The 123,606-nt window shown below is 44.2% G+C and overlaps 1 long non-coding RNA gene and 178 other non-coding genes across 179 annotated transcripts; all 179 read left to right on the top strand.

Annotated features, from left to right (window-relative positions):
- The first annotated feature begins 34,739 nt into the window (after positions 1-34,739).
- Positions 34,740-34,810, top strand: trnag-gcc (transfer RNA glycine (anticodon GCC)). The gene has a single exon. It is a non-coding gene; the product is annotated as a tRNA-Gly (tRNA).
- Positions 34,811-35,021: 211 nt separating this feature from the next.
- Positions 35,022-35,092, top strand: trnag-gcc (transfer RNA glycine (anticodon GCC)). The gene has a single exon. It is a non-coding gene; the product is annotated as a tRNA-Gly (tRNA).
- Positions 35,093-35,322: 230 nt separating this feature from the next.
- Positions 35,323-35,393, top strand: trnag-gcc (transfer RNA glycine (anticodon GCC)). The gene has a single exon. It is a non-coding gene; the product is annotated as a tRNA-Gly (tRNA).
- Positions 35,394-35,614: 221 nt separating this feature from the next.
- On the top strand, positions 35,615-35,685 carry trnag-ccc (transfer RNA glycine (anticodon CCC)). Its single transcript has one exon. It is a non-coding gene; the product is annotated as a tRNA-Gly (tRNA).
- A 513-nt stretch (positions 35,686-36,198) lies between these two features.
- On the top strand, positions 36,199-36,269 carry trnag-gcc (transfer RNA glycine (anticodon GCC)). Its single transcript has one exon. It is a non-coding gene; the product is annotated as a tRNA-Gly (tRNA).
- Positions 36,270-36,499: 230 nt separating this feature from the next.
- trnag-gcc (transfer RNA glycine (anticodon GCC)) lies at positions 36,500-36,570 on the top strand. Its single transcript has one exon. It is a non-coding gene; the product is annotated as a tRNA-Gly (tRNA).
- A 513-nt stretch (positions 36,571-37,083) lies between these two features.
- On the top strand, positions 37,084-37,154 carry trnag-ccc (transfer RNA glycine (anticodon CCC)). The gene has a single exon. It is a non-coding gene; the product is annotated as a tRNA-Gly (tRNA).
- Positions 37,155-37,375: 221 nt separating this feature from the next.
- On the top strand, positions 37,376-37,446 carry trnag-ccc (transfer RNA glycine (anticodon CCC)). The gene has a single exon. It is a non-coding gene; the product is annotated as a tRNA-Gly (tRNA).
- Positions 37,447-37,667: 221 nt separating this feature from the next.
- trnag-gcc (transfer RNA glycine (anticodon GCC)) lies at positions 37,668-37,738 on the top strand. The gene has a single exon. It is a non-coding gene; the product is annotated as a tRNA-Gly (tRNA).
- An 807-nt stretch (positions 37,739-38,545) lies between these two features.
- Positions 38,546-38,616, top strand: trnag-gcc (transfer RNA glycine (anticodon GCC)). The gene has a single exon. It is a non-coding gene; the product is annotated as a tRNA-Gly (tRNA).
- Positions 38,617-38,940: 324 nt separating this feature from the next.
- Positions 38,941-39,011, top strand: trnag-gcc (transfer RNA glycine (anticodon GCC)). The gene has a single exon. It is a non-coding gene; the product is annotated as a tRNA-Gly (tRNA).
- Positions 39,012-39,241: 230 nt separating this feature from the next.
- trnag-gcc (transfer RNA glycine (anticodon GCC)) lies at positions 39,242-39,312 on the top strand. The gene has a single exon. It is a non-coding gene; the product is annotated as a tRNA-Gly (tRNA).
- A 230-nt stretch (positions 39,313-39,542) lies between these two features.
- On the top strand, positions 39,543-39,613 carry trnag-gcc (transfer RNA glycine (anticodon GCC)). Its single transcript has one exon. It is a non-coding gene; the product is annotated as a tRNA-Gly (tRNA).
- A 391-nt stretch (positions 39,614-40,004) lies between these two features.
- Positions 40,005-40,075, top strand: trnag-gcc (transfer RNA glycine (anticodon GCC)). Its single transcript has one exon. It is a non-coding gene; the product is annotated as a tRNA-Gly (tRNA).
- A 533-nt stretch (positions 40,076-40,608) lies between these two features.
- Positions 40,609-40,679, top strand: trnag-gcc (transfer RNA glycine (anticodon GCC)). The gene has a single exon. It is a non-coding gene; the product is annotated as a tRNA-Gly (tRNA).
- Positions 40,680-40,909: 230 nt separating this feature from the next.
- Positions 40,910-40,980, top strand: trnag-gcc (transfer RNA glycine (anticodon GCC)). The gene has a single exon. It is a non-coding gene; the product is annotated as a tRNA-Gly (tRNA).
- A 221-nt stretch (positions 40,981-41,201) lies between these two features.
- On the top strand, positions 41,202-41,272 carry trnag-gcc (transfer RNA glycine (anticodon GCC)). The gene has a single exon. It is a non-coding gene; the product is annotated as a tRNA-Gly (tRNA).
- A 522-nt stretch (positions 41,273-41,794) lies between these two features.
- trnag-gcc (transfer RNA glycine (anticodon GCC)) lies at positions 41,795-41,865 on the top strand. Its single transcript has one exon. It is a non-coding gene; the product is annotated as a tRNA-Gly (tRNA).
- Positions 41,866-42,190: 325 nt separating this feature from the next.
- On the top strand, positions 42,191-42,261 carry trnag-gcc (transfer RNA glycine (anticodon GCC)). The gene has a single exon. It is a non-coding gene; the product is annotated as a tRNA-Gly (tRNA).
- Positions 42,262-42,491: 230 nt separating this feature from the next.
- trnag-gcc (transfer RNA glycine (anticodon GCC)) lies at positions 42,492-42,562 on the top strand. Its single transcript has one exon. It is a non-coding gene; the product is annotated as a tRNA-Gly (tRNA).
- A 230-nt stretch (positions 42,563-42,792) lies between these two features.
- Positions 42,793-42,863, top strand: trnag-gcc (transfer RNA glycine (anticodon GCC)). Its single transcript has one exon. It is a non-coding gene; the product is annotated as a tRNA-Gly (tRNA).
- Positions 42,864-43,254: 391 nt separating this feature from the next.
- trnag-gcc (transfer RNA glycine (anticodon GCC)) lies at positions 43,255-43,325 on the top strand. The gene has a single exon. It is a non-coding gene; the product is annotated as a tRNA-Gly (tRNA).
- Positions 43,326-43,555: 230 nt separating this feature from the next.
- Positions 43,556-43,626, top strand: trnad-guc (transfer RNA aspartic acid (anticodon GUC)). Its single transcript has one exon. It is a non-coding gene; the product is annotated as a tRNA-Asp (tRNA).
- Positions 43,627-43,859: 233 nt separating this feature from the next.
- trnag-gcc (transfer RNA glycine (anticodon GCC)) lies at positions 43,860-43,930 on the top strand. The gene has a single exon. It is a non-coding gene; the product is annotated as a tRNA-Gly (tRNA).
- A 230-nt stretch (positions 43,931-44,160) lies between these two features.
- Positions 44,161-44,231, top strand: trnag-gcc (transfer RNA glycine (anticodon GCC)). Its single transcript has one exon. It is a non-coding gene; the product is annotated as a tRNA-Gly (tRNA).
- Positions 44,232-44,452: 221 nt separating this feature from the next.
- On the top strand, positions 44,453-44,524 carry trnag-gcc (transfer RNA glycine (anticodon GCC)). Its single transcript has one exon. It is a non-coding gene; the product is annotated as a tRNA-Gly (tRNA).
- Positions 44,525-44,848: 324 nt separating this feature from the next.
- trnag-gcc (transfer RNA glycine (anticodon GCC)) lies at positions 44,849-44,919 on the top strand. The gene has a single exon. It is a non-coding gene; the product is annotated as a tRNA-Gly (tRNA).
- A 512-nt stretch (positions 44,920-45,431) lies between these two features.
- trnag-gcc (transfer RNA glycine (anticodon GCC)) lies at positions 45,432-45,502 on the top strand. The gene has a single exon. It is a non-coding gene; the product is annotated as a tRNA-Gly (tRNA).
- A 230-nt stretch (positions 45,503-45,732) lies between these two features.
- trnag-gcc (transfer RNA glycine (anticodon GCC)) lies at positions 45,733-45,803 on the top strand. The gene has a single exon. It is a non-coding gene; the product is annotated as a tRNA-Gly (tRNA).
- A 233-nt stretch (positions 45,804-46,036) lies between these two features.
- On the top strand, positions 46,037-46,107 carry trnag-gcc (transfer RNA glycine (anticodon GCC)). Its single transcript has one exon. It is a non-coding gene; the product is annotated as a tRNA-Gly (tRNA).
- A 230-nt stretch (positions 46,108-46,337) lies between these two features.
- Positions 46,338-46,408, top strand: trnag-gcc (transfer RNA glycine (anticodon GCC)). Its single transcript has one exon. It is a non-coding gene; the product is annotated as a tRNA-Gly (tRNA).
- A 221-nt stretch (positions 46,409-46,629) lies between these two features.
- Positions 46,630-46,700, top strand: trnag-gcc (transfer RNA glycine (anticodon GCC)). The gene has a single exon. It is a non-coding gene; the product is annotated as a tRNA-Gly (tRNA).
- Positions 46,701-47,024: 324 nt separating this feature from the next.
- Positions 47,025-47,095, top strand: trnad-guc (transfer RNA aspartic acid (anticodon GUC)). The gene has a single exon. It is a non-coding gene; the product is annotated as a tRNA-Asp (tRNA).
- A 233-nt stretch (positions 47,096-47,328) lies between these two features.
- trnag-gcc (transfer RNA glycine (anticodon GCC)) lies at positions 47,329-47,399 on the top strand. The gene has a single exon. It is a non-coding gene; the product is annotated as a tRNA-Gly (tRNA).
- Positions 47,400-47,631: 232 nt separating this feature from the next.
- Positions 47,632-47,702, top strand: trnag-gcc (transfer RNA glycine (anticodon GCC)). The gene has a single exon. It is a non-coding gene; the product is annotated as a tRNA-Gly (tRNA).
- Positions 47,703-47,932: 230 nt separating this feature from the next.
- trnag-gcc (transfer RNA glycine (anticodon GCC)) lies at positions 47,933-48,003 on the top strand. The gene has a single exon. It is a non-coding gene; the product is annotated as a tRNA-Gly (tRNA).
- Positions 48,004-48,224: 221 nt separating this feature from the next.
- On the top strand, positions 48,225-48,295 carry trnag-gcc (transfer RNA glycine (anticodon GCC)). Its single transcript has one exon. It is a non-coding gene; the product is annotated as a tRNA-Gly (tRNA).
- A 512-nt stretch (positions 48,296-48,807) lies between these two features.
- trnag-gcc (transfer RNA glycine (anticodon GCC)) lies at positions 48,808-48,878 on the top strand. The gene has a single exon. It is a non-coding gene; the product is annotated as a tRNA-Gly (tRNA).
- A 230-nt stretch (positions 48,879-49,108) lies between these two features.
- On the top strand, positions 49,109-49,179 carry trnag-gcc (transfer RNA glycine (anticodon GCC)). The gene has a single exon. It is a non-coding gene; the product is annotated as a tRNA-Gly (tRNA).
- Positions 49,180-49,409: 230 nt separating this feature from the next.
- On the top strand, positions 49,410-49,480 carry trnag-gcc (transfer RNA glycine (anticodon GCC)). Its single transcript has one exon. It is a non-coding gene; the product is annotated as a tRNA-Gly (tRNA).
- Positions 49,481-49,871: 391 nt separating this feature from the next.
- Positions 49,872-49,942, top strand: trnag-gcc (transfer RNA glycine (anticodon GCC)). Its single transcript has one exon. It is a non-coding gene; the product is annotated as a tRNA-Gly (tRNA).
- Positions 49,943-50,172: 230 nt separating this feature from the next.
- On the top strand, positions 50,173-50,243 carry trnag-gcc (transfer RNA glycine (anticodon GCC)). Its single transcript has one exon. It is a non-coding gene; the product is annotated as a tRNA-Gly (tRNA).
- A 221-nt stretch (positions 50,244-50,464) lies between these two features.
- Positions 50,465-50,535, top strand: trnag-gcc (transfer RNA glycine (anticodon GCC)). Its single transcript has one exon. It is a non-coding gene; the product is annotated as a tRNA-Gly (tRNA).
- Positions 50,536-50,859: 324 nt separating this feature from the next.
- trnag-gcc (transfer RNA glycine (anticodon GCC)) lies at positions 50,860-50,930 on the top strand. The gene has a single exon. It is a non-coding gene; the product is annotated as a tRNA-Gly (tRNA).
- Positions 50,931-51,452: 522 nt separating this feature from the next.
- trnag-gcc (transfer RNA glycine (anticodon GCC)) lies at positions 51,453-51,523 on the top strand. Its single transcript has one exon. It is a non-coding gene; the product is annotated as a tRNA-Gly (tRNA).
- A 230-nt stretch (positions 51,524-51,753) lies between these two features.
- trnag-gcc (transfer RNA glycine (anticodon GCC)) lies at positions 51,754-51,824 on the top strand. Its single transcript has one exon. It is a non-coding gene; the product is annotated as a tRNA-Gly (tRNA).
- A 221-nt stretch (positions 51,825-52,045) lies between these two features.
- Positions 52,046-52,116, top strand: trnag-gcc (transfer RNA glycine (anticodon GCC)). The gene has a single exon. It is a non-coding gene; the product is annotated as a tRNA-Gly (tRNA).
- A 324-nt stretch (positions 52,117-52,440) lies between these two features.
- Positions 52,441-52,511, top strand: trnag-gcc (transfer RNA glycine (anticodon GCC)). Its single transcript has one exon. It is a non-coding gene; the product is annotated as a tRNA-Gly (tRNA).
- A 522-nt stretch (positions 52,512-53,033) lies between these two features.
- trnag-gcc (transfer RNA glycine (anticodon GCC)) lies at positions 53,034-53,104 on the top strand. Its single transcript has one exon. It is a non-coding gene; the product is annotated as a tRNA-Gly (tRNA).
- A 230-nt stretch (positions 53,105-53,334) lies between these two features.
- Positions 53,335-53,405, top strand: trnag-gcc (transfer RNA glycine (anticodon GCC)). Its single transcript has one exon. It is a non-coding gene; the product is annotated as a tRNA-Gly (tRNA).
- A 230-nt stretch (positions 53,406-53,635) lies between these two features.
- trnag-gcc (transfer RNA glycine (anticodon GCC)) lies at positions 53,636-53,706 on the top strand. The gene has a single exon. It is a non-coding gene; the product is annotated as a tRNA-Gly (tRNA).
- A 221-nt stretch (positions 53,707-53,927) lies between these two features.
- Positions 53,928-53,998, top strand: trnag-gcc (transfer RNA glycine (anticodon GCC)). Its single transcript has one exon. It is a non-coding gene; the product is annotated as a tRNA-Gly (tRNA).
- A 324-nt stretch (positions 53,999-54,322) lies between these two features.
- Positions 54,323-54,393, top strand: trnag-gcc (transfer RNA glycine (anticodon GCC)). Its single transcript has one exon. It is a non-coding gene; the product is annotated as a tRNA-Gly (tRNA).
- A 522-nt stretch (positions 54,394-54,915) lies between these two features.
- On the top strand, positions 54,916-54,986 carry trnag-gcc (transfer RNA glycine (anticodon GCC)). Its single transcript has one exon. It is a non-coding gene; the product is annotated as a tRNA-Gly (tRNA).
- Positions 54,987-55,216: 230 nt separating this feature from the next.
- Positions 55,217-55,287, top strand: trnag-gcc (transfer RNA glycine (anticodon GCC)). The gene has a single exon. It is a non-coding gene; the product is annotated as a tRNA-Gly (tRNA).
- A 230-nt stretch (positions 55,288-55,517) lies between these two features.
- On the top strand, positions 55,518-55,588 carry trnag-gcc (transfer RNA glycine (anticodon GCC)). Its single transcript has one exon. It is a non-coding gene; the product is annotated as a tRNA-Gly (tRNA).
- Positions 55,589-55,820: 232 nt separating this feature from the next.
- trnag-gcc (transfer RNA glycine (anticodon GCC)) lies at positions 55,821-55,891 on the top strand. The gene has a single exon. It is a non-coding gene; the product is annotated as a tRNA-Gly (tRNA).
- A 230-nt stretch (positions 55,892-56,121) lies between these two features.
- On the top strand, positions 56,122-56,192 carry trnag-gcc (transfer RNA glycine (anticodon GCC)). The gene has a single exon. It is a non-coding gene; the product is annotated as a tRNA-Gly (tRNA).
- A 324-nt stretch (positions 56,193-56,516) lies between these two features.
- trnag-gcc (transfer RNA glycine (anticodon GCC)) lies at positions 56,517-56,587 on the top strand. The gene has a single exon. It is a non-coding gene; the product is annotated as a tRNA-Gly (tRNA).
- A 522-nt stretch (positions 56,588-57,109) lies between these two features.
- Positions 57,110-57,180, top strand: trnag-gcc (transfer RNA glycine (anticodon GCC)). The gene has a single exon. It is a non-coding gene; the product is annotated as a tRNA-Gly (tRNA).
- A 232-nt stretch (positions 57,181-57,412) lies between these two features.
- Positions 57,413-57,483, top strand: trnag-gcc (transfer RNA glycine (anticodon GCC)). Its single transcript has one exon. It is a non-coding gene; the product is annotated as a tRNA-Gly (tRNA).
- Positions 57,484-57,704: 221 nt separating this feature from the next.
- trnag-gcc (transfer RNA glycine (anticodon GCC)) lies at positions 57,705-57,775 on the top strand. The gene has a single exon. It is a non-coding gene; the product is annotated as a tRNA-Gly (tRNA).
- A 230-nt stretch (positions 57,776-58,005) lies between these two features.
- Positions 58,006-58,076, top strand: trnag-gcc (transfer RNA glycine (anticodon GCC)). Its single transcript has one exon. It is a non-coding gene; the product is annotated as a tRNA-Gly (tRNA).
- A 324-nt stretch (positions 58,077-58,400) lies between these two features.
- On the top strand, positions 58,401-58,471 carry trnag-gcc (transfer RNA glycine (anticodon GCC)). The gene has a single exon. It is a non-coding gene; the product is annotated as a tRNA-Gly (tRNA).
- Positions 58,472-58,692: 221 nt separating this feature from the next.
- On the top strand, positions 58,693-58,763 carry trnag-gcc (transfer RNA glycine (anticodon GCC)). The gene has a single exon. It is a non-coding gene; the product is annotated as a tRNA-Gly (tRNA).
- A 230-nt stretch (positions 58,764-58,993) lies between these two features.
- On the top strand, positions 58,994-59,064 carry trnag-gcc (transfer RNA glycine (anticodon GCC)). Its single transcript has one exon. It is a non-coding gene; the product is annotated as a tRNA-Gly (tRNA).
- Positions 59,065-59,285: 221 nt separating this feature from the next.
- Positions 59,286-59,356, top strand: trnag-gcc (transfer RNA glycine (anticodon GCC)). Its single transcript has one exon. It is a non-coding gene; the product is annotated as a tRNA-Gly (tRNA).
- Positions 59,357-59,680: 324 nt separating this feature from the next.
- trnag-gcc (transfer RNA glycine (anticodon GCC)) lies at positions 59,681-59,751 on the top strand. The gene has a single exon. It is a non-coding gene; the product is annotated as a tRNA-Gly (tRNA).
- Positions 59,752-59,981: 230 nt separating this feature from the next.
- On the top strand, positions 59,982-60,052 carry trnag-gcc (transfer RNA glycine (anticodon GCC)). The gene has a single exon. It is a non-coding gene; the product is annotated as a tRNA-Gly (tRNA).
- Positions 60,053-60,443: 391 nt separating this feature from the next.
- Positions 60,444-60,514, top strand: trnag-gcc (transfer RNA glycine (anticodon GCC)). The gene has a single exon. It is a non-coding gene; the product is annotated as a tRNA-Gly (tRNA).
- Positions 60,515-60,744: 230 nt separating this feature from the next.
- Positions 60,745-60,815, top strand: trnad-guc (transfer RNA aspartic acid (anticodon GUC)). The gene has a single exon. It is a non-coding gene; the product is annotated as a tRNA-Asp (tRNA).
- A 232-nt stretch (positions 60,816-61,047) lies between these two features.
- Positions 61,048-61,118, top strand: trnag-gcc (transfer RNA glycine (anticodon GCC)). The gene has a single exon. It is a non-coding gene; the product is annotated as a tRNA-Gly (tRNA).
- A 221-nt stretch (positions 61,119-61,339) lies between these two features.
- trnag-gcc (transfer RNA glycine (anticodon GCC)) lies at positions 61,340-61,410 on the top strand. The gene has a single exon. It is a non-coding gene; the product is annotated as a tRNA-Gly (tRNA).
- Positions 61,411-61,640: 230 nt separating this feature from the next.
- Positions 61,641-61,711, top strand: trnag-ccc (transfer RNA glycine (anticodon CCC)). The gene has a single exon. It is a non-coding gene; the product is annotated as a tRNA-Gly (tRNA).
- A 917-nt stretch (positions 61,712-62,628) lies between these two features.
- Positions 62,629-62,699, top strand: trnag-ccc (transfer RNA glycine (anticodon CCC)). Its single transcript has one exon. It is a non-coding gene; the product is annotated as a tRNA-Gly (tRNA).
- A 221-nt stretch (positions 62,700-62,920) lies between these two features.
- Positions 62,921-62,991, top strand: trnag-gcc (transfer RNA glycine (anticodon GCC)). Its single transcript has one exon. It is a non-coding gene; the product is annotated as a tRNA-Gly (tRNA).
- Positions 62,992-63,221: 230 nt separating this feature from the next.
- trnag-gcc (transfer RNA glycine (anticodon GCC)) lies at positions 63,222-63,292 on the top strand. The gene has a single exon. It is a non-coding gene; the product is annotated as a tRNA-Gly (tRNA).
- Positions 63,293-63,524: 232 nt separating this feature from the next.
- trnag-gcc (transfer RNA glycine (anticodon GCC)) lies at positions 63,525-63,595 on the top strand. The gene has a single exon. It is a non-coding gene; the product is annotated as a tRNA-Gly (tRNA).
- A 230-nt stretch (positions 63,596-63,825) lies between these two features.
- On the top strand, positions 63,826-63,896 carry trnag-ccc (transfer RNA glycine (anticodon CCC)). Its single transcript has one exon. It is a non-coding gene; the product is annotated as a tRNA-Gly (tRNA).
- Positions 63,897-64,117: 221 nt separating this feature from the next.
- Positions 64,118-64,188, top strand: trnag-ccc (transfer RNA glycine (anticodon CCC)). Its single transcript has one exon. It is a non-coding gene; the product is annotated as a tRNA-Gly (tRNA).
- A 232-nt stretch (positions 64,189-64,420) lies between these two features.
- trnag-gcc (transfer RNA glycine (anticodon GCC)) lies at positions 64,421-64,491 on the top strand. Its single transcript has one exon. It is a non-coding gene; the product is annotated as a tRNA-Gly (tRNA).
- A 632-nt stretch (positions 64,492-65,123) lies between these two features.
- trnag-gcc (transfer RNA glycine (anticodon GCC)) lies at positions 65,124-65,194 on the top strand. Its single transcript has one exon. It is a non-coding gene; the product is annotated as a tRNA-Gly (tRNA).
- Positions 65,195-65,426: 232 nt separating this feature from the next.
- Positions 65,427-65,497, top strand: trnag-gcc (transfer RNA glycine (anticodon GCC)). The gene has a single exon. It is a non-coding gene; the product is annotated as a tRNA-Gly (tRNA).
- A 221-nt stretch (positions 65,498-65,718) lies between these two features.
- On the top strand, positions 65,719-65,789 carry trnag-gcc (transfer RNA glycine (anticodon GCC)). Its single transcript has one exon. It is a non-coding gene; the product is annotated as a tRNA-Gly (tRNA).
- A 230-nt stretch (positions 65,790-66,019) lies between these two features.
- On the top strand, positions 66,020-66,090 carry trnag-gcc (transfer RNA glycine (anticodon GCC)). The gene has a single exon. It is a non-coding gene; the product is annotated as a tRNA-Gly (tRNA).
- A 683-nt stretch (positions 66,091-66,773) lies between these two features.
- trnag-ccc (transfer RNA glycine (anticodon CCC)) lies at positions 66,774-66,844 on the top strand. The gene has a single exon. It is a non-coding gene; the product is annotated as a tRNA-Gly (tRNA).
- A 221-nt stretch (positions 66,845-67,065) lies between these two features.
- On the top strand, positions 67,066-67,136 carry trnag-gcc (transfer RNA glycine (anticodon GCC)). The gene has a single exon. It is a non-coding gene; the product is annotated as a tRNA-Gly (tRNA).
- A 232-nt stretch (positions 67,137-67,368) lies between these two features.
- Positions 67,369-67,439, top strand: trnag-gcc (transfer RNA glycine (anticodon GCC)). Its single transcript has one exon. It is a non-coding gene; the product is annotated as a tRNA-Gly (tRNA).
- A 513-nt stretch (positions 67,440-67,952) lies between these two features.
- trnag-gcc (transfer RNA glycine (anticodon GCC)) lies at positions 67,953-68,023 on the top strand. The gene has a single exon. It is a non-coding gene; the product is annotated as a tRNA-Gly (tRNA).
- Positions 68,024-68,553: 530 nt separating this feature from the next.
- On the top strand, positions 68,554-68,624 carry trnag-ccc (transfer RNA glycine (anticodon CCC)). Its single transcript has one exon. It is a non-coding gene; the product is annotated as a tRNA-Gly (tRNA).
- Positions 68,625-68,845: 221 nt separating this feature from the next.
- On the top strand, positions 68,846-68,916 carry trnag-gcc (transfer RNA glycine (anticodon GCC)). Its single transcript has one exon. It is a non-coding gene; the product is annotated as a tRNA-Gly (tRNA).
- Positions 68,917-69,146: 230 nt separating this feature from the next.
- On the top strand, positions 69,147-69,217 carry trnag-gcc (transfer RNA glycine (anticodon GCC)). The gene has a single exon. It is a non-coding gene; the product is annotated as a tRNA-Gly (tRNA).
- A 232-nt stretch (positions 69,218-69,449) lies between these two features.
- Positions 69,450-69,520, top strand: trnag-gcc (transfer RNA glycine (anticodon GCC)). Its single transcript has one exon. It is a non-coding gene; the product is annotated as a tRNA-Gly (tRNA).
- Positions 69,521-69,750: 230 nt separating this feature from the next.
- On the top strand, positions 69,751-69,821 carry trnag-ccc (transfer RNA glycine (anticodon CCC)). Its single transcript has one exon. It is a non-coding gene; the product is annotated as a tRNA-Gly (tRNA).
- A 221-nt stretch (positions 69,822-70,042) lies between these two features.
- Positions 70,043-70,113, top strand: trnag-ccc (transfer RNA glycine (anticodon CCC)). Its single transcript has one exon. It is a non-coding gene; the product is annotated as a tRNA-Gly (tRNA).
- Positions 70,114-70,336: 223 nt separating this feature from the next.
- trnag-gcc (transfer RNA glycine (anticodon GCC)) lies at positions 70,337-70,407 on the top strand. The gene has a single exon. It is a non-coding gene; the product is annotated as a tRNA-Gly (tRNA).
- Positions 70,408-70,922: 515 nt separating this feature from the next.
- Positions 70,923-70,993, top strand: trnag-ccc (transfer RNA glycine (anticodon CCC)). The gene has a single exon. It is a non-coding gene; the product is annotated as a tRNA-Gly (tRNA).
- A 223-nt stretch (positions 70,994-71,216) lies between these two features.
- Positions 71,217-71,287, top strand: trnag-gcc (transfer RNA glycine (anticodon GCC)). Its single transcript has one exon. It is a non-coding gene; the product is annotated as a tRNA-Gly (tRNA).
- Positions 71,288-71,517: 230 nt separating this feature from the next.
- trnag-ccc (transfer RNA glycine (anticodon CCC)) lies at positions 71,518-71,588 on the top strand. The gene has a single exon. It is a non-coding gene; the product is annotated as a tRNA-Gly (tRNA).
- Positions 71,589-71,809: 221 nt separating this feature from the next.
- On the top strand, positions 71,810-71,880 carry trnag-ccc (transfer RNA glycine (anticodon CCC)). Its single transcript has one exon. It is a non-coding gene; the product is annotated as a tRNA-Gly (tRNA).
- A 223-nt stretch (positions 71,881-72,103) lies between these two features.
- Positions 72,104-72,174, top strand: trnag-gcc (transfer RNA glycine (anticodon GCC)). The gene has a single exon. It is a non-coding gene; the product is annotated as a tRNA-Gly (tRNA).
- A 632-nt stretch (positions 72,175-72,806) lies between these two features.
- On the top strand, positions 72,807-72,877 carry trnag-gcc (transfer RNA glycine (anticodon GCC)). Its single transcript has one exon. It is a non-coding gene; the product is annotated as a tRNA-Gly (tRNA).
- A 232-nt stretch (positions 72,878-73,109) lies between these two features.
- trnag-gcc (transfer RNA glycine (anticodon GCC)) lies at positions 73,110-73,180 on the top strand. Its single transcript has one exon. It is a non-coding gene; the product is annotated as a tRNA-Gly (tRNA).
- A 221-nt stretch (positions 73,181-73,401) lies between these two features.
- trnag-gcc (transfer RNA glycine (anticodon GCC)) lies at positions 73,402-73,472 on the top strand. Its single transcript has one exon. It is a non-coding gene; the product is annotated as a tRNA-Gly (tRNA).
- Positions 73,473-73,702: 230 nt separating this feature from the next.
- Positions 73,703-73,773, top strand: trnag-gcc (transfer RNA glycine (anticodon GCC)). Its single transcript has one exon. It is a non-coding gene; the product is annotated as a tRNA-Gly (tRNA).
- Positions 73,774-74,456: 683 nt separating this feature from the next.
- Positions 74,457-74,527, top strand: trnag-ccc (transfer RNA glycine (anticodon CCC)). The gene has a single exon. It is a non-coding gene; the product is annotated as a tRNA-Gly (tRNA).
- Positions 74,528-74,748: 221 nt separating this feature from the next.
- trnag-gcc (transfer RNA glycine (anticodon GCC)) lies at positions 74,749-74,819 on the top strand. Its single transcript has one exon. It is a non-coding gene; the product is annotated as a tRNA-Gly (tRNA).
- A 232-nt stretch (positions 74,820-75,051) lies between these two features.
- On the top strand, positions 75,052-75,122 carry trnag-gcc (transfer RNA glycine (anticodon GCC)). Its single transcript has one exon. It is a non-coding gene; the product is annotated as a tRNA-Gly (tRNA).
- A 221-nt stretch (positions 75,123-75,343) lies between these two features.
- trnag-gcc (transfer RNA glycine (anticodon GCC)) lies at positions 75,344-75,414 on the top strand. The gene has a single exon. It is a non-coding gene; the product is annotated as a tRNA-Gly (tRNA).
- Positions 75,415-75,644: 230 nt separating this feature from the next.
- trnag-gcc (transfer RNA glycine (anticodon GCC)) lies at positions 75,645-75,715 on the top strand. The gene has a single exon. It is a non-coding gene; the product is annotated as a tRNA-Gly (tRNA).
- A 692-nt stretch (positions 75,716-76,407) lies between these two features.
- trnad-guc (transfer RNA aspartic acid (anticodon GUC)) lies at positions 76,408-76,478 on the top strand. Its single transcript has one exon. It is a non-coding gene; the product is annotated as a tRNA-Asp (tRNA).
- A 232-nt stretch (positions 76,479-76,710) lies between these two features.
- On the top strand, positions 76,711-76,781 carry trnag-gcc (transfer RNA glycine (anticodon GCC)). The gene has a single exon. It is a non-coding gene; the product is annotated as a tRNA-Gly (tRNA).
- A 221-nt stretch (positions 76,782-77,002) lies between these two features.
- On the top strand, positions 77,003-77,073 carry trnag-gcc (transfer RNA glycine (anticodon GCC)). The gene has a single exon. It is a non-coding gene; the product is annotated as a tRNA-Gly (tRNA).
- A 230-nt stretch (positions 77,074-77,303) lies between these two features.
- trnag-gcc (transfer RNA glycine (anticodon GCC)) lies at positions 77,304-77,374 on the top strand. Its single transcript has one exon. It is a non-coding gene; the product is annotated as a tRNA-Gly (tRNA).
- A 324-nt stretch (positions 77,375-77,698) lies between these two features.
- Positions 77,699-77,769, top strand: trnag-gcc (transfer RNA glycine (anticodon GCC)). The gene has a single exon. It is a non-coding gene; the product is annotated as a tRNA-Gly (tRNA).
- Positions 77,770-77,990: 221 nt separating this feature from the next.
- On the top strand, positions 77,991-78,061 carry trnag-gcc (transfer RNA glycine (anticodon GCC)). Its single transcript has one exon. It is a non-coding gene; the product is annotated as a tRNA-Gly (tRNA).
- A 230-nt stretch (positions 78,062-78,291) lies between these two features.
- On the top strand, positions 78,292-78,362 carry trnag-gcc (transfer RNA glycine (anticodon GCC)). Its single transcript has one exon. It is a non-coding gene; the product is annotated as a tRNA-Gly (tRNA).
- Positions 78,363-78,583: 221 nt separating this feature from the next.
- On the top strand, positions 78,584-78,654 carry trnag-gcc (transfer RNA glycine (anticodon GCC)). Its single transcript has one exon. It is a non-coding gene; the product is annotated as a tRNA-Gly (tRNA).
- A 324-nt stretch (positions 78,655-78,978) lies between these two features.
- On the top strand, positions 78,979-79,049 carry trnag-gcc (transfer RNA glycine (anticodon GCC)). Its single transcript has one exon. It is a non-coding gene; the product is annotated as a tRNA-Gly (tRNA).
- A 391-nt stretch (positions 79,050-79,440) lies between these two features.
- trnag-gcc (transfer RNA glycine (anticodon GCC)) lies at positions 79,441-79,511 on the top strand. Its single transcript has one exon. It is a non-coding gene; the product is annotated as a tRNA-Gly (tRNA).
- A 230-nt stretch (positions 79,512-79,741) lies between these two features.
- Positions 79,742-79,812, top strand: trnad-guc (transfer RNA aspartic acid (anticodon GUC)). The gene has a single exon. It is a non-coding gene; the product is annotated as a tRNA-Asp (tRNA).
- Positions 79,813-80,033: 221 nt separating this feature from the next.
- trnag-gcc (transfer RNA glycine (anticodon GCC)) lies at positions 80,034-80,104 on the top strand. The gene has a single exon. It is a non-coding gene; the product is annotated as a tRNA-Gly (tRNA).
- A 230-nt stretch (positions 80,105-80,334) lies between these two features.
- On the top strand, positions 80,335-80,405 carry trnag-gcc (transfer RNA glycine (anticodon GCC)). The gene has a single exon. It is a non-coding gene; the product is annotated as a tRNA-Gly (tRNA).
- Positions 80,406-80,729: 324 nt separating this feature from the next.
- trnag-gcc (transfer RNA glycine (anticodon GCC)) lies at positions 80,730-80,800 on the top strand. Its single transcript has one exon. It is a non-coding gene; the product is annotated as a tRNA-Gly (tRNA).
- Positions 80,801-81,021: 221 nt separating this feature from the next.
- On the top strand, positions 81,022-81,092 carry trnag-gcc (transfer RNA glycine (anticodon GCC)). The gene has a single exon. It is a non-coding gene; the product is annotated as a tRNA-Gly (tRNA).
- A 230-nt stretch (positions 81,093-81,322) lies between these two features.
- Positions 81,323-81,393, top strand: trnag-gcc (transfer RNA glycine (anticodon GCC)). Its single transcript has one exon. It is a non-coding gene; the product is annotated as a tRNA-Gly (tRNA).
- A 221-nt stretch (positions 81,394-81,614) lies between these two features.
- Positions 81,615-81,685, top strand: trnag-gcc (transfer RNA glycine (anticodon GCC)). Its single transcript has one exon. It is a non-coding gene; the product is annotated as a tRNA-Gly (tRNA).
- A 324-nt stretch (positions 81,686-82,009) lies between these two features.
- On the top strand, positions 82,010-82,080 carry trnag-gcc (transfer RNA glycine (anticodon GCC)). Its single transcript has one exon. It is a non-coding gene; the product is annotated as a tRNA-Gly (tRNA).
- Positions 82,081-82,593: 513 nt separating this feature from the next.
- On the top strand, positions 82,594-82,664 carry trnag-ccc (transfer RNA glycine (anticodon CCC)). Its single transcript has one exon. It is a non-coding gene; the product is annotated as a tRNA-Gly (tRNA).
- Positions 82,665-82,885: 221 nt separating this feature from the next.
- On the top strand, positions 82,886-82,956 carry trnag-gcc (transfer RNA glycine (anticodon GCC)). Its single transcript has one exon. It is a non-coding gene; the product is annotated as a tRNA-Gly (tRNA).
- Positions 82,957-83,186: 230 nt separating this feature from the next.
- Positions 83,187-83,257, top strand: trnag-gcc (transfer RNA glycine (anticodon GCC)). Its single transcript has one exon. It is a non-coding gene; the product is annotated as a tRNA-Gly (tRNA).
- A 232-nt stretch (positions 83,258-83,489) lies between these two features.
- Positions 83,490-83,560, top strand: trnag-gcc (transfer RNA glycine (anticodon GCC)). The gene has a single exon. It is a non-coding gene; the product is annotated as a tRNA-Gly (tRNA).
- A 232-nt stretch (positions 83,561-83,792) lies between these two features.
- On the top strand, positions 83,793-83,863 carry trnag-gcc (transfer RNA glycine (anticodon GCC)). The gene has a single exon. It is a non-coding gene; the product is annotated as a tRNA-Gly (tRNA).
- Positions 83,864-84,093: 230 nt separating this feature from the next.
- trnag-ccc (transfer RNA glycine (anticodon CCC)) lies at positions 84,094-84,164 on the top strand. The gene has a single exon. It is a non-coding gene; the product is annotated as a tRNA-Gly (tRNA).
- Positions 84,165-85,083: 919 nt separating this feature from the next.
- trnag-gcc (transfer RNA glycine (anticodon GCC)) lies at positions 85,084-85,154 on the top strand. The gene has a single exon. It is a non-coding gene; the product is annotated as a tRNA-Gly (tRNA).
- A 221-nt stretch (positions 85,155-85,375) lies between these two features.
- Positions 85,376-85,446, top strand: trnag-ccc (transfer RNA glycine (anticodon CCC)). The gene has a single exon. It is a non-coding gene; the product is annotated as a tRNA-Gly (tRNA).
- A 221-nt stretch (positions 85,447-85,667) lies between these two features.
- Positions 85,668-85,738, top strand: trnag-gcc (transfer RNA glycine (anticodon GCC)). The gene has a single exon. It is a non-coding gene; the product is annotated as a tRNA-Gly (tRNA).
- A 230-nt stretch (positions 85,739-85,968) lies between these two features.
- Positions 85,969-86,039, top strand: trnag-gcc (transfer RNA glycine (anticodon GCC)). The gene has a single exon. It is a non-coding gene; the product is annotated as a tRNA-Gly (tRNA).
- Positions 86,040-86,271: 232 nt separating this feature from the next.
- Positions 86,272-86,342, top strand: trnag-gcc (transfer RNA glycine (anticodon GCC)). Its single transcript has one exon. It is a non-coding gene; the product is annotated as a tRNA-Gly (tRNA).
- A 230-nt stretch (positions 86,343-86,572) lies between these two features.
- trnag-ccc (transfer RNA glycine (anticodon CCC)) lies at positions 86,573-86,643 on the top strand. Its single transcript has one exon. It is a non-coding gene; the product is annotated as a tRNA-Gly (tRNA).
- A 221-nt stretch (positions 86,644-86,864) lies between these two features.
- Positions 86,865-86,935, top strand: trnag-ccc (transfer RNA glycine (anticodon CCC)). Its single transcript has one exon. It is a non-coding gene; the product is annotated as a tRNA-Gly (tRNA).
- Positions 86,936-87,158: 223 nt separating this feature from the next.
- trnag-gcc (transfer RNA glycine (anticodon GCC)) lies at positions 87,159-87,229 on the top strand. Its single transcript has one exon. It is a non-coding gene; the product is annotated as a tRNA-Gly (tRNA).
- Positions 87,230-87,461: 232 nt separating this feature from the next.
- Positions 87,462-87,532, top strand: trnag-gcc (transfer RNA glycine (anticodon GCC)). Its single transcript has one exon. It is a non-coding gene; the product is annotated as a tRNA-Gly (tRNA).
- Positions 87,533-88,164: 632 nt separating this feature from the next.
- On the top strand, positions 88,165-88,235 carry trnag-gcc (transfer RNA glycine (anticodon GCC)). Its single transcript has one exon. It is a non-coding gene; the product is annotated as a tRNA-Gly (tRNA).
- A 232-nt stretch (positions 88,236-88,467) lies between these two features.
- On the top strand, positions 88,468-88,538 carry trnag-gcc (transfer RNA glycine (anticodon GCC)). The gene has a single exon. It is a non-coding gene; the product is annotated as a tRNA-Gly (tRNA).
- Positions 88,539-88,759: 221 nt separating this feature from the next.
- trnag-gcc (transfer RNA glycine (anticodon GCC)) lies at positions 88,760-88,830 on the top strand. The gene has a single exon. It is a non-coding gene; the product is annotated as a tRNA-Gly (tRNA).
- Positions 88,831-89,060: 230 nt separating this feature from the next.
- On the top strand, positions 89,061-89,131 carry trnag-gcc (transfer RNA glycine (anticodon GCC)). Its single transcript has one exon. It is a non-coding gene; the product is annotated as a tRNA-Gly (tRNA).
- Positions 89,132-89,814: 683 nt separating this feature from the next.
- Positions 89,815-89,885, top strand: trnag-ccc (transfer RNA glycine (anticodon CCC)). The gene has a single exon. It is a non-coding gene; the product is annotated as a tRNA-Gly (tRNA).
- A 221-nt stretch (positions 89,886-90,106) lies between these two features.
- trnag-gcc (transfer RNA glycine (anticodon GCC)) lies at positions 90,107-90,177 on the top strand. The gene has a single exon. It is a non-coding gene; the product is annotated as a tRNA-Gly (tRNA).
- Positions 90,178-90,409: 232 nt separating this feature from the next.
- trnag-gcc (transfer RNA glycine (anticodon GCC)) lies at positions 90,410-90,480 on the top strand. The gene has a single exon. It is a non-coding gene; the product is annotated as a tRNA-Gly (tRNA).
- Positions 90,481-90,993: 513 nt separating this feature from the next.
- On the top strand, positions 90,994-91,064 carry trnag-gcc (transfer RNA glycine (anticodon GCC)). Its single transcript has one exon. It is a non-coding gene; the product is annotated as a tRNA-Gly (tRNA).
- Positions 91,065-91,594: 530 nt separating this feature from the next.
- Positions 91,595-91,665, top strand: trnag-ccc (transfer RNA glycine (anticodon CCC)). The gene has a single exon. It is a non-coding gene; the product is annotated as a tRNA-Gly (tRNA).
- A 623-nt stretch (positions 91,666-92,288) lies between these two features.
- On the top strand, positions 92,289-92,359 carry trnag-gcc (transfer RNA glycine (anticodon GCC)). The gene has a single exon. It is a non-coding gene; the product is annotated as a tRNA-Gly (tRNA).
- Positions 92,360-92,591: 232 nt separating this feature from the next.
- Positions 92,592-92,662, top strand: trnag-gcc (transfer RNA glycine (anticodon GCC)). The gene has a single exon. It is a non-coding gene; the product is annotated as a tRNA-Gly (tRNA).
- A 221-nt stretch (positions 92,663-92,883) lies between these two features.
- On the top strand, positions 92,884-92,954 carry trnag-gcc (transfer RNA glycine (anticodon GCC)). The gene has a single exon. It is a non-coding gene; the product is annotated as a tRNA-Gly (tRNA).
- Positions 92,955-93,184: 230 nt separating this feature from the next.
- trnag-gcc (transfer RNA glycine (anticodon GCC)) lies at positions 93,185-93,255 on the top strand. The gene has a single exon. It is a non-coding gene; the product is annotated as a tRNA-Gly (tRNA).
- Positions 93,256-93,938: 683 nt separating this feature from the next.
- On the top strand, positions 93,939-94,009 carry trnag-ccc (transfer RNA glycine (anticodon CCC)). Its single transcript has one exon. It is a non-coding gene; the product is annotated as a tRNA-Gly (tRNA).
- Positions 94,010-94,230: 221 nt separating this feature from the next.
- trnag-gcc (transfer RNA glycine (anticodon GCC)) lies at positions 94,231-94,301 on the top strand. The gene has a single exon. It is a non-coding gene; the product is annotated as a tRNA-Gly (tRNA).
- A 232-nt stretch (positions 94,302-94,533) lies between these two features.
- trnag-gcc (transfer RNA glycine (anticodon GCC)) lies at positions 94,534-94,604 on the top strand. Its single transcript has one exon. It is a non-coding gene; the product is annotated as a tRNA-Gly (tRNA).
- A 513-nt stretch (positions 94,605-95,117) lies between these two features.
- trnag-ccc (transfer RNA glycine (anticodon CCC)) lies at positions 95,118-95,188 on the top strand. Its single transcript has one exon. It is a non-coding gene; the product is annotated as a tRNA-Gly (tRNA).
- A 221-nt stretch (positions 95,189-95,409) lies between these two features.
- trnag-gcc (transfer RNA glycine (anticodon GCC)) lies at positions 95,410-95,480 on the top strand. Its single transcript has one exon. It is a non-coding gene; the product is annotated as a tRNA-Gly (tRNA).
- A 230-nt stretch (positions 95,481-95,710) lies between these two features.
- On the top strand, positions 95,711-95,781 carry trnag-ccc (transfer RNA glycine (anticodon CCC)). Its single transcript has one exon. It is a non-coding gene; the product is annotated as a tRNA-Gly (tRNA).
- Positions 95,782-95,992: 211 nt separating this feature from the next.
- On the top strand, positions 95,993-96,063 carry trnag-ccc (transfer RNA glycine (anticodon CCC)). The gene has a single exon. It is a non-coding gene; the product is annotated as a tRNA-Gly (tRNA).
- A 513-nt stretch (positions 96,064-96,576) lies between these two features.
- Positions 96,577-96,647, top strand: trnag-gcc (transfer RNA glycine (anticodon GCC)). Its single transcript has one exon. It is a non-coding gene; the product is annotated as a tRNA-Gly (tRNA).
- Positions 96,648-97,038: 391 nt separating this feature from the next.
- trnag-gcc (transfer RNA glycine (anticodon GCC)) lies at positions 97,039-97,109 on the top strand. Its single transcript has one exon. It is a non-coding gene; the product is annotated as a tRNA-Gly (tRNA).
- Positions 97,110-97,330: 221 nt separating this feature from the next.
- On the top strand, positions 97,331-97,401 carry trnag-gcc (transfer RNA glycine (anticodon GCC)). Its single transcript has one exon. It is a non-coding gene; the product is annotated as a tRNA-Gly (tRNA).
- Positions 97,402-97,612: 211 nt separating this feature from the next.
- Positions 97,613-97,683, top strand: trnag-gcc (transfer RNA glycine (anticodon GCC)). Its single transcript has one exon. It is a non-coding gene; the product is annotated as a tRNA-Gly (tRNA).
- A 229-nt stretch (positions 97,684-97,912) lies between these two features.
- On the top strand, positions 97,913-97,983 carry trnag-gcc (transfer RNA glycine (anticodon GCC)). The gene has a single exon. It is a non-coding gene; the product is annotated as a tRNA-Gly (tRNA).
- Positions 97,984-98,204: 221 nt separating this feature from the next.
- On the top strand, positions 98,205-98,275 carry trnag-ccc (transfer RNA glycine (anticodon CCC)). The gene has a single exon. It is a non-coding gene; the product is annotated as a tRNA-Gly (tRNA).
- Positions 98,276-98,788: 513 nt separating this feature from the next.
- On the top strand, positions 98,789-98,859 carry trnag-gcc (transfer RNA glycine (anticodon GCC)). Its single transcript has one exon. It is a non-coding gene; the product is annotated as a tRNA-Gly (tRNA).
- Positions 98,860-99,390: 531 nt separating this feature from the next.
- trnag-gcc (transfer RNA glycine (anticodon GCC)) lies at positions 99,391-99,461 on the top strand. Its single transcript has one exon. It is a non-coding gene; the product is annotated as a tRNA-Gly (tRNA).
- A 522-nt stretch (positions 99,462-99,983) lies between these two features.
- Positions 99,984-100,054, top strand: trnag-gcc (transfer RNA glycine (anticodon GCC)). Its single transcript has one exon. It is a non-coding gene; the product is annotated as a tRNA-Gly (tRNA).
- A 221-nt stretch (positions 100,055-100,275) lies between these two features.
- On the top strand, positions 100,276-100,346 carry trnag-gcc (transfer RNA glycine (anticodon GCC)). Its single transcript has one exon. It is a non-coding gene; the product is annotated as a tRNA-Gly (tRNA).
- A 243-nt stretch (positions 100,347-100,589) lies between these two features.
- On the top strand, positions 100,590-100,660 carry trnag-gcc (transfer RNA glycine (anticodon GCC)). The gene has a single exon. It is a non-coding gene; the product is annotated as a tRNA-Gly (tRNA).
- A 230-nt stretch (positions 100,661-100,890) lies between these two features.
- Positions 100,891-100,961, top strand: trnag-ccc (transfer RNA glycine (anticodon CCC)). Its single transcript has one exon. It is a non-coding gene; the product is annotated as a tRNA-Gly (tRNA).
- A 522-nt stretch (positions 100,962-101,483) lies between these two features.
- Positions 101,484-101,554, top strand: trnag-gcc (transfer RNA glycine (anticodon GCC)). Its single transcript has one exon. It is a non-coding gene; the product is annotated as a tRNA-Gly (tRNA).
- Positions 101,555-101,775: 221 nt separating this feature from the next.
- Positions 101,776-101,846, top strand: trnag-gcc (transfer RNA glycine (anticodon GCC)). The gene has a single exon. It is a non-coding gene; the product is annotated as a tRNA-Gly (tRNA).
- A 229-nt stretch (positions 101,847-102,075) lies between these two features.
- On the top strand, positions 102,076-102,146 carry trnag-gcc (transfer RNA glycine (anticodon GCC)). Its single transcript has one exon. It is a non-coding gene; the product is annotated as a tRNA-Gly (tRNA).
- Positions 102,147-115,491: 13,345 nt separating this feature from the next.
- Positions 115,492-118,090, top strand: LOC142962617 (uncharacterized). The gene is made up of 4 exons (XR_012957338.1): positions 115,492-115,798; positions 116,286-116,330; positions 117,211-117,271; positions 117,537-118,090. It is a non-coding gene; the product is annotated as an uncharacterized LOC142962617 (long non-coding RNA).
- The last annotated feature ends 5,516 nt before the right edge of the window (positions 118,091-123,606 follow it).

Raw genomic sequence — 123,606 nt, 5'->3', positions numbered from 1 at the left:
AACTGTTGGTGAGAATTTGTTACTCGCTGACATTTGTTCCAGTTTTAAATATCCCCAAGGAGCCTCACAAACACCTCCATTCATAATCACTCCCCAAACATTAAACACCTCAATTAACATGAACACACTACATCCCTTATCTCCTGCTCCGTATTATCTCAGGTGGCCAGATTAACGTCTTGTGCTGAAGTTATGCACAGTACCTTTCCTAATCCCTCCTATTAAATTCCAGTCTCCTTGTAAAGGGAAGCTATTACATTGTCAATGATGAGTCAAATCTTAAAAAGCGCAAAGAATGAGTTATCCTGCTTTGACAACGAGGTGCGGTAAAAGTTGAACGGATAGGTTCGTGTTGTACTCATGCGGTCATAATTAGATGTTGTAAAAAAATAAAGTGCTGTACTGTGCTGTAATAAAAACTAATGGTGAACCATTTTTGGCCGCGTTAAGAGAAGAGTGTTCACATTTGAAGCTGCTGGAGCTGCAGGTTTTAAGATGTTTGGCAGGTATTCAAATGGGTCTGGTGATGTAACCTTCCTACATAGCTACTACCTAACAGCATCAATGAAAAGTAGCAAACAGAAAAAGGCTACACAGAACTTTTGTGTTCCTGCAACAAGCACTGTGCTGTTTTGTGTTCTGACTTCCCATCTGCACCTAAATGTGGCACTTTCAAACACATTTTCACATTAAAAAGTTCATCACAATTTGCTGGTTCATTAAAGTATTATATACAATTCATCCAGTTCGAGACTCCATACGCAACATATCATGAAATAACCTACGTACACTATAAACTGACTGTTATCAACAGCCACGTTGTGATGTCAGATGCCACCGGCTTGAATCTGAAATTATAATCAGCCATGAAAATAATGACAGGGACGACACAAAGAGAGAGAGAGAGAGAGTGATAATAAGACATATCAAGAAAATGATGGGATGCAGAGAGGATGAGTGATTAAAGAGGAGAGGAACAAATGACGGATGGAGAAAGGAGAGCGATGCATCTTTATCAGTTCATCAGTGAACCGCTCCTTTATTACACTTTTTTTCCATCTATTTCTGCATCTCTATTATATGTTTCCTCTTTCTGCCTCCTCTCTTCCTCAGTCTCTATTATTGCACCCCTCCCTCTCTCTTCCCTGTCTTTTAACTTCTGTGCTCTATTTTTTATATTCTACTTTTTCCACCACTCTCATTCCTTCTATTTGCTTCCTCCCTCTCTTTTCCCACCTCCTTCTAACCCTTCTCTCTCTCTCTCTCTCCCCCCTGGTACCATCACCACCGCAGCATGGCGATAGAAATGACTAATGGGAGATTATTGCTGATATCAAGACAAAGGAGAACACTGCTCAGCTTCCTCACCGTTACCTCTTCACACACACACACACACACACACACACACACACACACACACACACACACACACACACACACTAACCATGGAGGAACACAATTAAAGCACTACGCGCCCACACAGTTTCAGGGAAATGAGCAGAATTTAAACTTGATCTCTTGATTTTTTTTCTAATAAAAATAATCAACACGGTGCAACAAAAAAAATATTGTTTTTCATTATTGTTTCTAACTTTGCATTTTGTTCCTGACATTTCAGTTTGTTAAATAAAAATAAACGTAACAAATAAATGTTGTTAGCTTAGTGTGAAACAATTCTAACTGTGAAGCTTGTAATAAAAAAAAGAAAATCACTGCACCTAGCTTCTGAAGTACAAACATTTGCTGGTTTGCTTTGTTTTTTATGAAGTTGAATTAAAGTTGATCTTTGGATTTTGGCAACCCTTAATAATTACAGGGACTGCCCAATAGTTCCGTTGGCCCATTATTTCGAAATCCCATTTGTCCGACAGCCCATTATCCTGAAAACACACTCTCCCTGCAACAAACAGAAGCACATGGCAAATTATTATGCATAATTACAGTGATATTTTTTTTTTTTTGTTGTACTGGCAGCCATGACCCGCTGTTCTCTCTGTACCTCTGATTGGCTAGTACTCGTTGCTTCATTGGTTGGGTTGGTTATGTTTAAGCATGAGAGTTGAGATCGGCTCAGGTTCGGATCAGAATATCAGGGTAAGGCAATCGGAGGCAGAGTAGGGTGGGTCATGCCCTACTCTGCCTCTTACAATATTGCCAGTGTCATTCTGCATAATAATAAGCCATGTGCTTCTGTTCGCACAAAGTGTTTAGTGTCATGAATAAGTGTAGTTTTAGAGCAATTGTTAGAAAAGATAATGGATTAAGTTAAATGTTAATGAACACATTGGGACTCGATTAAGTACAGACTTTTCCTGTGTTAAACCAGGCCATGATTTAAAAAAAGTGTAATAATGCTGAAGAACGACTGATTCGTTGAGTACCAACAATTTTTGTGACTTTTCAGATTTGTTCATGATCATTTCATTATTATGTTAATGTTAAAAGTAAGCCTGTCCGCATAACTTTGCCTTCAACACCTATTTACTGCATAAACATGGAGACAGAGTTGGTTTTGGACTGTTGGTCTGAAAAAAAACAAGCAATCTGAATCTGTGAACTTGGGCATAAACTTGCCTTTTTATAGACCAAACAATTATTCAATCAATCAAGAAAATGATTCAGTGCGGCCCTTTTGTACAGGTTGTGTGCTCATGTCTGTACCATAGTACTTGCGTGAAAGACACCTGCTATAGAAGTTAACATTGTTGAATTGTTGGTGGATTTAAATTTTACATTCGGACGTATGCCTCAGAACATTTAGTTATGCTGTCATAGACACTGGAATGGTCCATGAGACACATCTTACAAAGTTTTGGTAAAGTAATTTAGTGTTTCAGGATTGTAGAACTCTGCCTGTATGAAAGGGCTCTTTCTATGGAAACAGGTTTTTTCAGGAGACAGTTTGGACTTCATTTGCTACTTCCTGTTGATGTAGAGAGGTCCACACTGACACACTGCAGCCTATATGTACAAACCCGCATGTGCAGCAACAACAAGCAATAATCACCTTCATCCCCCTGACCTGTAACAGCGCTCCTCTTCCTCACCACATAAAACACTTCTGACATTATGCGAAGGAGTTTTATTTTCATAATGGTGCGCTTAAGATGTAATATCTCTTGCAGACTTCATTTACTGTCCTTGGAAAGGAAATGCATCTCAGATTCAGTTTGCACAATGGGTGGTTGTTTGCCTTTGCATCCGCCCGCCTCTTTCTTCCCAACCCATCCACTATTGGATAAAAACTTGAAAGTGATATTCCTAGTGCAGATATTCTAAGAATCAAACATCTCTCATGCTCCAGACATCTTTATGACATGCATTGTGATTGCCACAGCTATCTTTAACATGTATGTGCTACACATTTATTCCATAGTTTATCTCAACCTGACAAGTGACTTGAGCAGACTGTTAAACATAAGGACGTATAGGTTGTCTGTGCAAGCAGGTAGTTACGACCAACATTTACAACAACGTCTCAAACAAACACAGGACTTTCACCCAGGAGACTGATGTTTTTTTAATAAATAATGGCCAGTATAGTTTGGCCAGCCCAGTGCTAGACACACACACCAAATGTGGATTGTGGCTGAAAATAAAAGCCAACAAATCCATTATTTCTCTTGGTGGCGAGGAAAAACTCCCTGTGACAGGAAGAAACCTCGGGAGGAACCTGGCTCTCTGGGAAAAAACCCTCTTCCTAGGGGCTGGGTGGTGGTGGGGGGACTTCCTGCTGCTTTGGGCCACAACACAAGCTGATTGTCCGTCCTGAATCTCCACCTTCACCTTCACCGCCTGCAGGAAGGTCCTGGTCCACATCTGGATTCATGCTGTCACAGATGTAGTGTCCTAAAAAGGATAACATTTAATTATGTCTCAAGAAAACAAGCTTTACACAGCAATGTCTTTCAAAAGCGACATAAGAACTTAGCACAATGAGCAACACGTGCTCATTTTAGTAAAAAATATATAACAGATGTAACAAAACACTCCAAGCTGCTCAGTTACATTAAGGAGAGTAACCGTAAACAGTGCTAAACAGTTGTGTATGTATAACGTGTCTGAGAACGATGCAATGATGCAGTCCTCAGACTTCCACGTGTGAGTTTCTTACCGCTGTCTGGTCCGGAGCCGAGATGGCTGATGATGCTCACCAGGCTGTACCAGCCTTCAGCCTGAGAGGGAACACAGTTAGCAGCAGTTAGCTCCACACACACAAAACACCAGCACACACACTGACCAAAATGTTTCCGTCAGTATTTGAACTCGGGTTGAGTTCTTTCTCATCTGGCCGGAGGTCACCATCAGCTCCCTGAAGACTTCGACCGGGTCACTCAGCTTCTCTAGCTGCAGGAACGGTGTGTAGCAGAAACGCTTAATGTGCAGCATCAGCACTCTGTGGACGGGAGATAAGAAGAAAAAGAAAACATGAGCCGGTTCAAAAAGATCGTTGGAATATTTGCTTCATAAATGACTCAATCAGTTCATTGATAATCAGAATACACCATTGGTTAACGGACTACACTATGAATAAATGTCACTCACGCGGGCAGTGTCACAAAGGCCGACTGCTGACCGGATGCGTTGCCACCGCAGTTACACCTGAAGTCCAACTCTGTTTCCTGGACCATGATGTGTGATTCTGTAAATAAATCAAGTTAACACAGGCCTAAATTACATATTGGTTTCTGTTCACACTTAAAAACAATTTTTCATTGGTATGAATAAAAGTTGCAAGTTGTTAAGACTTAGAAAGATAAATGATCTGCATTTAAAATAAAAACTTAAATAATCATTACCAGCTTCTTTGGGGAGAAAACAATGAAACAGATGCAGTGGTGTAAAGTAGCCTGCATTTGTAAACTGAAAAGTGAGGAGGAGAAGGAGAAGGAGAAGGAGGAGGAGGAGAAGGAGAAGGAGGAGGAGGAGGAGAAGGAGAAGGAGGAGGAGAAGGAGAAGGAGAAGGAGAAGAAGAAGAAAAAAAAATGACTGGGAGTCCCAGGGTGACTGGGTCTAATTGAAATGAATTCATAAAGCAATGACTTTAATGACATTTTGAATCCAGGACTGGAGCAATGACACGGAAAGGCCCGAAGGGAGAAAGGCACTAAGAAGCCAGGGTGAGAAGGAGGGAGGGAGACATGAGGAGAGACGAAGAAGAATAGAGACGAGAGACAAAGAGGGAGAGGTTGGAAGGCTTGGGTTTTGAGAGAGGGTATTTATTAAGAGAGCCAGGGGAGAGAAGAGTTTTTTTTTTTCTTTTCATCAGGCTGTCAAGCTGTTTTTAGCTCATTCCCCAGACTGCAAGACACTTTCGATAGGTCAACCTCATGAAGTCGCTATCTGAAACTCAGTCAAATCAACTGAGGCCTCACCACCACATGATATGGTTCTGTGATTAAATATGAATCACCTAATGACATATGTATGAGCCTAAAACCTAATATTGCTTTTTCTTTGAAGGGCTTTTATCGCCACATTGTTCCAGGGGTGGAGTTGCATTTCAAAGAACTTTGTATTCACAAATCACATCTTTTGAAGTTATTTAAAAAGGAAGCAAAATGAAGAGTAAAAAAACGTTGTCATGGAAGAAAGTTTGTGTCTGAAGTTGGTCCATGGGAGAGGGCGAAATATAAAATCAGATGACATTGCATAATGTAGCAACTTAATATTGCACTTCAGTCAGAGTCCAGAACAGAAGTACAAACCAACTAGCAATGTACTCGGTTGTGAATAAGAACCCAAGATACTTGAATTTCCTTGCTTGGGGCAGTGACTCACTCCCATTCCAGAGGTCACGATCCACCATGGCCTCAGACCTGGAGGTACTGACACTCACCCCGACCAATTCACACTTGGCTGCGAACCGCACCAGTGCATGCTGCTGGTCACGTTCTGAAGAAGCCAACAGAACCACATCATGGTTCCAGATCCATGGAACCAATCCAGAGGTCCCCAAATCGGACACTCAAAATTAAAAAAAAAAAATAAATTCAAATAATGATCTGATCAATGCATTTAACAGCCTCAGCCTTTATGTACCCCCGCACAGTCTGCGATTGGCTCCAGATCCCCCGATTCACCAACCAATAGTGCGCCAATATGCTATGTTCCAGTTTTTTTGTAACTTTTCAAAACCAACAATCTGATCCCAGTTCAAGTGGTGATTGGCCAGGAAGCGTGCTATAGGTGTGGTTACCCTAAAACATCTGTCACTTTCTGTGTACGTCACCATGAATGCCTTCGAACAAATGATTTCTCAAAACGTGCGCCGTTATTTCCATTTGTTTTAAAATGTATCAAAAGATCCACTTAAACATGGATCTCTTGGAGACTAATCAATGGAGATAGCAGAATCTGAAAGTACACTGTAAAAACCGGCTGTGAAATCCACAGTAATATACTGTTTGTGAGCAGTACCTTAATGTATACTATTTCCCAGTAAAATACTGTGTATTCAACCAAATATTACTGTAGTCAAAGCTTTACTGTGAAAATCACACTAATAACTTGTTTACTGTATAAAATCACAGTAATGAACAACCTGCTGTAGAAAATCACAGTAACGAACAATCAACTGTAAAAATTCACAGTAACGAACAGTACTGTAGAAAATTACTGTACCCAACAAATTACTTATAGTTTTAACATAATAAACTTATAAACTTTGATTGTTATGCGCAAAATTCAATAATGAATTCAAAAGTAGTGTATTGCGCACTTTTATTTTAAAAGTACTGCTATATGAACAAAAGTGCAATAACATTTGGTTTGCAAACACTTTAAACAAATAATGTGCATTTTAACAGCAGTATTCCCTTTACACAGTAGCAGTTAAAATACAGTTATAATGATTCTGATAATAGATACTCAGCCGGTGTTCACAACTTTATCTTCACGTGTGTAAGAGATGCAATTTGAAATATACACCTAGAAAACATCTACATCATGTTTTTTTCTTTTTTTTGTTAAATTCTCAGTAGCGATAACTAAATGATATGCTTATTATACATATTCCAAACAAAAACACTTTAAAAACTCTAAAAAAATAATTTAAATTAATCATTTCTTTTTTTGGTCAGACACATATGCAACACTGATTACCGTAATATGCGTGGTATTTGTTATAAATGTATGTTGGTACACAGAGGGTGATAAGAAGCTGTACTGGGAGGGACTTAGGACCCAGGGGAATGTCGGTGAAGGAAATAGGAAGAGACGCCACACAAACAGCTGTTCACCGCTCGCTGCCGGCTGGTCTGCCGGTTCTTGTGTTAAGAATGTCCGCTTAATAATAAAAAAAAAAACTGCGTTAACGCGCGATAAAATAATTGTCACTGTTAATTAATTAATGCGTTAACGCGATAATAACGCATTAACTTGCCCAGCACTAGTTATGATGGTTATAAAAAGCAAACAAGCTATATGTCGTGATGGTTATACTTTTATGGTTTCATATTTTTCTACAATCCTCACTGGTTTGTTGAGCCCCTCCAGCCAATTCGTCTGGGCTGCTGCGTGTCAGGAATCATTCGATTCGGCCAAAGCGCTGCAGCGCGCCTGTGTTGTCTGCGCCTGATTTTACGCGTCCCTTCAAAATGGAGATAGATGCCAGTGCTCATGGGGCGGGTGCTGTTCTTTTGCAGGAAGATGATCATGGCATTGATCACCCTGTCTGTTATTTCTCTAAGGAATTTAATAAACATCAAGGGAATTACAGCACTATCGAAAAGGAAGCGTTGGCGTTGCTTTTGGCGATGCAGCATTTCGAAGTTTATGTTGGTTCCAGCTCGACACCGGTTGTAGTGTACACTGATCACAATCCTCTTGTCATACCTGCAAACTCATGAGAGGTGAAAAAGGTGACAAGCCCGAAACCCTGTCGGGGGAGGGGGGGGGGGGGTACTCTCAGAAGAAAATTAAGTAATAAGACATTTACTTTAAGCAAGAAAGTCATTTATTATTCAGTTATTAATCACTATTTCAGCTCTATTATTAATATTAACCTTTATTTAGACAAAATCCATAGAGACCGAGGTCTCATTTTCAAAGGTATTGGTCATATAAAAACAAAGATAGCAAGAGTAGCGAGAACCATCGCCTGTACAACTAAAGTGATTAGTTTTCATTGAACCCTGTTACTGTATGGCTTCATATTAACTTCCACTGTTACTGTAAAGCTGTTAGAATTGTGGCCTATCTTCAATTTGCAATTAATATGCATTCAATCCAGTTCAATTATTTAAATGAAAATGATAATCTACTCTGGCTAAAGTAGTTTATCAATAGTAAAATAATAGCTGTGATCTATACACACCTCTGCATTATCAACCTGCTGAAATGAAGGTACAGGCACCTTAACACTCTCATTACTTCAGGGTTCTTGAGAGCAACGTGGGACTGTTGGGACTGTTAGTACACTGGCTGTGGTCATTACAGTGAACAGTGTGTACAGTGTGATGAGAGGGCATGTGAGCCCTTGTTGCTGTAGTTCATCTCCTTGGAGCAGAGGCTGCATTTAGCATACCCTGCCTTATCAATGTATTTAAAATACTGTGACAGCGGGAAGCTGTACTCACGTCTGTTTAGACCTCCACCTTTATCCAGGCCCAGCTCCACTCACAGCTCAGTCCTGCGTCAAGCTGCGCTACACAACCAGCCTCCTCTTCCTGAAGCTCTTTGACCTCATCATCTCATCAGTATCTGGGCCTCATGTTTCGTGGTCATGAAAGTTATTCCGACCACGAAATCATCCTCATTCTACTTTGAGTTAAAGAAAAACAACCTGCAACCAGATGCGCTGGTGTTCGGGTTTAACGTTAACGAGTGACCGCGTGAACTGAACCGGAACACGGGGGGGCTTCATGTTTCATCACGTTACGTTTTTTCCTTCTAAATCGCGATAATGACGAACGTTAACAGTCGACAAAGTTCCGCATGGAGTGGACGTTAACTTAACCCAGCAAGTCTGACCTGTAACGGTAGATAACGTAACTTAAACTTTAACGGAGGGAAATGAAGATGCTGTACACATCTGAACGCTGATTGGCCAAGACTTGACACGTCAAAAATGTTCTGTTGCGAAGATCACGACATCACATTTTCTCCTTGTCTCACTCCAATCTGAGAAACGCTGGCTGGCCAGTTGATACCCCCCCCCCCCCCGAAAAAAACCTCTACGGATCTACACGATTCACGTGGATGATATATTTTTGATTCAAAACGGTGAATTTCACCGAAAAGTGACAAGTTTGCAGGTATGCTTGTGTACTTGTCCCGTATGCGCAACAACAATCAGCGTCTTATGCGCTGGTCACTGCTGCTCCAAGATTTTAACATCGATATTCATAACATTAAAGGAGTGGATAATGTTGTAGCGGATGCGTTGTCCCGTGTAGGGTGTTGAGAAAACATTTCTTAGAGGGAATCAATTTGAGTTTGATCTTAAGTGGGGGGGTGTTATGACTGTGAGTCATGATATAGGATCATATATGCTGTGTGCCTCCCTGCCTGAGGGTGGTGCTGTGTATTGTGACCGTTTTCTGTGTATCCGGTAGATGAGAGGTGATTGGACTGGGGACTCATGAGGCGGGACATAAGAAGGCACCTGTGGAGGCCGGCCGGCGTCTCTCTCTTCTCCGCGGCTCCCAACCGGACTGTGCTGCATCGCAACAGGGATCGTTGCAAAACAGATCGGGGCGACCGTCCTATCACATCCTATAGCTAACAGTCCATGTAGTGGTAGGGGTGAGCCGCTCTTTTGTTTACTTTTGTTTTCTCCTGTTTTGGGTAGGCAGTTAGGTAAGCTGCCTGTCTTTTCTTTTGTTCAGTTTGGGAGTAGGTTAGGTATTAATAAAGATTGTTTTGTTTATCGTTTTGGGCCAGACTCACCCTGACGTATATTACTACCAATGATGTAAAGAATAAATATGATGGACTGTATTACAGCATAACTGGTCGTTCTTGGGCGTGGGAGAGAGGGGGGAGACCTTATACTATGCTGCGTCCAGGTTCCCCTAGACCGGGCGTAACAAAGGTAAAAGACTAATTAATGGAATGTATTGAGAGTGCGATAAAGACAGTTCTGCCACAGCTAGATGGAGAGAAACTGGAGGCAGGGGTTGCTGAGTTGGTGTCCACGTTTGGTGTGGAAACGCCAGATGATCTACAGTTCATTACGGAGGGAGACGTTGGACATCTGCTAACACCCATTCAGTGCAGAAAAATTATTCATTGCTCCAAAAAGGGTAAGAATTTCCGTATAGCTGCTTATTTTGCTATGCTTTGTTTGTAAATGTTGAATATGTTGTCTATATCTTGAAAATGATTCCAACATCTTGCACAATGAAGGAAAATATATTTCTCACTTTTGGTTTTGTGCTTGTACTGATTTGTATGCAGATCAAAGAAGTCCTCCGTTGGCCACCTCTTTGCCTGTGGCAGAAAGGGTTGCTTCCTCCAGCTGTCTTTTACTAGTCCAATAGCCAGTTCATATGAGAACAGCATTTGGTTGGACATATTCCAGGTGCCATGGGACAAAATGAGGCCCACTCTCAAAAGAGCCATTGACGCTGATAAGAAACCAAAGACAGAAGATCGCCAACACATGGTGAAAGTCACTGTCGATTCCATGAGAGAACACTCCTTGAACCCGACACGCAGAGACTGCACAGCAGTAGCAAAAGCTATAACCCAGAAGTATCCAGGCAGCTTTTTAGATAAAACTGAGGAGGGAGAAATAATTGGATGTGGATACTTCAGTTTACTGAATCAGCTCAAGACCAGAGTTGAGTATGTCAATAGAGGCAACACCCTCTCCCGTCTAAGGAAGCCCAGGTGTTCTCGACCAGTGATGATGAACAGCCGTCAGTTGCCAAATATGCTAGAATTGACAGTTATGGATGTATCAGCTGGCAGCCACAGGAGTACCCAGAGGGAGAAACATCAGCATCACTTGAAGAAAAGAGGAAAGAAATGGTGAATATATTCGATCAAGAGGGGCTAAGAGCAAGTGAGAGAGGGAAGCTAAATGAGCTAATGACAATCAAATATACAAAACAGAGAGAGGACATAAATGCATACCTACCCCCCAGCATTCTGGACTTAAGTAAGCAGTGGCCATTTCTCCTGTCTTGGAAGTTCTTACTTTCCCACTTCACCGGTGTTGAACTGTACACAAGACTGAATGAAGACTTGGACAAAAAGGGGAAGAGGCTCATGGAGTTCTTCAGAGGTCAGTTGATGAAGTGGAGTAAGGACATTAAAGCTGTTCTTAAAGAAGCCTTGAAGGAGGATAGAGAGGGCACTGATGGTCTTGCAGCGATGCTGGTCATGATGGCGCAATTTAAAGAAGCAGATGACGCCCTTTTTCTCCTTGCTGTTGTAAGTTTTTGTATTTGTTTGTTGTTCTGCAGTTTAACCAGGAACCCTTAAATATGCATTTTTTTTTTTTTATGTATTGCTTGTTGGCCTGAACAAATTGTCAGATGATCATATTGAGATCATGCTGAAGAAATTGGAAATTACCCTTAAACGGCTTAAAAACTAAGCTTGGACTAAAGTGTTTTTCTATTATTTTGTTCTAATCTAAATTCTAAATTCAAATACTAATATGAGACTACGACTCCTGCGGATGCCGAGACCTAGTTCTCACTTCCCACCACCCCGAGGCTTATTGTGCTAGGTAAAACTCTCATTACATATAAGTAGTGTTTTGAAGATAAGTACAATTAAGTGGACATTGAAAATACAGTCAGGTAACTCTTAATAAAGTACCATTTATGTCATTGGGTCTGTTTTCAATTCCACACAGGATAAAAAGGAAGGAGTCTGCTGACCATTACTATATTTAATTTTGTCATGTTTTTATTATTACAGGAGACACTGTGTGGTCTGCAAACAGGTGGATGCTTGTCCATCGAAGGCCTTGTGGTATTCACACATTCACCCCCCATGACAGATTTTGCAACTGCCCTGGCTGTCTTCTTCGTCAGTTTCTATGTCTTTAACATTGAGTATCAGGTGGAAGCAGCCAGTTTGGAGTTTGTTCAGAGGTATTTCTCTAAATTCTTATGTACATCACATTTCTTTGCATTTACTTTACCTGCATTTCTCCTTTAAAGTCTGCTTGTAGCATTGACCCGGTAAATAGGGGTGATGTAAAAGAAGAAAGATATTTAAAAAACGACTTACTTTAGAACATGATGGATGTTGAAGGGAAAGCAGTTAGAAGATGTATTCATTCTGCATATCTGATCTCTACTGTGTGTATATCAATGGCTGAACTTCATTATAAACCTGTATTAACTGTTATTAATTAAATTCATTAGCATACATCGGTAACTTCAGCGATTAAAAACAATTCACCAGCACACAAGGACACAGTCCCATTCGTCGACTTACAAGATAAATAATGAGAAAATCAATGGAACATTAATGAGCCCTAAACAGTGACTCCCTAAAAAATAGTAAATGGATGATGCAAAACATGTAAATGGTATCTTCAATAGCGTGGATAATATCCACAAATTAAAGCTGACAGTGGTCACTTTATCCTCATAATGATCATGTCATTTCATATTAAAGGGTAATATGAGTATGCAGCCAAAACGTGAGACAGTGTTGCTGTCCAAAATGGAATGCAAATTTAACACAAGATGTGCCGTCTGTGTACAGTCTGTTTTATACTATAATATATGTGAATCATATGCAGTTACAGATGCAAATCCCTTACAGAATAAACTAAAAGTCTACATTCATATAGACATACAGTGTTCTGTGACAATTCTGTCATGGTCTGGTTGCCAGTAGCTGTTTTTTAGGCTGGATGTTCCTTTAATTCCTGGGCAAATGAAAACAGGATCTTCACCTTAACTGAGCCGTTTTGGATATAGGGTTTTGGCATTAATTAAAGTGTTTTTAATGAATCTGCCTCCCAAGGCAAGAGTCTACAGTCATCATTAGTGTGTCGGCCCAGAAAACACCCAAACCCAGGGCTCTGAACTTCCATTATTTGTGGAAACACTTGATTTTGTTTGTTAAAATGATCGGTCAAGTTACGTGATGTTAGAAGCTGACAAGCTAGCTAACGTTAGCGGGAGCCGCTGCTTCCCTCCCGTCACCGTCGGTCCCTCCTGTCTCACACACACGTGCACGCGATTGGCTCGTTACAGGATCAAATGTGACAATATCAAAATATATATTGTCGTATTTTTAAATGAACATATAAGCATGTGAGAACAAACTGCTCTTAACTGCAACTCTTTATTAGCATAACTTCCTCATGCAGGTTACTGCAACTGTACAGACTACAGGTTCCATGCTTCACCTACATTCCCCTGGGTCCTAAGTCCCTCCATGTACAGCTTCTTATCACCCTCTATGTACCAACGTATATTTATAACAAATACCACACATATTAGAGTTTTTAAAGTTGTTTTATTTGGAATATGTATAATAAGCATATCATTTAGTTATCGCTACTGAGAATTTAACAAACATAAAAACATGACGTAGATAGGTTTGCAGTTTTCAAGGTGTATATTTAAAATTACACACATGAAGATAAAGTTGTGAACACCGGCTGAATATCTATTGTCAGAATCATTATAACTGTATTTTAACTACTACTGTGTAAAGGGAATACTGCTGTTAAAACGCACCTTATGTGTTTAAAACCTCATCCCACACTTTTAAAATAAAAGTGCGCAATACCACGCAGACGTGCCGGAGAGGGGGCGTGGCTTATCGCCCTGAAAGCTGTTCAACTGTCCGCCATTAACCATGGAAAAATAACCTCTATTTCTGCTTAGTACATGTTGTGGAAGTCACAGATATCTCGGGAAACTAAACGCCGTCATGTCTGGGTTCATAATATTGTCCAGATGAGCTCCGTGGATTTTATCGAGCTGTAGTCACTGTGTCTAGCAAGCCACACGTCGCTGTTTACTACAGCTGTATGAACACAAAATAAACTGATTTGGCTGTGATTTAACGGCAATAAACCGACAAAAAGGGACTCCGAAATAACTACATGCACTGTAACAAATTGCTGTAAAAATACAAGAAATTCTGAACAGTAATGTATTGTTCGTCGTAAATACAGTTGGATACAGTTAAATCCAGCAGAAGTTGAGGCCTTGGAAGACAAAAAATATTAACAGCAGCTACTGTCCAATCTTGCAGTATACTACAGTATTTTTTCCTTTTTCAGTTGACTCTAAACCCGCCCATTACTCTTCAAAATCACATTGCATCAAGTATCTACTGCTTAGTTAGCACATAGTCAACCTAAAGAAAGTGAACAGAAAGCTTTAGATAGCATAGATCGGTGATTTTATACAGGATGGAGGAATAACAAAAAGAGAACATTTGAGGAGACGATTTTCCACGGACTGACCGAAGCACCGAAGTAGACCGAGCACCACCTGCTGCTTCACCTCGTATACAAACACCGCAGCGGACACCGTAGTCCATCCTGCCCCTGTGGCTCACTGAATAAGGTAATTTCGATGTTATCAAAGTTAGCATGACCGTGTTCAGTCATTTTGTGTTGAATTTACATTGTATTATATTGTTTTTTTGTCGATAACGTGACTTGTTGTTAGCATGCACGTAGCATGCATGCTAACGTGTCCAGCTACCTTTAGCTAGCTTAACGTTACTCTCTTGATTAACAACATAATATCGTTATTTTTCTGTCGAACCACGTTACCAGCGATAGTTGTTTAATTTTTCAAAGACACTCAAATGAATGTCTCAGCAATTGAATAAACAAGCTGTGTTAGCTAACGTTAGCATGGTAATATTCATTTAACACTGAGGCTATGTTAACTTGGGCTATAGCATTATGTTAATTTAATTTGGATTCAATTACCGTTAAATCAAAGGTCTGATGTAAGTATTGATGTATTCAAATCTAAGTAGGTTTATGTGAAAGGGCTGGAATTTATTTTAGAATTGACTGGGGCAAATGTTTTTTAGGAGTTGTCAAGTTGCTTTTCTCCTCATGAGGAAAGGGACACTTGATGCAAGTCGATGCAAATATGAGCTAAAACGTTGATTGACATGTGCATCTGTTGTCTCCCAGGGTGAAGGTGGGGAGTTGACTCTTTGCATCATCCAGCTGCTAATGGCCTACTTTGATGAGAGAACAGAGGGACTGATACTCCTTGCTGATGTAAGTTGGTTTGTTTATGTCTACTATTACTGTACACACAATTTCATTCTTAATTTGGATAACATTGTCCATGTTCTATAGATGTCTGCCACTGCAGTCGACGTCGAGCACACCCTGACCCTTCCAGCCAGTCCACGACTGATACTGCTGGGTAAGTGTCATATAAGTTAGACAGAATGATTTATGTTCTTTACTCCATGCCTGTCTGTCTAATTTCTCTTTATTATGTCTGTCTCATAAGTGTATGTTTTGCTGTGCGTTGCTATCTCATTGATGTTGTTTTTGCCCTCCCAAGTCCTGTAAAAAAAATATTTCTAGCAGAATAACCTACAATAATCAATGTAAATAGAGTAGTTAAGGGGAAAGATATAGTTCAAAACTTAATCAGCCAATTCCTATGTTTGATATGGTTTCAGAACATTAACTGTAATTGTTGTCTGCATTAGTTGCTGGTGACGAAGTCACAATTGGGCACTGGATGATAAGCATTGAAAGCCACGTCGTCTGTGAAGGCATCCAACCAAGCTTCATCACAGGTCTTGCTGCAGTTTTCGCCAGCAACTATGTGTTCAACATGCAATACTAAGATGAAGCTGCAAGGACACTGGAGTTTGTTCAAAGGTAAGTCTTCTGCGGTCTTAAATATTGTTTTTAAATTTTTTTGAAGGTTAATATGTTGCAAAATGATTGAGCACAAAAATCAGACCTTGTATGTTCACATTTTTTACTTGTATGAAATATTCACACACATGTTAGATGAAAATAGATAAGATAAGATAACTCATTATTAGTAGACACAGAGGTCATTATAATGAAAACAACTTAGAATTTGTATTTGTTTATTTCAATGGGGTTCAGTATTAAGTTTACATACCACACCTAATATGCTTTCTCTGTTATTTAGGCGCTTCATTGGTCTCAACCCGGAAAGGGGGACAAAGGCCAACCAGGGGAAGGTGGTGTCCAGAAAGACAGGGAAGCTGGTCCAGAAGAAGGCAGCAGCTGTCAATCCCCATGTTGCCACCCTCATAAAAAACCTCCTGGACTTTAAGTGGGGCTTTATGTAGTCCCGGCACATTACTACGCAGGACATCACAAAGGTGAAGGAGATAAAATTGTTTTATGTTCAGCTTTATCCTGTTGTCCCAAACATGCAGTTACAGATTGTGATCTTTTACATTTAGAATACTACAAGAGTTTTATATACAGTAGATTGTTGAGAATCTGTTCAACACGATTCAGTGTTCTTGTCTGATTGTACAATAATGTAATTACTTACAATGTTTTTTGCTCCTGAATGTGTTTGATACATTTGCTTTAATGAATGTAATTTTATATGGTGCTTTTATTATTTGTATTTTGCAAAAATGTGATCACTGTCAAATTGTCAGTTATTGAAGGTGTTTGACACTGCAATGGCTTAAATAAAAGCTTTATAATGTAAGGCCATCTCTTGTTTGACTCGTTTCTATGCTTGCAATTTTCAGGGGTTTTATTTTGAAATGTAACATTTTTAAAGCATTAGCTTCTAGCAGTGTCATACTGTAAATATACATTCTACAGTACTGTAATACATTTTACGGTAATGAACTGTTCATGGACAATACAGTAGGAACACTGAAATAACAGTATAATGCATTTTCTATACAGCACTGTACTGTAATATTTTTTACAGTATTAAACCGTTGTAAATTACAGTTGAATGCTGGAAGCTGTAGCTGCCAGCTGTTTACTGTAATTTAACGGGGAAATTTGTTAGTGTGATGATGCCGATTTGTACTTGTCTTCTCCGACAAAAAGGGACTCTGAAATAACTACGTAATGAAGCAATGGAGCTCGGATGGATCGGTGCTAGGCTAAGCTAACATTGTAGCAGCTCCACCAACACTCAGAATAACGTCATGTAGACGTAAATACGGCAGCGTCTATTCATTGTTTGTACCATATGGTTTACACACACACATTTATACACATAGTTTGGTCCGGTCTCTTTGGTGAGGTATCGTAGAGCTCTGGGTGAACACAGACGGCTACAGTATTTATTTCCTGATTCAACAACGGCAGGACGTCAGTGATGACAGGAGGAGCAGCTCAACGCTGATAGGCTATCGCGCTGGGGCGTAACGCGAATATTTCGCCGAAGTTGAAAAATTTCAACTCACGCAATTGGGGCGATTTGGCGTTTGACGCGAATTTGCGTCAATCGCGCCGCGCCATCACAAATTCGCATCACTCCAGTCTCATCGCGTCTGTGCATAGACTTTGTATGTAATCTACTCGCGCGAATAATTCGCGCCGCGTTTGGTGTGAACGCACCATAAGGAGGGCGAGGGTGGAATCCAGGCAGGGCAGGCAGACTGGGGAACCGGGAGGATGCACCAAACTGCAGGAACAGGAGGACAGGGTCAATGCAATGAAAAAACACTCGGAAACAACTCTGAACTAGTCTCTAAACAGAGCGGCCGAGAATGAGCAAACTACCACGTAAGTTGTAACAACGATCTGGTGAAGAGTGGATGAAGAACCAGGGTAGATTTACTGTTGAGTGATGAGTTGATGGAAGGCAGCTGGGTTGACTGGGCAGGTGAGGTAAATTGTAATCAGGAGGAAGCCAGGAGGAGACCAGTTCGGAGCCACGCCCATACCACACACACACACACAGGACAAGCAGGGAAGAGCAGGAGGCACAGCCTGGCCGTGACAAATCCTTTATTATTGAAATTATTTTCATTTCTATTAAATTATGAAATGATTTAGTCATCCTGACCTTAACAAATGAAAGCACCATAAGTGATTGATAATTGATAAATGATGAATGAGGTAATGAGCAAACATGTATTGTATCATGTGCAGTTCACACATGATACAATACACTACTTTCTCTTCTCAAAGGACCTGCGTTTAGGATTTCACAACAACCAGCTTTTGCAAGAGAAGTAGTAGTTGATGTCTAAACAAAAGTGTCCCACCTGACCCCACTCTACCCAACTTCTGCTTAGCTGTGCATGTGTATGATCTGTCAGGAAATACTAAAGCAGACACACATAATCTGACTTTTTATTTTCTAAGATAAAGGTCCTAATATAATTCAAACCAATCCCAAGACCAAAAAAATATCAGTTTTACCTTTTACCTTCTGATGAGCTAAATTACAACTGTTGACATTCTTTTTTATTTTTTCACTAGCTTTGTTCTGTTTAAGATCTAATTTTGTACAGCACCAGTTTTGAATCTTCTCTCGTTTTAGCCATCTTGTGGCTAACAAGCTTTTTCTAAATGTCTGAAATTGTAAAATGATAATGGTGTTTATTATGACAGTGATGAGGGACATAATTGTACTTCAAATAATCCAAATATGATCCAGTAATAAAAAAGGAGTGACAAAATGATGACAAATGCCAGGGACCCACGGTGACACAGGTGTCACGTGTCCTTTAAATGTTCTGGAAAGTTCCTTATACAGCTTTATCCTTGATTTTAACTCATGAAGTCCCTAAGTGACACATACGGAACATCTTGGTGGGTCATATGACAAGGTCATGTGATTTTGTGTCTGACAGGAGAAGCTAAATTTAAAAAAAACTGTTTTTCATTGCTAAAGGTAAGATTCACCCAATTTCAGAATTCTAATGTTTACATAACATGTCCTTTATTATATTGAACCTTTTGTGAACACATTTCTTGAACAAACTGATATAAAACAAATCAGATAAATATCGTTGTGACACATACGTCACATCGGGAATTTAACCTAAAAATGAAAAGAAAAAGCTGATGTGACATATATGTCACAATAAGAAAAATAATTATGATCTGCTCAGTTAATTTGGCTGATTCAATGATATTTAGCTAATATATTTTATGTTGTTCAATTGAAAATATATTCAAACAAATGTAAACCAAAAATCATGTTATATTAATTAAATGATTAATACAATGTATGAGGAAACAATTTTTACCTATCGGTAAATAAAATAAAGAGTCATATTTCAATTCCATTTAATTTTTTCTGTAGTATGTACAACAACAAGCAATATAACGTTCAGGATGCGCTGGCAGTCATCCAGGGAGACGACAGTGACTTTGAGGGATGTAAAAGTGGCTCAGAAGACCTTGAAGACCCTGATTACACTCCTAGCAACAAAGACATGGAGAATGATGAGTCAAGTGAGTCTGCTGATTCAGACTGTTGTGAACCAAGTGATTTAGAAGAAGTACCTCAACCAAAGGTGAACCCTAGGCAGCAAAATACAACTGCCCGAGGAAAAAAACAGTTTTCTTGGAGAAATACACCTTTTGAAGTCCCTGAGTGCACATTCAAAGGACAGAGTGTCACACCTCCAGACAATCTTCATACTCCCCTGGAGTATTTCAGGAAGTTTGTAACAGAAGAAATGATTGAGTTACTGAAGGAGCAAACTAATTTGTACAGTGTACAACAATCTGCATGTCACAGCAATGTTAACACCACTGTTAAAGAGCTGGAAATATTGATCGGCATCTACCTGCGCATGGGTCTTTGCCAACTGCCGGGAAATCGTGCTTACTGGGAAAATGACACAAGGTGTGCCATGGTGGCTGACAACATGTCACGCAACCGTTTTCAGACCCTGCTGGCATCTCTACACTTCACTGATAACACCGATTTGTCAAACAGGCTTGAAGAGGATAAGTGCTGGAAGATCCGTCCATGGCTTGATATGTTTCGCAAACAATGCCTTGAGATCACCCCAGAAGAGCACAACTCTATTGATGAGCAAATGGTGTCTTTCAGAGGGGCACACAGCCCAATAAGGCAGTATGTCAAGAGCAAGCCCCATCCTTGGGGATTGAAAATTTGGGGCCGTTGCACTTCCTCTGGAATCCTCTGTGATTTTAAGGTCTATGAAGGTGGCACTGGGAAAAAAACCTCACTTGGCATGGGAGGTGACGTTGTGGTCAAGCTGTGTGAAACTCTCCCATCAAACCAAAACTTCAAAGTATTTGCAGACAACTTGTTTTCTTCAGCACCACTGGTGCTTGAGCTTCTTCAGCGACAGATCTACTTCACAGGAACACTCCGCAGCAATTGCTTGGCTGGTTGTCAGCTTGAAGATGAGAAAAGTCTTGCCAAGAGAGGCAGAGGATCTGTGGATGCCAAGGTGGAGAAAGAGGGATCCGTGGCCGTTGTCAGGTGGTATGACAACAGATCTGTTAATCTGATCTCTTCCTACTGTGCAGTTGAACCTCAAGACAAAGCTCGACGCTGAGCAAATCAAACAAAGCATTTGTGGAAGTCAACAGGCCACACATTGTGAAGGAGTACAACACATTCATGGGGGGGGGGTAGACCTCCAAGATGCATGCATCGCAAGGTACAAGTACCACATGAGGTCACGGAGGTGGTACCTCTACCTGTTCTGGCAAACCATAATGATAGGCCTTGTTAATGCATGGCTGATCTACCGCCGTGACTGCACACTACTTGGTGTCCAAAAGCCACTGAAACAAAGGAGCTTCCAGGCAGAGGTCGCAACTAGTCTTATTCTCATCCATTCACGAAGGGGCCGCCCATCAGTCAACGCCACATCTCCACCACCACCTCCCAAGAGAGTTCGTGTTGGAATTCCAAATGATGTTCGCGTGGACCAGGTTGCACACTGGCCTGTGAAATGTGACAAGCGTGGGCGTTGCAAATTCTGCAAAATCAATGCAACCACCACCCTCTGTGAGAAATGCGATGTGCGTCTTTGTTTCACTGAGGAAAGAAATTGTTTCAAAGATTGCCATTTGGCCTAGGCTAAAATGCCACGCCTGCTGATAACAACGGTTCAAACGGTTCAAACACAAAAGTGTATTTGTTTCTAAACTCTTTTTGAAACATGTTTTTCAAGTTTACTACATAAGTATGTTGCTCAGTTTTCTACAGTTACAGTAGCTTTTTGATAAGACCTCAAATATGAGGTAGTCTTATTTATTTTTAATCAGTTTGCAACTTTTTGTGTTGTAAAACAAATCTGAAAAAACTGTAAAACCTTTTGTAAAATTGTTTCTACAAATGTTTGTACAATTTTTTGTAAAACCTAAGAAGGAAAGTTATAGTTTGTGGAAATGCAAATAAAAAGACAAGTTTTGTTACCAAACAGAAAGAGATTGTCAGGTTGATTTATTTTCCAATGAGGAATAAGTTTACCATTAACGCCCAATGTGACATATATGTAACATTTCACATCTTTGACAGTAGGGGGTGGTATTTTGAAAACAATGTCAGAAATGGGTTCTATGTGGTCTATTTAATCTGTCTTATGTCCCCCATAATTTTCCATGAAGGATAAATGGGTTCGGGTTCTTATTTAAAGTGAGAAGCTGTTGTGTTTATCAGTCAGAGCTGCCACTTGTGGCTGTTCTTGTTTGATGAGCTGTGTTTTGTTAGACAACCCATTCCTCCCCTTTCTCTTCAACTGTCGTGAAAAAGAACGTCTATCTGTGTGTGTGTGTTTACTACGTATTTCTGCCCACGTGCATGTTCTCGGATGTGGTAATGTGTATTATAATTTATAAAATGACTGTTGTGTCCCTATTTCCAGAATAGAGAACTCCAGTAACACTGACGGGTCACACAAAGACGAAGACGTGCTTTGTTATTAATAGGTAATCGGTCTTTTATGGTGGTGATGTGAGAAGACAAAGAAGGCCCCCTATTCAAATAGTAATTGCTCACAGTTAATCATTGGTGCCTGCGTGTCATGAGACTGGGCAAATTTAGCTTTGGGGGAAAATTAGAGTGTGATTGTACAACAGCGGTCGTCACAAAAGTCAGGCGTCAAATTAAAGATGAAAGAAAGTAGGATGGGGATTTTATTGCACTGGATTCATTAGATTTCATAGTTTGACACATAAACCAATACACCTGGGAGGACCATTTCGAGAGCTTTGGTTAAAAAGGGAATACTGCTTAATTTCTGAATTCCCACACCATAGGAGGCCGCCATTTGTTCCCCCTCATGCTTTAATTGATATCGGAACATTATCTCCCACGTGGAAATGTTGCATCGCTGATAAGTTTCCTTCTGGGAGAAATCGGGAAGCGATTGCAAAGTGTAGGTCGCCCAGAAGCCAGGTGTCACAGAGGAGATGGAGAAAAAGAAGCTGGAGTGCTCTGTGAGGACTGTAATGCATTCAATTACACAGTTTAACTCGGAAAATGAGAGAGCAGCCGAGGAATGAGATTGTGAGAGTAAGGGATAATTTGGACTATTTCCAAGCGTGGTTCCATTTTCCCATCTCTGTCCATCATGTCTAACGAGCCAATGAAGACCGCAAAAATGAAGGCCTAGAGCTCCCACAGCACGTCTCTTGTTCGATAGTAATGCTGTGAGTGCATTTCATGAATATGTTATATAGTACATATAAACATAGTACATAGTACATAGAAAACTAAAGAAATACCCTACTTCTGCCTCCTTTTGGGTCATGAGGGTTTGTACTGAATTAGTCATGAAGTCAGGTTAATAATAATTAATATAATAATAATAATATAAAAAATACTCATACATATTCATAGACCACTTTTCATGAAAGAGATGTAGGTCAGAGTGCTGTACAAACAAAGTTAATAAAAATGCAACACATTTAAACAAGGTCAAACAGACAATAAAATTTGACAATAAAAATGCAAAAAAATGTTTAATTAAAACAACAGACGATTAAGAATAATATAAATTTGAAACTTTGTGAAAAATAAAAAGAGGTTCAGAGCTGTCATTTAAAAGTATTTTCACATGTTACTATTACACTGTGATATTTGTGTTCTGATGCAATCACAAGGGCACTAAAAATGTAAAGAATGTGGAAAACCATCAGAGATTATCCATCACAATTTAAAATCATGGTTGAACAAACAAAACTAGAAGTTTACAGCCTGACAGTGCCAGTAGCATGGCTGTAGACTTCTAGTTTTGTACTTTTAGCTATCATCATGCTAACATACTCACAATGACAATGCTAACATGCTAATGTAGGAGCAGACAAAAATTGACCCTAACCTGATGATGGCGCTATATGTAAAGTAAGAGAAATCACCATAGTAAGGATTCATCCTCTCGGGACCATGAATGTCCGAACAAAATGTTGTGGCAATCCATCCAATAGTTCCATCTGGATTAAAGTATCGGACCAATCGACTCGCTGACATTGCTATTTCTGGAGCCACACTGCGACCATGGCTAAAAATGTAACTAATTGGTTACTAGTTTGAGTATTGCAATTGGAGAGTGAATAAAATAACGGAGCTCTAAGGTGTAGGAACTGAAAAAAAACTTACATTTGCTAGATTGGATTGAAGAAGAAAATAGAATATTCTGCATTTTTAAAAATGCACAAATTCTGTCTAAAGGAAGAAGACTGCACTCACTTCCATTTTTCTTTGAAAACCATATGTTGTATTTGAAGACATTTTCTGACAGTTATGTACCTACAGAATAACATGCCCATCCAAGCAGCCCTTAAGAAAGTATTTAAAAGTTGTAACTACAGGCTTTATTAATAGTTAAATCATTTACTGATGCTTTCCAGATTGAATATAATAAATTATTGAGAGCAACGTTTGGGTTACCAGGTCACGAAAAATCCCTGATCTCTTTTTTAGCTCTTTAGTTCATCAGGTAGACACCTCCAATGGACCATTTAACCTCTGACATCCTGGATGCACCAATTTGATAAACCAGCTCAGCATAGTGGCGCCAATACTGGCCTTATTAAGCAGATTGGACATCAACCATGATGTGACTGATCCCCATTTAATACAGTTCATTTGTTAATGTTGTGAGAAAATTCATTGTTTCTACTTTCAGTTGCATTCATTAAGTCACAGCGGCTTGCCGAACGAGTAGCAATATCAACGTATGGTGCTTGAAGCATGTCAGAGACCATATTTGTGCGCCCAAGAAACATCCTTTTAAGTACCAATGAAGGTGAGGTATATTGTGAAAGACTGCCTCATGCATCTATCTCATGAAGAACAAGTAGTACAGCTGGTAGTCTGTCCATGAGGTTATTACAAGCCTGGTGCCTTAATGCCCACCTGTTGCCACTAAATCGCCATTTGACCTGGACCTATTTATCTGAGGGAAAAGCTTTCTCATATGGCATTTAAGGAATTTCTTATGTTGAAGAACTAAAGTATTTGAGTGACAATTTAAATGTTTTTTGTAGAACTTAAATTTCTCTTTAGGAAATATTAACAGAATTTTTAAATGCAAACTTAAGATGCTGCACGCAACCAGCGACTGCCCTCCGTGTTTGTCAGTGGAAATATACACACGGATCCATGTTCGTGGCTCATGAATCTCAGATTAGACATTGATTATATGTATATTTTGCTACATTCGTATGCCACTTGAATAATGCTAAACCCCTCAAGCGCCTATGAAGTGCGAGTGTCCTTATTCCAATCAATGGCTTCTGCTGCTGATGAAAACACTTAGCAGCACTCGGGCTCACTGCAGCTCAGGAGGATGTAAATTGCCACATGTTAAATGGAGGCTAGTAGATTGTTCTTCACAGAAGTGCAGCTGCGAGCATGTACACCCTGCCATATTGCACTGTACACAGCACGTGCCGCACGCTGTCTCTTTCATATATGCACACAGAGAGTAGTCAATTTTCTTCTCCCTCTCACACGCACATAAGAGTCTTCAATAGCGTACGTACATGTGCGCACATACTCCTAGGCAGGCAGGACACGGGTGTTTTTGGTATGTTTCAGCACGTTGCATCATTTGTCTTCCTGTCAGTTTGTACAAGGGGCCTGATCCTAAGCCCTGCATATTCATGACCATCAAGTTCTGAAAGACTGTGTGTGTGTGATAAATGATGTCGAGAGACTTACACAAAGAGAAAGGGGGGAGATGGTGGAAAGAAAGGAATAAATAAAAATGTCCGTCAATTTTTTATTTGAAATACACTAATTTAAATTGTGTATATATATATATATATACACACATATATAGTTTTTCAAACTTTACCTTTATATATGCACTTCCGCCTGCAAAGTAATTTTCCATAAATGTGTAATTGAAATGAATTTACATAGATATAGATCAATATTTACCCAGTGCAAATATAACCATCAAGATATTAAAGCAACTAATTTGTGAGTTATTTACTGAATGCAGAAAAAGAAAACATCTTTGGGCTAAATGTCTTTACAAGTACATAAACAAGTCAATTCTAGCAGTTTATTTACTATAGCAGGCTTTCTGCCTCCTTAACTTCATTTATTGCACCGTGCCCCTAATGAGGTTGATGATAAATCTCAGGTTAATGAGCCGTAATGATTGTAAATTAGCATAAATTGATACATTAGCCTCCTCCATCGGCAACCTCTTTAACTCTTGGATGTGGCGACACCAGATGAGATATAAACTTCAGCACATATAAGGCCTGCTGATTTTGGTACACGGAGTTCATGATTTAATGATCTTCAAAGGATAGTTCCGGGTTACACAGGCCATATGACTTTCTGCTTAATGTCGAACAAAATGTCTTGGTGACATCTTTCTGTCTCTAGACACTCAGTAACTGAATGATTGCACTACACTGAATACATAACTGAATTGAGGGTACCGAATAGGTGTCAGTGGTCAGCTTAGCATAGAATCTCCTTCCACAATGCCATTACTGACTCAGCTGTGGAATCCATGTTACATCCTGGTTAAAAGCTTACTGAAAGACTGATGTGCACGCTCACATACTCACAGGGAAGATGCTAACATGCTAACTTTCAGTTGCTTTTTCCATCTTAGTTTAGCATGCTAGCATTTGCTAATTAGAGTGCAGCTGGGGTTGATGGGAATGCCATATGTATTGCAGATATTTGGTCATCAACCAAAGAATAGGACAAACTGGAATGTTTATCAGATAGTGATGGTAGAGGATAAATCATGGAATACCTGCAACTTTTTTAGCAATAGCTGTAAAGATATTCAGTCAAAACCAAAGATTTCACCTTCATGGTGGAGCTCGAAGAAAAGTCAAGGGATCAGTCAGAAGGATTCAACCTGTGAGGAACAAGAATGTCTGCACCAATTTAATGGCAATCAATCCAAAAATTGTTGAGATACTGAAGGCATGTGCCAGTTGATCCAAATTAGCATAGGTAAACGCCCTGCCAATCCCAATAAAAGGGCATGGGACCGCAGGGTCGTGTGCACACAGGAATTTAAACGCCGAAACGAAATTGTACAGTCTGCGAGTAGGACTCTAAATGTTTTTTTAAAAATTCTGAAGTGCAGGTACTTCTGCAGGAAGAGACTGTCGACTGTAGATTAAGTAGTGGATACAAAATAACCTACAAAACATGTATGGGATGCTACATTCGTTCAGTGTTGAAATGTTAGTGTAATGTTTATTCATTTAACTTGTATTAATACTGTGTAAAATACAGTGGAATCCTCTTTTATAGTGACATTTTTAGAACATTATATCATCTATATCATATTACATCTGGTTGAAGACCGCACCATGAAAATAAAAAGCCAACAAGCACAACTTGCAACTGCTCCATTTCACTTTGTATCCATGTGTGTGTGCAGTGTTTTGGTCAGTCAATCCGATAACGAAAAACAAAAAAAATATGAACACCCAAAGTTGTCGCCCGTATCAAAACTGTTTCTCATTTTTTGGGTAGACGAATTAAGCCTAGGTGCCGAGAGATCAAATGAAAACAACAGATAGAATTCTAAATGTACATTTTCTTTGTAAACACAGAAGAAAATGTTGACGTTTTTAATCTCCTAATGATCTGCCTTGGCCCTGGTGTTTCTACTGTTAATGACTTGACTCACTCCTGTGTCCCGGCCATCAATCAGTTGCCAAGGCAACCGGCTTAAAGGTCAACGAGGACTCTCCATGAAAGAATTTGCAAAGCATGTTACAGCCGTATTAGACCAATATCTGTACGGTTCTTAACCCTGTGTCCATAACACTGTACACATACATATGTTCTCCGGAGTTTATGATGTTATTACGCTGAAGTCGATGTGCACTGAGGGAACGACCAAGGATAATTAGAAGTGTATTTACGGTGGCCTTCACATGCCATTAATTTCCAGAGGCAGTACAGTGTCCAGATTTAGAAGGATGATTGGAATTGTGAGATGGCTGTTGTAAATTAGGGGGGAAAGTTAAGATCCAGCTATTAAAATGTAATGATTTATACTTGGCTTTAAATATTTTTAAGGTATTTAATATATTTTGTATGATTTATCTCTGAAGATTTAATACTTTCTGTGAGTTAAAGCCACTACTTTCATGTAATTTTAGTGTCTTCCTTATTATTTCGATGGCATCAGTTTGTGTTTGCAGCATAAGTTAGACCACCGTGGACGCAATTGGTGCATTGGCAATGTAAGACGGTTGGTCCGGTCAGAAATATCACCACAACTATTGGATTGACCGCTATGAGCCTTAGTATAAATATTGAAGGTCTACAGAGAATAATGACTGGTGATCCCATGACCATTGGTGTAGCACCACAAGTTTTCTGATATCCAGTATGGTATCTGAACGTCCACTGGATGGATTGAACAAAGATGGGGTGCCATTCTCAAGTCAAAATCTATTTGTAAGGTATTTTGGTTGAACATTTTCACTTTGCCATTTACCTTAGCCTCAGCTGTTGTGTTTGAAGTCTATTGGTTCACATTCATCAAATCTGTCTCAAAACAGCTCAATGCTCATGTAAATTGAAGAAATTGAGAGTCCTCGTGCTCATATAAGGCTTTAGCACCGCTGCCCCTGACTACAACCTCAGGCCTGCAAGCGTGACTGTAGGCTTTTAGTCCTATTATATTTCTGCAAAGAGAACTTTAAAGAAATGTGTGTCTGTTTAAATATGACAAATTAGTAATCCACCGTTTCTCAGTGACTGCCAGGAACAGACACAAAGCGTTATTCCTCTGCGTCAATGAATATCAGCTACAACCACGGTGACATTCCACAAATGAAGACATCCAGCTTTTCTACTTTAACCGTCCCCTTTCAAAATCCATTTCACAACGAGAGAGAGTAGCTCTTGACAACAAAGGTGTTTCCCTGCTGTTCTTGTCTTGCTGCATTTCCCCTAACCCCACTACAAAACCAGTGGAAATTAAAAGGAACAAGTTCACAAGGGAGTCTGTGAGGGTTGTAAATTATGTGCTTTGTGATGCATGAGTACACTTTTTCAAAATACCTCTCAGTGGGTAATCTCCTCAAGGAAGTGTTGCGAAATGTTTGCAACAGGAAGCCAACATGGTCAACACGTCAAATTCAACAGCCCGATCTGGGATACCAAGATGGAATAGTTGGAGTGCGTTGCAATAGTAAAGAATATTTGGAATTGAAAAAGAAAAAAACTTGTAAAATATGTTGTTTGACCTTGTTCGGAAATCAAATAATCTTGTTAGATATAGAAAAGGAGATGTGATATAATTTAAATGTGGGCATAATGGTGCACGTGCGTCATTGTTATTGGTTATGTGAGGCTGTAACATTACCTTTTTTTGAATCAGCAGGTTTAATGTTCGTCATCATTTTTGCCATGTTAACATTATCATAAATTCAAACTACATTTAATGCTTATGGGAATATCATTAGTTTTGCAGGTATTTGGTCATAAACCAATGTATTGGACAAATGGAAACTTGCACCTCATGATAACAGATACATGTCCAAATGTCATGGGAATCCATTTGTAGTTGTTTAGACATTTCACAAGATTGTGAAAGATTCAGGGCACCAATAATTCAAAGGCAGAATGAGAGAACAGACATAAGGGGATCAAAAAGACATGAATGGTCTCAACAACCATTTCTAGTAGAAGTAGAGAAGGACACAGAGCTGGCTCAAGAAAACTGGAACATGAGCAAATAGGAGAGAATGACAGAGTGAAAGAAGACTCCGACAAGAGGAGAGAAAACTGGAAGGATTTTCTTCAGTTTTTTGGGAAGAAGCTCACCTAGCTCGTGACATTACCACATGGCTTGGGTGTGCCATTACTCTATTGCTGACATATCTGGTACAGAGTAGTGATGTGTCGGTCGCGACGTGAACGACGGGAGCCGGCTCCTGATTGGGAGCCGCTTTGTTTTTTGTTTCTCTCTCTCTCTCTCTCTCTCTCAAGCCGCATTTGATTGGTCAATATGTGTGGTGTCGTCTCTGTACCTGCGCTGAGCAGAGGGGGGAGGGGCGGGAGTTACACACACAGCACACAGCAAGCACACGAACAGGAGGGAGGGAGACGAGTCACGAGAGAGAAAGAGAGCAACGGACTGGAAAGGTAAAAAAAAAAAAAGTTGAGAAAATGAGTGTCAACAGGAAATGCAGCAAAATCTGGACACATTTCAATTACATTGACCAAACTAAGGCAGAATGTAGAGTCTGCAAGACTAAAATCTCATATCGAGCTGGCTCCACAAACAACCTGCACAGGCACATGAGAACTGTTCATCCATCAGTGCAATTGGAAGAAAAAAGACAAGCAAGTGAACCTGATATTAATGAAGGTGCCAGTATGTCTACTGCAACTGTTGCTGCAACTGCAGTGTCTACAGCATCGTCCAGTACACCACCACAACCACCTAAAAGTACAACCCAGAGCTCTATGAGCCAATTTTTGCAAAAGTCTATGACCGCAGCAAGACAGAAGACAATTGATGAAGAACTGGCCAAAATGATTGCATGTGATTTCCAAACAATTTCAGTTGTGGATGACAAAGGATTCAGAAGGTTTATTCATGCACTCAATCCAATGTATGCAATTCCAAGTAGGAAAACACTCTCCCAAGGAATCATCCCAGGCCTGTATGACAGAGGCCTGGGATGTATGTTGTTTCACTTTAAATTTGTTAAGTATTAAAAAGCTAAAAGTTTAAAATAGTTAAAAGTTAGTTAAGTTCATTTGTAAATAGTTAAACATTTGTTTTTGCACTTTCTAATTTATTTTCTTTATCACTCTGTAGAGTGTATAAATAAAAGTGTATTTATATAATAAACATTTGATATAGTGCATGTTTTTTTTACATTAGTAATTCATATTGCACATCATTTTACATTATTGTTGGTAATAAATTAATTTAAGCACCAAAAAATCTGAAGAGCCATTTGGGAGCCGAAAGAGCCGGCTCTTTTTAGTGAGCCGAGCCAAAAGAGCCGGTTCTCTAAAAAGAGCCGGAATTCCCATCACTAGTACAGAGCTTGAGGGAAAGTGTCACGCTGCAGAATGAGCTGGTGTGCGTACGCATTCGTTGTCAGCAGGCGGCAACCTTCAGTTCTGAAAAGAGCTTGCATTCGTTCTAATGGCCATCAGGGGGTGACTCCTCTGATTCAAAAATAAGTCTAATTGTATAAAAGTCTATGAGAAAATTACCCTGCTTCTCACTTTTTTATTACGCCAGTAAACATTACTACTTTCAAGTCTTCAATACAGCATGATGTTCATTCAATAAATGATGGTCCCATTTAGGAAATAGACCATAAAGCAGGGTACGCTTTAGGGCGTGGCTCTATATATATATATATATATATATATATATATATTCATATATATATATATATATATATATTCATATATATATATTCATATATATATTCATATATATATTCATATATATATATATATATATATATATATATATATATATATATATATATATATATATATATATATTCTCCTGGACACAGGTTCAAGTCTCAGTTGGGGTAAAGCCACACATCAATGATAAAGAGCTATTTATAAATCAAGAAATGTGTATCCAACTTTGCCGTTTACTGATTATCACTAGATTATAGTGGCAGACAGGTTATCAAGTACTTGAATTATTTATGGCTAATAACCTATTCTCAGAGATGGGCAAAAATACATCAAAATGTATTTTGATACAAAATAAATAAATGTATTAAAATAAAATACAAAATACTGGTGCAAGAAAATGTAACAAAATACAATACATGTATTTTATATTTAAAATATAGGAAATACTTTTTTCTGGATTTTCCGTTTTCTCACAATTTGGTATAGCGGAGCATTCAGGTTTGGGCTATATAATGTACACAAAGCTCTGGTGAACCCCACAAAAAGGAAGAACAGTCACAGAATGTCAGTGTAACTAAGCAAAGCTATTAAAAGACAACTTGATTGATTATGTATGTATGTATATGTATTAATGTGACTTAACAGCCCATAAACTTTGGCTTTGTATCAAGAAAGTATTCATCACATATGAATAGCATCACACATTAGGCCTATGTATACTATAAAAGCAAAATATAGAATTAAAACCAGTTGTACACAGGTAAAGAGCCTAAATAAATTACTGTACATCAAGTTCTGCACAGAAAAATGAATACAAATAAAAGGTAAATAGTAAATCAATACAAAAGTGAACAGGTAACTTAACAAGTGAGTAGCCTACTTCTCTTTTACTGTACCTTGGCCAGTGGCATGGTAGCCTACTTATTTCTCTTACATTGGCCAGTGGCATGGTAGGCCACATAGTTCTATATTACAGTGTTAAGTGTCTCATACAGGTTCACACTGACATAATAATCCTTCCATTTTGGTTCTTGAGACCCAACCATTGAGTAGCCAGTTTAGTTGCCTTTTAAGAACTAACTTTTCAAATATTTCTGGTGTTAACCGGAATTGCAGGAATATTATTCCTGCAAACGAGAACAACCGGAGCTGAAGAGGGGAGGGTTGTGTTAAATGGAACAAAAAGGGGCTTGATAAGTGGGTACTGCTGGAGAAAGCAGGTCTTTTCTGGTGTCCTCCAGAAAACGAAGGGTCTCTAACTCAGCTTTGCTGTGGCTTGTGTATTTTAAATACAAAATTACTCCACTCTAAAGTATTTTGTTACAAATTACGTTAGATTTTTTATCAGCCCTATCAAATACAAAATACTCAAGTAATTGAAATACAAGTAATAGAAATACTGCCCATCTGCCTATGTTATAGCTTTCCTAATTATGAACATTTAAATTGCAATCACTTAAATATCTTTTTACTGTTCATTATAATGATTCACTTATGAGACATGTAGACCTTAGTGAACAAAATATATTTATTATACACACCAGGGTCAGTAAATACTGAACAATATCAAATACAACACAAATATAATAATGTATCCAGTAAAAAAAAAAAAAAATCTCATTATTAAAATGAGCAAAGATGTATACACGACAAAACACTCCAATTTTCCATTCTCATAAAACGCTGACCCCTGGAACTCAGTCCAGGTCATCTCCTTCTCCATGCCCTGGTCTTTGGGAAAAGACTAACGGGGCAGTAAATGTACTTCTCCGTTACTCCAGGGAACCCCGTGTGAATGTGAGGACTGTTTCAGCTCCACCTAACAGAATCCACACTTGCGACCTGTGTGCTGGGATCAGTCCTCTTTTGCTGTCCTCTCGCTCCTCCACCCTTTTCTTTGTGGCATCCAGTTCCAGCTAAAAGAACAGTGTCTCTGCAAAGTCTACAAAAGGCATTTTTGGGTTTGTCAGACCTTCAGCACCATAAACTTTAGTGGAGCAGTAGAAGTATCTGACAGGACCCTGCTGGTAGAATAACCATCATTCTCATACCTGGACTTTTGGCTGGCCATCAGAAAGACACCTTTTTGCCTGGGTCTGCTTTTGCTCTGACACCCGTTGTTGATGTTTTTGCATCTCCATGCAGTTTTATATACTATTTTCTCAATGCAGGCTTGAGTCAGGGTCTGAACAGGTGGGTTATTGACTGCAACAGGCATGGTAACAACTGGCACACTGGTGGTCTCACTGCTCTCTGTCAGAGAGTGCCAGATTCCTTTTGCCTCTCTTGCAGATTTTCTGGGCTGGTGTTTAGCAACTTGCTGAGGTGCTTTAGAAATTGTGAGATGTGACGTTTTATTGTTGGGTGGAGCATACTGTTGGGTCTGTACAGGAGTTTTGAACTAGAGCAGCATAGTCCTGGTCCACAAGCTTGAGCATGTCTTACTGCCCACGGTGTTTATTCAGCAGGTTGTTGATAGCTGCCTTCATGGGGGCCGGCCATCGCTTGTGGTCCAATACAAAAACTCTCCCTCCTGTCTTCACAGGTCCAGTGCGGGCGCCAGTTGGTGAGGACAGCAGGGGCAGAGACGACCAGACCCACCCATGGCTTCAGCAGGAGCATGTGAGCGTTGTGTCATCACAGAGGAGCCAGAGGGCGGATGCAGCTTCTTCTGGAGGTACACCTGGAGTTTCTGCATCTTGGTCCCTGGAGCACAGCTTTTCTTCACTATAAAAGATGCATAGCCATCACCCCTGCTGTGCCAAATCTCTCTCCAGGTGCTGTTGGCACGAGAGCCAAAACCAACCAGCTGGTCATCCTCCGATGCTGCTGCTGTCACAACTGGCTTTTGTTCCTCGTAGCTGGGGCGACCGTGGCTCACTGGCTTAAGAGGGTTGTCTGGTAACCGCAGGTTCAACGGTTCGATCCTCGACTGGGACCTGCCACGTGTCGAAGTGTCCCTGAGCAAGACACTGAACCCCTGGCTCCCCGGGCGCCTGTCATTGGCAGCCCACTGCTCCCTATATACAGGGATGGGTCAAATTTTGTGTATGTGTATTGTATATGACAATAAAAAGGGATTCTATTCTAGCTGAGAAGAGACTGGATTTCTTGAAAGCTGAGGGAATAGCTAACAAATGACAGCATTTGCACAACAAATGTCCTTGTTGTGCCCCGCTGCCGTGAACACTCCTGCAGCCTCCTCCTTTTGCTGGTTCCTGATGAGGTAGATGGTGTACCCAATGTCATTCTCCAGGAGCCAGTGGAAGGACTTCCCCTTGTACTTCCCAAACTGCAGGATGTAATCTCCAGTCACCTCAGTTTTATCCGAAGCATCCCCTCCTCTCTGGCGGACCACAGTCAGAGCATTCTGTCTGACCAGCTCCTCCTTCACAGGTGCAGACTTGTCCTGTAGAGACGGGTTGTCTTTGAGGACTTTGGCTGCATCAGTCGGATCCTGACGGAGAAATCCCAGTGGTCCCTTACGGAACGTAACCGCCATTCTTCCAGGGAAAAAAAACTGTTTGTGCATTTTACCTGTAATGACAAAGAGTATAATATATGAATAAGTCTATTACTACGTTATGGACAGCCATTGTTTTCATAACAGATGTTTAGGAGGTTAGTAATCAGCCTAACATCTGATGTTGTTGACCATGTATGGACCTTCAGTGCCTGTCTTTCTGTCAACTTGACATGAACAGTTTGTTGAGTCAGTGATTTACACTTCAATGGCAGACCCCCCTGTGGCTGAAACCCTTTGAACGACTCATAGAAAAGAACTTGGGAGGTGAAGGAAGCTCAGCCTGGTGGGGAGTCACACCTTCATTTACGACCCCCCCAGTCATGTGACTCAAGTAACAATGAAGTGTGAAGTGTCTTATCAAGAAACGCCCGGAACTCAATTCACCTTTTCACCCTCCCAAACAGACATGCACCAGACTAGAGTATGATTATACTATGTAATAAGAATGTCAGTTCTCGCCTTCTCTGGTTGGTATTACATCAGCATTGGTGGTTCAATGGTAGAATTCTCGCCTGCCACGCGGGCGATCCGGGTCCGATTCCCGGCCAATGCAGCAGGGATTTACTGTGGTTACGATAGATGTAATGGTTCTACGGGAATCATAAACACTGGGATACCAGCAAAACCGCTAATGGTTTGAGGTAAGTGCTGGATTTGAAAACAGTGGTTGTCGTCTTGACATGCCGGCCACGCAAAACTATCAAACAAATATTTCTGGTGGTCGAGAATGTCAGTTCTCGCCTTCTCTGGTTGGTGTTACATCAGCATTGGTGGTTCAATGGTAGAATTCTCGCCTGCCAAGCGGGAGATCCCGGTCCGATTCCTGGCCAATGCATCAGGGTTTTACTGTGGTTACGATACATGTAAGGGTTCTACGGGAATCCTTTACACTGTGATCCAAGGGTGTACAAGCAAAAACGCTAATGGTTTGAGGTAAGTGCTGGATTCTCGACATTTGAAAACATTGGTTGTATTGTTGACATGCCGGCCACGCAAAACTATCAAACAAATATTTCTGGTGGTCGAGAATGTCAGTTCTCGCGTTCTCTCTTTGGTGTTGCATCAGCATTGGTTGTTCAATGGTAGAATTCTCGCCTGCCACGCGGGAGATCCGGGTCCGATTCCCGGCCAATGCATCAGGGTTTTACTGTGGTTACGATACATGTAAGGGTTCTACGGGAATCATAAACACTGGGATGCAACGGTGTACCAGGAAAAACGCTAATGGTTTGAGGTAAGTGCTGTGTTTTAAAACAGTGGTTGTCGTCTTGAAATGCCGGCCACGCAAAACTATCAAACAAATATTTCTGGTGGTTGAGAATGTCAGTTCTCGCCTTCTCTCGTTGGTGTTGCATCAGCATTGGTGGTTCAATGGTAGAATTCTCGCCTCCCACGCGTGAGATCTGGGTCCGATTCCCGGCCAATGCAGCAGGGTTTTACTGTGGTTACGATACATGTAAGGGTTCTAAGGGAATCATTTACACTGGGATCCAAAGGTGTACCAGCAAAACCGCTAATGGTTTGAGGTAAGTGCTGGATTTGAAAACAGTGGTTGTCGTCTTGACATGCCGGCCACGCAAAACTATCAAACAAATATTGCTGGTGGTCGAGAATGTCAGTTCTCGCCTTCTCTGGTTGGTGTTACATCAGCATTGGTGGTTCAATGGTAGAATTCTCGCCTGCCAAGCGGGAGATCCTGATCCGATTCCTGGCCAATGCATCAGGGTTTTACTGTGGTCACGATACATGTAAGGGTTCTACGGGAATCCTTTACACTGGGATCCAAGGGTGTACCAGCAAAAATGGTAATGGTTTGAGGTAAGTGCTGGATTTGAAAACAGTGGTTGTCGTCTTGACATGCCGGCCACGTAAAACTATCAAACAAATATTTCTGGTGGTCGAGAATGTCAGTTCTCGCCTTCTCTTGTTGGTGTTGCATCAGCATTGGTGGTTCAATGGTAGAATTCTCGCCTGCCACGCGGGAGATCCGGGTCCGATTCCCGGCCAATGCATCAGGGTTTTACTGTGGTTATGATACATGTAACGGTTCTACGGGAATCCTTTACACTGGGATCCAAGGGTGTACCAGCAAAAACGCTAATGGTTTGAGGTAAGTGCTGAATTCTCGACATTTGAAAACATTGGTTGTATTCTTGACATGCCGGCCACGCAAAGCTACCAAACAAATATTTCTGTTGGTCGAGAATGTCAGTTCTCGCCTTCTCTGGTTGGTGTTACATCAGCATTGGTGGTTCAATGGTAGAATTCTCGCCTGCCACGCGGGAGATCCGGGTCCGATTCCCGGCCAATGCATCAGGGTTTTACTGTGGTTACGATACATGTAAGGGTTCTACGGGAATCATTTACACTGGGATCCAAGGGTGTACCAGCAAAAATGCTAATGGTTTGAGGTAAGTGCTGGATTTGAAAACAGTGGTTGTCGTCTTGACATGCCGGCCACGTAAAACTATCAAACAAATATTTCTGGTGGTTGAGAATGTCAGTTCTCGCCTTCTCTCGTTGGTGTTGCATCAGCATTGGTGGTTCAATGGTAGAATTCTGGCCTGCCACGCGGGAGATCAGGGTCCGATTCCAGGCCAATGCATCAGGGTTTTACTGTCTTTACGATACATGTAAGGGTTCTACGGGAGTCATTTACACTGGGATCCAAGGGTGAACCAGCAAAAATGGTAATGGTTTGAGGTAAGTGCTGGATTTGAAAACAGTGGTTGTCGTCTTGACATGCCGGCCACGCAAAACTATCAAACAAATATATCTGGTGGTCGAGAATGTCAGTTCTCACCTTCTTTGGTTGGTGTTAAATCAGCATTGGTGGTTCAATGGTAGAGTTCTTGCCTCCCACGCGGGAGATCCGGGTCCGATTCCCGGCCAATGCAGCAGGGATTTACTGTGGTTACGATAGATGTAATGGTTCTACGGGAATCATAAACACTGGGATGCAACGGTGTACCAGGAAAAATGCTAATGGTTTGAGGTAAGTGCTGTGTTTTAAAACAGTGGTTGTCGTCTTGAAATGCCGGCCAAGCAAAACTATCAAACAAATATTTCTGGTGGTTGAGAATGTCAGTTCTCGCCTTCTCTCGTTGGTGTGGCATCAGCATTGGTGGTTCAATGGTAGAATTTTCGCCTCCCACGCGTGAGATCTGGGTCCGATTCCCGGCCAATGCAGCAGGGTTTTACTGTGGTTACGATACATGTAAAGGTTCTACGGGAATCATTTACACTGGGATCCAAGGGTGTACCAGCAAAACCGCTAATGGTTTGAGGTAAGTGCTGGATTTGAAAACAGTGGTTGTCGTCTTGACATGCCAGCCACGCAAAACTATCAAACAAATATTTCTGGTGGTCGAGAATGTCAGTTCTCGCCTTCTCTTGTTGGTGTTGCATCAGCATTGGTGGTTCAATGGTAGAATTCTCGCCTGCCACGCGGGAGATCCGGGTCCGATTCCCGGCCAATGCATCAGGGTTTTACTGTCTTTACGATACATGTAAGGGTTCTACGGGAATCATTTACACTGGGATACCAGCAAAACCGCTAATGGTTTGAGGTAAGTGCTGGATTTGAAAACAGTGGTTGTCGTCTTGACATGCCGGCCATGCAAAACTATCAAACAAATATTTCTGGTGGTCGAGAATGTCAGTTCTCGCCTTCTCTCGTTGGTGTTGCATCAGCATTGGTGGTTCAATGGTAGAATTCTAGCCTGCCACGCGTGAGATCCGGGTCCGATTCCCGGCCAATGCATCAGGGTTTTACTGTGGTTACGATACATGTAAGGGTTCTACGGGAATCATTTACACTGGGATCCAAGGGTGTACCAGCAAAACCGCTAATGGTTTGAGGTAAGTGCTGGATTTGAAAACAGTGGTTGTTGTCGTCTTGACATGCCGGCCACGTAAAACTATCAAACAAATATTTCTGGTGGTCGAGAATGTCAGTTCTCGCCTTCTCTCGTTGGTGTTGCATCAGCATTGGTGGTTCAATGGTAGAATTCTAGCCTCCCACGCGTGAGATCTGGGTCCGATTCCCGGCCAATGCAGCAGGGTTTTACTGTGGTTACGATACATGTAAGGGTTCTACGGGAGTCATTTACACTGGGATCCAAGGGTGAACCAGCAAAAATGGTAATGGTTTGAGGTAAGTGCTGGATTCTCGACATTTGAAAACATTGGTTGTATTGTTGACATGCCGGCCAAGCAGAGCTACCAAACAAATATTTCTGGTGGTCGAGAATGTCAGTTCTCGCCTTCTCTCGTTGGTGTTGCATCAGCATTGGTGGTTCAATGGTAGAATTCTCGCCTGCCACGCGGGAGATCCGGGTCCTATTCCCGGCCAATGCATCAGGGTTTTACTGTGGTTACGATACATGTAAGGGTTCTACGGGAATCATTTACACTGGGATCCAAGGGTGTACCAGGAAAAACGCTAATGGTTTGAGGTAAGTGCTGTGTTTTAAAACAGTGGCTGTCGTCTTGAAATGCCGGCCACGCAAAACTATCAAACAAATATTTCTGGTGGTCTAATGGTTTGAGGTAAGTGCTGGATTCTCGACATTTGAAAACATTGGTTGTATTGTTGACATGCCGGCCACGCAAAGCTATCAAACAAATATTTCTGGTGGTCGAGAATGTCAGTTCTCGCCTTCTCTCTTTGGTGTTGCATCAGCATTGGTGGTTCAATGGTAGAATTCTCGCCTGCCATGCGGGAGATCCAGGTCCGATTCCCGGCCAATGCATCAGGGTTTTACTGTCTTTACGATACATGAAAGGGTTCTACGGGAGTCATTTACACTGGGATCCAAGGGTGAACCAGCAAAAATGGTAATGGTTTGAGGTAAGTGCTGGATTCTCGACATTTGAAAACATTGGTTGTATTGTTGACATGCCGGCCACGCAAAGCTATCAAACAAATATTTCTGGTGGTCGAGAATGTCAGTTCTTGCGTTCTCTCTTTGGTGTTGCATCAGCATTGGTGGTTCAATTGTAGAATTCTCGCCTGCCACGCGGGAGATCCGGGTCCGATTCCCGGCCAATGCATCAGGGTTTTACTGTCTTTACGATACATGTAAGGGTTCTACGGGAGTCATTTACACTGGGATCCAAGGGTGAACCAGCAAAAATGGTAATGGTTTGAGGTAAGTGCTGGATTCTCGACATTTGAAAACATTGGTTGTATTGTTGACATGCCGGCCACACAAAGCTATCAAACAAATATTTCTGGTGGTCGAGAATGTCAGTTCTCGCGTTCTCTCTTTGGTGTTGCATCAGCATTGGTGGTTCAATGGTAGAATTCTCGCCTGCCACGCGGGAGATCCGGGTCCGATTCCCGGCCAATGCATCAGGGTTTTACTGTGGTTACGATACATGTAAGGGTTCTACGGGAATCATTTACACTGGGATCCAAGGGTGTACCAGCAAAAACGCTAATGGTTTGAGGTAAGTGCTGAATTCTCGACATTTGAAAACATTGGTTGTATTCTTGACATGCCGGCCATGCAAAACTATCAAACAAATATTTCTAGTGGTCGAGAATGTCAGTTCTCACCTTCTCTGGTTGGTGTTACCAGCAAAAAAGGGTGTACCAGCAAAAATGCTAATGGTTTGAGGTAAGTGCTGGATTTGAAAACAGTGGTTGTCGTCTTGACATGCCGGCCACGTAAAACTATCAAACAAATATTTCTGGTGGTCGAGAATGTCAGTTCTCGCCTTCTCTCGTTGGTGTTGCATCAGCATTGGTGGTTCAATGGTAGAATTCTCGCCTGCCACGCGGGAGATCCGGGTCCGATTCCCGGCCAATGCATCAGGGTTTTACTGTCTTTACGATACATGTAAGGGTTCTACGGGAGTCATTTACACTGGGATCCAAGGGTGAACCAGCAAAAATGGTAATGGTTTGAGGTAAGTGCTGGATTCTCGACATTTGAAAACATTGGTTGTATTGTTGACATGCCGGCCACGCAAAGCTATCAAACAAATATTTCTGGTGGTCGAGAATGTCAGTTCTCGCGTTCTCTCTTTGGTGTTGCATCAGCATTGGTGGTTCAATGGTAGAATTCACGCCTGTCACCCGGGAGATCCGGGTCCGATTCCCGGCCAATGCATCAGGGTTTTACTGTGGTTACGATACATGTAAGGGTTCTACGGGAATCATTTACACTGGGATCCAAGGGTGTACCAGCAAAAACGCTAATAGTTTGAGGTAAGTGCTGGATTCTCGACATTTGAAAACATAGGTAGTAGTCTTGACATGCCGGCCACGCAAAACTATCAAACAAATATTTCTGGTGGTCGAGAATGTCAGTTCTCGCCTTCTCTCTGGTTGGTGTTACATCAGCATTGGTGGTTCAATGGTAGAATTCTCGCCTGCCACGCGGGAGATCCGGGTCCGATTCCCGGCCAATGCATCAGGGTTTTGCTGTGGTTACGATACATGTAAGGGTTCTACGGGAATCATTTACAATGGGATCCAAGGGTGTACCAACAAAAACGCTAATGGTTTGAGGTAAGTGCTGGATTATCGACATTTGAAAACATTGGTTGTATTGTTGACATGCCGGCCACACAAAGCTACCAAACAAATATTTCTGGTGGTCGAGAATGTCAGTTCTCGCCTTCTCTGGTTGGTGTTACATCAGCATTGGTGGTTCAATGGTAGAATTCTCGCCTGCCACGCGGGAGATCCGGGTCCGATTCCCGGCCAATGCATCAGGGTTTTACTGTGGTTACGATACATGTAAGGGTTCTACGGGAATCATTTACACTGGGATCCAAGGGTGTACCAGCAAAACCGCTAATGGTTTGAGGTAAGTGCTGGATTTGAAAACAGTGGTTGTCGTCTTGACATGCTGGCCACGCAAAACTATCAAACAAATATTTCTGGTGGTCGAGAATGTCAGTTCTCGCCTTCTCTGGTTGGTGTTACATCAGCATTGGTGGTTCAATGGTAGAATTCTCGCCTGCCAAGCGGGAGATCCCGGTCCGATTCCTGGCCAATGCATCAGGGTTTTACTGTGGTTACGATACATGTAAGGGTTCTACGGGAATCCTTTACACTGGGATCCAAGGGTGAACCAGCAAAAATGGTAATGGTTTGAGGTAAGTGCTGGATTCTCGACATTTGAAAACATTGGTTGTATTGTTGACATGCCGGCCACGCAAAGCTATCAAACAAATATTTCTGGTGGTCGAGAATGTCAGTTCTCACCTTCTTTGGTTGGTGTTAAATCAGCATTGGTGGTTCAATGGTAGAGTTCTTGACTCCCACGCGGGAGATTCGGGTCCGATTCCCGGCCAATGCAGCAGGGTTTTACTGTGGTTACGATACATGTAAGGGTTCTAAGGGAATCATTTACACTGGGATCCAAAGGTGTACCAGCAAAACCGCTAATGGTTTGAGGTAAGTGCTGGATTTGAAAACAGTGGTTGTCGTCTTGACATGCCGGCCACGCAAAACTATCAAACAAATATTGCTGGTGGTCGAGAATGTCAGTTCTCGCCTTCTCTGGTTGGTGTTACATCAGCATTGGTGGTTCAATGGTAGAATTCTCGCCTGCCACGCGTGAGATCCGGGTCCGATTCCTGGCCAATGCATCAGGGTTTTACTGTGGTTACGATACATGTAAGGGTTCTACGGGAATCATTTACACTGGGATCCAAGGGTGTACCAGCAAAACCGCTAATGGTTTGAGGTAAGTGCTGGATTTGAAAACAGTGGTTGTCGTCTTGACATGCCGGCCACGCAAAACTATCAAAACAAATATTTCTGGTGGTCTAATGGTTTGAGGTAAGTGCTGGATTCTCGACATTTGAAAACATTGGTTGTATTGTTGACATGCCGGCCACGCAAAGCTATCAAACAAATATTTCTGGTGGTCGAGAATGTCAGTTCTCGCCTTCTCTCTTTGGTGTTGCATCAGCATTGGTGGTTCAATGGTAGAATTCTCGCCTGCCATGCGGGAGATCCAGGTCCGATTCCCGGCCAATGCATCAGGGTTTTACTGTCTTTACGATACATGAAAGGGTTCTACGGGAGTCATTTACACTGGGATCCAAGGGTGAACCAGCAAAAATGGTAATGGTTTGAGGTAAGTGCTGGATTCTCGACATTTGAAAACATTGGTTGTATTGTTGACATGCCGGCCACGCAAAGCTATCAAACAAATATTTCTGGTGGTCGAGAATGTCAGTTCTCGCGTTCTCTCTTTGGTGTTGCATCAGCATTGGTGGTTCAATGGTAGAATTCTCGCCTGCCACGCGGGAGATCCGGGTCCGATTCCCGGCCAATGCATCAGGGTTTTACTGTCTTTACGATACATGTAAGGGTTCTACGGGAGTCATTTACACTGGGATCCAAGGGTGAACCAGCAAAAATGGTAATGGTTTGAGGTAAGTGCTGGATTCTCGACATTTGAAAACATTGGTTGTATTGTTGACATGCCGGCCACGCAAAGCTATCAAACAAATATTTCTGGTGGTCGAGAATGTCAGTTCTCGCGTTCTCTCTTTGGTATTGCATCAGCATTGGTGGTTCAATGGTAGAATTCTCGCCTGCCACGCGGGAGATCCGGGTCCGATTCCCGGCCAATGCATCAGGGTTTTACTGTGGTTACGATACATGTAAGGGTTCTACGGGAATCATTTACACTGGGATCCAAGGGTGTACCAGCAAAAACGCTAATGGTTTGAGGTAAGTGCTGAATTCTCGACATTTGAAAACATTGGTTGTATTCTTGACATGCCGGCCACGCAAAACTATCAAACAAATATTTCTAGTGGTCGAGAATGTCAGTTCTCACCTTCTCTGGTTGGTGTTACCAGCAAAAAAGGGTGTACCAGCAAAAATGCTAATGGTTTGAGGTAAGTGCTGGATTTGAAAACAGTGGTTGTCGTCTTGACATGCCGGCCACGTAAAACTATCAAACAAATATTTCTGGTGGTCGAGAATGTCAGTTCTCGCCTTCTCTTGTTGGTGTTGCATCAGCATTGGTGGTTCAATGGTAGAATTCTCGCCTGCCACGCGGGAGATCCGGGTCCGATTCCCGGCCAATGCATCAGGGTTTTACTGTCTTTACGATACATGTAAGGGTTCTACGGGAGTCATTTACACTGGGATCCAAGGGTGAACCAGCAAAAATGGTAATGGTTTGAGGTAAGTGCTGGATTCTCGACATTTGAAAACATTGGTTGTATTGTTGACATGCCGGCCACGCAAAGCTATCAAACAAATATTTCTGGTGGTCGAGAATGTCAGTTCTCGCGTTCTCTCTTTGGTGTTGCATTAGCATTGGTGGTTCAATGGTAGAATTCTCGCCTGTCACGCGGGAGATCCGGGTCCGATTCCCGGCCAATGCATCAGGGTTTTACTGTGGTTACGATACATGTAAGGGTTCTACGGAAATCATTTACACTGGGATCCAAGGGTGTACCAAGCAAAAACGCTAATAGTTTGAGGTAAGTGCTGGATTCTTGACATTTGAAAACATAGGTAGTAGTCTTGACATGCCGGCCACGCAAAACTATCAAACAAATATTTCTGGTGGTCGAGAATGTCAGTTCTCGCCTTCTCTCTGGTTGGTGTTACATCAGCATTGGTGGTTCAATGGTAGAATTCTCGCCTGCCACGCGGGAGATCCGGGTCCGATTCCCGGCCAATGCATCAGGGTTTTGCTGTGGTTACGATACATGTAAGGGTTCTACGGGAATCATTTACACTGGGATCCAAGGGTGTACCAACAAAAACGCTAATGGTTTGAGGTAAGTGCTGGATTCTCGACATTTGAAAACATTGGTTGTATTGTTGACATGCCGGCCACGCAAAGCTACCAAACAAATATTTCTGGTGGTCGAGAATGTCAGTTCTCGCCTTCTCTGGTTGGTGTTACATCAGCATTGGTGGTTCAATGGTAGAATTCTCGCCTGCCACGCGGGAGATCCGGGTCCGATTCCCGGCCAATGCATCAGGGTTTTACTGTGGTTACGATACATGTAAGGGTTCTACGGGAATCATTTACACTGGGATCCAAGGGTGTACCAGTAAAACCGCTAATGGTTTGAGGTAAGTGCTTGATTTGAAAACAGTGGTTGTCGTCTTGACATGCCGGCCACGCAAAACTATCAAACAAATATTTCTGGTGGTCGAGAATGTCAGTTCTCGCCTTCTCTGGTTGGTGTTACATCAGCATTGGTGGTTCAATGGTAGAATTCTCGCCTGCCACGCGGGAGATCATGGGTCCGATTCCCGGCCAATGCATCAGGGTTTTACTGTGGTTACGATACATGTAACGGTTCTACGGGAATCATTTACACTGGGATCCAAGGGTGTACCAGCAAAACCGCTAATGGTTTGAGGTAAGTGCTGGATTTGAAAACAGTGGTTGTCGTCTTGACATGCCGGCCACGCAAAACTATCAAACAAATATTTCTGGTGGTCTAATGGTTTGAGGTAAGTGCTGGATTCTCGACATTTGAAAACATTGGTTGTATTGTTGACATGCCGGCCACGCAAAGCTATCAAACAAATATTTCTGGTGGTCGAGAATGTCAGTTCTCGCCTTCTCTCTTTGGTGTTGCATCAGCATTGGTGGTTCAATGGTAGAATTCTCGCCTGCCACGCGGGAGATCCGGGTCCGATTCCCGGCCAATGCATCAGGGTTTTACTGTCTTTACGATACATGTAAGGGTTCTCCGGGGTCATTTACACTGGGATCCAAGGGTGTATCAGCAAAACCGCTAATGGTTTGAGGTAAGTGCTGGATTTGAAAACAGTGGTTGTCGTCTTGACATGCCGGCCACGCAAAACTATCAAACAAATATTTCTGGTGGTCGAGAATGTCAGTTCTCGCCTTCTCTCTTTGGTGTTGCATCAGCATTGGTGGTTCAATGGTAGAATTCTCGCCTGCCACGCGGGAGATCAGGATCCGATTCCTGGCCAATGCATCAGGGTTTTACTGTGGTTACGATACATGTAAGGGTTCTACGGGAATCATTTACACTGGGATCCAAGGGTGTACCAGCAAAACCGCTAATGGTTTGAGGTAAGTGCTGGATTTGAAAACAGTGGTTGTCGTCTTGACATGCCGGCCACGCAAAACTATCAAACAAATATTTCTGGTGGTCGAGAATGTCAGTTCTCGCCTTCTCTGGTTGGTGTTACATCAGCATTGGTGGTTCAATGGTAGAATTCTCGCCTGCCATGCGGGAGATCCAGGTCCGATTCCCGGCCAATGCATCAGGGTTTTACTGTCTTTACGATACATGAAAGGGTTCTACGGGAGTCATTTACACTGGGATCCAAGGGTGAACCAGCAAAAATGGTAATGGTTTGAGGTAAGTGCTGGATTCTCGACATTTGAAAACATTGGTTGTATTGTTGACATGCCGGCCACGCAAAGCTATCAAACAAATATTTCTGGTGGTCGAGAATGTCAGTTCTCGCGTTCTCTCTTTGGTGTTGCATCAGCATTGGTGGTTCAATGGTAGAATTCTCGCCTGCCACGCGGGAGATCCGGGTCCGATTCCCGGCCAATGCATCAGGGTTTTACTGTGGTTACGATACATGTAAGGGTTCTACGGGAATCATTTACACTGGGATCCAAGGGTGTACCAAGCAAAAACGCTAATAGTTTGAGGTAAGTGCTGGATTCTTGACATTTGAAAACATAGGTAGTAGTCTTGACATGCCGGCCACGCAAAACTATCAAACAAATATTTCTGGTGGTCGAGAATGTCAGTTCTCGCCTTCTCTCTGGTTGGTGTTACATCAGCATTGGTGGTTCAATGGTAGAATTCTCGCCTGCCACGCGGGAGATCCGGGTCCGATTCCCGGCCAATGCATCAGGGTTTTGCTGTGGTTACGATACATGTAAGGGTTCTACGGGAATCATTTACACTGGGATCCAAGTGTGTACCAACAAAAACGCTAATGGTTTGAGGTAAGTGCTGGATTCTCGACATTTGAAAACATTGGTTGTATTGTTGACATGCCGGCCACGCAAAGCTACCAAACAAATATTTCTGGTGGTCGAGAATGTCAGTTCTCGCCTTCTCTGGTTGGTGTTACATCAGCATTGGTGGTTCAATGGTAGAATTCTCGCCTGCCACGCGGGAGATCCGGGTCCGATTCCCGGCCAATGCATCAGGGTTTTACTGTGGTTACGATACATGTAAGGGTTCTACGGGAATCATTTACACTGGGATCCAAGGGTGTACCAGTAAAACCGCTAATGGTTTGAGGTAAGTGCTTGATTTGAAAACAGTGGTTGTCGTCTTGACATGCCGGCCACGCAAAACTATCAAACAAATATTTCTGGTGGTCGAGAATGTCAGTTCTCGCCTTCTCTGGTTGGTGTTACATCAGCATTGGTGGTTCAATGGTAGAATTCTCGCCTGCCACGCGGGAGATCCGGGTCCGATTCCCGGCCAATGCATCAGGGTTTTACTGTGGTTACGATACATGTAACGGTTCTACGGGAATCATTTACACTGGGATCCAAGGGTGTACCAGCAAAACCGCTAATGGTTTGAGGTAAGTGCTGGATTTGAAAACAGTGGTTGTCGTCTTGACATGCCGGCCACGCAAAACTATCAAACAAATATTTCTGGTGGTCTAATGGTTTGAGGTAAGTGCTGGATTCTCGACATTTGAAAACATTGGTTGTATTGTTGACATGCCGGCCACGCAAAGCTATCAAACAAATATTTCTGGTGGTCGAGAATGTCAGTTCTCGCGTTCTCTCTTTGGTGTTGCATTAGCATTGGTGGTTCAATGGTAGAATTCTCGCCTGTCACGCGGGAGATCCGGGTCCGATTCCCGGCCAATGCATCAGGGTTTTACTGTGGTTACGATACATGTAAGGGTTCTACGGGAATCATTTACACTGGGATCCAAGGGTGTACCAAGCAAAAACGCTAATAGTTTGAGGTAAGTGCTGGATTCTTGACATTTGAAAACATAGGTAGTAGTCTTGACATGCCGGCCACGCAAAACTATCAAACAAATATTTCTGGTGGTCGAGAATGTCAGTTCTCGCCTTCTCTCTGGTTGGTGTTACATCAGCATTGGTGGTTCAATGGTAGAATTCTCGCCTGCCACGCGGGAGATCCGGGTCCGATTCCCGGCCAATGCATCAGGGTTTTACTGTCTTTACGATACATGTAAGGGTTCTACGGGAGTCATTTACACTGGGATCCAAGGGTGAACCAGCAAAAATGGTAATAGTTTGAGGTAAGTGCTGGATTCTTGACATTTGAAAACATAGGTAGTAGTCTTGACATGCCGGCCACGCAAAACTATCAAACAAATATTTCTGGTGGTCGAGAATGTCAGTTCTCGCCTTCTCTCTGGTTGGTGTTACATCAGCATTGGTGGTTCAATGGTAGAATTCTCGCCTGCCACGCGGGAGATCCGGGTCCGATTCCCGGCCAATGCATCAGGGTTTTGCTGTGGTTACGATACATGTAAGGGTTCTACGGGAATCATTTACACTGGGATCCAAGGGTGTACCAACAAAAACGCTAATGGTTTGAGGTAAGTGCTGGATTCTCGACATTTGAAAACATTGGTTGTATTGTTGACATGCCGGCCACGCAAAGCTACCAAACAAATATTTCTGGTGGTCGAGAATGTCAGTTCTCGCCTTCTCTGGTTGGTGTTACATCAGCATTGGTGGTTCAATGGTAGAATTCTCGCCTGCCACGCGGGAGATCCGGGTCCGATTCCCGGCCAATGCATCAGGGTTTTACTGTGGTTACGATACATGTAAGGGTCCTACGGGAATCATTTACACTGGGATCCAAGGGTGTACCAGTAAAACCGCTAATGGTTTGAGGTAAGTGCTTGATTTGAAAACAGTGGTTGTCGTCTTGACATGCCGGCCACGCAAAACTATCAAACAAATATTTCTGGTGGTCGAGAATGTCAGTTCTCGCCTTCTCTGGTTGGTGTTACATCAGCATTGGTGGTTCAATGGTAGAATTCTCGCCTGCCACGCGGGAGATCCGGGTCCGATTCCCGGCCAATGCATCAGGGTTTTACTGTCTTTACGATACATGTAAGGGTTCTCCGGGGTCATTTACACTGGGATCCAAGGGTGTATCAGCAAAACCGCTAATGGTTTGAGGTAAGTGCTGGATTTGAAAACAGTGGTTGTCGTCTTGACATGCCGGCCACGCAAAACTATCAAACAAATATTTCTGGTGGTCGAGAATGTCAGTTCTCGCCTTCTCTCTTTGGTGTTGCATCAGCATTGGTGGTTCAATGGTAGAATTCTCGCCTGCCACGCGGGAGATCAGGATCCGATTCCTGGCCAATGCATCAGGGTTTTACTGTGGTTACGATACATGTAAGGGTTCTACGGGAATCATTTACACTGGGATCCAAGGGTGTACCAGCAAAACCGCTAATGGTTTGAGGTAAGTGCTGGATTTGAAAACAGTGGTTGTCGTCTTGACATGCCGGCCACGCAAAACTATCAAACAAATATTTCTGGTGGTCGAGAATGTCAGTTCTCGCCTTCTCTGGTTGGTGTTACATCAGCATTGGTGGTTCAATGGTAGAATTCTCGCCTGCCATGCGGGAGATCCAGGTCCGATTCCCGGCCAATGCATCAGGGTTTTACTGTCTTTACGATACATGAAAGGGTTCTACGGGAGTCATTTACACTGGGATCCAAGGGTGAACCAGCAAAAATGGTAATGGTTTGAGGTAAGTGCTGGATTCTCGACATTTGAAAACATTGGTTGTATTGTTGACATGCCGGCCACGCAAAGCTATCAAACAAATATTTCTGGTGGTCGAGAATGTCAGTTCTCGCGTTCTCTCTTTGGTGTTGCATCAGCATTGGTGGTTCAATGGTAGAATTCTCGCCTGCCACGCGGGAGATCCGGGTCCGATTCCCGGCCAATGCATCAGGGTTTTACTGTCTTTACGATACATGTAAGGGTTCTACGGGAGTCATTTACACTGGGATCCAAGGGTGAACCAGCAAAAATGGTAATGGTTTGAGGTAAGTGCTGGATTCTCGACATTTGAAAACATTGGTTGTATTGTTGACATGCCGGCCACGCAAAGCTATCAAACAAATATTTCTGGTGGTCGAGAATGTCAGTTCTCGCGTTCTCTCTTTGGTATTGCATCAGCATTGGTGGTTCAATGGTAGAATTCTCGCCTGCCACGCGGGAGATCCGGGTCCGATTCCCGGCCAATGCATCAGGGTTTTACTGTGGTTACGATACATGTAAGGGTTCTACGGGAATCATTTACACTGGGATCCAAGGGTGTACCAGCAAAAACGCTAATGGTTTGAGGTAAGTGCTGAATTCTCGACATTTGAAAACATTGGTTGTATTCTTGACATGCCGGCCACGCAAAACTATCAAACAAATATTTCTAGTGGTCGAGAATGTCAGTTCTCACCTTCTCTGGTTGGTGTTACCAGCAAAAAAGGGTGTACCAGCAAAAATGCTAATGGTTTGAGGTAAGTGCTGGATTTGAAAACAGTGGTTGTCGTCTTGACATGCCGGCCACGTAAAACTATCAAACAAATATTTCTGGTGGTCGAGAATGTCAGTTCTCGCCTTCTCTCGTTGGTGTTGCATCAGCATTGGTGGTTCAATGGTAGAATTCTCGCCTGCCACGCGGGAGATCCGGGTCCGATTCCCGGCCAATGCATCAGGGTTTTACTGTCTTTACGATACATGTAAGGGTTCTACGGGAGTCATTTACACTGGGATCCAAGGGTGAACCAGCAAAAATGGTAATGGTTTGAGGTAAGTGCTGGATTCTCGACATTTGAAAACATTGGTTGTATTGTTGACATGCCGGCCACGCAAAGCTACCAAACAAATATTTCTGGTGGTCGAGAATGTCAGTTCTCGCCTTCTCTGGTTGGTGTTACATCAGCATTGGTGGTTCAATGGTAGAATTCTCGCCTGCCACGCGGGAGATCCGGGTCCGATTCCCGGCCAATGCATCAGGGTTTTACTGTGGTTACGATACATGTAAGGGTTCTACGGGAATCATTTACACTGGGATCCAAGGGTGTACCAGCAAAACCGCTAATGGTTTGAGGTAAGTGCTGGATTTGAAAACAGTGGTTGTCGTCTTGACATGCCGGCCACGCAAAACTATCAAACAAATATTTCTGGTGGTCGAGAATGTCAGTTCTCGCCTTCTCTGGTCGGTGTTACATCAGCATTGGTGGTTCAATGGTAGAATTCTCGCCTGCCACGCGGGAGATCCAGGTCCGATTCCCGGCCAATGCATCAGGGTTTTACTGTGGTTACGATACATGTAACGGTTCTACGGGAATCATTTACACTGGGATCCAAGGGTGTACCAGCAAAACCGCTAATGGTTTGAGGTAAGTGCTGGATTTGAAAACAGTGGTTGTCGTCTTGACATGCCGGCCACGCAAAACTATCAAACAAATATTTCTGGTGGTCTAATGGTTTGAGGTAAGTGCTGGATTCTCGACATTTGAAAACATTGGTTGTATTGTTGACATGCCGGCCACGCAAAGCTATCAAACAAATATTTCTGGTGGTCGAGAATGTCAGTTCTCGCCTTCTCTCTTTGGTGTTGCATCAGCATTGGTGGTTCAATGGTAGAATTCTCGCCTGCCACGCGGGAGATCCGGGTCCGATTCCCGGCCAATGCATCAGGGTTTTACTGTCTTTACGATACATGTAAGGGTTCTACGGGAGTCATTTACACTGGGATCCAAGGGTGTATCAGCAAAACCGCTAATGGTTTGAGGTAAGTGCTGGATTTGAAAACAGTGGTTGTCGTCTTGACATGCCGGCCACGCAAAACTATCAAACAAATATTTCTGGTGGTCGAGAATGTCAGTTCTCGCCTTCTCTCTTTGGTGTTGCATCAGCATTGGTGGTTCAATGGTAGAATTCTCGCCTGCCACGCGGGAGATCAGGATCCGATTCCTGGCCAATGCATCAGGGTTTTACTGTGGTTACGATACATGTAAGGGTTCTACGGGAGTCATTTACACTGGGATCCAAGGGTGAACCAGCAAAAACGGTAATGGTTTGAGGTAAGTGCTGGATTCTCGACATTTGAAAACATTGGTTGTATTGTTGACATGCCGGCCACGCAGAGCTACCAAACAAATATTTCTGGTGGTCGAGAATGTCAGTTCTCGCCTTCTCTCTTTGGTGTTGCATCAGCATTGGTGGTTCAATGGTAGAATTCTCGCCTGCCATGCGGGAGATCCAGGTCCGATTCCCGGCCAATGCATCAGGGTTTTACTGTCTTTACGATACATGAAAGGGTTCTACGGGAGTCATTTACACTGGGATCCAAGGGTGAACCAGCAAAAATGGTAATGGTTTGAGGTAAGTGCTGGATTCTCGACATTTGAAAACATTGGTTGTATTGTTGACATGCCGGCCACGCAAAGCTATCAAACAAATATTTCTGGTGGTCGAGAATGTCAGTTCTCGCGTTCTCTCTTTGGTGTTGCATCAGCATTGGTGGTTCAATGGTAGAATTCTCGCCTGCCACGCGGGAGATCCGGGTCCGATTCCCGGCCAATGCATCAGGGTTTTACTGTGGTTACGATACATGTAAGGGTTCTACGGGAATCATTTACACTGGGATCCAAGGGTGTACCAGCAAAACCGCTAATGGTTTGAGGTAAGTGCTGGATTTGAAAACAGTGGTTGTCGTCTTGACATGCCGGCCACGCAAAACTATCAAACAAATATTTCTGGTGGTCGAGAATGTCAGTTCTCGCCTTCTCTGGTTGGTGTTACATCAGCATTGGTGGTTCAATGGTAGAATTCTCGCCTGCCACGCGGGAGATCCGGGTCCGATTCCCGGCCAATGCATCAGGGTTTTACTGTGGTTACGATACATGTAACGGTTCTACGGGAATCATTTACACTGGGATCCAAGGGTGTACCAGCAAAACCGCTAATGGTTTGAGGTAAGTGCTGGATTTGAAAACAGTAGTTGTCGTCTTGACATGCCGGCCACGCAAAACTATCAAACAAATATTTCTGGTGGTCTAATGGTTTGAGGTAAGTGCTGGATTCTCGACATTTGAAAACATTGGTTGTATTGTTGACATGCCGGCCACGCAAAGCTATCAAACAAATATTTCTGGTGGTCGAGAATGTCAGTTCTCGCCTTCTCTCTTTGGTGTTGCATCAGCATTGGTGGTTCAATGGTAGAATTCTCGCCTGCCACGCGGGAGATCCGGGTCCGATTCCCGGCCAATGCATCAGGGTTTTACTGTCTTTACGATACATGTAAGGGTTCTACGGGAGTCATTTACACTGGGATCCAAGGGTGTATCAGCAAAACCGCTAATGGTTTGAGGTAAGTGCTGGATTTGAAAACAGTGGTTGTCGTCTTGACATGCCGGCCACGCAAAACTATCAAACAAATATTTCTGGTGGTCGAGAATGTCAGTTCTCGCCTTCTCTCTTTGGTGTTGCATCAGCATTGGTGGTTCAATGGTAGAATTCTCGCCTGCCACGCGGGAGATCAGGATCCGATTCCTGGCCAATGCATCAGGGTTTTACTGTGGTTACGATACATGTAAGGGTTCTACGGGAGTCATTTACACTGGGATCCAAGGGTGAACCAGCAAAAACGGTAATGGTTTGAGGTAAGTGCTGGATTCTCGACATTTGAAAACATTGGTTGTATTGTTGACATGCCGGCCACGCAGAGCTACCAAACAAATATTTCTGGTGGTCGAGAATGTCAGTTCTCGCCTTCTCTCTTTGGTGTTGCATCAGCATTGGTGGTTCAATGGTAGAATTCTCGCCTGCCATGCGGGAGATCCAGGTCCGATTCCCGGCCAATGCATCAGGGTTTTACTGTCTTTACGATACATGAAAGGGTTCTACGGGAGTCATTTACACTGGGATCCAAGGGTGAACCAGCAAAAATGGTAATGATTTGAGGTAAGTGCTGGATTCTCGACATTTGAAAACATTGGTTGTATTGTTGACATGCCGGCCACGCAAAGCTATCAAACAAATATTTCTGGTGGTCGAGAATGTCAGTTCTCGCGTTCTCTCTTTGGTGTTGCATCAGCATTGGTGGTTCAATGGTAGAATTCTCGCCTGCCACGCGGGAGATCCGGGTCCGATTCCCGGCCAATGCATCAGGGTTTTACTGTCTTTACGATACATGTAAGGGTTCTACGGGAGTCATTTACACTGGGATCCAAGGGTGAACCAGCAAAAATGGTAATGGTTTGAGGTAAGTGCTGGATTCTCGACATTTGAAAACATTGGTTGTATTGTTGACATGCCGGCCACGCAAAGCTATCAAACAAATATTTCTGGTGGTCGAGAATGTCAGTTCTCGCGTTCTCTCTTTGGTGTTGCATCAGCATTGGTGGTTCAATGGTAGAATTCTCGCCTGCCACGCGGGAGATCCGGGTCCGATTCCCGGCCAATGCATCAGGGTTTTACTGTGGTTACGATACATGTAAGGGTTCTACGGGAATCATTTACACTGGGATCCAAGGGTGTACCAGCAAAACCGCTAATGGTTTGAGGTAAGTGCTGGATTTGAAAACAGTGGTTGTCGTCTTGACATGCCGGCCACGCAAAACTATCAAACAAATATTTCTGGTGGTCGAGAATGTCAGTTCTCGCCTTCTCTGGTTGGTGTTACATCAGCATTGGTGGTTCAATGGTAGAATTCTCGCCTGCCACGCGGGAGATCCGGGTCCGATTCCCGGCCAATGCATCAGGGTTTTACTGTGGTTACGATACATGTAACGGTTCTACGGGAATCATTTACACTGGGATCCAAGGGTGTACCAGCAAAACCGCTAATGGTTTGAGGTAAGTGCTGGATTTGAAAACAGTAGTTGTCGTCTTGACATGCCGGCCACGCAAAACTATCAAACAAATATTTCTGGTGGTCTAATGGTTTGAGGTAAGTGCTGGATTCTCGACATTTGAAAACATTGGTTGTATTGTTGACATGCCGGCCACGCAAAGCTATCAAACAAATATTTCTGGTGGTCGAGAATGTCAGTTCTCGCCTTCTCTCTTTGGTGTTGCATCAGCATTGGTGGTTCAATGGTAGAATTCTCGCCTGCCACGCGGGAGATCCGGGTCCGATTCCCGGCCAATGCATCAGGGTTTTACTGTCTTTACGATACATGTAAGGGTTCTACGGGAGTCATTTACACTGGGATCCAAGGGTGTATCAGCAAAACCGCTAATGGTTTGAGGTAAGTGCTGGATTTGAAAACAGTGGTTGTCGTCTTGACATGCCGGCCACGCAAAACTATCAAACAAATATTTCTGGTGGTCGAGAATGTCAGTTCTCGCCTTCTCTCTTTGGTGTTGCATCAGCATTGGTGGTTCAATGGTAGAATTCTCGCCTGCCACGCGGGAGATCAGGATCCGATTCCTGGCCAATGCATCAGGGTTTTACTGTGGTTACGATACATGTAAGGGTTCTACGGGAGTCATTTACACTGGGATCCAAGGGTGAACCAGCAAAAACGGTAATGGTTTGAGGTAAGTGCTGGATTCTCGACATTTGAAAACATTGGTTGTATTGTTGACATGCCGGCCACGCAGAGCTACCAAACAAATATTTCTGGTGGTCGAGAATGTCAGTTCTCGCCTTCTCTCTTTGGTGTTGCATCAGCATTGGTGGTTCAATGGTAGAATTCTCGCCTGCCATGCGGGAGATCCAGGTCCGATTCCCGGCCAATGCATCAGGGTTTTACTGTCTTTACGATACATGAAAGGGTTCTACGGGAGTCATTTACACTGGGATCCAAGGGTGAACCAGCAAAAATGGTAATGATTTGAGGTAAGTGCTGGATTCTCGACATTTGAAAACATTGGTTGTATTGTTGACATGCCGGCCACGCAAAGCTATCAAACAAATATTTCTGGTGGTCGAGAATGTCAGTTCTCGCGTTCTCTCTTTGGTGTTGCATCAGCATTGGTGGTTCAATGGTAGAATTCTCGCCTGCCACGCGGGAGATCCGGGTCCGATTCCCGGCCAATGCATCAGGGTTTTACTGTCTTTACGATACATGTAAGGGTTCTACGGGAGTCATTTACACTGGGATCCAAGGGTGAACCAGCAAAAATGGTAATGGTTTGAGGTAAGTGCTGGATTCTCGACATTTGAAAACATTGGTTGTATTGTTGACATGCCGGCCACGCAAAGCTATCAAACAAATATTTCTGGTGGTCGAGAATGTCAGTTCTCGCGTTCTCTCTTTGGTGTTGCATCAGCATTGGTGGTTCAATGGTAGAATTCTCGCCTGCCACGCGGGAGATCCGGGTCCGATTCCCGGCCAATGCATCAGGGTTTTACTGTCTTTACGATACATGTAAGGGTTCTACGGGAGTCATTTACACTGGGATCCAAGGGTGTACCAGCAAAAACGCTAATAGTTTGAGGTAAGTGCTGGATTCTCGACATTTGAAAACATAGGTAGTAGTCTTGACATGCCGGCCACGCAAAACTATCAAACAAATATTTCTGGTGGTCGAGAATGTCAGTTCTCGCCTTCTCTCTGGTTGGTGTTACATCAGCATTGGTGGTTCAATGGTAGAATTCTCGCCTGCCACGCGGGAGATCCGGGTCCGATTCCCGGCCAATGCATCAGGGTTTTGCTGTGGTTACGATACATGTAAGGGTTCTACGGGAATCATTTACACTGGGATCCAAGGGTGTACCAACAAAAACGCTAATGGTTTGAGGTAAGTGCTGGATTCTCGACATTTGAAAACATTGGTTGTATTGTTGACATGCCGGCCACGCAAAGCTACCAAACAAATATTTCTGGTGGTCGAGAATGTCAGTTCTCGCCTTCTCTGGTTGGTGTTACATCAGCATTGGTGGTTCAATGGTAGAATTCTCGCCTGCCACGCGGGAGATCCGGGTCCGATTCCCGGCCAATGCATCAGGGTTTTACTGTGGTTACGATACATGTAACGGTTCTACGGGAATCATTTACACTGGGATCCAAGGGTGTACCAGCAAAACCGCTAATGGTTTGAGGTAAGTGCTGGATTTGAAAACAGTGGTTGTCGTCTTGACATGCCGGCCACGCAAAACTATCAAACAAATATTTCTGGTGGTCTAATGGTTTGAGGTAAGTGCTGGATTCTCGACATTTGAAAACATTGGTTGTATTGTTGACATGCCGGCCACGCAAAGCTATCAAACAAATATTTCTGGTGGTCGAGAATGTCAGTTCTCGCCTTCTCTCTTTGGTGTTGCATCAGCATTGGTGGTTCAATGGTAGAATTCTCGCCTGCCACGCGGGAGATCCGGGTCCGATTCCCGGCCAATGCATCAGGGTTTTACTGTCTTTACGATACATGTAAGGGTTCTACGGGAGTCATTTACACTGGGATCCAAGGGTGTATCAGCAAAACCGCTAATGGTTTGAGGTAAGTGCTGGATTTGAAAACAGTGGTTGTCGTCTTGACATGCCGGCCACGCAAAACTATCAAACAAATATTTCTGGTGGTCGAGAATGTCAGTTCTCGCCTTCTCTCTTTGGTGTTGCATCAGCATTGGTGGTTCAATGGTAGAATTCTCGCCTGCCACGCGGGAGATCAGGATCCGATTCCTGGCCAATGCATCAGGGTTTTACTGTGGTTACGATACATGTAAGGGTTCTACGGGAGTCATTTACACTGGGATCCAAGGGTGAACCAGCAAAAACGGTAATGGTTTGAGGTAAGTGCTGGATTCTCGACATTTGAAAACATTGGTTGTATTGTTGACATGCCGGCCACGCAGAGCTACCAAACAAATATTTCTGGTGGTCGAGAATGTCAGTTCTCGCCTTCTCTCTTTGGTGTTGCATCAGCATTGGTGGTTCAATGGTAGAATTCTCGCCTGCCATGCGGGAGATCCAGGTCCGATTCCCGGCCAATGCATCAGGGTTTTACTGTCTTTACGATACATGAAAGGGTTCTACGGGAGTCATTTACACTGGGATCCAAGGGTGAACCAGCAAAAATGGTAATGGTTTGAGGTAAGTGCTGGATTCTCGACATTTGAAAACATAGGTAGTAGTCTTGACATGCCGGCCACGCAAAACTATCAAACAAATATTTCTGGTGGTCGAGAATGTCAGTTCTCGCCTTCTCTCTGGTTGGTGTTGCATCAGCATTGGTGGTTCAATGGTAGAATTCTCGCCTGCCACGCGGGAGATCCGGGTCCGATTCCCGGCCAATGCATCAGGGTTTTACTGTCTTTACGATACATGTAAGGGTTCTACGGGAGTCATTTACACTGGGATCCAAGGGTGTATCAGCAAAACCGCTAATGGTTTGAGGTAAGTGCTGGATTTGAAAACAGTGGTTGTCTTCTTGACATGCCGGCCACGCAAAACTATCAAACAAATATTTCTGGTGGTCGAGAATGTCAGTTCTCGCCTTCTCTCTTTGGTGTTGCATCAGCATTGGTGGTTCAATGGTAGAATTCTCGCCTGCCACGCCGGAGATCCGGGTCCGATTCCCGGCCAATGCATCAGGGTTTTGCTGTGGTTACGATACATGTAAGGGTTCTACGGGAATCATTTACACTGGGATCCAAGGGTGTACCAACAAAAACGCTAATGGTTTGAGGTAAGTGCTGGATTCTCGACATTTGAAAACATTGGTTGTATTGTTGACATGCCGGCCACGCAAAGCTACCAAACAAATATTTCTGGTGGTCGAGAATGTCAGTTCTCGCCTTCTCTGGTTGGTGTTACATCAGCATTGGTGGTTCAATGGTAGAATTCTCGCCTGCCACGCGGGAGATCTGGGTCCGATTCCCGGCCAATGCATCAGGGTTTTACTGTGGTTACGATACATGTAACGGTTCTACGGGAATCATTTACACTGGGATCCAAGGGTGTACCAGCAAAACCGCTAATGGTTTGAGGTAAGTGCTGGATTTGAAAACAGTGGTTGTCGTCTTGACATGCCGGCCACGCAAAACTATCAAACAAATATTTCTGGTGGTCTAATGGTTTGAGGTAAGTGCTGGATTCTCGACATTTGAAAACATTGGTTGTATTGTTGACATGCCGGCCACGCAAAGCTATCAAACAAATATTTCTGGTGGTCGAGAATGTCAGTTCTCGCCTTCTCTCTTTGGTGTTGCATCAGCATTGGTGGTTCAATGGTAGAATTCTCGCCTGCCACGCGGGAGATCCGGGTCCGATTCCCGGCCAATGCATCAGGGTTTTACTGTCTTTACGATACATGTAAGGGTTCTACGGGAGTCATTTACACTGGGATCCAAGGGTGTATCAGCAAAACCGCTAATGGTTTGAGGTAAGTGCTGGATTTGAAAACAGTGGTTGTCGTCTTGACATGCCGGCCACGCAAAACTATCAAACAAATATTTCTGGTGGTCGAGAATGTCAGTTCTCGCCTTCTCTCTTTGGTGTTGCATCAGCATTGGTGGTTCAATGTTAGAATTCTCGCCTGCCACGCGGGAGATCCGGGTCCGATTCCCGGCCAATGCATCAGGGTTTTGCTGTGGTTACGATACATGTAAGGGTTCTACGGGAATCATTTACACTGGGATCCAAGGGTGTACCAACAAAAACGCTAATGGTTTGAGGTAAGTGCTGGATTCTCGACATTTGAAAACATTGGTTGTATTGTTGACATGCCGGCCACGCAAAGCTACCAAACAAATATTTCTGGTGGTCGAGAATGTCAGTTCTCGCCTTCTCTGGTTGGTGTTACATCAGCATTGGTGGTTCAATGGTAGAATTCTCGCCTGCCACGCGGGAGATCCGGGTCCGATTCCCGGCCAATGCATCAGGGTTTTACTGTGGTTACGATACATGTAAGGGTTCTACGGGAATCATTTACACTGGGATCCAAGGGTGTACCAGCAAAACCGCTAATGGTTTGAGGTAAGTGCTGGATTTGAAAACAGTGGTTGTCGTCTTGACATGCCGGCCACGCAAAACTATCAAACAAATATTTATGGTGGTCGAGAATGTCAGTTCTCGCCTTCTCTGGTTGGTGTTACATCAGCATTGGTGGTTCAATGGTAGAATTCTCGCCTGCCACGCGGGAGATCCGGGTCCGATTCCCGGCCAATGCATCAGGGTTTTACTGTGGTTACGATACATGTAACGGTTCTACGGGAATCATTTACACTGGGATCCAAGGGTGTACCAGCAAAACCGCTAATGGTTTGAGGTAAGTGCTGGATTTGAAAACAGTGGTTGTCGTCTTGACATGCCGGCCACGCAAAACTATCAAACAAATATTTCTGGTGGTCTAATGGTTTGAGGTAAGTGCTGGATTCTCGACATTTGAAAACATTGGTTGTATTGTTGACATGCCGGCCACGCAAAGCTATCAAACAAATATTTCTGGTGGTCGAGAATGTCAGTTCTCGCCTTCTCTCTTTGGTGTTGCATCAGCATTGGTGGTTCAATGGTAGAATTCTCGCCTGCCACGCGGGAGATCCGGGTCCGATTCCCGGCCAATGCATCAGGGTTTTACTGTCTTTACGATACATGTAAGGGTTCTACGGGAGTCATTTACACTGGGATCCAAGGGTGAACCAGCAAAAATGGTAATGGTTTGAGGTAAGTGCTGGATTCTCGACATTTGAAAACATTGGTTGTATTGTTGACATGCCGGCCACGCAAAGCTATCAAACAAATATTTCTGGTGGTCGAGAATGTCAGTTCTCGCGTTCTCTCTTTGGTATTGCATCAGCATTGGTGGTTCAATGGTAGAATTCTCGCCTGCCACGCGGGAGATCCGGGTCCGATTCCCGGCCAATGCATCAGGGTTTTACTGTGGTTACGATACATGTAAGGGTTCTACGGGAATCATTTACACTGGGATCCAAGGGTGTACCAGCAAAAACGCTAATGGTTTGAGGTAAGTGCTGAATTCTCGACATTTGAAAACATTGGTTGTATTCTTGACATGCCGGCCACGCAAAACTATCAAACAAATATTTCTAGTGGTCGAGAATGTCAGTTCTCACCTTCTCTGGTTGGTGTTACCAGCAAAAAAGGGTGTACCAGCAAAAATGCTAATGGTTTGAGGTAAGTGCTGGATTTGAAAACAGTGGTTGTCGTCTTGACATGCCGGCCACGTAAAACTATCAAACAAATATTTCTGGTGGTCGAGAATGTCAGTTCTCGCCTTCTCTCGTTGGTGTTGCATCAGCATTGGTGGTTCAATGGTAGAATTCTCGCCTGCCACGCGGGAGATCCGGGTCCGATTCCCGGCCAATGCATCAGGGTTTTACTGTCTTTACGATACATGTAAGGGTTCTACGGGAGTCATTTACACTGGGATCCAAGGGTGAACCAGCAAAAATGGTAATGGTTTGAGGTAAGTGCTGGATTCTCGACATTTGAAAACATTGGTTGTATTGTTGACATGCCGGCCACGCAAAGCTATCAAACAAATATTTCTGGTGGTCGAGAATGTCAGTTCTCGCGTTCTCTCTTTGGTGTTGCATCAGCATTGGTGGTTCAATGGTAGAATTCCCGCCTGTCACGCGGGAGATCCGGGTCCGATTCCCGGCCAATGCATCAGGGTTTTACTGTGGTTACGATACATGTAAGGGTTCTACGGGAATCATTTACACTGGGATCCAAGGGTGTACCAGCAAAAACGCTAATAGTTTGAGGTAAGTGCTGGATTCTCGACATTTGAAAACACAGGTAGTAGTCTTGACATGCCGGCCACGCAAAACTATCAAACAAATATTTCTGGTGGTCGAGAATGTCAGTTCTCGCCTTCTCTCTGGTTGGTGTTGCATCAGCATTGGTGGTTCAATGGTAGAATTCTCGCCTGCCACGCGGGAGATCCGGGTCCGATTCCCGGCCAATGCATCAGGGTTTTACTGTCTTTACGATACATGTAAGGGTTCTACGGGAGTCATTTACACTGGGATCCAAGGGTGTATCAGCAAAACCGCTAATGGTTTGAGGTAAGTGCTGGATTTGAAAACAGTGGTTGTCTTCTTGACATGCCGGCCACGCAAAACTATCAAACAAATATTTCTGGTGGTCGAGAATGTCAGTTCTCGCCTTCTCTCTTTGGTGTTGCATCAGCATTGGTGGTTCAATGGTAGAATTCTCGCCTGCCACGCGGGAGATCCGGGTCCGATTCCCGGCCAATGCATCAGGGTTTTGCTGTGGTTACGATACATGTAAGGGTTCTACGGGAATCATTTACACTGGGATCCAAGGGTGTACCAGCAAAAACGCTAATAGTTTGAGGTAAGTGCTGGATTCTCGACATTTGAAAACATTGGTTGTATTGTTGACATGCCGGCCATGCAAAGCTACCAAACAAATATTTCTGGTGGTCGAGAATGTCAGTTCTCGCCTTCTCTCGTTGGTGTTGCATCAGCATTGGTGGTTCAATGGTAGAATTCTCGCCTCCCACGCGTGAGATCCGGGTCCGATTCCCGGCCAATGCATCAGGGTTTTACTGTCTTTACGATACATGTAAGGGTTCTACGGGAATCATTAACACTGGGATCCAAGGGTGTACCAGCAAAACAGCTAATGGTTTGAGGTAAGTGCTGGATTTTAAAACAGTGGTTGTCGTCTTGACATGCCGGCCACGCAAAACTATCAAACAAATATTTCTGGTGGTCGAGAATGTCAGTTCTCGCCTTCTCTGGTTGGTGTTACATCAGCATTGGTGGTTTAATGGTAGAATTCTAGCCTGACACGCGGGAGATCCGGGTCCGATTCCCGGCCAATGCATCAGGGTTTTACTGTCTTTACGATACATGTAAGGGTTCTACGGGAGTCATTTACACTGGGATCCAAGGGTGTACCAGCAAAACCGCTAGTGGTTTGAATTAAGTGCTGGATTTGAAAACAGTGGTTGTCGTCTTGACATGCCGGCCACGCAAAACTATCAAACAAATATTTCTGGTGGTCTAATGGTTTGAGGTAAGTGCTGGATTCTCGACATTTGAAAACATTGGTTGTATTGTTGACATGCCGGCCACGCAAAGCTATCAAACAAATATTTCTGGTGGTCGAGAATGTCAGTTCTCGCCTTCTCTCTTTGGTGTTGCATCAGCATTGGTGGTTCAATGGTAGAATTCTCGCCTGCCACGCGGGAGATCAGGATCCGATTCCTGGCCAATGCATCAGGGTTTTACTGTGGTTACGATACATGTAAGGGTTCTACGGGAGTCATTTACACTGGGATCCAAGGGTGAACCAGCAAAAACGGTAATGGTTTGAGGTAAGTGCTGGATTCTCGACATTTGAAAACATAGGTAGTAGTCTTGACATGCCGGCCACGCAAAACTATCAAACAAATATTTATGGTGGTCGAGAATGTCAGTTCTCACCTTCTTTGGTTGGTGTTAAATCAGCATTGGTGGTTCAATGGTAGAGTTCTTGCCTCCCACGCGGGAGATCCGGGTCCGATTCCCGGCCAATGCATCAGGGTTTTACTGTCTTTACGATACATGTAAGGGTTCTACGGGAGTCATTTACACTGGGATCCAAGGGTGTATCAGCAAAACCGCAAATGGTTTGAGGTAAGTGCTGGATTTGAAAACAGTGGTTGTCGTCTTGACATGCCGGCCACGCAAAACTATCAAACAAATATTTCTGGTGGTCGAGAATGTCAGTTCTCGCCTTCTCTGGTTGGTGTTACATCAGCATTGGTGGTTCAATGGTAGAATTCTCGCCTGCCACGCGGGAGATCCGGGTCCGATTCCCGGCCAATGCATCAGGGTTTTACTCTCTTTACGATACATGTAAGGGTTCTACGGGAGTCATTTACACTGGGATCCAAGGGTGAACCAGCAAAAATGGTAATGGTTTGAGGTAAGTGCTGGATTCTCGACATTTGAAAACATTGGTTGTATTGTTGACATGCCGGCCACGCAAAGCTATCAAACAAATATTTCTGGTGGTCGAGAATGTCAGTTCTCGCGTTCTCTCTTTGGTGTTGCATCAGCATTGGTGGTTCAATGGTAGAATTCTCGCCTGCCACGCGGGAGATCGGGGTCCGATTCCCGGCCAATGCATCAGGGTTTTACTGTGGTTACGATACATGTAAGGGTTCTACGGGAATCATTTACACTGGGATCCAAGGGTGTACCAGCAAAAACGCTAATGGTTTGAGGTAAGTGCTGGATTCTCGACATTTGAAAACATTGGTTGTATTCTTGATATGCCGGCCACGCAAAACTATCAAACAAATATTTGTGGTGGTCGAGAATGTCAGTTCTCGCCTTCTCTCTGGTTGGTGTTACATCAGCATTGGTGGTTCAATGGTAGAATTCTCGCCTGCCACGCGGGAGATCCGGGTCCGATTCCCGGCCAATGCATCAGGGTTTTACTGTGGTTACGATACATGTAAGGGTTCTACGGGAATCATTTACACTGGGATCCAAGGGTGTACCAGCAAAAACGCTAATAGTTTGAGGTAAGTGCTGGATTCTCGACATTTGAAAACATTGGTTGTATTGTTGACATGCCGGCCATGCAAAGCTACCAAACAAATATTTCTGGTGGTCGAGAATGTCAGTTCTCGCCTTCTCTCGTTGGTGTTGCATCAGCATTGGTGGTTCAATGGTAGAATTCTCGCCTCCCACGCGTGAGATCCGGGTCCGATTCCCGGCCAATGCATCAGGGTTTTACTGTGGTTACGATACATGTAAGGGTTCTACGAGAATCATTTACACTGGGATCCAAGGGTGTACCAGCAAAACCGCTAATGGTTTGAGGTAAGTGCTGGATTTGAAAACAGTGGTTGTCGTCTTGACATGCCGGCCACGCAAAACTATCAAACAAATATTTATGGTGGTCGAGAATGTCAGTTCTCACCTTCTTTGGTTGGTGTTAAATCAGCATTGGTGGTTCAATGGTAGAGTTCTTGCCTCCCATGCGGGAGATCCGGGTCCGATTCCCGGCCAATGCATCAGGGTTTTACTGTCTTTACGATACATGTAAGGGTTCTACGGGAATCATTTACACTGGGATCCAAGGGTGTACCAGCAAAAACGCTAATAGTTTGAGGTAAGTGCTGGATTCTCGACATTTGAAAACATTGGTTGTATTCTTGATATGCCGGCCACGCAAAACTATCAAACAAATATTTCTGGTGGTCGAGAATGTCAGTTCTCGCCTTCTCTCTGGTTGGTGTTACATCAGCATTGGTGGTTCAATGGTAGAATTCTCGCCTGCCACGCGGGAGATCCGGGTCCGATTCCCGGCCAATGCATCAGGGTTTTACTGTGGTTACGATACATGTAAGGGTTCTACGGGAATCATTTACACTGGGATCCAAGGGTGTACCAGCAAAAACGCTAATAGTTTGAGGTAAGTGCTGGATTCTCGACATTTGAAAACATTGGTTGTATTGTTGACATGCCGGCCATGCAAAGCTACCAAACAAATATTTCTGGTGGTCGAGAACACCAGTTGGTGTTGCATCAGCATTGGTGGTTCAATGGTAGAATTCTTGCCTGCCACGCGGGAGATCCGGGTCCTATTCCCGGCCAATGCATCAGGGTTTTACTGTGGTTACGATACATGTAAGGGTTCTACGGGAATCATTTACACTGGGATCCAAGGGTGTACCAGCAAAACAGCTAATGGTTTGAGGTAAGTGCTGGATTTTAAAACGGTGGTTTTAAAATCACCTTACGATATTTGTACATGTAAGGGTTCTACGAGAATCATTTACACTGGGATCCAAGGGTGTATCAGCAAAACCGCTAATGGTTTGAGGTAAGTGCTGGATTTGAAAACAGTGGTTGTCGTCTTGACATGCCGGCCACGCAAAACTATCAAACAAATATTTCTGGTGGTCGAGAATGTCAGTTCTCGCCTTCTCTGGTTGGTGTTATATCAGCATTGGTGGTTCAATGGTAGAATTCTCGCCTGCCATGCGGGAGATCCGGGTCCGATTCCCGGCCAATGCATCAGGGTTTTACTGTCTTTACGATACATGTAAGGGTTCTACGGGAATCATTTACACTGGGATCCAAGGGTGTACCAGCAAAAACGCTAATAGTTTGAGGTAAGTGCTGGATTCTCGACATTTGAAAACATAGGTAGTAGTCTTGATATGCCGGCCACGCAAAACTATCAAACAAATATTTCTGGTGGTCGAGAATGTCAGTTCTCGCCTTCTCTCTGGTTGGTGTTACATCAGCATTGGTGGTTCAATGGTAGAATTCTCGCCTGCCACGCGGGAGATCCGGGTCCGATTCCCGGCCAATGCATCAGGGTTTTACTGTGGTTACGATACATGTAAGGGTTCTACGAGAATCATTTACACTGGGATCCAAGGGTGTATCAGCAAAACCGCTAATGGTTTGAGGTAAGTGCTGGATTTGAAAACAGTGGTTGTCGTCTTGACATGCCGGCCACGCAAAACTATCAAACAAATATTTCTGGTGGTCGAGAATGTCAGTTCTCGCCTTCTCTGGTTGGTGTTACATCAGCATTGGTGGTTCAATGGTAGAATTCTCGCCTGCCATGCGGGAGATCCGGGTCCGATTCCCGGCCAATGCATCAGGGTTTTACTGTCTTTACGATACATGTAAGGGTTCTACGGGAGTCATTTACACTGGGATCCAAGGGTGAACCAGCAAAAATGGTAATGGTTTGAGGTAAGTGCTGGATTCTCGACATTTGAAAACATTGGTTGTATTGTTGACATGCCGGCCACGCAAAGCTATCAAACAAATATTTCTGGTGGTCGAGAATGTCAGTTCTCGCGTTCTGTCTTTGGTGTTGCATCAGCATTGGTGGTTCAATGGTAGAATTCTCGCCTGCCACGCGGGAGATCCGGGTCCGATTCCCGGCTAATGCATCAGTGTTTTACTGTGGTTACGATACATGTAAGGGTTCTAAGGGAATCATTTACACTGGGATCCAAGGGTGTACCAGCAAAAACGCTAATGGTTTGAGGTAAGTGCTGAATTCTCGACATTTGAAAACATTGGTTGTATTCTTGACATGCCGGCCACGCAAAACTATCAAACAAATATTTCTAGTGGTCGAGAATGTCAGTTCTCACCTTCTCTGGTTGGTGTTACCAGCAAAAAAGGGTGTACCAGCAAAAATGCTAATGGTTTGAGGTAAGTGCTGGATTTGAAAACAGTGGTTGTCGTCTTGACATGCCGGCCACGTAAAACTATCAAACAAATATTTCTGGTGGTCGAGAATGTCAGTTCTCGCCTTCTCTCATTGGTGTTGCATCAGCATTGGTGGTTCAATGGTAGAATTCTCGTCTGCCATGCGGGAGATCCGGGTCCGATTCCAGGCCAATGCATCAGGGTTTTACTGTGGTTACGATACATGTAAGGGTTCTACGAGAATCAGTTACACTGGGATCCAAGGGTGTACCAGCAAAACCGCTAATGGTTTGAGGTAAGTGCTGGATTTGAATACAGTGGTTGTCGTCTTGACATGCCGGCCACGCAAAACTATCAAACAAATATTTATGGTGGTCGAGAATGTCAGTTCTCACCTTCTTTGGTTGGTGTTAAATCAGCATTGGTGGTTCAATGGTAGAGTTCTTGCCTCCCACGCGGGAGATCCGGGTCCGATTCCCGGCCAATGCATCAGGGTTTTACTGTCTTTACGATACATGTAAGGGTTCTACGGGAGTCATTTACACTGGGATCCAAGGGTGTATCAGCAAAACCGCAAATGGTTTGAGGTAAGTGCTGGATTTGAAAACAGTGGTTGTCGTCTTGACATGCCGGCCATGCAAAACTATCAAACAAATGTTTCTGGTGGTCGAGAATGTCAGTTCTCGCCTTCTCTGGTTGGTGTTACATCAGCATTGGTGGTTCAATGGTAGAATTCTCGCCTGCCACGCGGGAGATCCGGGTCCGATTTCCGGCCAATGCATCAGGGTTTTACTGTGGTTACGATACATGTAAGGGTTCTACGGGAATCATTTACACTGGGATCCAAGGGTGTACCAGCAAAAACGCTAATAGTTTGAGGTAAGTGCTGGATTCTCGACATTTGAAAACATAGGTAGTAGTCTTGATATGCCGGCCACGCAAAACTATCAAATAAATATTTCTGGTGGTCGAGAATGTCAGTTCTCGCCTTCTCTCTGGTTGGTGTTACATCAGCATTGGTGGTTCAATGGTAGAATTCTCGCCTGCCACGCGGGAGATCCGGGTCCGATTCCCGGCCAATGCATCAGGGTTTTACTGTGGTTACGATACATGTAAGGGTTCTACGAGAATCATTTACACTGGGATCCAAGGGTGTACCAGCAAAACCGCTAATGGTTTGAGGTAAGTGCTGGATTTGAAAACAGTGGTTGTCGTCTTGACATGCCGGCCACGCAAAACTATCAAACAAATATTTCTGGTGGTCGAGAATGTCAGTTCTCGCCTTCTCTCGTTGGTGTTGCATCAGCATTGGTGGTTCAATGGTAGAATTCTCGTCTGCCATGCGGGAGATCCGGGTCCGATTCCAGGCCAATGCATCAGGGTTTTACTGTGGTTACGATACATGTAAGGGTTCTACGAGAATCAGTTACACTGGGATCCAAGGGTGTACCAGCAAAACCGCTAATGGTTTGAGGTAAGTGCTGGATTTTAAAACAGTGGTTGTCGTCTTGACATGCCGGCCACGCAAAACTATCAAACAAATATTTCTGGTGGTCGAGAATGTCAGTTCTCGCCTTCTCTGGTTGGTGTTACATCAGCATTGGTGGTTCAATGGTAGAATTCTCGCCTGCCACGCGGGAGATCCGGGTCCGATTCCCGGCCAATGCATCAGGGTTTTACTGTCTTTACGATACATGTTAGGGTTCTACGGGAGTCATTTACACTGGGATCCAAGGGTGAACCAGCAAAAATGGTAATGGTTTGAGGTAAGTGCTGGATTCTCGACATTTGAAAACATTGGTTGTGTTGTTGACATGCCGGCCACGCAAAGCTATCAAACAAATATTTCTGGTGGTCGAGAATGTCAGTTCTCGCGTTCTCTCTTTGGTGTTGCATCAGCATTGGTGGTTCAATGGTAGAATTCTCGCCTGACACGCGGGAGATCCGGTCCGATTCCCAGCCAATGCGTCAGGGTTTTACTGTGGTTACGATACATGTAAGGGTTCTACGGGAATCATTTACACTGGGATCCAAGGGTGTACCAGCAAAAACGCTAATAGTTTGAGGTAAGTGCTGGATTCTCGACATTTGAAAACATAGGTAGTAGTCTTGATATGCCGGCCACGCAAAACTATCAAACAAATATTTCTGGTGGTCGAGAATGTCAGTTCTCGCGTTCTCTCTTTGGTGTTGCATCAGCATTGGTGGTTCAATGGTAGAGTTCTTGCCTCCCACGCGGGAGATCCGGGTCCGATTCCCGGCCAATGCATCAGGGTTTTACTGTCTTTACGATACATGTAAGGGTTATACGGGAGTCATTTACACTGGGATCCAAGGGTGTATCAGCAAAACCGCAAATGGTTTGAGGTAAGTGCTGGATTTGAAAACAGTGGTTGTCGTCTTGACATGCCGGCCACGCAAAACTATCAAACAAATATTTCTGGTGGTCGAGAATGTCAGTTCTCGCCTTCTCTGGTTGGTGTTACATCAGCATTGGTGGTTCAATGGTAGAATTCTCGCCTGCCACGCGGGAGATCCGGGTCCGATTCCCGGCCAATGCATCAGGGTTTTACTCTCTTTACGATACATGTAAGGGTTCTACGGGAGTCATTTACACTGGGATCCAAGGGTGAACCAGCAAAAATGGTAATGGTTTGAGGTAAGTGCTGGATTCTCGACATTTGAAAACATTGGTTGTATTGTTGACATGCCGGCCACGCAAAGCTATCAAACAAATATTTCTGGTGGTCGAGAATGTCAGTTCTCGCGTTCTCTCTTTGGTGTTGCATCAGCATTGGTGGTTCAATGGTAGAATTCTCGCCTGCCACGCGGGAGATCGGGGTCCGATTCCCGGCCAATGCATCAGGGTTTTACTGTGGTTACGATACATGTAAGGGTTCTACGGGAATCATTTACACTGGGATCCAAGGGTGTACCAGCAAAAACGCTAATGGTTTGAGGTAAGTGCTGGATTCTGGACATTTGAAAACATTGGTTGTATTCTTGATATGCCGGCCACGCAAAACTATCAAACAAATATTTGTGGTGGTCGAGAATGTCAGTTCTCGCCTTCTCTCTGGTTGGTGTTACATCAGCATTGGTGGTTCAATGGTAGAATTCTCGCCTGCCACGCGGGAGATCCGGGTCCGATTCCCGGCCAATGCATCAGGGTTTTACTGTGGTTACGATACATGTAAGGGTTCTACGGGAATCATTTACACTGGGATCCAAGGGTGTACCAGCAAAAACGCTAATAGTTTGAGGTAAGTGCTGGATTCTCGACATTTGAAAACATTGGTTGTATTGTTGACATGCCGGCCATGCAAAGCTACCAAACAAATATTTCTGGTGGTCGAGAATGTCAGTTCTCGCCTTCTCTCGTTGGTGTTGCATCAGCATTGGTGGTTCAATGGTAGAATTCTCGCCTCCCACGCGTGAGATCCGGGTCCGATTCCCGGCCAATGCATCAGGGTTTTACTGTGGTTACGATACATGTAAGGGTTCTACGAGAATCATTTACACTGGGATCCAAGGGTGTACCAGCAAAACCGCTAATGGTTTGAGGTAAGTGCTGGATTTGAAAACAGTGGTTGTCGTCTTGACATGCCGGCCACGCAAAACTATCAAACAAATATTTATGGTGGTCGAGAATGTCAGTTCTCACCTTCTTTGGTTGGTGTTAAATCAGCATTGGTGGTTCAATGGTAGAGTTCTTGCCTCCCATGCGGGAGATCCGGGTCCGATTCCCGGCCAATGCATCAGGGTTTTACTGTCTTTACGATACATGTAAGGGTTCTACGGGAGTCATTTACACTGGGATCCAAGGGTGTATCAGCAAAACCGCAAATGGTTTGAGGTAAGTGCTGGATTTGAAAACAGTGGTTGTCGTCTTGACATGCCGGCCACGCAAAACTATCAAACAAATATTTCTGGTGGTCGAGAATGTCAGTTCTCGCCTTCTCTCTGGTTGGTGTTACATCAGCATTGGTGGTTCAATGGTAGAATTCTCGCCTGCCACGCGGGAGATCCGGGTCCGATTCCCGGCCAATGCATCAGGGTTTTACTGTGGTTACGATACATGTAAGGGTTCTACGGGAATCATTTACACTGGGATCCAAGGGTGTACCAGCAAAAACGCTAATAGTTTGAGGTAAGTGCTGGATTCTCGACATTTGAAAACATTGGTTGTATTGTTGACATGCCGGCCATGCAAAGCTACCAAACAAATATTTCTGGTGGTCGAGAACACCAGTTGGTGTTGCATCAGCATTGGTGGTTCAATGGTAGAATTCTTGCCTGCCACGCGGGAGATCCGGGTCCTATTCCCGGCCAATGCATCAGGGTTTTACTGTGGTTACGATACATGTAAGGGTTCTACGGGAATCATTTACACTGGGATCCAAGGGTGTACCAGCAAAAACGCTAATAGTTTGAGGTAAGTGCTGGATTCTCGACATTTGAAAACATAGGTAGTAGTCTTGATATGCCGGCCACGCAAAACTATCAAACAAATATTTCTGGTGGTCGAGAATGTCAGTTCTCGCGTTCTCTCTTTGGTGTTGCATCAGCATTGGTGGTTCAATGGTAGAGTTCTTGCCTCCCACGCGGGAGATCCGGGTCCGATTCCCGGCCAATGCATCAGGGTTTTACTGTCTTTACGATACATGTAAGGGTTCTACGGGAGTCATTTACACTGGGATCCAAGGGTGTATCAGCAAAACCGCAAATGGTTTGAGGTAAGTGCTGGATTTGAAAACATTGGTTGTATTCTTGATATGCCGGCCACGCAAAACTATCAAACAAATATTTGTGGTGGTCGAGAATGTCAGTTCTCGCCTTCTCTCTGGTTGGTGTTACATCAGCATTGGTGGTTCAATGGTAGAATTCTCGCCTGCCACGCGGGAGATCCGGGTCCGATTCCCGGCCAATGCATCAGGGTTTTACTGTGGTTACGATACATGTAAGGGTTCTACGGGAATCATTTACACTGGGATCCAAGGGTGTACCAGCAAAAATGCTAATAGTTTGAGGTAAGTGCTGGATTCTCGACATTTGAAAACATTGGTTGTATTGTTGACATGCCGGCCATGCAAAGCTACCAAACAAATATTTCTGGTGGTCGAGAATGTCAGTTCTCGCCTTCTCTCGTTGGTGTTGCATCAGCATTGGTGGTTCAATGGTAGAATTCTCGCCTCCCACGCGTGAGATCCGGGTCCGATTCCCGGCCAATGCATCAGGGTTTTACTGTGGTTACGATACATGTAAGGGTTCTACGAGAATCATTTACACTGGGATCCAAGGGTGTACCAGCAAAACCGCTAATGGTTTGAGGTAAGTGCTGGATTTGAAAACAGTGGTTGTCGTCTTGACATGCCGGCCACGCAAAACTATCAAACAAATATTTATGGTGGTCGAGAATGTCAGTTCTCACCTTCTTTGGTTGGTGTTAAATCAGCATTGGTGGTTCAATGGTAGAGTTCTTGCCTCCCATGCGGGAGATCCGGGTCCGATTCCCGGCCAATGCATCAGGGTTTTACTGTCTTTACGATACATGTAAGGGTTCTACGGGAGTCATTTACACTGGGATCCAAGGGTGTATCAGCAAAACCGCAAATGGTTTGAGGTAAGTGCTGGATTTGAAAACAGTGGTTGTCGTCTTGACATGCCGGCCACGCAAAACTATCAAACAAATATTTCTGGTGGTCGAGAATGTCAGTTCTCGCCTTCTCTCTGGTTGGTGTTACATCAGCATTGGTGGTTCAATGGTAGAATTCTCGCCTGCCACGCGGGAGATCCGGGTCCGATTCCCGGCCAATGCATCAGGGTTTTACTGTGGTTACGATACATGTAAGGGTTCTACGGGAATCATTTACACTGGGATCCAAGGGTGTACCAGCAAAAACGCTAATAGTTTGAGGTAAGTGCTGGATTCTCGACATTTGAAAACATTGGTTGTATTGTTGACATGCCGGCCATGCAAAGCTACCAAACAAATATTTCTGGTGGTCGAGAACACCAGTTGGTGTTGCATCAGCATTGGTGGTTCAATGGTAGAATTCTTGCCTGCCACGCGGGAGATCCGGGTCCTATTCCCGGCCAATGCATCAGGGTTTTACTGTGGTTACGATACATGTAAGGGTTCTACGGGAATCATTTACACTGGGATCCAAGGGTGTACCAGCAAAACAGCTAATGGTTTGAGGTAAGTGCTGGATTTTAAAACGGTGGTTTTAAAATCACCTTACGATATTTGTACATGTAAGGGTTCTACGAGAATCATTTACACTGGGATCCAAGGGTGTATCAGCAAAACCGCTAATGGTTTGAGGTAAGTGCTGGATTTGAAAACAGTGGTTGTCGTCTTGACATGCCGGCCACGCAAAACTATCAAACAAATATTTCTGGTGGTCGAGAATGTCAGTTCTCGCCTTCTCTGGTTGGTGTTACATCAGCATTGGTGGTTCAATGGTAGAATTCTCGCCTGCCATGCGGGAGATCCGGGTCCGATTCCCGGCCAATGCATCAGGGTTTTACTGTCTTTACGATACATGTAAGGGTTCTACGGGAATCATTTACACTGGGATCCAAGGGTGTACCAGCAAAAACGCTAATAGTTTGAGGTAAGTGCTGGATTCTCGACATTTGAAAACATAGGTAGTAGTCTTGATATGCCGGCCACGCAAAACTATCAAACAAATATTTCTGGTGGTCGAGAATGTCAGTTCTCGCCTTCTCTCTGGTTGGTGTTACATCAGCATTGGTGGTTCAATGGTAGAATTCTCGCCTGCCACGCGGGAGATCCGGGTCCGATTCCCGGCCAATGCATCAGGGTTTTACTGTGGTTACGATACATGTAAGGGTTCTACGAGAATCATTTACACTGGGATCCAAGGGTGTATCAGCAAAACCGCTAATGGTTTGAGGTAAGTGCTGGATTTGAAAACAGTGGTTGTCGTCTTGACATGCCGGCCACGCAAAACTATCAAACAAATATTTCTGGTGGTCGAGAATGTCAGTTCTCGCCTTCTCTGGTTGGTGTTACATCAGCATTGGTGGTTCAATGGTAGAATTCTCGCCTGCCATGCGGGAGATCCGGGTCCGATTCCCGGCCAATGCATCAGGGTTTTACTGTCTTTACGATACATGTAAGGGTTCTACGGGAGTCATTTACACTGGGATCCAAGGGTGAACCAGCAAAAATGGTAATGGTTTGAGGTAAGTGCTGGATTCTCGACATTTGAAAACATTGGTTGTATTGTTGACATGCCGGCCACGCAAAGCTATCAAACAAATATTTCTGGTGGTCGAGAATGTCAGTTCTCGCGTTCTGTCTTTGGTGTTGCATCAGCATTGGTGGTTCAATGGTAGAATTCTCGCCTGCCACGCGGGAGATCCGGGTCCGATTCCCGGCTAATGCATCAGTGTTTTACTGTGGTTACGATACATGTAAGGGTTCTAAGGGAATCATTTACACTGGGATCCAAGGGTGTACCAGCAAAAACGCTAATGGTTTGAGGTAAGTGCTGAATTCTCGACATTTGAAAACATTGGTTGTATTCTTGACATGCCGGCCACGCAAAACTATCAAACAAATATTTCTAGTGGTCGAGAATGTCAGTTCTCACCTTCTCTGGTTGGTGTTACCAGCAAAAAAGGGTGTACCAGCAAAAATGCTAATGGTTTGAGGTAAGTGCTGGATTTGAAAACAGTGGTTGTCGTCTTGACATGCCGGCCACGCAAAACTATCAAACAAATATTTCTGGTGGTCGAGAATGTCAGTTCTCGCCTTCTCTCGTTGGTGTTGCATCAGCATTGGTGGTTCAATGGTAGAATTCTCGTCTGCCATGCAGGAGATCCGGGTCCGATTCCAGGCCAATGCATCAGGGTTTTACTGTGGTTACGATACATGTAAGGGTTCTACGAGAATCAGTTACACTGGGATCCAAGGGTGTACCAGCAAAACCGCTAATGGTTTGAGGTAAGTGCTGGATTTGAATACAGTGGTTGTCGTCTTGACATGCCGGCCACGCAAAACTATCAAACAAATATTTATGGTGGTCAAGAATGTCAGTTCTCACCTTCTTTGGTTGGTGTTAAATCAGCATTGGTGGTTCAATGGTAGAGTTCTTGCCTCCCACGCGGGAGATCCGGGTCCGATTCCCGGCCAATGCATCAGGGTTTTACTGTCTTTACGATACATGTAAGGGTTCTACGGGAGTCATTTACACTGGGATCCAAGGGTGTATCAGCAAAACCGCAAATGGTTTGAGGTAAGTGCTGGATTTGAAAACAGTGGTTGTCGTCTTGACATGCCGGCCATGCAAAACTATCAAACAAATGTTTCTGGTGGTCGAGAATGTCAGTTCTCGCCTTCTCTGGTTGGTGTTACATCAGCATTGGTGGTTCAATGGTAGAATTCTCGCCTGCCACGCGGGAGATCCGGGTCCGATTTCCGGCCAATGCATCAGGGTTTTACTGTGGTTACGATACATGTAAGGGTTCTACGGGAATCATTTACACTGGGATCCAAGGGTGTACCAGCAAAAACGCTAATAGTTTGAGGTAAGTGCTGGATTCTCGACATTTGAAAACATAGGTAGTAGTCTTGATATGCCGGCCACGCAAAACTATCAAACAAATATTTCTGGTGGTCGAGAATGTCAGTTCTCGCCTTCTCTCTGGTTGGTGTTACATCAGCATTGGTGGTTCAATGGTAGAATTCTCGCCTGCCACGCGGGAGATCCGGGTCCGATTCCCGGCCAATGCATCAGGGTTTTACTGTGGTTACGATACATGTAAGGGTTCTACGAGAATCATTTACACTGGGATCCAAGGGTGTACCAGCAAAACCGCTAATGGTTTGAGGTAAGTGCTGGATTTGAAAACAGTGGTTGTCGTCTTGACATGCCGGCCACGCAAAACTATCAAACAAATATTTCTGGTGGTCGAGAATGTCAGTTCTCGCCTTCTCTCTTTGGTGTTGCATCAGCATTGGTGGTTCAATGGTAGAATTCTCGCCTGCCACGCGGGAGATCCGGGTCCGATTCCCGGCCAATGCATCAGGGTTTTACTGTCTTTACGATACATGTAAGGGTTCTACGGGAGTCATTTACACTGGGATCCAAGGGTGAACCAGCAAAAATGGTAATGGTTTGAGGTAAGTGCTGGATTCTCGACATTTGAAAACATTGGTTGTATTGTTGACATGCCGGCCACGCAAAGCTATCAAACAAATATTTCTGGTGGTCGAGAATGTCAGTTCTCGCGTTCTCTCTTTGGTATTGCATCAGCATTGGTGGTTCAATGGTAGAATTCTCGCCTGCCACGCGGGAGATCCGGGTCCGATTCCCGGCCAATGCATGAGGGTTTTACTGTGGTTACGATACATGTAAGGGTTCTACGGGAATCATTTACACTGGGATCCAAGGGTGTACCAGCAAAAACGCTAATGGTTTGAGGTAAGTGCTGAATTCTCGACATTTGAAAACATTGGTTGTATTCTTGACATGCCGGCCACGCAAAACTATCAAACAAATATTTCTAGTGGTCGAGAATGTCAGTTCTCACCTTCTCTGGTTGGTGTTACCAGCAAAAAAGGGTGTACCAGCAAAAATGCTAATGGTTTGAGGTAAGTGCTGGATTTGAAAACAGTGGTTGTCGTCTTGACATGCCGGCCACGTAAAACTATCAAACAAATATTTCTGGTGGTCGAGAATGTCAGTTCTCGCCTTCTCTCGTTGGTGTTGCATCAGCATTGGTGGTTCAATGGTAGAATTCTCGCCTGCCACGCGGGAGATCTTGGTCCGATTCCCGGCCAATGCATCAGGGTTTTACTGTCTTTACGATACATGTAAGGGTTCTACGGGAGTCATTTACACTGGGATCCAAGGGTGAACCAGCAAAAATGGTAATGGTTTGAGGTAAGTGCTGGATTCTCGACATTTGAAAACATTGGTTGTATTGTTGACATGCCGGCCACGCAAAGCTATCAAACAAATATTTCTGGTGGTCGAGAATGTCAGTTCTCGCGTTCTCTCTTTGGTGTTGCATCAGCATTGGTGGTTCAATGGTAGAATTCCCGCCTGTCACGCGGGAGATCCGGGTCCGATTCCCGGCCAATGCATCAGGGTTTTACTGTGGTTACGATACATGTAAGGGTTCTACGGGAATCATTTACACTGGGATCCAAGGGTGTACCAGCAAAAACGCTAATAGTTTGAGGTAAGTGCTGGATTCTCGACATTTGAAAACATAGGTAGTAGTCTTGACATGCCGGCCACGCAAAACTATCAAACAAATATTTCTGGTGGTCGAGAATGTCAGTTCTCGCCTTCTCTCTGGTTGGTGTTGCATCAGCATTGGTGGTTCAATGGTAGAATTCTCGCCTGCCACGCGGGAGATCCGGGTCCGATTCCCGGCCAATGCATCAGGGTTTTACTGTCTTTACGATACATGTAAGGGTTCTACGGGAGTCATTTACACTGGGATCCAAGGGTGTATCAGCAAAACCGCTAATGGTTTGAGGTAAGTGCTGGATTTGAAAACAGTGGTTGTCTTCTTGACATGCCGGCCACGCAAAACTATCAAACAAATATTTCTGGTGGTCGAGAATGTCAGTTCTCGCCTTCTCTCTTTGGTGTTGCATCAGCATTGGTGGTTCAATGGTAGAATTCTCGCTTGCCACGCGGGAGATCCGGGTCCGATTCCCGGCCAATGCATCAGGGTTTTGCTGTGGTTACGATACATGTAAGGGTTCTACGGGAATCATTTACACTGGGATCCAAGGGTGTACCAACAAAAACGCTAATGGTTTGAGGTAAGTGCTGGATTCTCGACATTTGAAAACATTGGTTGTATTGTTGACATGCCGGCCACGCAAAGCTACCAAACAAATATTTCTGGTGGTCGAGAATGTCAGTTCTCGCCTTCTCTGGTTGGTGTTACATCAGCATTGGTGGTTCAATGGTAGAATTCTCGCCTGCCACGCGGGAGATCTGGGTCCGATTCCCGGCCAATGCATCAGGGTTTTACTGTGGTTACGATACATGTAACGGTTCTACGGGAATCATTTACACTGGGATCCAAGGGTGTACCAGCAAAACCGCTAATGGTTTGAGGTAAGTGCTGGATTTGAAAACAGTGGTTGTCGTCTTGACATGCCGGCCACGCAAAACTATCAAACAAATATTTCTGGTGGTCTAATGGTTTGAGGTAAGTGCTGGATTCTCGACATTTGAAAACATTGGTTGTATTGTTGACATGCCGGCCACGCAAAGCTATCAAACAAATATTTCTGGTGGTCGAGAATGTCAGTTCTCGCCTTCTCTCTTTGGTGTTGCATCAGCATTGGTGGTTCAATGGTAGAATTCTCGCCTGCCACGCGGGAGATCCGGGTCCGATTCCCGGCCAATGCATCAGGGTTTTACTGTCTTTACGATACATGTAAGGGTTCTACGGGAGTCATTTACACTGGGATCCAAGGGTGTATCAGCAAAACCGCTAATGGTTTGAGGTAAGTGCTGGATTTGAAAACAGTGGTTGTCGTCTTGACATGCCGGCCACGCAAAACTATCAAACAAATATTTCTGGTGGTCGAGAATGTCAGTTCTCGCCTTCTCTCTTTGGTGTTGCATCAGCATTGGTGGTTCAATGTTAGAATTCTCGCCTGCCACGCGGGAGATCCGGGTCCGATTCCCGGCCAATGCATCAGGGTTTTGCTGTGGTTACGATACATGTAAGGGTTCTACGGGAATCATTTACACTGGGATCCAAGGGTGTACCAACAAAAACGCTAATGGTTTGAGGTAAGTGCTGGATTCTCGACATTTGAAAACATTGGTTGTATTGTTGACATGCCGGCCACGCAAAGCTACCAAACAAATATTTCTGGTGGTCGAGAATGTCAGTTCTCGCCTTCTCTGGTTGGTGTTACATCAGCATTGGTGGTTCAATGGTAGAATTCTCGCCTGCCACGCGGGAGATCCGGGTCCGATTCCCAGCCAATGCATCAGGGTTTTACTGTGGTTACGATACATGTAAGGGTTCTACGGGAATCATTTACACTGGGATCCAAGGGTGTACCAGCAAAACCGCTAATGGTTTGAGGTAAGTGCTGGATTTGAAAACAGTGGTTGTCGTCTTGACATGCCGGCCACGCAAAACTATCAAACAAATATTTATGGTGGTCGAGAATGTCAGTTCTCGCCTTCTCTGGTTGGTGTTACATCAGCATTGGTGGTTCAATGGTAGAATTCTCGCCTGCCACGCGGGAGATCCGGGTCCGATTCCCGGCCAATGCATCAGGGTTTTACTGTGGTTACGATACATGTAACGGTTCTACGGGAATCATTTACACTGGGATCCAAGGGTGTACCAGCAAAACCGCTAATGGTTTGAGGTAAGTGCTGGATTTGAAAACAGTGGTTGTCGTCTTGACATGCCGGCCACGCAAAACTATCAAACAAATATTTCTGGTGGTCTAATGGTTTGAGGTAAGTGCTGGATTCTCGACATTTGAAAACATTGGTTGTATTGTTGACATGCCGGCCACGCAAAGCTATCAAACAAATATTTCTGGTGGTCGAGAATGTCAGTTCTCGCCTTCTCTCTTTGGTGTTGCATCAGCATTGGTGGTTCAATGGTAGAATTCTCGCCTGCCACGCGGGAGATCCGGGTCCGATTCCCGGCCAATGCATCAGGGTTTTACTGTGGTTACGATACATGTAAGGGTTCTACGGGAATCATTTACACTGGGATCCAAGGGTGTACCAGCAAAAACGCTAATGGTTTGAGGTAAGTGCTGAATTCTCGACATTTGAAAACATTGGTTGTATTCTTGACATGCCGGCCACGCAAAACTATCAAACAAATATTTCTAGTGGTCGAGAATGTCAGTTCTCACCTTCTCTGGTTGGTGTTACCAGCAAAAAAGGGTGTACCAGCAAAAATGCTAATGGTTTGAGGTAAGTGCTGGATTTGAAAACAGTGGTTGTCGTCTTGACATGCCGGCCACGTAAAACTATCAAACAAATATTTCTGGTGGTCGAGAATGTCAGTTCTCGCCTTCTCTCGTTGGTGTTGCATCAGCATTGGTGGTTCAATGGTAGAATTCTCGCCTGCCACGCGGGAGATCCGGGTCCGATTCCCGGCCAATGCATCAGGGTTTTACTGTCTTTACGATACATGTAAGGGTTCTACGGGAGTCATTTACACTGGGATCCAAGGGTGAACCAGCAAAAATGGTAATGGTTTGAGGTAAGTGCTGGATTCTCGACATTTGAAAACATTGGTTGTATTGTTGACATGCCGGCCACGCAAAGCTATCAAACAAATATTTCTGGTGGTCGAGAATGTCAGTTCTCGCCTTCTCTCTTTGGTGTTGCATCAGCATTGGTGGTTCAATGGTAGAATTCCCGCCTGTCACGCGGGAGATCCGGGTCCGATTCCCGGCCAATGCATCAGGGTTTTACTGTGGTTACGATACATGTAAGGGTTCTACGGGAGTCATTTACACTGGGATCCAAGGGTGTATCAGCAAAACCGCTAATGGTTTGAGGTAAGTGCTGGATTTGAAAACAGTGGTTGTCTTCTTGACATGCCGGCCACGCAAAACTATCAAACAAATATTTCTGGTGGTCGAGAATGTCAGTTCTCGCCTTCTCTCTTTGGTGTTGCATCAGCATTGGTGGTTCAATGGTAGAATTCTCGCCTGCCACGCGGGAGATCCGGGTCCGATTCCCGGCCAATGCATCAGGGTTTTGCTGTGGTTACGATACATGTAAGGGTTCTACGGGAATCATTTACACTGGGATCCAAGGGTGTACCAACAAAAACGCTAATGGTTTGAGGTAAGTGCTGGATTCTCGACATTTGAAAACATTGGTTGTATTGTTGACATGCCGGCCACGCAAAGCTACCAAACAAATATTTCTGGTGGTCGAGAATGTCAGTTCTCGCCTTCTCTGGTTGGTGTTACATCAGCATTGGTGGTTCAATGGTAGAATTCTCGCCTGCCACGCGGGAGATCTGGGTCCGATTCCCGGCCAATGCATCAGGGTTTTACTGTGGTTACGATACATGTAACGGTTCTACGGGAATCATTTACACTGGGATCCAAGGGTGTACCAGCAAAACCGCTAATGGTTTGAGGTAAGTGCTGGATTTGAAAACAGTGGTTGTCGTCTTGACATGCCGGCCACGCAAAACTATCAAACAAATATTTCTGGTGGTCTAATGGTTTGAGGTAAGTGCTGGATTCTCGACATTTGAAAACATTGGTTGTATTGTTGACATGCCGGCCACGCAAAGCTATCAAACAAATATTTCTGGTGGTCGAGAATGTCAGTTCTCGCCTTCTCTCTTTGGTGTTGCATCAGCATTGGTGGTTCAATGGTAGAATTCTCGCCTGCCACGCGGGAGATCCGGGTCCGATTCCCGGCCAATGCATCAGGGTTTTACTGTCTTTACGATACATGTAAGGGTTCTACGGGAGTCATTTACACTGGGATCCAAGGGTGTATCAGCAAAACCGCTAATGGTTTGAGGTAAGTGCTGGATTTGAAAACAGTGGTTGTCGTCTTGACATGCCGGCCACGCAAAACTATCAAACAAATATTTCTGGTGGTCGAGAATGTCAGTTCTCGCCTTCTCTCTTTGGTGTTGCATCAGCATTGGTGGTTCAATGTTAGAATTCTCGCCTGCCACGCGGGAGATCCGGGTCCGATTCCCGGCCAATGCATCAGGGTTTTGCTGTGGTTACGATACATGTAAGGGTTCTACGGGAATCATTTACACTGGGATCCAAGGGTGTACCAACAAAAACGCTAATGGTTTGAGGTAAGTGCTGGATTCTCGACATTTGAAAACATTGGTTGTATTGTTGACATGCCGGCCACGCAAAGCTACCAAACAAATATTTCTGGTGGTCGAGAATGTCAGTTCTCGCCTTCTCTGGTTGGTGTTACATCAGCATTGGTGGTTCAATGGTAGAATTCTCGCCTGCCACGTGGGAGATCCGGGTCCGATTCCCGGCCAATGCATCAGGGTTTTACTGTGGTTACGATACATGTAAGGGTTCTACGGGAATCATTTACACTGGGATCCAAGGGTGTACCAGCAAAACCGCTAATGGTTTGAGGTAAGTGCTGGATTTGAAAACAGTGGTTGTCGTCTTGACATGCCGGCCACGCAAAACTATCAAACAAATATTTATGGTGGTCGAGAATGTCAGTTCTCGCCTTCTCTGGTTGGTGTTACATCAGCATTGGTGGTTCAATGGTAGAATTCTCGCCTGCCAAGCGGGAGATCCGGGTCCGATTCCCGGCCAATGCATCAGGGTTTTACTGTGGTTACGATACATGTAACGGTTCTACGGGAATCATTTACACTGGGATCCAAGGGTGTACCAGCAAAACCGCTAATGGTTTGAGGTAAGTGCTGGATTTGAAAACAGTGGTTGTCGTCTTGACATGCCGGCCACGCAAAACTATCAAACAAATATTTCTGGTGGTCTAATGGTTTGAGGTAAGTGCTGGATTCTCGACATTTGAAAACATTGGTTGTATTGTTGACATGCCGGCCACGCAAAGCTATCAAACAAATATTTCTGGTGGTCGAGAATGTCAGTTCTCGCCTTCTCTCTTTGGTGTTGCATCAGCATTGGTGGTTCAATGGTAGAATTCTCGCCTGCCACGCGGGAGATCCGGGTCCGATTCCCGGCCAATGCATCAGGGTTTTACTGTCTTTACGATACATGTAAGGGTTCTACGGGAGTCATTTACACTGGGATCCAAGGGTGTATCAGCAAAACCGCTAATGGTTTGAGGTAAGTGCTGGATTTGAAAACAGTGGTTGTCGTCTTGACATGCCGGCCACGCAAAACTATCAAACAAATATTTCTGGTGGTCGAGAATGTCAGTTCTCGCCTTCTCTCTTTGGTGTTGCATCAGCATTGGTGGTTCAATGGTAGAATTCTCGCCTGCCACGCGGGAGATCAGGATCCGATTCCTGGCCAATGCATCAGGGTTTTACTGTGGTTACGATACATGTAAGGGTTCTACGGGAGTCATTTACACTGGGATCCAAGGGTGAACCAGCAAAAACGGTAATGGTTTGAGGTAAGTGCTGGATTTGAAAACAGTGGTTGTCGTCTTGACATGCCGGCCACGCAAAACTATCAAACAAATATTTCTGGTGGTCGAGAATGTCAGTTCTCACCTTCTTTGGCTGGTGTTAAATCAGCATTGGTGGTTCAATGGTAGAGTTCTTGCCTCCCACGCGGGAGATCCGGGTCCGATTCCCGGCCAATGCATCAGGGTTTTACTGTCTTTACGATACATGTAAGGGTTCTACGGGAGTCATTTACACTGGGATCCAAGGGTGTATCAGCAAAACCGCAAATGGTTTGAGGTAAGTGCTGGATTTGAAAACAGTGGTTGTCGTCTTGACATGCCGGCCACGCAAAACTATCAAACAAATATTTCTGGTGGTCGAGAATGTCAGTTCTCGCCTTCTCTGGTTGGTGTTACATCAGCATTGGTGGTTCAATGGTAGAATTCTCGCCTGCCACGCGGGAGATCCGGGTCCGATTCCCGGCCAATGCATCAGGGTTTTACTGTCTTTACGATACATGTAAGGGTTCTACGGGAGTCATTTACACTGGGATCCAAGGGTGAACCAGCAAAAATGGTAATGGATTGAGGTAAGTGCTGGATTCTCGACATTTGAAAACATTGGTTGTATTGTTGACATGCCGGCCACGCAAAGCTATCAAACAAATATTTCTGGTGGTCGAGAATGTCAGTTCTCGCGTTCTCTCTTTGGTGTTGGATCAGCATTGGTGGTTCAATGGTAGAATTCTCGCCTGCCACGCGGGAGATCCGGGTCCGATTCCCGGCCAATGCATCAGGGTTTTACTGTGGTTACGATACATGTAAGGGTTCTACGGGAATCATTTACACTGGGATCCAAGGGTGTACCAGCAAAAACGCTAATGGTTTGAGGTAAGTGCTGGATTCTCGACATTTGAAAACATTGGTTGTATTCTTGATATGCCGGCCACGCAAAACTATCAAACAAATATTTCTGGTGGTCGAGAATGTCAGTTCTCGCCTTCTCTCCGGTTGGTGTTACATCAGCATTGGTGGTTCAATGGTAGAATTCTCGCCTGCCACGCGGGAGATCCGGGTCCGATTCCCGGCCAATGCATCAGGGTTTTACTGTGGTTACGATACATGTAAGGGTTCTACGGGAATCATTTACACTGGGATCCAAGGGTGTACCAGCAAAAACGCTAATGGTTTGAGGTAAGTGCTGGATTCTCGACATTTGAAAACATTGGTTGTATTCTTGATATGCCGGCCACGCAAAACTATCAAACAAATATTTCTGGTGGTCGAGAATGTCAGTTCTCGCCTTCTCTCCGGTTGGTGTTACATCAGCATTGGTGGTTCAATGGTAGAATTCTCGCCTGCCACGCGGGAGATCCGGGTCCGATTCCCGGCCAATGCATCAGGGTTTTACTGTGGTTACGATACATGTAAGGGTTCTACGGGAATCATTTACACTGGGATCCAAGGGTGTACCAGCAAAAACGCTAATAGTTTGAGGTAAGTGCTGGATTCTCGACATTTGAAAACATTGGTTGTATTGTTGACATGCCGGCCATGCAAAGCTACCAAACAAATATTTCTGGTGGTCGAGAATGTCAGTTCTCGCCTTCTCTCGTTGGTGTTGCATCAGCATTGGTGGTTCAATGGTAGAATTCTCGCCTCCCACGCGTGAGATCCGGGTCCGATTCCCGGCCAATGCATCAGGGTTTTACTGTCTTTACGATACATGTAAGGGTTCTACGGGAATCATTAACACTGGGATCCAAGGGTGTACCAGCAAAACAGCTAATGGTTTGAGGTAAGTGCTGGATTTTAAAACAGTGGTTGTCGTCTTGACATGCCGGCCACGCAAAACTATCAAACAAATATTTCTGGTGGTCGAGAATGTCAGTTCTCGCCTTCTCTGGTTGGTGTTACATCAGCATTGGTGGTTTAATGGTAGAATTCTAGCCTGACACGCGGGAGATCCGGGTCAGATTCCCGGCCAATGCATCAGGGTTTTACTGTCTTTACGATACATGTAAGGGTTCTACGGGAGTCATTTACACTGGGATCCAAGGGTGTACCAGCAAAACCGCTAGTGGTTTGAATTAAGTGCTGGATTTGAAAACAGTGGTTGTCGTCTTGACATGCCGGCCACGCAAAACTATCAAACAAATATTTCTGGTGGTCTAATGGTTTGAGGTAAGTGCTGGATTCTCGACATTTGAAAACATTGGTTGTATTGTTGACATGCCGGCCACGCAAAGCTATCAAACAAATATTTCTGGTGGTCGAGAATGTCAGTTCTCGCCTTCTCTCTTTGGTGTTGCATCAGCATTGGTGGTTCAATGGTAGAATTCTCGCCTGCCACGCGGGAGATCAGGATCCGATTCCTGGCCAATGCATCAGGGTTTTACTGTGGTTACGATACATGTAAGGGTTCTACGGGAGTCATTTACACTGGGATCCAAGGGTGAACCAGCAAAAACGGTAATGGTTTGAGGTAAGTGCTGGATTCTCGACATTTGAAAACATAGGTAGTAGTCTTGATATGCCGGCCACGCAAAACTATCAAACAAATATTTCTGGTGGTCGAGAATGTCAGTTCTCGCCTTCTCTCTGGTTGGTGTTACATCAGCATTGGTGGTTCAATGGTAGAATTCTCGCCTGCCACGCGGGAGATCCGGGTCCGATTCCCGGCCAATGCATCAGGGTTTTACTGTGGTTACGATACATGTAAGGGTTCTACGAGAATCATTTACACTGGGATCCAAGGGTGTACCAGCAAAACCGCTAATGGTTTGAGGTAAGTGCTGGATTTGAAAACAGTGGTTGTCGTCTTGACATGCCGGCCACGCAAAACTATCAAACAAATATTTATGGTGGTCGAGAATGTCAGTTCTCACCTTCTTTGGTTGGTGTTAAATCAGCATTGGTGGTTCAATGGTAGAGTTCTTGCCTCCCACGCGGGAGATCCGGGTCCGATTCCCGGCCAATGCATCAGGGTTTTACTGTCTTTACGATACATGTAAGGGTTCTACGGGAGTCATTTACACTGGGATCCAAGGGTGTATCAGCAAAACCGCAAATGGTTTGAGGTAAGTGCTGGATTTGAAAACAGTGGTTGTCGTCTTGACATGCCGGCCACGCAAAACTATCAAACAAATATTTCTGGTGGTCGAGAATGTCAGTTCTCGCCTTCTCTGGTTGGTGTTACATCAGCATTGGTGGTTCAATGGTAGAATTCTCGCATGCCACGCGGGAGATCCGGGTCCGATTCCCGGCCAATGCATCAGGGTTTTACTCTCTTTATGATACATGTAAGGGTTCTACGGGAGTCATTTACACTGGGATCCAAGGGTGAACCAGCAAAAATGGTAATGGTTTGAGGTAAGTGCTGGATTCTCGACATTTGAAAACATTGGTTGTATTGTTGACATGCCGGCCACGCAAAGCTATCAAACAAATATTTCTGGTGGTCGAGAATGTCAGTTCTCGCGTTCTCTCTTTGGTGTTGCATCAGCATTGGTGGTTCAATGGTAGAATTCTCGCCTGCCACGCGGGAGATCGGGGTCCGATTCCCGGCCAATGCATCAGGGTTTTACTGTGGTTACGATACATGTAAGGGTTCTACGGGAATCATTTACACTGGGATCCAAGGGTGTACCAGCAAAAACGCTAATGGTTTGAGGTAAGTGCTGGATTCTCGACATTTGAAAACATTGGTTGTATTCTTGATATGCCGGCCACGCAAAACTATCAAACAAATATTTGTGGTGGTCGAGAATGTCAGTTCTCGCCTTCTCTCTGGTTGGTGTTACATCAGCATTGGTGGTTCAATGGTAGAATTCTCGCCTGCCACGCGGGAGATCCGGGTCCGATTCCCGGCCAATGCATCAGGGTTTTACTGTGGTTACGATACATGTAAGGGTTCTACGGGAATCATTTACACTGGGATCCAAGGGTGTACCAGCAAAAACGCTAATAGTTTGAGGTAAGTGCTGGATTCTCGACATTTGAAAACATTGGTTGTATTGTTGACATGCCGGCCATGCAAAGCTACCAAACAAATATTTCTGGTGGTCGAGAATGTCAGTTCTCGCCTTCTCTCGTTGGTGTTGCATCAGCATTGGTGGTTCAATGGTAGAATTCTCGCCTCCCACGCGTGAGATCCGGGTCCGATTCCCGGCCAATGCATCAGGGTTTTACTGTGGTTACGATACATGTAAGGGTTCTACGAGAATCATTTACACTGGGATCCAAGGGTGTACCAGCAAAACCGCTAATGGTTTGAGGTAAGTGCTGGATTTGAAAACAGTGGTTGTCGTCTTGACATGCCGGCCACGCAAAACTATCAAACAAATATTTATGGTGGTCGAGAATGTCAGTTCTCACCTTCTTTGGTTGGTGTTAAATCAGCATTGGTGGTTCAATGGTAGAGTTCTTGCCTCCCATGCGGGAGATCCGGGTCCGATTCCCGGCCAATGCATCAGGGTTTTACTGTCTTTACGATACATGTAAGGGTTCTACGGGAGTCATTTACACTGGGATCCAAGGGTGTATCAGCAAAACCGCAAATGGTTTGAGGTAAGTGCTGGATTTGAAAACAGTGGTTGTCGTCTTGACATGCCGGCCACGCAAAACTATCAAACAAATATTTCTGGTGGTCGAGAATGTCAGTTCTCGCCTTCTCTCTGGTTGGTGTTACATCAGCATTGGTGGTTCAATGGTAGAATTCTCGCCTGCCACGCGGGAGATCCGGGTCCGATTCCCGGCCAATGCATCAGGGTTTTACTGTGGTTACGATACATGTAAGGGTTCTACGGGAATCATTTACACTGGGATCCAAGGGTGTACCAGCAAAAACGCTAATAGTTTGAGGTAAGTGCTGGATTCTCGACATTTGAAAACATTGGTTGTATTCTTGATATGCCGGCCACGCAAAACTATCAAACAAATATTTCTGGTGGTCGAGAATGTCAGTTCTCGCCTTCTCTCTGGTTGGTGTTACATCAGCATTGGTGGTTCAATGGTAGAATTCTCGCCTGCCACGCGGGAGATCCGGGTCCGATTCCCGGCCAATGCATCAGGGTTTTACTGTGGTTACGATACATGTAAGGGTTCTACGGGAATCATTTACACTGGGATCCAAGGGTGTACCAGCAAAAACGCTAATAGTTTGAGGTAAGTGCTGGATTCTCGACATTTGAAAACATTGGTTGTATTGTTGACATGCCGGCCATGCAAAGCTACCAAACAAATATTTCTGGTGGTCGAGAACACCAGTTGGTGTTGCATCAGCATTGGTGGTTCAATGGTAGAATTCTTGCCTGCCACGCGGGAGATCCGGGTCCTATTCCCGGCCAATGCATCAGGGTTTTACTGTGGTTACGATACATGTAAGGGTTCTACGGGAATCATTTACACTGGTATCCAAGGGTGTACCAGCAAAACAGCTAATGGTTTGAGGTAAGTGCTGGATTTTAAAACGGTGGTTTTAAAATCACCTTACGATATTTGTACATGTAAGGGTTCTACGAGAATCATTTACACTGGGATCCAAGGGTGTATCAGCAAAACCGCTAATGGTTTGAGGTAAGTGCTGGATTTGAAAACAGTGGTTGTCGTCTTGACATGCCGGCCACGCAAAACTATCAAACAAATATTTCTGGTGGTCGAGAATGTCAGTTCTCGCCTTCTCTGGTTGGTGTTACATCAGCATTGGTGGTTCAATGGTAGAATTCTCGCCTGCCATGCGGGAGATCTGGGTCCGATTCCCGGCCAATGCATCAGGGTTTTACTGTCTTTACGATACATGTAAGGGTTCTACGGGAATCATTTACACTGGGATCCAAGGGTGTACCAGCAAAAACGCTAATAGTTTGAGGTAAGTGCTGGATTCTCGACATTTGAAAACATAGGTAGTAGTCTTGATATGCCGGCCACGCAAAACTATCAAACAAATATTTCTGGTGGTCGAGAATGTCAGTTCTCGCCTTCTCTCTGGTTGGTGTTACATCAGCATTGGTGGTTCAATGGTAGAATTCTCGCCTGCCACGCGGGAGATCCGGGTCCGATTCCCGGCCAATGCATCAGGGTTTTACTGTGGTTACGATACATGTAAGGGTTCTACGAGAATCATTTACACTGGGATCCAAGGGTGTATCAGCAAAACCGCTAATGGTTTGAGGTAAGTGCTGGATTTGAAAACAGTGGTTGTCGTCTTGACATGCCGGCCACGCAAAACTATCAAACAAATATTTCTGGTGGTCGAGAATGTCAGTTCTCGCCTTCTCTGGTTGGTGTTACATCAGCATTGGTGGTTCAATGGTAGAATTCTCGCCTGCCATGCGGGAGATCCGGGTCCGATTCCCGGCCAATGCATCAGGGTTTTACTGTCTTTACGATACATGTAAGGGTTCTACGGGAGTCATTTACACTGGGATCCAAGGGTGAACCAGCAAAAATGGTAATGGTTTGAGGTAAGTGCTGGATTCTCGACATTTGAAAACATTGGTTGTATTGTTGACATGCCGGCCACGCAAAGCTATCAAACAAATATTTCTGGTGGTCGAGAATGTCAGTTCTCGCGTTCTGTCTTTGGTGTTGCATCAGCATTGGTGGTTCAATGGTAGAATTCTCGCCTGCCACGCGGGAGATCCGGGTCCGATTCCCGGCTAATGCATCAGTGTTTTACTGTGGTTACGATACATGTAAGGGTTCTAAGGGAATCATTTACACTGGGATCCAAGGGTGTACCAGCAAAAACGCTAATGGTTTGAGGTAAGTGCTGAATTCTCGACATTTGAAAACATTGGTTGTATTCTTGACATGCCGGCCACGCAAAACTATCAAACAAATATTTCTAGTGGTCGAGAATGTCAGTTCTCACCTTCTCTGGTTGGTGTTACCAGCAAAAAAGGGTGTACCAGCAAAAATGCTAATGGTTTGAGGTAAGTGCTGGATTTGAAAACAGTGGTTGTCGTCTTGACATGCCGGCCACGTAAAACTATCAAACAAATATTTCTGGTGGTCGAGAATGTCAGTTCTCGCCTTCTCTCATTGGTGTTGCATCAGCATTGGTGGTTCAATGGTAGAATTCTCGTCTGCCATGCGGGAGATCCGGGTCCGATTCCAGGCCAATGCATCAGGGTTTTACTGTGGTTACGATACATGTAAGGGTTCTACGAGAATCAGTTACACTGGGATCCAAGGGTGTACCAGCAAAACTGCTAATGGTTTGAGGTAAGTGCTGGATTTGAATACAGTGGTTGTCGTCTTGACATGCCGGCCACGCAAAACTATCAAACAAATATTTATGGTGGTCGAGAATGTCAGTTCTCACCTTCTTTGGTTGGTGTTAAATCAGCATTGGTGGTTCAATGGTAGAGTTCTTGCCTCCCACGCGGGAGATCCGGGTCCGATTCCCGGCCAATGCATCAGGGTTTTACTGTCTTTACGATACATGTAAGGGTTCTACGGGAGTCATTTACACTGGGATCCAAGGGTGTATCAGCAAAACCGCAAATGGTTTGAGGTAAGTGCTGGATTTGAAAACAGTGGTTGTCGTCTTGACATGCCGGCCATGCAAAACTATCAAACAAATGTTTCTGGTGGTCGAGAATGTCAGTTCTCGCCTTCTCTGGTTGGTGTTACATCAGCATTGGTGGTTCAATGGTAGAATTCTCGCCTGCCACGCGGGAGATCCGGGTCCGATTTCCGGCCAATGCATCAGGGTTTTACTGTGGTTACGATACATGTAAGGGTTCTACGGGAATCATTTACACTGGGATCCAAGGCTGTACCAGCAAAAACGCTAATAGTTTGAGGTAAGTGCTGGATTCTCGACATTTGAAAACATAGGTAGTAGTCTTGATATGCCGGCCACGCAAAACTATCAAATAAATATTTCTGGTGGTCGAGAATGTCAGTTCTCGCCTTCTCTCTGGTTGGTGTTACATCAGCATTGGTGGTTCAATGGTAGAATTCTCGCCTGCCACGCGGGAGATCCGGGTCCGATTCCCGGCCAATGCATCAGGGTTTTACTGTGGTTACGATACATGTAAGGGTTCTACGAGAATCATTTACACTGGGATCCAAGGGTGTACCAGCAAAACCGCTAATGGTTTGAGGTAAGTGCTGGATTTGAAAACAGTGGTTGTCGTCTTGACATGCCGGCCACGCAAAACTATCAAACAAATATTTCTGGTGGTCGAGAATGTCAGTTCTCGCCTTCTCTCGTTGGTGTTGCATCAGCATTGGTGGTTCAATGGTAGAATTCTCGTCTGCCATGCGGGAGATCCGGGTCCGATTCCAGGCCAATGCATCAGGGTTTTACTGTGGTTACGATACATGTAAGGGTTCTACGAGAATCAGTTACACTGGGATCCAAGGGTGTACCAGCAAAACCGCTAATGGTTTGAGGTAAGTGCTGGATTTTAAAACAGTGGTTGTCGTCTTGACATGCTGGCCACGCAAAACTATCAAACAAATATTTCTGGTGGTCGAGAATGTCAGTTCTCGCCTTCTCTGGTTGGTGTTACATCAGCATTGGTGGTTCAATGGTAGAATTCTCGCCTGCCACGCGGGAGATCCGGGTCCGATTCCCGGCCAATGCATCAGGGTTTTACTGTCTTTACGATACATGTTAGGGTTCTACGGGAGTCATTTACACTGGGATCCAAGGGTGAACCAGCAAAAATGGTAATGGTTTGAGGTAAGTGCTGGATTCTCGACATTTGAAAACATTGGTTGTGTTGTTGACATGCCGGCCACGCAAAGCTATCAAACAAATATTTCTGGTGGTCGAGAATGTCAGTTCTCGCGTTCTCTCTTTGGTGTTGCATCAGCATTGGTGGTTCAATGGTAGAATTCTCGCCTGACACGCGGGAGATCCGGTCCGATTCCCAGCCAATGCGTCAGGGTTTTACTGTGGTTACGATACATGTAAGGGTTCTACGGGAATCATTTACACTGGGATCCAAGGGTGTACCAGCAAAAACGCTAATAGTTTGAGGTAAGTGCTGGATTCTCGACATTTGAAAACATAGGTAGTAGTCTTGATATGCCGGCCACGCAAAACTATCAAACAAATATTTCTGGTGGTCGAGAATGTCAGTTCTCGCGTTCTCTCTTTGGTGTTGCATCAGCATTGGTGGTTCAATGGTAGAGTTCTTGCCTCCCACGCGGGAGATCCGGGTCCGATTCCCGGCCAATGCATCAGGGTTTTACTGTCTTTACGATACATGTAAGGGTTCTACGGGAGTCATTTACACTGGGATCCAAGGGTGTATCAGCAAAACCGCAAATGGTTTGAGGTAAGTGCTGGATTTGAAAACAGTGGTTGTCGTCTTGACATGCCGGCCACGCAAAACTATCAAACAAATATTTCTGGTGGTCGAGAACACCAGTTGGTGTTGCATCAGCATTGGTGGTTCAATGGTAGAATTCTTGCCTGCCACGATGGAGATCCGGGTCCTATTCCCGGCCAATGCATCAGGGTTTTACTGTGGTTACGATACATGTAAGGGTTCTACGGGAATCATTTACACTGGGATCCAAGGGTGTACCAGCAAAACAGCTAATGGTTTGAGGTAAGTGCTGGATTTTAAAACGGTGGTTTTAAAATCACCTTACGATATTTGTACATGTAAGGGTTCTACGAGAATCATTTACACTGGGATCCAAGGGTGTATCAGCAAAACCGCTAATGGTTTGAGGTAAGTGCTGGATTTGAAAACAGTGGTTGTCGTCTTGACATGCCGGCCACGCAAAACTATCAAACAAATATTTCTGGTGGTCGAGAATGTCAGTTCTCGCCTTCTCTGGTTGGTGTTACATCAGCATTGGTGGTTCAATGGTAGAATTCTCGCCTGCCATGCGGGAGATCCGGGTCCGATTCCCGGCCAATGCATCAGGGTTTTACTGTCTTTACGATACATGTAAGGGTTCTACGGGAATCATTTACACTGGGATCCAAGGGTGTACCAGCAAAAACGCTAATAGTTTGAGGTAAGTGCTGGATTCTCGACGTTTGAAAACATAGGTAGTAGTCTTGATATGCCGGCCACGCAAAACTATCAAACAAATATTTCTGGTGGTCGAGAATGTCAGTTCTCGCCTTCTCTCTGGTTGGTGTTACATCAGCATTGGTGGTTCAATGGTAGAATTCTCGCCTGCCACGCGGGAGATCCGGGTCCGATTCCCGGCCAATGCATCAGGGTTTTACTGTGGTTACGATACATGTAAGGGTTCTACGAGAATCATTTACACTGGGATCCAAGGGTGTATCAGCAAAACCGCTAATGGTTTGAGGTAAGTGCTGGATTTGAAAACAGTGGTTGTCGTCTTGACATGCCGGCCACGCAAAACTATCAAACAAATATTTCTGGTGGTCGAGAATGTCAGTTCTCGCCTTCTCTGGTTGGTGTTACATCAGCATTGGTGGTTCAATGGTAGAATTCTCGCCTGCCATGCGGGAGATCCGGGTCCGATTCCCGGCCAATGCATCAGGGTTTTACTGTCTTTACGATACATGTAAGGGTTCTACGGGAGTCATTTACACTGGGATCCAAGGGTGAACCAGCAAAAATGGTAATGGTTTGAGGTAAGTGCTGGATTCTCGACATTTGAAAACATTGGTTGTATTGTTGACATGCCGGCCACGCAAAGCTATCAAACAAATATTTCTGGTGGTCGAGAATGTCAGTTCTCGCGTTCTGTCTTTGGTGTTGCATCAGCATTGGTGGTTCAATGGTAGAATTCTCGCCTGCCACGCGGGAGATCCGGGTCCGATTCCCGGCTAATGCATCAGTGTTTTACTGTGGTTACGATACATGTAAGGGTTCTAAGGGAATCATTTACACTGGGATCCAAGGGTGTACCAGCAAAAACGCTAATGGTTTGAGGTAAGTGCTGAATTCTCGACATTTGAAAACATTGGTTGTATTCTTGACATGCCGGCCACGCAAAACTATCAAACAAATATTTCTAGTGGTCGAGAATGTCAGTTCTCACCTTCTCTGGTTGGTGTTACCAGCAAAAAAGGGTGTACCAGCAAAAATGCTAATGGTTTGAGGTAAGTGCTGGATTTGAAAACAGTGGTTGTCGTCTTGACATGCCGGCCACGCAAAACTATCAAACAAATATTTCTGGTGGTCGAGAATGTCAGTTCTCGCCTTCTCTCGTTGGTGTTGCATCAGCATTGGTGGTTCAATGGTAGAATTCTCGTCTGCCATGCAGGAGATCCGGGTCCGATTCCAGGCCAATGCATCAGGGTTTTACTGTGGTTACGATACATGTAAGGGTTCTACGAGAATCAGTTACACTGGGATCCAAGGGTGTACCAGCAAAACCGCTAATGGTTTGAGGTAAGTGCTGGATTTGAATACAGTGGTTGTCGTCTTGACATGCCGGCCACGCAAAACTATCAAACAAATATTTATGGTGGTCAAGAATGTCAGTTCTCACCTTCTTTGGTTGGTGTTAAATCAGCATTGGTGGTTCAATGGTAGAGTTCTTGCCTCCCACGCGGGAGATCCGGGTCCGATTCCCGGCCAATGCATCAGGGTTTTACTGTCTTTACGATACATGTAAGGGTTCTACGGGAGTCATTTACACTGGGATCCAAGGGTGTATCAGCAAAACCGCAAATGGTTTGAGGTAAGTGCTGGATTTGAAAACAGTGGTTGTCGTCTTGACATGCCGGCCATGCAAAACTATCAAACAAATGTTTCTGGTGGTCGAGAATGTCAGTTCTCGCCTTCTCTGGTTGGTGTTACATCAGCATTGGTGGTTCAATGGTAGAATTCTCGCCTGCCACGCGGGAGATCCGGGTCCGATTTCCGGCCAATGCATCAGGGTTTTACTGTGGTTACGATACATGTAAGGGTTCTACGGGAATCATTTACACTGGGATCCAAGGGTGTACCAGCAAAAACGCTAATAGTTTGAGGTAAGTGCTGGATTCTCGACATTTGAAAACATAGGTAGTAGTCTTGATATGCCGGCCACGCAAAACTATCAAACAAATATTTCTGGTGGTCGAGAATGTCAGTTCTCGCCTTCTCTCTGGTTGGTGTTACATCAGCATTGGTGGTTCAATGGTAGAATTCTCGCCTGCCACGCGGGAGATCCGGGTCCGATTCCCGGCCAATGCATCAGGGTTTTACTGTGGTTACGATACATGTAAGGGTTCTACGAGAATCATTTACACTGGGATCCAAGGGTGTACCAGCAAAACCGCTAATGGTTTGAGGTAAGTGCTGGATTTGAAAACAGTGGTTGTCGTCTTGACATGCCGGCCACGCAAAACTATCAAACAAATATTTCTGGTGGTCGAGAATGTCAGTTCTCGCCTTCTCTCGTTGGTGTTGCATCAGCATTGGTGGTTCAATGGTAGAATTCTCGTCTGCCATGCGGGAGATCCGGGTCCGATTCCAGGCCAATGCATCAGGGTTTTACTGTGGTTACGATACATGTAAGGGTTCTACGAGAATCAGTTACACTGGGATCCAAGGGTGTACCAGCAAAACCGCTAATGGTTTGAGGTAAGTGCTGGATTTGAATACAGTGGTTGTCGTCTTGACATGCCGGCCACGCAAAACTATCAAACAAATATTTATGGTGGTCGAGAATGTCAGTTCTCACCTTCTTTGGTTGGTGTTAAATCAGCATTGGTGGTTCAATGGTAGAGTTCTTGCCTCCCACGCGGGAGATCCGGGTCCGATTCCCGGCCAATGCATCAGGGTTTTACTGTCTTTACGATACATGTAAGGGTTCTACGGGAGTCATTTACACTGGGATCCAAGGGTGTATCAGCAAAACCGCAAATGGTTTGAGGTAAGTGCTGGATTTGAAAACAGTGGTTGTCGTCTTGACATGCCGGCCATGCAAAACTATCAAACAAATATTTCTGGTGGTCGAGAATGTCAGTTCTCGCCTTCTCTGGTTGGTGTTACATCAGCATTGGTGGTTCAATGGTAGAATTCTCGCCTGCCACGCGGGAGATCCGGGTCCGATTCCCGGCCAATGCATCAGGGTTTTACTGTCTTTACGATACATGTAAGGGTTCTACGGGAGTCATTTACACTGGGATCCAAGGGTGAACCAGCAAAAATGGTAATGGTTTGAGGTAAGTGCTGGATTCTCGACATTTGAAAACATTGGTTGTATTGTTGACATGCCGGCCACGCAAAGCTATCAAACAAATATTTCTGGTGGTCGAGAATGTCAGTTCTCGCCTTCTCTCGTTGGTGTTGCATCAGCATTGGTGGTTCAATGGTAGAATTCTCGCCTCCCACGCGTGAGATCTGGGTCCGATTCCCGGCCAATGCAGCAGGGTTTTACTGTGGTTACGATACATGTAAGGGTTCTACGGGAATCATTTACACTGGGATACCAGCAAAACCGCTAATGGTTTGAGGTAAGTGCTGGATTTGAAAACAGTGGTTGTCGTCTTGACATGCCGGCCACGCAAAACTATCAAACAAATATATCTGGTGGTCGAGAATGTCAGTTCTCACCTTCTTTGGTTGGTGTTAAATCAGCATTGGTGGTTCAATGGTAGAGTTCTTGCCTCCCACGCGGGAGATCCGGGTCCGATTCCCGGCCAATGCAGCAGGGATTTACTGTGGTTACGATAGATGTAATGGTTCTACGGGAATCATAAACACTGGGATGCAACGGTGTACCAGGAAAAATGCTAATGGTTTGAGGTAAGTGCTGTGTTTTAAAACAGTGGTTGTCGTCTTGAAATGCCGGCCAAGCAAAACTATCAAACAAATATTTCTGGTGGTTGAGAATGTCAGTTCTCGCCTTCTCTCGTTGGTGTTGCATCAGCATTGGTGGTTCAATGGTAGAATTTTCACCTCCCACGCGTGAGATCTGGGTCCGATTCCCGGCCAATGCAGCAGGGTTTTACTGTGGTTACGATACATGTAAGGGTTCTACGGGAATCATTTACACTGGGATCCAAGGGTGTACCAGCAAAACCGCTAATGGTTTGAGGTAAGTGCTGGATTTGAAAACAGTGGTTGTCGTCTTGACATGCCAGCCACGCAAAACTATCAAACAAATATTTCTGGTGGTCGAGAATGTCAGTTCTCGCCTTCTCTCGTTGGTGTTGCATCAGCATTGGTGGTTCAATGGTAGAATTCTCGCCTGCCACGCGGGAGATCCGGGTCCGATTCCTGGCCAATGCATCAGGGTTTTACTGTGGTTACGATACATGTAAGGGTTCTACAGGAGTCATTTACACTGGGATCCAACGGTGAACCAGCAAAAATGGTAATGGTTTTAGGTAAGTGCTGGATTCTCGACATTTGAAAACATTGGTTGTATTGTTGACATGCCGGCCACGCAAAACTATCAAACAAATATTTCTAGTGGTCGAGAATGTCAGTTCTCACCTTCTCTGGTTGGTGTTACCAGCAAAAAAGGGTGTACCAGCAAAAATGCTAATGGTTTGAGGTAAGTGCTGGATTTGAAAACAGTGGTTGTCGTCTTGACATGCCGGCCACGTAAAACTATCAAACAAATATTTCTGGTGGTCGAGAATGTCAGTTCTCGCCTTCTCTCGTTGGTGTTGCATCAGCATTGGTGGTTCAATGTTAGAATTCTCGCCTGCCACGCGGGAGATCCGGGTCCGATTCCCGGCCAATGCATCAGGGTTTTACTGTGGTTACGATACATGTAAGGGTTCTACGGGAATCATTTACACTGGGATCCAAGGGTGTACCAGCAAAACCGCTAATGGTTTGAGGTAAGTGCTGGATTTGAAAACAGTGGTTGTCATCTTGACATGCCAGCCACGCAAAACTAGCAAACAAATATTTCTGGTGGTCGAGAATGTCAGTTCTCGCCTTCTCTCGTTGGTGTTGCATCAGCATTGGTGGTTCAATGGTAGAATTCTCGCCTGCCACGCGGGAGATCCGGGTTCGATTCCTGGCCAATGCATCAGGGTTTTACTGTGGTTACGATACATGTAAGGGTTCTACGGGAATCATTTACACTGGGATACCAGCAAAACCGCAAATGGTTTGAGGTAAGTGCTGGATTTGAAAACAGTGGTTGTCGTCTTGACATGCCGGCCACGCAAAACTATCAAACTAATATTTCTGGTGGTCGAGAATGTCAGTTCTCGCCTTCTCTGGTTGGTGTTACATCAGCATTGGTGGTTCAATGGTAGAATTCTCACCTGCCACGCGGGAGATCCGGGTCCGATTCCCGGCCAATGCATCAGGGTTGTACTGTGGTTACGATACATGTAAGGGTTCTACGGAATCATTTACACTGGGATCCAAGGGTGAACCAGCAAAAACGGTAATGGTTTGAGGTAAGTGCTGGATTCTCGACATTTGAAAACATTGGTTGTATTGTTGACATGTCGGCCACGCAAAGCTATCAAACAAATATTTCTGGTGGTCGAGAATGTCAGTTCTCGCCTTCTCTCTTTGGTGTTGCATCAGCATTGGTGGTTCAATGGTAGAATTCTCGCCTGCCACGCTGGAGATCCGGGTCCGATTCCCGGCCAATGCATCAGGGTTTTACTGTGGTTACGATACATGTAAGGGTTCTACGGGAATCATTTACACTGGGATCCAAGGGTGTACCAGCAAAAATGCTAATGGTTTGAGGTAAGTGCTGGATTTGAAAACAGTGGTTGTCGTCTTGACATGCCGGCCACGCAAAACTATCAAACAAATATTTCTGGTGGTCGAGAATGTCAGTTCTCGCCTTCTCTCGTTGGTGTTGCATCAGCATTGGTGGTTCAATGGTAGAATTCTCGCCTCCCACGCGTGAGATCCGGGTCCGATTCCCGGCCAATGCAGCAGGGTTTTACTGTGGTTACGATACATGTAAGGGTTCTACGGGAATCATTTACACTGGGATCCAAGGGTGTACCAGCAAAACCGCTAATGGTTTGAGGTAAGTGCTGGATTTGAAAACAGTGGTTGTCGTCTTGACATGCCGGCCACGCAAAACTATCAAACAAATATTTCTGGTGGTCGAGAATGTCAGTTCTCGCCTTCTCTCGTTGGTGTTGCATCAGCATTGGTGGTTCAATGGTAGAATTCTCGCCTGCCACGCGGGAGATCCGGGTAAGATTCCAGGCCAATGCATCAGGGTTTTACTGTGGTTACGATACATGTAAGGGTTCTACGAGAATCAGTTACACTGGGATCCAAGGGTGTACCAGCAAAACCGCTAATGGTTTGAGGTAAGTGCTGGATTTGAATACAGTGGTTGTCGTCTTGACATGCCGGCCACGCAAAACTATCAAACAAATATTTCTGGTGGTCGAGAATGTCAGTTCTCGCCTTCTCTGGTTGGTGTTACATCAGCATTGGTGGTTCAATGGTAGAATTCTCGCCTGCCACGCAGGAGATCCGGGTCCGATTCCCGGCTAATGCATCAGGGTTTTACTGTGGTTACGATACATGTAAGGGTTCTACGGGAATCATTTACACTGGGATCCAAGGGTGTACCAGCAAAAACGCTAATAGTTTGAGGTAAGTGCTGGATTCTCGACATTTGAAAACATTGGTTGTATTGTTGACATGCCGGCCACGCAAAGCTAACAAACAAATATTTCTGGTGGTCGAGAATGTCAGTTCTCGCCTTCTCTCTTTGGTGTTGCATCAGCATTGGTGGTTCAATGGTAGAATTCTTGCCTGCCACGCGGGAGATCCGTATCCGATTCCCGGCCAATGCATCAGGGTTTTACTGTCTTTACGATACATGTAAGGGTTCTACGGGAGTCATTTACACTGGGATCCAAGGGTGAACCAGCAAAAATGGTAATGGTTTGAGGTAAGTGCTGGATTCTCGACATTTGAAAACATTGGTTGTATTGTTGACATGCCGGCCACGCAAAGCTAACAAACAAATATTTCTGGTGGTCGAGAATGTCAGTTCTCGCCTTCTCTCTTTGGTGTTGCATCAGCATTGGTGGTTCAATGGTAGAATTCTCGCCTGCCACGCGGGAGATCCGGGTCCGATTCCCGGCCAATGCATCAGGGTTTTACTGTGGTTACGATACATGTAAGGGTTCTACGGGAATCATTTACACTGGGATCCAAGGGTGTACCAGCAAAACAGCTAATGGTTTGAGGTAAGTGCTGGATTTGAATATAGTGGTTGTCGTCTTGACATGCCGGCCACGCAAAACTATCAAACAAATATTTCTGGTGGTCGAGAATGTCAGTTCTCGCCTTCTCTGGTTGGTGTTACATCAGCATTGGTGGTTCAATGGTAGAATTCTCGCCTGCCACGCGGGAGATCGGGGTCCGATTCCCGGCTAATGCATCAGGGTTTTACTGTGGTTACGATACATGTAAGGGTTCTACGGGAATCATTTACACTGGGATCCAAGGGTGTACCAGCAAAAACGCTAATAGTTTGAGGTAAGTGCTGGATTCTCGACATTTGAAAACATTGGTTGTATTGTTGACATGCCGGCCACGCAAAGCTAACAAACAAATATTTCTGGTGGTCGAGAATGTCAGTTCTCGCCTTCTCTCTTTGGTGTTGCATCAGCATTGGTGGTTCAATGGTAGAATTCTTGCCTGCCACGCGGGAGATCCGGGTCAGATTCCCGGCCAATGCATCAGGGTTTTACTGTGGTTACGATACATGTAAGGGTTCTACGGGAATCATTTACACTGGGATCCAAGGGTGTACCAGCAAAACCGCTAATGGTTTGAGGTAAGTGCTGGATTTGAAAACAGTGGTTGTCGTCTTGACATGCCGGCCACGCAAAACTATCAAACAAATATTTCTGGTGGTCGAGAATGTCAGTTCTCGCCTTCTCTGGTTGGTGTTACATCAGCATTGGTGGTTCAATGGTAGAATTCTTGCCTGCCACGCGGGAGATCCGGGTCTGATTCCCGGCCAATGCATCAGGGTTTTACTGTCTTTACGATACATGTAAGGGTTCTACGGGAGTCATTTACACTGGGATCCAAGGGTGAACCAGCAAAAATGGTAATGGTTTGAGGTAAGTGCTGGATTCTCGACATTTGAAAACATTGGTTGTATTGTTGACATGCCGGCCACGCAAAGCTATCACGCAAAGCTATCAAACAAATATTTCTGTTGGTCGAGAATGTCAGTTCTCGCCTTCTCTCGTTGGTGTTGCATTAGCATTGGTGGTTCAATGGTAGAATTCTCGCCTGCCACGCGGGAGATCCGGGTCCGATTCCTGGCCAATGCATCAGGGTTTTACTGTGGTTACGATACATGTAAGGGTTCTACGGGAGTCATTTACACTGGGATCCAAGGGTGTACCAGCAAAAACGCTAATAGTTTGAGGTAAGTGCTGGATTCTCGACATTTGAAAACATTGGTTGTATTGTTGACATGCCGGCCATGCATAGCTACCAAACAAATATTTCTGGTGGTCGAGAATGTCAGTTCTCGCCTTCTCTCGTTGGTGTTGCATCAGCATTGGTGGTTCAATGGTAGAATTCTCGCCTCCCACGCGTGAGATCTGGGTCCGATTCCCGGCCAATGCAGCAGGGTTTTACTGTGGTTACGATACATGTAAGGGTTCTACGGGAATCATTTACACTGGGATCCAAGGGTGTACCAGCAAAACCGCTAATGGTTTGAGGTAAGTGCTGGATTTGAAAACAGTGGTTGTCGTCTTGACATGCCGGCCACGCAAAACTATCAAACAAATATTTCTGGTGGTCGAGAATGTCAGTTCTCGCCTTCTCTGGTTGGTGTTACATCAGCATTGGTGGTTCAATGGTAGAATTCTTGCCTGCCACGCGGGAGATCCGGATCCGATTCCCGGCCAATGCATCAGGGTTTTACTGTCTTTACGATACATGTAAGGGTTCTACGGGAGTCATTTACACTGGGATCCAAGGTTGAACCAGCAAAAATGGTAATGGTTTGAGGTAAGTGCTGGATTCTCGACATTTGAAAACATTGGTTGTATTGTTGACATGCCGGCCACGCAAAGCTAACAAACAAATATTTCTGGTGGTCGAGAATGTCAGTTCTCGCCTTCTCTCTTTGGTGTTGCATCAGCATTGGTGGTTCAATGGTAGAATTCTCGCCTGCCACGCGGGAGATCCGGGTCCGATTCCCGGCCAATGCATCAGGGTTTTACTGTGGTTACGATACATGTAAGGGTTCTACGAGAATCATTTACACTGGGATCCAAGGGTGTACCAGCAAAACCGCTAATGGTTTGAGGTAAGTGCTGGATTTGAAAACAGTGGTTGTCGTCTTGACATGCCTGCCACGCAAAACTATCAAACAAATATTTCTGGTGGTCGAGAATGTCAGTTCTTGCCTTCTCTGGTTGGTGTTACATCAGCATTGGTGGTTCAATGGTAGAATTCTCGCCTGCCACGCGGGAGATCCGGGTCCGATTCCCGGCCAATGCATCAGGGTATTACTGTCTTTACGATACATGTAAGGGTTCTACGGGAGTCATTTACACTGGGATCCAAGGGTGGACCAGCAAAAATGGTAATGGTTTGAGGTAAGTGCTGGATTCTCGACATTTGAAACATTGGTTGTATTCTTGACATGCCGGCCACGCAAAACTATCAAACAAATATTTCTGGTGGTTGAGAATGTCAGTTCTCGCCTTCTCTGGTTGGTGTTGCATCAGCATTGGTGGTTCAATGGTAGAATTCTCACCTGCCACGCGGGAGATCCGGGTCCGATTCCCGGCCAATGCATCAGGGTTTTGCTGTGGTTACGATACATGTAAGGGTTCTACGGGAATCATTTACACTGGGATCCAAGGGTGTACCAGCAAAACCGCTAATGGTTTCAGGTAAGTGCTGGATTCTCGATATTTGAAAACATTGGTTGTATTCTTGACATGCCGGCCACACAAAGCTGTCAAACAAATATTTCTGGTGGTCGAGAATGTCTCCTGCCACACGGGAGATCCGGGTTACCAGAAGTGGCCTCTCCAATAATGGAATCATTTGTTATCCAATAATTCTAGTTCAGATGCTCTCCTGCATAAGATTCTGCCACCTTAAATGCTGCACAGCAATCCCTGAAAGAAAAAATATAGACAAAGTATAGCCATGAATGTTAAAGCAGTCATATCAACCATGTGTCTTCATCGTGATATCCGTAATGGAGGCATAGATCCGCTCCGCTCACCCCTTTTCACAAATTGGCATTTGTTTTCTCCAGTTTTGGCCACATTTTTTGCCTTATACTTTTGAGATCCTAGCTGTTCTGATCTGTGTGAATTGAACTAGAAGTACGATGTCAGCCAACACGTACTAGACCTCTTAGGTTTTTGCGTTCCCCAGGCCGCTTAGCCTGCTGGGCTACTACTGGCTCGTTTGTTAGCCCTGGGCTCTGAAGCTAGCTAACGCTACGGAGACCACAGATATAGACTGTCTACACACGTCAAACTGAAAACGGAACCGTCTGTGAATCAGCTTCCACCTTTGCTAATACCTGGACAAGGTTGTGGACTACGGGCTGGAGCACAATTGTCCACCAGATCTGATATGGCTCCACTCACCTCTCCATCTGACTGTGTCAGCTGCGCCCGCCTGGTTGATAAAATCACAGAGCTGGAAGGAAGAATATCCACGCTCTACAGGATCCAGTATGCCGAGAACCTCATGGACACCATCATCTTCGGTCCAGCACAAACCGACACAGCCAGCGACCGTGTGCATGATTCCATCGCTTCCAGTCCTGCTGCCGAGGCCCCTCCTCCGGTCACAGCTCCTGAGGCTTCTTGGCTACGGCTCGGAGCTAAGCCTAAAGCCCTGGTCAGCTCCACTCCATCACATCACGAGCCCTGGTCCCTGGTCTGTGCTCGCAGCAGCCGGATAGGGAGACTTCCCTCTCCTACACCCCATAACTTCGATGTCCAGCTGAAGAATACATATGACACCCTTGCCCTACACGACTTCCCTCCTCTGGCTAGGGACTCCCAGCTTCCTACACCATCCCAGCTGCCGCCTCAAGGGACCCACAGCCCCGGCTCCCCCGACATCCCTACGCCAGTCATTCCTGAGCCCTCCTCTCGCCCCAGGACTCGCCGCTCCATACCGTGCTTTACTCCAGCACCGCGGCGAGCTTCGGTCCCCCGTTCTCTCAGTCCTTGCTCGTCCACTCCGCCACCACTGGTTAAATCCTCTCCTCCACCCATGCGTATTACACGCGCAGTGTTGTCGCCTCGTCCCCTCTTCGCCCCGACGACACTGATAGTCGGGGACTCAATAATCAGGAATACCCGTTTCTTCAACGCGACCACACACTGTTTCCCCGGAGCAACGGCTCACGACATCCTGCTGAAACTGCCTGGCCTGCTGCACGCCCTCCCGTCTACCATTCGGCGAATTATCGTTCATGTGGGAATCAACGATACAGCCCTCCACCAGTCTGAGTTGACCAAGATGGATTTTAAAAATCTTCTACACTTTTTAAACAGCTGTGGACTGTCTGCTTTCATCAGTGGTCCAACTCCAACACTCGGCCGTGGATCACAGCGGTTCAGCAGAGTCCTCAGCCTCCACACTTGGCTCCAGGCCGCCTGCAGGACCAACAACGTGAGCTTCATTGACAATTTTAACCTGTTTTGGGACCGCTCTTCCTCTTTTAAGAATGATGGTATTCATTTTAACAAGCTGGGTAGCCGCCTGCTAGCGGCTAATTTACAGCATGCTGTACACTCTTGTCCACATGACTGACTATTTACTTTCCACACACACGCCCCTTCTTCTTCTACGCTGCCACCTCTGAGCACAGTTTCCCGTGACTGCTCCCCCTCCTGGCCTTCCCTGTCATCAACTCCTTCAGCTGCAGCTCTCCCCATTCAGACTATTGTGACTGAGAGGCTGCCCCGTCCACACCGCATTCACAAAGCCATAAACAAAAACAACCTCAGCTATATCCCTCCCAGTGATGTTTATATCGGCTCCCAGCACAAGTTCATCATCTACAACCCCACTTCTGTCAATTCCATCCCGTCTCTGTGGACTCATCATCGGCGTACCACCACTCCCTCATTACGTCATCATAACAAACAGCACGTGAATGCAGCCAACCTCAGAACCCTCCCCAAAACCTCACAACCAACCACAAAACACTCCATGAAGCTTGCTCTGTTCAACACTCGGTCACTAAGCAACAAAGGCCCAATCATCAATGAATTCATCACCGACAACAACCTTGATATCCTCTGTCTCACTGAAACTTGGCAAAAACACCTGGATTACTACGCACTCAATCAAACCACCCCAACTGGATATCATTACCTGGATAAACCACGCCCTGATGGCCGCGGTGGAGGAATTGCCGCTCTTCACCGCCAACATATCAAGACCAGACTGACTAACATCGACAGTCCACCCTCCTTTGAACAGCTCACATTCAAACTCTCTGGTCCTAAACCCCTGGTCATTGCAATTATCTACCGCCCCCCCAAAGCCAACCCTGCCTTCCTCTCTGACCTATCAGAATTCCTCACCCAGCTCTGCTCCGTCTCACCTTCCATCCTGTTGCTTGGTGATTTCAACATCCACATCGACTCCTCAGACTGTAAAACTGCCACCGAATTTCTGGACCTGCTTAAATGCTTCAACTTCACTCAACACATAGACTTCCCCACCCACAACCGCGGGCACATCCTGGACCTGGTCTGCTCCACTGAAATCACCATCAACCACCTCTCCGGCTATGACCTCACCATCTCCGACCATCTAGCCATCATCATGGAGATCGACATCCCCATCCCAGAACCCAAACTCACGCGCACCATCACTCTCCGAAATATCAAGTCTGTCTGCCCTTCATCCCTGTCAGCCTGTCTCACTGAAAAATTCTCCACACTCTCCCCCTCCCTTAGCCCTTCCCCCTCAGACCTGGTCAACCTCTACAATAACACACTATCCTCCTGCCTTGATCAGCTTGCCCCTCTCAAAACCAGAACTGTCTCATTCACCCACACTGCTCCCTGGTTCACCCCTGAACTCCGCCTCATGAAATCCCGGAAACGCAGACTAGAGCGACTCTCCAAAAAAACCGGCCTCACAGTTCACACCCTGGCGTACAAGGAACACATACAGCAATACAAACTGGCTTTAAACTCTGCTCGCTCCACCTACTACTCTGGCATCATCCGCTCTGGTTCCACCAACCCCAAGGTCCTCTTCTCCACAATAAACAAACTCCTCAAACCTATGGACAATCTCTCCCACTCCTCCACAGCAGAGAAATGCAACTCCTTTCTGACGTTCTACAAAGCTAAAATCGACACCATCTACAACCAACTGGCCACTTCCAGCCCTGCTTTGTCCAACCCTGTATCTGCAAATCCTCCACTAACTGACCGGTCACTCTTCCAATTCTCTCTCATCTCCCCCCCGGATCTCAATAAATCACTCTCTGGCATGAAGACTCCGACCTGTGACCTCGACCCTATCCCTTCCACTTTAGTTATGGCCTGTCTCCCGGCCCTCCGCCCGCACCTCCTCTCTGTCATCAACTCCTCCCTGTCTACTGGCTCCGTCCCTCCCGCCCTCAAACTCGCCTCAGTCACACCCATCCTCAAAAAACCTGGCCTTGACCCCGACATTCACAACAATTACAGACCCATCTCCAATCTCCCTTTTCTGTCTAAAATACTGGAACGCATTGTTGCCCATCAACTGAAAACTCACCTGGACTCAAACCAACTATATGAACCATTTCAATCCGGATTCAGATCTCATCACAGCACAGAAACTGCCCTCATCAAAGTCACCAACGATCTCCTCCTCTCCTCTGATGAACACTCCCTCAACATCCTGATACTGCTCGACCTCAGCGCAGCCTTCGACACCATCAACCACTCCATCCTCCTTTCATGTCTCGAGTCCTCCCTCCACATCACTGGCACAGCCCTCTCCTGGTTTAAATCATACCTCTCCGACCGTGAACAGTTCATCCGCATCAACAAATTCAAGTCTGACACAGCCCCAGTCTCTCAAGGTGTCCCCCAAGGTTCAGTACTCGGTCCCCTCCTCTTCATCCTCTACCTGCTCCCCCTTGGTGACATCATACGCCACCATGGTCTCCAGTACCACTGCTATGCTGACGACACCCAGCTCTACATCTCCACCAAATCCATCACCCCCACCATCCACTCCACCATCACCAACTGCCTCACAGACATAAAAACCTGGATGCAAGCAAACTTCCTCAAACTCAACACCGACAAATCTGAAGTCCTCATCATCGGCCCCAAATCATTAAACAATTCCCACCACGACTTCTCCCTCTGCATCGATGGCATCACTGTTCCTGCCTCCACACATGTCCGTAACCTCGGGGTCATCTTCGATCAAACTCTCTCATATGAACGCCACGTCAATCACATCACAAAAACCGCCTTCTTTCATCTCAAAAACATCGCCCGTCTCCGTCCCTCCCTCTCCTCCGCAGCCGCTGAAACACTCATCCACGCCTTCATCACCTCTCGACTGGACTACTGCAACAGCATCCTGTACGGCTCACCCACCAAAATCATCAATAAACTACAATACATCCAGAACTCAGCTGCCCGTCTGCTCACCCACTCCCGCACCAGAGACCACATCACCCCAGTCCTTCAAAACCTCCACTGGCTCCCCATACAGCAAAGAATCCAGTTCAAGCTCCTCCTCATCACCTACAAAGCCCTCCACAACCTTGCCCCTTCATACCTTTCGGACCTCCTGTACCATCACATTCCCAACCGCAACCTCAGATCTGCTGACGCCAACCTCCTTACCCCCCCTACTCTGTCCAAGCATCGGACCTGGGGGGACAGGGCCTTCTCTGTTGCTGCCCCCTCCCTCTGGAACTCCCTGCCCCAACACCTCAGACATTCTTCGTCACTTGCCACTTTCAAAACTGCACTTAAAACTCACCTATTCAAATCTGCTTTTAACCTCTAAAGTCAGTCATGTATGTTTTCTTTCTTTCTTTTCATGTTTATTTTATTTTATTTATTTTTTCTTACTGTTATGTCGTATATTTTGTTCTTATTATAAATGCTTCTATTGTTTCTGTTTTTAACATGTAAAGTGTCTTTGAGTGCCTTTTAAAGCGCTATATAAATAAAATGTATTATTATTATTATTATTATTATGTGTAGCCCAGTGTATATGGTCATGAAAATAAAATGAATGCAAAGGGATTTTCTGTTGTCAAACTGGAAATATGAAAAGCAATGTAAGTTGTGATCATGATCTGTTTGTGTCACCAATGATAATAAAAAGTACTGATTATAATTGACCTGACTACCCACTGGTATTGTGCCTTCTCTTGCTGCCGGGCACAACCTTCAATGCACGGCAGAGTGTAATTGATCCTCAGTCTAGCCATTAAATTCTCTGGCTTCCAAATGAAGAAGGGATAGAGCTGAAAGTACTTTGGGGAAGGAAGATCAGAGATGCCGTCGATTAATTCTGGCTGGGGAGGGAGACGCCGCAATGACACCATCTTCATGAGGTTGCGCACAGGAAAGGAGCCTGGCCAGAGACCCAAGGATTCCAGCTCTGTCTTCATCCAGATCCTCTGCTGCTGTGAACAGGTCCACTGGCTGACTTCATGGTCATAGCCAGGGAGCTGTGGAAGACGGGTGGGGACAGCTAACGGCCTGGGTAATGGCTCACCTAGTCAGACAAGAATAACTTTTTGGGTGCGACTTGATTTGATCTTTTAGACATAAATGCAACCAAATGAGAAAACATTCTAATACTAACTTGGATCTCTCTCTCTGCAGTTGACAGCTCTGCAGATGTCTCAGGAGAAATCAGGGGTGCCTCTGACACTATAGAGAATATTAAACTTATTGACAGTAAGATGAAGCAAGAATGTAACATGACATCTGCACTGTAGTCCGTGAAACTCAGCAAGCTGGACACTGGAGTGCGGCCTACTTTTTGTCCGAATACAGTGCACCAGTACCTCATTTACAACAATGAAACAGACTTTAATAGTTTTGATGGACACTACACATGGATATTTTTAAGATGCAAATACAGGTCAAATAATGCCAGGTACTGTGACAGTCGCCTCTGTTGATGGACGACCTGCTCCCTCTGGCAGCAGACACATGAGCTCCTGGGGAATAGGCACTGGTCTCTTTACAGTTAGAGCAGCGGCTGCAAGGAGAGAAGGATCACAAAACATAATCAATGGTTTATAACAGATATGAGCACAGTGAATATGATGCGTTTAAATGTTGGATGCATTTACCTTCTACTTGTGAACCCTTCAGATGAGTTGGTGCAGCCAGTGCAGCAGATGGTTCTACAATGGGAAAAAAACCTTGTAAGTCATTTATATTTTGACAATATACAAACACTACTGTTAGTATCGTTACTTCACCTTTCTCAGCCTTATTCAATGAAACAGACTGTTTCTCACATTAATATATAAAGAATATACTTCATTCATACATTTTGTTTCTAGTTTAGTTAGCTTACGACAATATAAAAAAAAAAATTCTTTTACATATATTTCCATCAAAGACTGTTTAATTTTAACTTGATTATTGCTGCCTAATTGGACACTTAGAGAACTATAGTTCCGCCCCTTGAGGCTCAATCAATTAGATCGTTTCCGCATCCGGACGAGCCCTGCCTCTTTGAAATATTTGCTTAGTAAACTCCAATCTGTGCCCTGCTGAGTACACTTCTGTGCGTAAGATCTTTTCTGTGGTCTTTTCTCTCTCTCTCTCTCTCTCTCCATACTCTTCTCTATGCTCCATATTCTCCATGCACTTTGTATATCTATTACAGACGAATGGGCAGCTTGCTGCTGGAGGACACACACAGACACAGAGGTAGTAGACGTATCTCTCGACAGAGAGCGACAGAGGAGGCATGGAGAAGATGACAGAAAGAAGAGTAGAATAAGAAGAGGAAGGGGGGGTGGGGGTAAGGGAGAGCAAGATGGAGTAGATGGAGGAGAAAAGAAGAAGAGAGAGAGAGACGGAGAGCCTCCAAGTAGCTCTTAAACTGCTTCAAATTGGTCATTAGTTTAATCAGGGGGAAAAGCATTGCAGAAGCTTGCTCCATTAGGGGGTATGGTGACTCCCTGCCCCCCCCTCCACCCCTCTTTCTTTCACTTCCTCTCTCATCATTTCTTCCCTTCCTCCTCTCATGTGCTTCTTCTAAGACCCGTCCATATTTTTAGTGCTGCTCGAGAAGCAAAAAGGCAGACACTTCTCTCTTCGTTGTAAATCTCCCTACCTCCTAACCACCGTGGGTGTAACAGCTTAATTAGGTATATGGTTGTGTTGCCACAGATACGTTGCAGCATTTTGACATTGATATGACAGCTTTTGCGAGTCTTAAATCTCCTACGGAGGAAAGTTGTGATGCTCTCTAAGAGTAGTATCGACTCAAACGTATTCTTGTCAAAGCAAGTTCATGCATGGATGTATTATTTACCAAGACTTTACTGCACCAGAACAAATCCCAAACAATCTCTCACCAAAGTATTTGAGGTTGATTCTTGCAGGACTAAAATCAACCTGTAATCTAGTCTACTGGCCCAGCAAGGCTAGTTTTTGTATTATGACGCTGGTGATTAAAACCGCAATCAGTATCCACCCAGAAACCTTCCACTTGTTAGTCACAGTAGTCTTGGGGAGGCTGAGTCATCGGATCTTCACAGTCGCAATATTTATTTTCCTACCATGGCAAAGGCATGACCCGCCCTGCTCTGCCTGTGGTTGGCTGACCACCGAACTAATCTCCCTTCTCATGCTTAAACCTAACCAATCCAACCAACGAAGGGTTAAAAGTTGCAGTGTGTGTGTGTGTGTGTGTGTGTGTGGGGGGGGGGGGGGTCATGCCTTGCTAGTTTAAAAAAAAAATTAGGAAGGTCAGATGATGTCATATTGTACAATAATCAGCCATGTGCTTCTGTTTCCCATCCCACCTCTGGGAGCATTAGGCTTTGGGAACAGTGGTTCGTTTTTTTGGGATAACTGGCTGTCGGACAAATGGGCTTTTGGCCAATGGTCGGAATAATGACCTATCGTGAATATTGATAGAAGTCAACAGCTGAAATTTGCACATCACAAAAATGTTACAAGAGTTGAACACACAAAAGATTCCCAAAGATTTTCTGCTAGCTAGGACTCTCAAGCCAATGGTCAAGTAAAGGTTTATAGGGGATTAGCGGGTTACCCCAAATCACATTTGATTGGATACATTTATTTGTATGTAGAGAGCAGTACTCCGTGGGACAAGAGGAGACGGACTCTGTATTCAAATCAATGGTGCTTTGTGCAAAAAACATAGTCAAAGTTGATGGAAAATGTTTCCCAGATTCCAAATATTTAATGGTAAAGATGATAGAATTTATAAGTGTTTCTGTTGCTGCTGTACCTGATGCAAATTAAAAAAAAAACACTACGGAATGGGCCACTGTTTTTGTTGTGTCATGTTTTTTTCTTGTGTAGCATGAATAGACTAAGCTACAACTGCATTCTGTGTGCAACCCTGTGTTGCAGAATGACGATAAATGACCCTTGAACCTTGAAACATGATATGGTCCCAAGGTCTTCATGCTGTCAGACACAGATCAAGGAGGCCATTCACATCCAGTAAAACTTGAAAACATTCCTTATCTCTCCCCCATATATGACTCCTTATTGTCACATGACCAAAAAGTTACCCTTAAGTCACACGATGACGCTCCATTCACTGAATGAAGACTGTGGAGAAAGCTCTGAAAACTTTCAAGTATTCCTCTTTGTTGCTCTTTGTCCGTAAATTCTGACAATACGAGGAAGAACATTTCAGCTGCTCTCGTGACGCTAATGGATGTTCCATAAAAAGTAAAAACTTTAAAATGTGTTTGTTCGAGGAGAACAGCAGGCTTCTTGCTAAGATCTGTTTAAAAAGTGGAAAATGTGAGAAACACATTATTTTAATAGGGAGGCGTTAAATAAATGATTAAATATCTTTTTTGTAGCAGACAACTATGTCTTTCTTGTTCTGACTTTTTATCCCTGTCTTGCCTGTTGCCAACATCTCTGTTTTCTATGAAGGCCTGGCCAGTCTGCTCTCCTCTTCCCCTTCTCATCTCTCCTGTTTTTCCTCCCTTACTCTGTCACTCCCCCCATAATAAACTCTTTTCTTTATCTCTTCCCTGTCATCTTTTCAATGCAGCTCAAGTTGTTCATAAGTGACCGCGCAGATATTCCCCCCCAAATCAGCTATTCCTCTTTCTCTCTGTCTTCTAAAGCTTGACTGTCCCTCTCCTCCTCTTTCTCTGCCATCTTTCTACCCCTGTTCCTTCCTGCAGAGGCAAGCCAAACTGAGCAAATCCTTCCAAAGAGGGTATTGATGATGAAACAAATAAGGCAGCCACCAGAGAAATGCCTTGCAGCTTCAGCGAGGCATGCTGGGCAAGATTAGCAGCCAAAAGGGCTCTTTTTTGCTATAAAGTGCATCTAATATGGCAACTTTCCAAAGGAGAGGAATTTAATCTGGGACATATTGTTCTGAAGACTGAGAGAAAACAGAGAATGGGCATCAGATCGAAGTACAGTGTCTCCAGAGGTCAATAGTTCACGAAGTGAGCAACAAAGCTTGAAGCTTGAAGAGATAATTCCAGTTCAGTCAGTAGGGTTATACTTGAATTGTATACACAGTGCTACACTTCAAATAATTACTACTTGTTTCTTTTTGTTGTTATTGCTCCTGAGAGAAATATCTGGCTCTTAAGCTGCTAAAAGCTCCTTTATTCTAGCTAATCGCTTAAGTTGTCTGTTTGCCATTTGGTGCTGAGTAGGGACCGACCTCGGGTTTATCACAACCTATTTTGCTGAAAAGAAAAGATAAATAATATAAGATATACTGTATTGTTCTGCAGGAAAAATTGTCTTGGGCTCCAAGCCGCTGCATCACACAAAACACCATCAACACCATCACAATGCGAAAACATGCATAGAGAATTGTTAGCTTTACATGTTGAGGGTGAGACAGTAGTAGCCTACTTTAAGATAAATTTGTGCCCAAATGACATAATATAATATTTTGCTATTTGATATTTTGATGCAGGATACAGCAATTGTTTGTGCCGGTTTAGCCTACGATTTAGCATTCTGAACCAAATTGCAGAATAGCAGAAAAAAGTCTAAAAAGCAGTTTGTAGGATTTGGCGGCATCTAGTAGTGAGGTTTCAAGCAAGAGGTTATGCCTCTGCAAAATATTTCGGTGTAAAAGCTCACAGCTGATACATCTTTAGCACACTAAATTGATTCCTGTCTTAGTGCCATCTAAGCCATTCAGTAACAGGTTGGAACCAACAAGAAGCAGAAAACAACTAAAAAGTGAGGTGTAGCGTGTTCGCTTGTTGTTTTGCTCCTGGGATAAAACCATTGAAATGTTCATCTGCAACATATCAAAAAGCAGTGTCACATTAGCACAAGTACAGAACGGAGAGGTCAGCCCAACTGACTCAGTGCTGTCAGCTTCACAGCAGTGAGTTAGCTAACATTAGACTACATTAGCCACCATCAGCTATTAGTCATACTTGACCTAATAAGACTATTAAAATGAAATTGACCCTTAACTAAGCCCGCCCCCGCTGCTAATACATCAAGCTGTCAGAGCTACCATGGAGCCCACACTGTCACTAACTGCACTTACTGCACTACCTAGCGTGGTGTTAGACAAAGGTCTTTATCATGACATATTGCCATGTCACAGCAGGACACAGGTGCATTCTCTTTCAGTATGTCAGTATGGCTTTCTGGGACACTAAACTGGAACAGAGTCATCATTAATATTAACTAGCTGACACCTGTGCTTTTCCTTCTGTGATGAGTCAAAAGATGTGTTCAAAAGCATACATTTCAAACTTGGAATTCGGAGTCTCAAATTATATAGTGTGGTGTAGTAAATAAGTGTCTTAAATAGGGAGTGAATTCAGACACAGCTAAAATGTCCGCCATGAAAATGGTCAACAAAATATGGCTGTAGCAAGGCAAACAATTTCGACCTGCTTCTTAACCTTGTTATACCCAATGAATGTTATACATGGATGTGACTGCCTGTCAGGATGCACTTGTCACTTTGAGTTTAGTGGAGGTTGTGTACTTGGTATGAAGTGGATTATGCTGCGGGAAAGGTTTTCAGACATTTCTATGGATTTATTTGATGCTTTTTTTTTTTTTGCACTGAAGCTGTGACGTGTTTTCGAGTGCTCAGCTGACTACAACTCCTGTCTGCCATGACGGAGCAAGATACAAACGTTTTAGAGCAACCATTCAACCTGCATGACGTCAGTATTTGATACAAAAAATAGAAAGTATTCCCTTAAATCTGATATTTTCCACGGTGGATTAATCCACCGCATAAAATAGTCCACAATAAATGCACTACTGTTTCAGTAACAAGCTCTTAACATGACAGCAAGGGGGCGGTAAACTTGGCACATGCTAATGTTCTAAAGGACCACTGATGGGAGCGGCGCATTTGTTTGGGTGTTGAGTTCAAATATCAAAAATCTTTCAAATGTGTTTATTTCTCTTCATCCGCAGCAGAAAGAATGAACTGAAGCAGTCATGGAGGATAGGAGCAGACCAAACTCCATCTCTCGTGGAAAGTAAAAAAAGTTCCCCATGAGGACAATGAACTGCATAACTAGACAAATAGAGAAAGCTGTATAATCTAGTGTCATTTGTAGTGGTGTTATACCGGACTAAGGCTTACTGGAAGCTGCTTCACATATTTGGTTCACATGATTTACACCTTGGACAGGAAGGAGCAAAACATTAGAAACACCTTACAACTTAATCTCAACTTAAATGATCAACTGGGAAAGTGTCATGGTTATATGTTTTAATCCTATTCACCTGGTGTGTCTTGTAAAATGTATAGAATTTTACCTTTAAAGGGTGCTTTCTGAAAATGATTTTTTTGTCAGACTGAGGCAGAAATCTCCACCTCAGTAGCGCTTACATACACCAAACTTTACAGTTTCCTCCCTATCTATATTCTGAAGGTTTTTACTGAGGGGTTTATTCTTACACCATTACTAGTCAGATTTATAGACCATTTTATTATTTAAAAAGTGCTTTTTTATTATGTCTGTTGACAGTATTTTCTGATTTCTGGAGTGATACAAAGAGATATCTAAAATTCACTCTGTAAAAACTTCTGACTCTAATATGTCAACAAAATGAAATAAGAATTTTGAACCTGCATGGCTTCATATAATATTCATATTTCTATTGTGGAAATGTATGTAGGTTAGCACATATTCCTTAAGATGTTTCATTTGCATATTTAAACATACATTATCAGTTAGTGTTAATCGGTTAGTGAAATTGATGACAGTTATTTTTTTTGTTGTTTAACAGTTTCAGCAGCACACTGCTCACCAACATGCTGTATTCACTACAGAGAGTAATGAATCCCTACAGACAACCTTGTTAATGTAGGGATGTCAGGGAGCCCCTCCTCCTCCTACCTACAGTGTCCGCATTAGTCGCCTCAATGTGTGGGTCTCCTAAAAATGATGTTCCAATGCAAAAAACCTGCATTGTTATTTACATTTCGAGGGAATCCTATTTTTTTCTTTTTCTTTTGGCATATCATAAATATATTTCTAATCATAGTCCGTGAAAGTCGCTGTAAACAGACGCAGGACTTTAACTCAGGAGACCGCTGTTTGTGTCAGTGTGTCAAAGTCAAAGTAAACCACGTTTAAAACTGCGAGTGTAATCAAAGAGGAAAGCGTTTCCCTCCAGACGTAACTGAGAATGTAGTTTGGTTGTATGGGGACGTGATTGTGGACGAGACAGGCTTGTCGTGTCGTGTTTGACTGCAGACTAGAGAGAGATCCACTTCACTTAACTCTAGAATAATCAGCTGTGTTTGTGTGTATCAGCAAATTCACCTCCTCTCATGATCCAGCCACAACAACAGCTGGAAATGCAGAGAAGAAGAAGAGTGGCTGGTTTCCCAGAGTCTTAAAGTGCTTCAGAGTACGTTACACAACACTTTCACCCGTCTGCGTTATAATAAAAAGAAGTGAGTCACTGTAATGTTTCTGTTCCCTCACAGAGGAACTGTCGAGTCGCTCCGTCTCCAGACGACGAGGCTGAGAAGAAGAATGGCCGGCTGTTTCTCCCTCTGTGTTGCACTTCTGACACCGATACAGAGACGCTGTACCTTCCAGATTGGGTTGATGAGGTGTACGACTTCAAAGAGGACGAAGAAGAAGAAAAATAAGTGAAGGAAAAGAAAGTGGAGGAGAAAGAGGACAAGAAAGTGGGGGAGAAAGTGGAGGAGAAGAAGGAGAAGCCACAGGCTGTGAGCCAGACACAGGGCGAGCAGGACACTTCCTCCAACAGGTCAGTCCAGCATTACAATCACGTTTTCTACGTTCTTATTCGAAACCACAACATAACAAGAGCAGGGCTGGGGATTGAAGCTCAATACTTGTTTTGGTACCAACTGAAATGTGTCTGTAGACGTGTCCAAAGCTGCCACTGAATGTCTCATCAGATGCTTTGATCGGACCGGTCCACATTTAAACTTTTTTTTTTTTTTTTGCTACTTGTGTTTCTGCTCTCCTCTAAATAATGGCTTCTTGTGAGCCTGTTTGGGTTGGTCACATTATTGTATTGCATTAAACAATAATACAAATCAAATCAAAAATATTAGGAGAAGGGCTACAACTAAAGAGGTATTAAATGCATTAAAAAAAGAATGATGGCAACATGCTTCCTGTATAAACATTATACATTTATGACGGTCACATGACTTTTGAATATGAGCCGCAATATTTCACAGCTTCATGCCTTCACGTTTATCGACCGTGTGTTTGTGTCTCTGTAGGACCAAAACGGGTCTCGTCATTGGGTCTCAGCAGGACTGGCTTGAGTGAGTAAACCTGCACGGAAACACACAAAAACAAAATTTTCAGTTTTAATTATTTATCTATTTTTTTGTAAAAAAATAAATCTCATGAAAAAAATGTAATTCCCCAGAATAACGTGAAACAAATGATGTGCAATGATCAGCTGATCACCGATTGGACAGAGACATCATTTAATGAGAAACTAGATTAACAAGAAACAAAATGAAATTTGAGTTGCTTTTGCTTTATATGGGATGTTTGTATGTTTAGGGCACTTTCACAAGCCATCGTCCGTTTGGCTTGAGGAAAGTTGATTTTCTTGGTTTGTTTTCAGTTTGGTCTGGTTCAGTTGCACAGTCCAAATTAAAGCGGACCAAATAAGAAATGTATTTGCAGAGGAGCCTGGGAATTGATCCTCTTCAGCTCGAGAGCAGCCACTTCTATGCGGGAATCGCAAACTTAAAAAAATATTGCTGTCAAAACCTTTTTTTTTTCACATTGACTCGGCTCTGATCCACTGTGCACACGAATGCCTTCTTCAGTTTCTCTTGAGCTCATGAACGAAGGGCTTATTTAGCATATTCTGAATGTTCGCTGCAGCTCAGATGTTAAGCAAATAATATCAGTCCTCTACGCTCATGTTAACCATTTTTGTAAATTAAGTATTATATATAACTAATGCTTATTATATATTTCCAATTAGACCGGTTGTTTTGGTTCTAACGAACCAAAACAACCCGGTCGACTTCTTCAGGGAACTGATGTTGACCTCCGGCCAGGTGAGAAAGGACTCAACCTGAGTTCAAATACTGAGGGAAACATTTTGGTCAGTGTGTCTGCTGGTGTTTTGTGTGTGTGTGTGTGTGTGTGGAGCTAACTGCTGCTAACTGTGTTCCCTCTCAGGCTGAAGGCTGGTACAGCCTGGTGAGCATCATCAGCCATCTCGGCTCCGGACCAGACAGCGGTAAGAAACTCACACGTGGAAGTCTGAGGACTGCATCATTGCATCGTTCTCAGACACGTTATACATACACAACTGTTTAGCACTGTTTACGGTTACTCTCCTTAATGTAACTGAGCAGCTTGGAGTGTTTTGTTACATCTGCTATATATCTTTTACTAAAATGAGCATGTGTTGCTCATTGTGCTAAGTTCTTATGTCGCTTTTGAAAGACATTGTTGTATAAAGCTTGTTTTCTTGAGACATAATCACATGTTATCCTTTATAGGACACTACATCTGTGACGGCGTGAATCCAGATGTGGACCAGGACGACCCCACCAACAGCTGGCTGACCTATGATGACTCACTCGTCGCGCACACATCGGGGGACTCCGTCTGCAACCTTCGTCAGTGTAACTTCACTTATGAAAGAAAAGAAAGAAAGAAAAATGGAAACAGACTTCTCCTACAAATGACGTTTAAATGCTACCAAAGGGTTTTTGCCTTTTTACATTTTGGAGGAAACAGTTGGAGTGTTACGTTCATGTAACGCACAGAATTAGCAGGGCGGATGTCGGCTTCACATCCTGCGTCCCACGTTGGTTTATGCTTCTAAAACACTTCAAAGATTCAAAGGGTATATTTGCCACTTATAGTAACGTAACTTTATTTAACTCGTATTTTTGGTTCCTGCTAGCTTTGTACTTTGTTAAATCAACAAAATTATCAGTCAGATTTAAAGCTGAGTTTGTGATGAAAAAAGGATACCATGCATGCGGCCAGTTTAAAAGGTGCCAAACTAAGACAATAATAAATGCACAGAAACCCTTTCTGTAAAAAACAGACCATATCATTTATTAATATATGCTCACTGCAGCCTGAATTCATGTCTTTAGAGCATCAGTTGGGTCAATATGTCTCCACGAGACACCGCTTCCAGCTCCCAGTCCGTCTACTCTGCTGCCTGGAGACTGGAGAGAGAAAGGACGGAGAAAAAGTGACAAAAAGGGACAAAGTAGAGCCAAAGAGGGTGAAAGTAAATGAGAGGGAGTGAGACAGACAGAGGTGGGAGGATGTCTAGACAGATAGATAAACAGATAGGGGAAGACACAGGACACCCAGAGGCAGACAGCGGGGGAGCTAACAGAAAATGGACAAGAAAGGACAAAGGGAGAGGTAGAAAATAGAATAGCGGGAACGAGTGAAAATGACAGAGGGGATGGACAGGGACAAGGGCAAGGAACTAGCAGCGACAGAGAGAAGGGACGGCTCGAGCGCCGGAGAGAATTAAAGGGCCGACGCAGGAATCCGAAGGGAGGCAGAAAACGAGTGAGGGACTAATTTATTTAGCAGGGTTGCCATGGGGAACGGCATCTATGATGAATGTGTGGGTTGATTATGCAACCAATTGACTATAATTCACCGGGCCGACGGAACATCATGACCAGCGAGAGGAAACATTGGCTTTGTATTGTCGCTAACACCCGCGTGTTGGCACAATACTGACGGCCATCAACCGGCAGATGTAACACACGGTGACGGGGCTTATCAAGGAAAACACAGAAGCGGGGGAACCACATCATTCACGTATCGCCCGTTGAAGCACTAAACGTTTATTTCCAGATTACTGTGAAACTGCCAAGATGTCAGCCATTGTAGTCACTATGGGATTTGGGTTCAGTTGTACAATGTCTCCTGAAAAGGTTTTGTCATGTCTAAGAAAATATGCGCGTGAATGCATTAATTCTGCTAACGTAGCTAGACACACGTGTAAACCCATAATAGACTATTAGACGAAAGTAAAACCAGATTTAATAAATATCACAGAGATTTATAAGTAACTAAAAGAACCGGTATGAACTGAAAATAAACTGACTACAAACTGCCTGAATACATTTTGTGGCTACATTTTGTGGCTTCATGTTAAGAGGTATTAGATAAAGGTAGACAAGAATTAGCTTGCCAATGTTCCAGGACAAAGCGTGCCGAATGTAAAGTAATTTGTATCTTCTGGGGTCAGTCCCAGATGCGCAAATACAGATTTTATTCATTTTGAGCCACTGGCCTCAGTGACTGCAGGCCTGTGGCACAAACTGCTAACACCCTTCCACATCTCGGGAATAATGGTGACAGAAATAAAGCAGAGAAGAGATTTTTGCAGTGTTTGAGGCTTTCAGGTAAGAGTGCATCGAGCCCCGCAGCCTTTCTGACACGTTCCTGCCAAACCCACTTCATCCTCAATGATGAAGATAGCTTCGGCAGGTCTGTAGCTAAGATTGCTGGAAAGTGAAGTGGAAGATTTTCTTGAAAATGGGTTCCATTCATTTCTGGGCCATCCGCTTCACTTTTGCGAAAGTGAAAATGCTTTTCCACAGTTTGAGGTTGGAGAGTCTAATCTGTGATGTGGAGATAAAAAAGAAGAATAAAGGATTCTGTGTCCTCCAGGATAATGAGATGGTGGATGATATGCACATAATTAAAAATGCTCCAAGCCTGGATTTGTCCCTGATATCACTCCAAAGTAAAATAGGGGCCTTTGTATAAAACATAACCCATCTATTGACCCAGGGCCAAATTACGTTCTGCATCCAGCTTTGACTTATTTAGCACCCGCCAGCAGATATTCATAGGTGGTCCTCTCTACCAATAAGGGTGTATCTGGGTTTAGCATTGAGGCAAGCACTTCCTCAAAACCTCTACGCTTGTGTAAGTGTGCCAGCGTGGAGCAGGTCGCCTTTGAAAATGAGTAATAACGATCAAGAGTGGTGTAAGGTCGCTGTCAATGATAGACAGGCCTGATGCCATGGCAACCAGATATGATATCGGAGCACTAGAATTCATGTTATAGAGCATTACGGGGGGGGGGGTGAGTCACCTAAATGGAAACGTATTAGCAATTCATGGCAGCTCTGTTAATCCGAGCAACATGTCATGTGTTCAATGCTGATAATAGGAAGCGTTTTCCCTCTAAACATTAAGATATTCGTCATATGGAAACTGGTGTTTTATTCTGCATTACAGTTATCGAAATGACTTTCATGTGTATAAATTACTTTATACACATGAAAATAAATCCACAGAATAGTGGTTTATTCTTATCAGAACCGCATGCAGCTTAAGTGGGAAAAAAATGTAATTATATTGTGGTGAGGTGAGGCTCCAGGCAAACAATGCATTGTAAGATGATGAATGCATCTCTGAGCAATGAATATCTTTTTTTTTCATTTTGCCAGCGTGTCTTCACCTTTCTGAGCTCCTATTGTTAACAGCTGAAGGTTAACCTGACAATGTGCTGGATAACACTGGAAACAGCAAAGCACATGCTGTGGAGCAAAGAAAAAAAGCTGTCATCCAAATTTGAAGGATTTGTGAGGAGAATAATAATTGTACTTGTGTTTTCCACAAGTTGGTTTGCTCCAGATTGAAATGTCTCAACAGCTGTTTATTGATAGGTTGCCATGAAATAAGGTTGAGACATTCTTGATCCCCAGAGGGTGTATCCTAATGTCTTTGATTGATCCCTTGACCTTTTCTCTGGTGCCATATTTGGTTACCCTTAAATTGTATGCATGCCCGAGCTGCAATTCCGTCAGCACCACGAATTGCGCATCCATGTGCAACCGCTATCTGCCCCGCTTCAAGGTTCGATTCACAAAAGATATTGCTCTAATGATATTACAGTGCAAAAAAAAACGCGGCCATTGAGTTTTACAGCTGAGTGCAAATTGCCCTTTTTGGCTTCTGATTGCAGTTATCTATGTGGCAAAATATAATATAATTGTGTTTGTTTGTGTGGGGTGAGTCAGCCTGAGCCAAGTCGTTTCAGGCCAAGCTTGGGCCAAATAGAATCGGTCTTAGGTGGGACTCAGCTAGGGCTCATTAAACTCCTCCCCCTTTCATTTACGCCTTTGCACTTTAGAGCACAGTGGTTGAAATTATATATTGTTAATGGGGAAAATAGTCTATCAAAATAGTACATTCTCTTGTGTTAAGACTTATTTTTTTAGTTTATTAAATACCTGCAGCGATCCCACCGCAGCTGAGGCAATACATCTTTGTGAATTTTACTGTTTATGCAATGAGGCTCATTTGCATAGAAAGGTGCCAATTTTACGCAAACATCTGCATTTTACCTTATTTGAGTACTTGCAAACAGCACAGGAGCACCTAGACGCAGCAAAGTAGGAGGAGCGTTTCACCCTCTGCAGGTGCTTTGAGTCTTTTTCTCTCATGTGCGCAGGCTTAGCGGCCCCATAAGCCGCCAGCCCTTTTGTGAACGTGCCCCTCGATTTTTTTTTTCTGATTAGTAAGGTGTCTTGACTCGCCAATTCTTCATTAACTGCACATTTAATTTACATGCTAAACTTGCTGGGGGTCAGAAACCTAATTAAAATGTAATGTAATGCGTAAACAACGATTATTTTCCAACTGTGAGGAACAAGCTTGATTTTACAGCGTGGCAGTCAGGCCAGTTTGAGCATGTAGAACAGGAACAAATTGCCTGAAGGTAGGAGAAGAGATTTATACCGTCCAATCAGTATTGCTCACTGATAACAACTGAATAGGACTGGATTCCAACACATTCGGTGCAAAACCCCTCACAGCCCCCCTGCTCTCTGTCTTCTCCCCTCCCCCATCAGGTGGTTCCGAACCAAACCAACAGGAAACATTCGAAATACAACATGAAACGGAGATTTAGTCTGGTTGAACTGCAATAATCCGTCGATTTCGGTCACGCAGAAAAAGAGGGTTGAAAGTTTTTGAAGTTACCTGCAAATTGTGAAGTGGATAGGTCGTGTTCTAATGCCTTTTATTAATGTATATCTATTTGGGCTGATGGTGGTACCCCCCCAAAAAATCGTTCTCACAAAACGTATATAAGAAACGCAGCTATTGCACTCTGCCTTACATGTGTTTCATTTAAATTGAAAAGGTAAAATGCAGCAGCTGCAAAAAAAAGATATAGTTTTCTGAGAAACTAAATTAGTTTTTCATTGTTATTGGTCTCATGATACTAATATCGTTTGAAATATTGAAATAACTGGAGCATGAATCAAAACTGGACTTAATCTAATACCTACCAATTTAAAATGATGAATCGATATTTCAGTTGTTTAGGCTTCAGAGTTATAACCGTGCACCGGGGTCATTTGTAATTCTATTCATTCATCCTCTATTATCATCTTCATCATTAACATCTTCAGTTGACACAGTAACTTCCGACACTTACTACACTTAACAGCAGTCACGTAATAAGAACGTAGACTGATTTAAGGTCAGGGATTCATTTAAAAGTCATTTCAAAAGTAATTCATCATATCGGCGATGACTTGATATGACACAAGACATGATTTAAATCGGCCTATAAAAGCTGTCTGCATGTATGTATGTGTGTGTGTGTGTGTGTGTATGTCCTTCACATATCTCGAGAATCGTTCTTCCAAACTACTTCACGCTTGGCGGATGTGTTAATGGGGACCCAAGGATGTGCAGTGTCACATTTGGTGAAATTTGAACATGCGACATGATCACTATTGATATACTTTGAATAAACAAGCAACAGAACTCTGTGCGGGGGCGGGGCTTCAGTGCTCTGTGGACTGAGTCAAACATGTAGCCCGCAGTGGGCCTTTACAGTCTGCGTAAACATACGTTGGAAGTTTATTTTGATGAAGTTTACCTCGAGTGTCATAATTTGAAGCGTAGGGCCGTGTATGTATTGGGTATGTGTTGGGTTTATTAATCTTCTTCTTTTATACTCGAAACAATAAATAAACTTGCACTTAAAAGTTTGAGGGACTTCATTACCCAGTAACCATCTGGGTTGGAGCACTGATGGTTATATGGTGCATTTTAGTTAATTTATCACACCCAATGTAGGAGCGACTTTCCCAGAATAGATATAAGACACTAACATTTCAGTTAGGCATAGAGCAAATTTATGGTGAGTTATTTGATGGGGTTGAAAGACTCACTGTGATGCGGCCTTGAAACTTGATTTAGGCTGAGAAATAAGTGTATTTTGAACACAATGACCTTGTCTCCAACAACTTCAGCTACATGTTTTAACTAGCCACCTTTCACCAGCTGTGTCACACTCAAGGAGACAGTGTCCTCATTAAATTGTCAGCTACAAGACGGATTGCTCAGGTCCTTGATTGTGATTGGCTGAGCTTCTTTTGAAACTGTTGTAAAAATACTCCACAAACACAAAGCTGTGAACGCATCACACTAGTATTACTGTGCCAAACAAGTTGTTTCAGAATGTCAGATTATGTCGTTAACTTTGATTGGTTGGGAGGACAAAGCAAGGATGAGTGGAGGAAAGAGATGGAAAGGATAGAGGAGGAGGTTAGA

Source organism: Anarhichas minor, unplaced genomic scaffold (genome assembly GCF_050575085.1).
Source record: "Anarhichas minor isolate MPS153535 unplaced genomic scaffold, ASM5057508v1 ptg000028l, whole genome shotgun sequence".
NCBI lineage: Eukaryota > Metazoa > Chordata > Actinopteri > Perciformes > Anarhichadidae > Anarhichas > Anarhichas minor.
This window is presented reverse-complemented; position numbering and strand designations above follow the sequence as displayed.